Below are 112,365 nucleotides of genomic sequence, written 5' to 3' on the forward strand. Positions count from 1 at the left end.
AAACAGGGACTATAGACACTCTTATCAGGTAGCACACTCCAGAGCCTTAAAGATGACCTCTTAGGAGCAAGGCAAGGGTATACTGCAGACAGGCCTTCCTTTGGAAGGTGTAGGATTTGAGCACTCCAAGCCACCTGAGTTAACTCTTTAATAGGCAGGACTAAATAATGGACCAGGAATGCATATTTAAGTAGTTCATGTTTTGTTTTTGTTTTGTTTTTTAAGATTTTTAAATGGATTTTAGAGAGAGGAAGGGAGAAAGAGAGAAAAAAAACATCTGTCAGCTGCCTCCTGCATGCCCCCTACCAGGGATCAAGTCCAAAACCTGCATATGTGTCCTGACCAGGGATCAAGTCCAGCAACCTTTTGGTGCATGGGACGATACCCACCCAACTGAGTCGCACCAACCAGGGCTAAGGAGTTCCTGTTAAAGCTAAGGACGGAAGGAAGTGGGTGCTTATCTGATCCAGCCTTCAGATGAGACTGCAGCCCCAGCCGGCCCTGGACAACAGCCTGGTGAAAGACCCTGAAGGAGGAGCCATGCAGATAATTGGGGGAAGAGAGTTCCAGGCCGAGGAAGCAGCAGGTGCAAAGGTTGTGGTGGGACTGAGTTTCTAAGAAGAGAGGGAAGGCCAACACAGGATGAAGGGAGGAAGTGAGCAAGGTTAGACTGCTTTATGAACAGGATGACACCGCCACTCGGGGCCTGAAAAACTGAGCTAGTGGTGGAACCATACACTAAGAAGGGGGAAATCAGTGGACAGGCTCCAAGATGGCCCCATGATCCCGGCCTCCTGGTTTCCATGTGCAATCCCTCCTCTTGAGTGTGGGCAGGGCCTCATGATCACTTCTAACAATAGAGTAAGACAAAGGGCTGGGATGTCACTTCCTTGTTTTAAAAATATGTTTTTATTGATTTTTATTTTTAGAGAGAGAGGAAAGGAGAGAAAGAAACATCAGTGTGAGAGAGAAGCAACAAATGGTTGTCTCCTGCATGCCCCCTACTGGGGATCAAGACCACGACCCAGGCATGTGCCCTGACCAGGAATCGAACCAGGACTTCTTAGTCCATGGGACGATGCTCAATCCACTGAACCACACCAGCTTGTTTCAAGACTCGGTTACAGAAGATTGAGATTTCCATCCTGTTCCCACGGCTCGCAAACTCTCTCTGTCTCTCTCTCTCTCTCTTTGTCTCTCTCTCTCCCTCCCTCCCTCCCTCTCTGGTGAAACCGGCTGCCACGTTGTGAGCTGCCCTGTGGAGAGGGCCACGTGGTGAGAAGCTGAGAGCTGCCCCCTCAACAGCCATCGAGGAATAGAATCCTGCGGACAACATCTGAGTGAGCTTGGGAGTGGACCCTCTCCTCATCAAGCCCTCAAATGACACTGTGGCCTGTGAGAGACCCTGAAGCAAAGAATCCAGAGAAGCTGTACCTATTTCCTAGCCCACAAAAGCTGTGAGATTATAACTGTTTGCTGTTATTTTAAGCCCTTATGTTTGGGGCAATTTGTTGCACAGCAATAAATCAATGATACAGCAGATTTGGCCAGAGATTCAGAAATGAATCAGGAGTTATAGTGTTTGCCATAATGAAATAAAATTGTAATAGACATCTGCCTTGGGCTGGCTTCTCCAAACTGCAGAGCCTGAGACAGGGTTGAGTGCAGGTACTTCATTAGAAGGGCATCTTAGAAAGCATGAGTAGAGAAGGGAAGTGAGATAGGGAGGTGTAGGCAGCAAATACTGAGCTTGAATGAGCACATTTCTGTGGTGGGAACCTGGGGCTTAGTCCCTCCAGGGACCTTTGAGAGAGTGTGTAGGACACACAGCTGAGGAGTGATCTATTAAAAGTGATAAAGGGGCCCGGCTGGTGTGGGTCAGTGGTTGAGCGTTGACCCATGACCAAGAGGTCATCAGTTCGATTCCCAGTCAGGGCACAAGCTGGGTTGTGGGCTCAATCCCCAGTGGGGGGCATGCAGGAGGTGGCCGATTGATGTTCTCTCTCATCCATGTTTCTCTCTCTCTCTCCCTCTCACTTCCTCTCTCTCTAAAAATCAAAAAAAAAAAAAGAGGTGCCCTGGCCGGTTTGGCTCAGCGGTTAGAGCGTCGGCCAGCGGACCAGAGAGACCCGGGTTCGGTTCCCACTAAGGGCATGTGCCTCTCTTGCAGTTTGTCCCCGGCCCTGGTTGGGTAGTGCCAGAGGCAGCCACTCGATGTGTTCCTTTCACGTTGATGTTTCTATCTCTTTCTCTCCCTCCCACTCTATCTGAAAAAAGAAGAAAAAAGGTGATGAAGAGTTGCCCTGGCAGGTGAGGCTCAGTTGGTTGAGCATCACCTCATGAACCAAAGGTCGCTGATTTAATTCCCCAGCAGGGCTTATGCCCAGGTTGTGGGCTCGATCCCTGTAAGGGACATGTAGGAAGCAGCTGACTATGTTTCTCTCTCACATTGATGTCTCTCTCTAAAAAAAAAAAAACAAAATCAATAAAAACATATATAAAAATAAAATAAAAAACTAAAAATGTGAAGGAAGGTTATTCTTAGGGATGCTTACTCCCTATCAGCTCTGACCTGTGGCCACATGGGCCATAGAAAGTCCCCAGGCAGAATGTCACAGTTGTTCACCAGGGCAAGGACTAGAGTGAGACGATGATTGATTGTTCCCTTTGCCTCAGTTCTAAAATGTCTTGGCACATTGCTGTGACAGATCCCATCTTAATTAATTAATTAATTACTTTTAAATCTTTATCCGAAGATATTTTTCCATTTATCTTCAGATAGAGTGAGAGGGAGAGAGAGAAACATTGATGTGAGATAGACACATAGACTGGTTGCCTCCCGCATAACCCCGACCAGGACCGGGGACCAAACTGCAACCGAGGTACATGCCCTTGACCAGAATCGAACCCGTGAGTCTTTGGTCCATGGGCTGATGCTCCAAATGCTGAGCCACACTGGCCAGAGTGAGATGCTGTCTTAATTTAAAATTTTGCTATTTCAATCATCATAAATGTTTTGCTCTAATTTTGAATTTTTTTTATTAAAAAATTTTTTTTCTTTATTGATTTTATTTTATTTTATCCTCACTCGAGGACATTTTTCCATTTTTTTGTTCAGATAGAGTGGGAAGGAGGGAGGGAGGGGGAGGGAGAGAGAGAGAGAGAGAGAGAGAGAGAGAGAGAGAGAGAGAGAGAAAACATTGACATGAAAGGGACACATCGAGTGGCTGCCACCCACACGACCAACCAGGGCCAGGGACAAACTGCAACCAAGGTATGTGCCCTTAGCGGGAACTGAACCCAGGTCTCTCTGGACCGCAGGCCGACACTCTAACCGCTGAGCCAAACTGGCCAGGGCTAATTTTGAATTTTTAAAACACTGCATTCAAATAATAGTCATCTTGACTGGCACCCCCTGAAATTTAGCTCCTGAGGCAAGTACCTCACTTCTCACCCCAGGCCCAGCCCAGGGGTTCACGGTTGAGGGCTTCAGCACACACGGAGAGGACTCGGGTGTCAGCTGCCACATCTGTCAGGGTGGGCTCAGTTCTACTTTAGTAACAAGCAACTCCAAATCCCAGGGTTTTAAAGCATCAGAGATTTTCCTTCACACATGGATACTGTCTGGACAAAAAGGAAAAGAACACAATGTGTGACACCCCCCCCCCCCGCCCCGTTAGCCTCCTGTCGTGGATTTTTTTTTCCTATTACCATCTTAACCATTTTTTGTTGCTGCTGCTAATCCTCACCTGAGGTTATTTTTCCATTAATTCTTAGAGTAGAAGGGAGAGAGGGAGACAGAGAGAAACATTGATGTGAGAGAGAGATACACACATCGATTGGTTGCCTCCCACACAACCCTGACCAGGGCTCTGGGATTGAACCTGCAACCCAGTATGTACCCTTGACTGGGAATCGAACCTGAGACCCTTTTGTCTTCAGGTGGATGCTCTAACCACTGAGAAACTGGCCAGTGCTTAATCATTTTTTAAGTGGACAGCTCAGTGGCATTAAGCATTGACATTGTTATGTAATCATCACGACCATTCATCTCCAGAACTTTCTCGGCTTCACAAACTGGAACTCTGTCCCCATTAAACACACTCCTCAGCTTCCCCCCACCAGCACCCACCGTTCTACTTCCTGTCTCTGTGAGTTTGACTCTTCATAAAAGTGGAGTCACAGTGTCCTTTTGTGACTGGTTTATTTCACTCAGCCTAATGTCCTTGAGGCTCCTCTATGTTGTAGCATGTGTCAGAATTTCCTTTCTTTTAAAAAAAAAATTTAGGAGGTAAAAGACACATAAAATTTACCACCTTAACAATCTTTAAGTGTGCAGTTCAGTACTGTTAAGTACATTCACATCATTCGTTGTGAATGTCATCACAGACTAATTATCACTTGTTTGTTTGTTTGTTTGTTTGTTTGTAGTGACCATCCTAATAAAAGTGAGGTGATATTGTTACAGTTGGAATTGCAACCCCCTCATTCTTTTGACATTGTTTCTATAGATGCTGACTCTGACTAATATGTAGCCTGTAGATAAATAGCACGTTTGTATAAAAATCCTAGGAACTAACTTCAGAAGATACAGACTCCCGCCTTCAGTCATCCCAGTTCCAGATTTGCTGACCTTCAACCATAGAACCAGAATGATGTAGAACCAGGGTGACGAAGGCCAGGATCACGCACACCAGACCATCACTTGGCTGGCTTCATGGTCCTTATTGGAGTGGACTGTGCTGGCCTGCACTTAGAGAACTTTTCAACGCCTCCCCTTGATTTCTTCGTTCTGCTTTGCCTCTCCCTCCGCATAAAAACCTCTGCCTGCACTGAGATGTTAAGATGGGCTTTGTGACAAGAGTCCCCATCTCCTCGGGTAACCAGCACTTGAATAAAACCTCTTTCCTCTTTCCCCAGCACCTGTCTAAACTGTTTTTTGTAGGGGTAGGCAGCCGAACTTGGGTTCCAGTTAAAATATCTCATTTTGGTTTGGATTTGCATTTCCCTGGTGATTAGTGATATTGAGCATCTTTTCATATGCTTATTAACCATTTGTCTAGGGATTTTAACAACTCTTTTTTCAAGGAAAGCCCGGGGTGTGGGCACTAGTCTCTGCCAATGTTGGGGCCACCTGGCCTTGTGAGCACCAGGCAGAAGCTGGAGAGGCAAGTGTGGTGGCAACACATCCACGAAGGCATTGCCACAGAACTTCATCACTCAGCATCAAGACCTACACCAGGGACCATGAAAAAACCCACCTGACACCCACGCCCCCAGATACAGGGGCGCTAACAGGAAATTATCTCAGAAAAAGCCCCTCCTTGGACCACTCAGAAAAAAAAATGATGCTGTTTGCCCAGAGGCATGCTCGTCCTTGCCCAGCTCCTGATGGCATCACCTACAGGACTCTTGGCCAAAGCACCGTCACACCGGTGCACAGAACCCAGACACACCGCCCCATCCTTGCCTCCTGCAGTGTGGAGTTGATTGGCAGCTCACAAACATCATTCATTCCTCTCTCCACGAGCCACAGATTGTGCCTTCAATCAACTTGCTTTTCCTTTTATTCTTATTCTTAAATGAATTTATTTGAAAAAGAATTTTATTTTACTGTCATGAAAGGAAGCCAGGGCCATTTCCATAAGTGGAAAGTAGCAAAGCAACAACAGCAACAAACCAACCAAACGTAAAACATTGGCAAGGGCAGGTAGGGGTAATATTAAATTTGGTTCACGTTACTGCCTGCTGAAGGCTTGGAGTTGGGAGTAGGGAGAGGAGAGTGAGGCACCCAGGAGCAAAGGCAGGGGCTCGCTTGCTCTTAGGGCTGTGCCTGCACTCCCAGGACCCTGAGCGCTCAAGCCTCATCCTCTATTCTAGCCATGGATCAAAGAGACTGCTCTTTTTCTTAAAAAAAGAAAGAGAGAGCCCTGGCTGGTTTGACTCAATGGTTAGAGTGCCGTCCCGTGGACTGGAGAGTCCTGGGTTCGGTTCCCGCTAAGAGCACGTACCTCAGTTGCAGTTTGTCCCTGGCCCTGGTTGGGGTTGTGTGGGTGGCAGCCAGTCGATGTGTCTCTCTCGCATCGATGTTTCTCTCTCTCCCTCCCTCTCTCCCTCCAGCTCTGTCTGAAGACAAGTGCAAAAAAATGTCCTCAGGTGAGGATGAAAAAAAAAAAATAAGGGAGAGAAAGGAAAATTAAAGAAAAGAGGAGAGGGGGGAGATAAACCAAAGAACTTACACGCATATATGCACAACCAATCCAAACGGCCACTACTCTGGGGAAGGCAGGAAGGGGGTAGGAGAGGGAAGGAGAGGGTCAATGGGGAATAAAGGGGGACATCTGTAATACTTTCAACAACAACAAAAAAGGAAAACGGAAAGAAATTACTGAGGTGTTGAGAGGTGTCAAAGATATAGCTGCAGCCCTGGCCGGTTTGGCTCAGCGGTTAGAGCATGGGCCTGCGGTCCAGAGGCACCCGGGTTTGGTTCCCGCTAAGGGTGTATGCCTCGGTTGCAGTTTGTCCCTGGCCCTGGTTGGTCGTGCGGGTGGCAACCACTTGATGTGTCCCTTTCACGTCGATGTTTCTCTCTCTCTCTCTCTCTCTCTCTCTCTCTCTCTCTCTCTCTCTCTGCCTCCCACTCTATCTGAACGAAAAATGGAAAAGTGTCCTCGGGTGAGGATAAAAAAAAAAAAAAGATATAACTGCGATAAACTCAGACTTCGACTTTCATTTATGCAGCCATTATTGAGCGCCAGCTGAGTCTGAGGCTCCGTTGAAGGTGCATGGGACACAGCCCTGGCAGCGGCAGGTGCGCTGCGGGGAGATGATGATAAACAGCCGAAACAAGTGGCTTCAAAGAAGATCAGTGCTTTAAAAAAAAAAGAAAAAGTACAGCAGGTTAAAGGAAACTGGGGATGGTTGTAATTTTGAGGAGGAGGTGAGAAGTCTCAACGAGGAGGTGACATTTGAACAAAGACCTGAAGGAGGTGGGGGGGCAATGTGTGGGTGTCTGGGGAGGAAGGGCAGTGCAGGCAGAGGGCACAGGCCCTGCAAAGGCCCTGAGGTGGGAATATGCCTGAAGTGTTGAACAGTGAAAAGGCCTGTGTGGCTGGAACAGAGTGTATGAGGACAGCAGAAGATAATGAGGGAAGGGAGGGGAGAAGATAGAACGTTTAAGGCCATGCGAGAGGACTTGGGCTTTTGCTCTGAGTGAGGTGGTAGTCATGGAGAGTTCTTGAGCAGAAAAGGGATGGTCCCAGACTTGGGTGCGCACAGGTGCCCTCTGGCTGCTGTAGAGAGTGAGGGTAGAAGTGGGGGACAAGGCGATGATTGCACTGGTCCGGGTGAGTGACCATGGGGGCTGGATGCAGAAAGTCACCCAGAGTCCACTTCCCACCCCAGTGTAATAGAGAGTGACAGGATCCCCAGCTCTGCTTGTATTTATGTAACTGTGAGTGATCCCACCCACTCTAGCCTGTTCCCCCACCTGTAAAATGGCACATGGCCCTTTCTGGCTCAGGTCTGGTGTGGGAGGTCTGCCCTGTTCCTGGGGTAGGGGGAGCTGTTGTGGAGGGTCCCAGTCCCCCAGGCACTCAATGTAGGCCATCAGAAATGAGGAGTTTGGGAGAGAACCCACGCAGGGCTGACAACTTCAGTCTAGCTGGTCAACCTCCATGCTTAGCTAGGTGTTAAATATATATATATTTTTATCTTTACCTGAGGACATTTTTGCACTTATTTTCAGATAGAGCCAAAGGGAGAGAAGGAGGAAGAGAGAGAGAGAAACATCCATGTGAGAGACACATCGAGTGGTTGCCACTCACACAACATCAACTGGGGCGGGGACAAACTGCAACCAACGTACACACCCTTAGCAGGAACCAAACAAACCCTGGTCTCTCTGGTCCACAGGCCGATGCTCTAACCGCTGAGCTAAACCAGCTAGGGCGGTGTTAAATATTTTTAATTCACCTCTGACTTCATTGCTTGCTGCATACAATGTCACCCCATTATCTCTTCAGCCTTATCTTCTACTTCTCTCCCTCTTGATCACTCAACTTCAGCCGCACGGGGGCCTTGGGGCCTCGTTGCTCTCCCACACCAGGCACTCTCCAGCCTCAGTGCCTTTGCACAGGCTTTTCCCTCTGCCTAGAACATTCTTCTCTCCTTACTTCCTTCAGGTCTTTCCTCAAATGTCACTTTCTCAGTGAGTCCTTCCCCAACCACCTTATTTAATTTGGCAACCCCACCCTCATCAGCATCCCCCTCCTCCTGCATTAACCTGCTTAGTGTTCCCATTCCTGACATTCTCCACAACATTCTCAGGTATCATGTTCATGATCTCCCATGTGGGAACGTCAGCTCCATGGGGTAGAGGTTTTGTTCTGGCTTGTTCACACCTGCACCCTCAGTGCCTAGAACAGTGCCTGGCTGTCAGATCTGTAAAAAGAGGAGGGTAATGCCTACTTCACCTGAGACAGTGGAAAGATGAACTAAGGGACAACCTGTGAGCCACAAAGGAGAGGCTGTGACAGCAGAGATGCCCAGGGTGGGGTGGGGGACAGTGCCATCACCCACTCAGGATTTTTAAAAATTGAAGTGAGATTCACAATGACATAAAATTGACCATTTAAAAGTGAACAATCCATGCCCGGCTGGTGTGACTCAGTGGTTGAGCGTCGACCCATGCACCAAGAGGTTGCAGATTTGATTCCTGATCGGAGCACATGTCCAGGTTGTAAGCCAAATCCCCAGTGGGGGGCATGCAGGAGGCAGCCAATCGATGTTCTCTCTCATCAATGTTTCTATCTCGCTCTTCTTCTCCCTTCCCTTCTCTCTAAAAATCAATAAAGAAAATAAATAAATAAATAAAAGCGAACAATCCAGTAGCATTCAGCACATTCACAATGTTGGGTGAGCACCACCTATATCAGAAGTTCATTTATTTTTTGTGGCTGAATACTATTCCATTGTGTGAATGGACCACATTTTGTTCATCCATTCATCTGTCAGTGGACACTGGTTTGTTTCCACTTTTTGCAATTGGGAATCTTGCTGCAATGAACATGCGTGTACTAGTAGTATTTGTTGGAGTCCCTACTCTCAGTTGTTTTGAGTATCTACCTGAGAGGGGAATTTCTAGACCATAGGGGAACTCTGTTTAACTTTTTGAGGAAATGCCAAAATGTTTTCCCCAGCAGTGAAGGGAGACTCCAACCTAATAGAGTGCTAGGGACGGGTTTATTCTTACTGAAGCCCCTGGCTCCCAGAATACATCACTTCTTTCTGAGACTGGTTGTGGCAATCAGCACCATTGCCCAGGACCCCCAAAACAGTGACACGGGGACTCAGCTGGGGAAACCGAGGCATGAGGAGAAGGTAATCTGGGCACTCAGCCTAAACCCCCTACTTTTCCCACCTGCCTCACATTTTGGGACCCCCTGGCAGGGTCCCTGGGGGGCTGGAGCCCATCGTCGCTGGGCACTGCCAGCCCCCTGCCCGCCACTCCCAGGAGCCCTTGCAGAATGGGGAAGAGGCTGAGAGCTTGGAGAAAGCAGCGGAAACAGTACTGAGTGTTCCCAGCTTCGTACTGCACAGCTTCCTGTCGCCTGCCGCTGTCAGTTCCTCTATTGCCCACCGCCACCCCCAGCTGATCCCCTTCCCCAGCCGGGCCCCCCTCCTCTGCCCGCCCCCACTCTGGGCACCTCTTTCCATCTCTCTTTCCCCTGCTTCCTCTAACCACTTCTCACTATAGACTTAAAGCATTTTAAAAGTGCAAAGAAAGTCCTGGACAGTTTGGCTCAGAGGTTAGAGCGTCGGCCTGCGGTTCAGAGAGATCCGGGTTCGGTTCCCGCTAAGGATGCGTGCCTCAGTTGCAGTTTGTCCCTGGCCCTGGTTGCTCGTGTGGATGGCGGCCACTCTGTGTGTCCCTTTCATGGTGATGTTTCTCTCTCTCTCCCTCCCATTCTGTCTGAACAAAAGATGGAAGAATGTCCTCCGGTGAGGATAAAAAAAAAAAAAAAGGTTCAAAGAAAAGTTTTACAGGGTCTCAGGTTCACAGAATCAATTAAATATAATTTTCATGACTGTTGGTCTCCCCAAGACCAGCTTTAGTTTACTTTATTCATTTATTTTTTAAAAACCTATAAGGCCCTGCCCTGGCCGGTTTTGCTCAGCGGTTAGAGCGTCGGTCTGCAGACCAAGGGGTCACGGGTTCAATTCTGGTCAAGGGCATGTACCTCGGCTGCAGTTCGGCTCAGTCGCTGGCCCGCTCTGGTCAGGGTCGTGTGGGAGGCAGCCAGTTGATCTGTCTCTCTCAAGACAAAGTCTCTCTCTCTCTCACTCTATCTGAAGATAAATGGAAGAATATCCTCTGGTAAGGATTTAAAAAAAAACAACAACCGCCCTGGCCGGTTTGGCTCAGTGGTTAGAGAGTCGGCCTGTGGTCCAGAGAGACCCGGGTTCGGTTCCTGCTAAGGGCGTGTACATTGGTTCCAGTTTGTCCCCGGCCCTGGTTGGTCGTTTCACGTCAATGTTTCTCTCTCTCTCTTCCTCTCTCTCCCTCTCACTCTGTCTGAACGAAAAATGGAAAAATGTCCTTGGGTGAGGATAAAAAAAAACAACCTATAAGGTCCTCCCATCAGCCCCCCCACCAAGAACTGGGGTATGACCCTGCTCTCTCCCTCCATCCACCTTGAATTCTATTTCTTATTCTCTCTTTTATTTTTTTCGTACAATGTATCTTGTTTTGCTTTCTCCATGTTTGAGGTGGCTTTTGTATGGGGCTCTGGGGTCTTGTTTTCTGCTCAAGATTCTACTACAATCAAATCATTAGGTCATATCTTTTAAATATATTTCAATTTTATTTGTCAGTTGCACCTCAGTAAAGCTGAAAAAAATAACATTCTACTAAAAAAATCCATCAAGCAAATTAAGATGTTTGCACTTCACTCCATTTTTAAAATCAAGAAAGGGGGCCCTGGCTGGTTTGGCTCAGAGGTTAGAGGGTTGGCCTGTGGTCCAGAGAGACCCGGGTTCGGTTCCCGCTAAGAGCATGTATCTTGGTTGCAGTTTGCCCTCGGCCCTGGTTGGGCCGTGTGGGTGGCAGCCACTCGATGTGTCCCTTTCATGTCCATGTTTCTCTCTATCTCTCTTCCTCTCTCTCCCTCCCACTCTATCTGAACAAAAAATGAAAAAAAAAAAAATGTCCTCATGTGAGGATAAAAAAGAAAGAAAGGGGTATGTCGCTAACACCCAGCCACTTCAATGTATGCCCCTGGGGTTCTTTTTCACAGTTGTGTAATATTCTAATCCACTTTATCCAGTGGCTGAGGTAGCATTAAGTTGCCATTAAATTCTTAATGGCCATTGTGTTCCTGGGCTGCCTTAGAGATCATTGGTTTTGCCCATTTTAAAGAACCACTCTTTGGTTTGCCCTTACTCCCCCAAATTTTGGGGATTGCTGGCAGGGAGTGAAGCTAGGGACACTCTCAGGTCCAGCTACCCAGTTAGGAGGCCTCTCGCTTTGCCTGGGGGAGCCCTGCCTGGCTGTCTTGGCAGCTGCTTATAAACCAGCTATTTATAACCCCACCCCACCCCCAGCCCAACCCCCAGTGAGCTCAGTGTTGATGGGGAAGGGGAAGTGGGTTGCTAGGAGCTGGGTTTGTTTGGGGTTTGGGGGTGTCCCTGCAGCTTCCTGAGGCTTTCATTTCCTAGAAGCAGAGAACACTCAGGGGTAACTGCTCAACCCTAGTTTCCTACTGCAGTGGGCCTTGAGGTGAAGGAGGTAGAAGAATTGAGTGCTGGGACCCCAGACACACCAACATCCTCCTTCTCTGCCCCTTAAAATCTCGTCCTTCTAAAGCAGAGATTTTCAAGATTTTCGAATGGTGTGCTGCAAGAATTTTTAAAATATGCAATACCTGACTAGTCAGGAGCTCTGACCTCTTTTCCCTTAGGTTGTCAAATAAAAAAAATGACAACAGCCAACACAATAGCCATCTGGTGTGAATGAATAAAAATTATTATACCTATTTTTTGGTCAGATCAGCAAAAAACATAACATTTTTTGGTGTGCCGAAGAATTGTAGTAATTAGTTTATATGTTCCAGAAGATAAAAAAAAAAAAAAGGTTGAGGGAGGGTTGGGGGCGGGGGGAGAAAAGAAAGAAAAAGCTTGAAAGTCGCTGTTCTAAGGCATCACCGCCTCTTGCTTCCTCTCTCATGGCTTTGGCTCTGCCACCAGGTCTCCTCTGTATCCCTCTTCAAGTAGACATACTCCCACCCTGTCTTGTTTTGTTTTGTTTTTTTTATCCTCACCCGAGGACATTTTTCCATTTTTTGTTCAGGTAGAGTAGGAGGGAGAGAGAGGAACAGAGAGAGAGAGAGAAACATCGATGTGAAAGGAACACATCGAGTGGCTGCCACCCGCACAACCGACCAGGGCCGGGGACAAACTGCAACCGAGGTACGCGCCCTTAGTGGGAACCGAACCCGGGTCTCTCAGGACCGCAGGCCGACGCTCTAACCGCTGAGCCAAACCGGCCAGGGCTCCCACCCTGTCTATAAGACACCCCCAGCCCCAGACACTGAGAGGCCCAGGCAAGTCTTGGGGGCCCAGGTCAGGGAGGCACACGTGTTGTGTCCCCACTCCAATTCTGCCCCAGGCCAAGGCCCCAAATAGCTGGGCTTCTATATTTAGGAGTTCACTCAGCAGTGCCAGGGAACTATAAATACTGCCCAGCTCAGTGCTATCTCTCAGCTAACCCCCTGGGCCAGGATGGGTGGGGGTCAGGGCTCAGGAGGATGTCAGCTGGGGCTGGACAGGGTCTGACCAGTAGTATCTGGTCAAGTAGACTCTGAAAACTTGGCCTAGGGGGAACCCAGGTGTCCAGCCTGCAGGAGGAGACAAAGGGTCCACTGTGCCACCTGCCCCTGGGCCTGGGGTCAGGGCTGGCCAGCAGCCTCCCACCCTCTTTCCTCACTCTCTGGGGCTTCCTGCTTGGGGACAGCTGTCTGGCCTCACAATAGCTTTGCTGCCCTCCTGGAGCCAGCAGCTGGGCTCATCCATGTGTGGGCTGGATCGGCCCCTTCCTCTGCCATTGTCTCCTAGTCAGGAGGCTTCCTGTTATGCCCCCCTGTATCCGGAGACCCCATCTGACCCCCACCTCACTTGGGGCTTGTAATGGAGCTGGGCATGGGCTGGTGGCAGAAGAAGGGGGCCAGGACATTGGGGTCCCTCTTCTTCCCCACAGCAGAGGGCATTGCAGAGAAGGCGGTCATCCAAACAGCCCCTGCTGATGTCAACTGCACATCCGCTCTGAGTCCTTGCAATGTGTTTGCTCCCTTATGACCCTGACCTGTGCTCGACAAGGTTCCAACTATTCCACAGAGGGAGAAACTGAGGCCCGGAGAGGTCCCTTAACCCGCCTGAGATCACACAGTCCAAAAGTGGAAGAGATGGGGTTTGCCCAGGACCTCGAATGTGAGCTGGGGGTGCCCTGTGACGGTGCAAGTCATTTCACTGCGTTGTGCCTCAGTTTCCCCATCTGTCTAATGCAAATCACAGCACCTGCCTCCTAGGGCTCCTGGGGAGATGAGTGTCAGTCCCTGTGAGGTGCTCAGAAGAGGGCCAAGCATAGAGATGCCTACTGTCACTCACCATGGAGATTTGTTCCTGCTGCAGCTGTAACAATGAAAATAATAATATAATGTAATAAATAATGCTGGTATTATTTTTTTATTTTTTATTTTTTTATTTATTTTTTATCCTCACCCAAGGATATTTTTCCATTTTTTGTACAGATAGAGTGGGAGGGAGAGAGAGGAAGGGAGAGAGAGAGAGAAACATCGACGTGAAGGGACACATTGAGTGGCTGCCACCCGCACGACCAACCAGGGCCGGGGACAAACTGCAACCGAAGTACGTGCCCTTGCGGGAACCGAACCCGGGTCTCTCCGGACCGCAGGCCGACGCTCTAACCGCTGAGCCAAACTGGCCAGGGCTGATGCTGGTATTATTATTGATGGAATCATCCTGGCTCAGGCACCTCCTAGCTGAGGAAACTCAGGCCAGTGGCCCAACCCCCCAGGTGCCTGTTTCCCATCTGACAAATGGGGACCCATGTCCCTGCCTCACACCATGCGGAACAGAGGACACAAGGTTGTCTGGGGGCTGCCAAATAGGTCAGCGGGGCTGGAACTTCAGAGAACAACAAGGAAGAAGGAGGAATGATGCCTAAGCTCCAGCAGGGGTCACATGAGGAAGCCTGAAGGGGGTTTGCTCATGGGGGGCAGCAGCTGGGCGGTATCACTAACTATGGAGCCCTGCGAGGGGCACAGACACACAGAGGTCAGAGTCCTGACAGTTCCTGGGGTGGAGGCAGACAGCAAACAGGGAAGCAGGCAACTTCCATGATGGGGGTCTGATGAGGTGCTACAGAGAATGGGGACAGTGGGGAGCAATTGGGGTTGCTGAGGACAGGAGAGGATTACCTATTGGACTTGGGAGATAAGTGAAGAAATGTCTGAGCAAAGGACAGGAGAGAGGGAACCAGGAGGTTATCTGAGGCCTGAGTGCTCCAGGCAGAGACAAGCACCCTTGCAAAGGTCGGACACTGAGGTCGAATATGCCTGGTGTTTTCCACAAGAAAAATGGCACCTAAATGACTGAGTGGGGAGAGGGATGAGCTGAGGGCAGGGAGGTGACAGGACAAAGCTTGCAGGGTCTTCTGCATCATCGGAGATTTACACTGAGTGAGGTGGGAGCTACGGAGGGTTCTTGAGCAGAGGAGGGATGTGCCCTGACTCAGAAGGTCCCAGGCACCTTTGGGCCACTGTGAGGGGAACAGAGTGTGGGAGCCAGGAGCCAGGGCAGAGACCTGGAAGATGATGGGGCTAGACCAGGGTGGGGCCATTGAGCAGAAGTGAGAATTTGGGGTCTAGTGGAAGTCAGAGCCCTAGGGCTTGCTGACAGGCCAGATTACAGTGGTGGTGGCTGGCGGGGATGTTCCTCTTCTTGCCTTCCCCAAGCTTGTGGCAAACATCTCAAAGCCTTTTCTCCTATGTTACCCCAGTTCCTCCTCACCCTGTTGTGTGAGGCCAGTGGACAGGCATTTTATCTTCTCTTTTCTTTTATTTTGTTAATCCTCACTGGAGGATATTTTATTTCCATTGATTTTTAGAGAGAGTGGAAGGGAGGAGGAAGGGGGAGGGGGAGAGAGAGAGAGACACCCATGTGAAAGGGACCCTCACATGCCCTGACTAGGGATAGAAATTGAACCTGCAACCCAGGTACATGCCCTTGACCAGGAATGAAACCCTGTGACTGACCTTTCGGTGCTCAGGCCCAACACTCTAACCACTGAACCACACTGGCCAGGGCAGTGGGCAGGCTTTTTTTTATATATATATATATTTTTTCTTTATTGATTTTAGAGAGAGAGGAAGGGAGAGGGAGAGAGAGATAGAAACATCGATGAGAGAGAACATCGATTGGCCGCCTCCTGCATGCCCTCAACTGGGGATCAGGCCCACAACCTGGGCATATGCCCTGATCAGGAATTGAACCAGCAACCTCTTGGTGCACGGGTCGCTGCTCAACCACTGAGCCACACCAGCCAGGTGGGCAGGCATTTTTAATCCCCTTCATCAGACAGGAAAACTGAGTTCCAGACAGGTTAGACCTGCTCCACAGGCCTCAGGCACATTCCTGCGGGCGGAGAAGGAAAAACAACGGATGATCGAATGGATGGTGTGGGGTCAGCACCCTGGAGCTAAGCCTCCACCTCTGCCAGGCTGGATCTCTCACCTCCTGCTTCTCCTGGCACCAGCTGTCAGACCTTGGCCTGTGGGGCAGGACATCCACCCTGGGGTTTCAGCTTTTTTGGAAAAAAGCCAAAAGGCACTCTAGATCTGGTCTGGCCCCACCCCTCCCAGCCTCCTTCAGTGTTCACTTCCCTCCCCCAGTCCTCTTGGTCACCCTTGTGGGACCCTTCCCAAGCCCTGTTGAGGTCAAGGGAATGGCAGTGGGTAGGAAGGGGTTAACCCTAGGGATGGGGGTGCTCCACCACCCCTGGGATGTTGCCTCTCTGCCTTCAGCCCATTGGTGACCTTATTTTTCCATGACCACAAGTCTTCTTCCCTTTTGAACTTTGATGGACGTAATATTTTCTTTAATTTTCTACACTCACGCATCCTTGAATAACTCATTTAGAAAGGAAACTGTATATTGATGTCACAACTAGAAAACCCTGTTTGTTGCCCTGAGACCATAAACTTAACACAGGAACCTAAAAGCATGGAAGCTAGCTGGATAAACCCCAGGGCCACTGAGGTGTTAAAGACACATTAGCACCCTGTAGAGACTTTCTCCTGGACCTGGGGTGGGGGGTGAGGGGGGACAGGCCTCCTGCCCATGGGTCTCTGCTGAGCTACTTGTTAGCTGTGCCTCAGCTTCCCCGCTCTGTAGCTGGGAGGCAGCCCCACCTGCCTCCAGGTGTTTTGCAGAGTCAATGAGTTGAAACAGACACAGCACCTGGAGTCAGGCCTGGAACAGATTAGGGCTTTATAAATAATAGCGTATTTAAAAATTACTAGATAGCCTCAGAGAGAAGCCGGTCATGTGACTTATTCAAAAAGGAAACAAATTTCCTATCACGTGATTCTCTGTTGGTTAACTCGGTGCCCAGGATTCCCCCGAAATGTAATTTTTCCACCAGGGGAAACACGGTCCCAGGAAGGCCGGCTTCAGCATGGTGGCCCCTTGGTGGTCTGAAACTTCTCTTCTTGGTGTTTGCCCAGCATCCACGAACAGCCCTTTCATGCTCCTCCTCCAGCTCCTATTTGGACTCTGTGCCTCAGTTTCCTCCTCTGAAAATCAGGAGAGTAGAGTACTGTTAGCTCAGGGGCTGGCCTTGGAGACTAGGACACACCAAGACAGTGGGCACAGGGGAGTCCCAAACGATGGAGCCCCAACCTATTTCTGACATAGTCCCTCCCCAACCTGAACTGCCCCCTGGGCAAGACTCCCCCACCCCTGCCCTCACTCCCACTTTCCCCGGGATCAGTGCCGGTGAGCACAAGGGCTCAGAGTGTCTGTTAAAATTTCAAACTGGAGCTACTGGCAAAGGATCTGAGAGCAGGGTACACCTCAGTGTGTGTGTGTGTGTGTGTGTGTGTGTGTGTGTGTGTGTGTACCTGCAGCGCCACTGGGTCTGTGTTTTTACTGCACTTTCCTGTTGGCTTCAGCTGCCCCACCAGTTCCGGGGAGGGACCAGGGGCAGTGCCTCCCCCCCCACACACTTTATAAAGGCAGAGCTGCCAGGCCTGGGGACTGGGGACTGCCCTGTTGAAACGTCTGCTTCCGCTGCCAGCCGCTCAGACCATGGGAGGTCCCCGCCTCAGCATCCAACATGGTGAGAATTTGGGGCCCCTCTGGGAGGGGCAAGGGAGTCCCTGTCAGCACCCCTTCATTACCTCTATTTTCCCATCCCCCCTCACTTGGAGAAATAGGAGGCACAGCTGGCAGCTCTGGGGCCTGACATGGAGGAAGCCACATGGTTAGGAGGGTGCCAGGGGCACATGGGAGAGCAGCTGGCAGTGCCGGGCAACCCCGCTGGGGCAGGAATTCTGCCCCCCTCCCTGCTCTAAGAGCCTGTTTCCCCACCCAGCAGCTCTCTTCCTGATCCACTTTGGAAGCTGCTCCCTAAGAGGGGAGACTGAAGCAGGGGGAAGGAGAGGGGCAAAAAGTGAGAGCTGTGACCCCCCAAGAAGTCATTCCTAACAGATGGCACAGAGGGGTGCTAGGGAGCTAAGGATGGGGACCCTTCCACTATAGGGTGACCCCAACACATCTTCCATTGTCCAGTGGCAGGGAAGGCTCAGAGACCCCCAGTCTTGCTCCCTCACACCCTGCTGGGACTCTGCCGCTGTGGGTTTGAACTTGAGTTCTGCTGTGGCTTCCCCCATGACTCCTTCCCGCCCCACCCAGGGTGGCTCTAACGGTTCTCAGGGCAGGTTGTTGCCTGGGCAACCAGGCAACAAAGAGAGTTAAGAAATGACATTGGGGTGCCAGTCAGAACTTCCCCCGCCCACAGGGATGGGGCTCCCTGTGCTGGCCCAGGGTGACAGGAGCAAGCTGTTTCTTAGAGCTGTTTCTTATAGCTTTATTAAGTATAATTTACATAGCATATAATTTGCTTGTTGCATGCATACAATCAGATAATTTTGAATAAATTAATGGAATCCATGTGGAGCACACCTCAAGGGGCGATGTGTCAGGGGGCCAAGTCACAGAGCCCCTGATCCTCACTTTTCACATCTATGAAATGGGGCAGGGCAAGACTGGTCTCCACTTTGCAGGGCTGTGTAAAGGGTTGAGTGAGTCCTGGTTCAGTTAGAATTAAGTAAACAGTATTTATTATTGTTGTTGTTGTTGTTATTATTATTTCACTGGCGGGTCTGGGGGATGGGCTAGGGGTCCTTAGCAGGAGGAGCTAGGAGACAATGACGGCCACACCCCTGCCACAGGGTCCCTAAGCAGGAATCTGACTGCCCAGGGCTCAGCAAAGGGAATGCAAACCAGATGGGACGGGGAGGGGACAACCAGCAGCTCCTCTCCAGGCTCCTGTTTGGGTGACTTCCAGGGCCCCAGATGGAGAAAATCTAGCCCAGCAGCCTCTGTGGTGGGGGAGGAAAGCCCAGCTCAGCCTGATGGAGCACAAAGAAGACCCTCCCTGCTGGGTCTGGAGAACTTGACCCCTCACTTCCACCTACCCCAGCGCCCTCTCCACCAGATTCTCCATAAACCTTTCCTAGGCACTGAGCTTCAGTTTGTCCATCTGTAGAGTGGACATAAACAGAGCCCCTGCCCTAGGGCAGTTGTGAGCATGAAAGTTGCTACTGGGGCTTAGGGAGCTGGGCATGAATATCTGCCCAGGTCCCACTCAGCCAGGGAAGGTCCTGTTGTGGTCTGTCCTGCAAAGAGGAATTGGGTCTCTGCCAAAGGGAAAACTAACCAAGCCCTGTGGCCAAAGAGGAGGCAGAGAGGAATTCTAGCCTCAGTTTACTGCATCTAGGAGGGCCTTGGGGAGGGGGGCCTTTGCCCTCTGCTGGCCTGAGTAGTATCAAGTTTGGACACTAAAGCTGAGTGCTCAGGGGACCCTCCAGTCTGCACCCCCTACAGCTCCTCAAGCCTTGCTAAAGGGCTAACCCCCAAATTCCCCTATTTCCCTGGGAACTCCTCCATGGCTACTGAGCCATGAGTTAACCCTTCATTTGGCCCAGGAAGTGACACAGGCCTGCCCTGCCTCCCTGGCCCCATCCCTCCACCTGCTGTCCCCTGTCTGGTCTCCCTGGATGATCCAAGTCAGGCTGCCTCCCAGCATTTCCACATCAGCAGGAACTGGACAGATTCCTCAAGCCCTTTCCACCCCCCACCTGCTGCCCAGCCTCCTTCCACCCTCCCTGCCTTACCTTTCTTTGTTTCTGTTTCTCTATCTCACTTTCAATCTCTCTATCTCTCTGTCCAATTGCTGGCATCTCTGTCTCTCCCTTGCTAGGAGTTCCCTATTTCTCTGTCCATCTCTGTCACTGTCTTCTTACCTCTGCCTCTTTGTTTCTCTCCATCTCTCTGTGTCTCCTTGTCTCCCTCTCACATCTCTTCATTTTCTCTCCACTCTGTGTCCTTTCTCCCTCTGTCTCCTCTCTCTACGTCTCTAGCTCATTCTGTGTCCCTCTCTCTGTCTCTGTCTCCTCTATATTTTCTCTCCATCTCTGTCTCCTTCTTTGTCTGGTGAACAGCAAGGAGGTCCCCATCTCTACACCCCTTGCTGACTTAAGGAAGACCCCCCCGGACATGCCCTGGGAGGAGGGGGTGCCCCTGAGCAACAGGAAGAACAGGATTGGGGGACCATGAAGAACCACCCTAACATGAGCTGACAGCATCTTTCTATGTCCTGGGGGTGAAGTGTCACTACTGGGTCCCAAGCTGGTCATGTGGTTGACAGATGTGGGTGTGGTGTTCTGCACGTGTGACCCTGAGGAAGGGTGAGGGGCCAGAGCATCTCAGTTTTGGGAGAATCTGAGAGTACACTTGGTCCAACATTACTTTTTTTTTTTTTTTTTTGGTATGTGCTCCTAGTGGGAACCGAACCCAGGACTCTCTGGTCTGCAGGCTGATGCGCCAACCGCTGAGTCAATCCAGCCAGGGCTCTACATTTTTACATAAAGAAATAATGACAGTAAACACTTTGACACACCAGGCAGTACTTGTGTGCTTAACTCTAAAGCTACTCTAGGAAATGGGTTCCCTCTTCACCCCCATTCTACAGAAGGGGAAACGAGGAACTGAGGCACCAGAACAAGGCCTGGGACTAGGACCTAGGCCACCTGACACTAGTCTGTTTCCTGAACTGCTGCCCACAGGTCAGCAGAAGCCAAACCCCTGCCAGGCTCGGGCCCCTCCCCATCCTTCAGTTCCTGAAACCCATCTTCAGGCGATGGGTGCAGACCCACTGGCCATGGGCGCTGGAGGCAGGGAGGTGCCACCTGCCCACTCTCTCCTTGAGTGAGGGACAGAGCCCAAACCTGGACGGGATGAGCAGCCCCCTTCCCTCAGATGTGTCACCCTCAGGCCTCTGTGAGCCCTTCCCTGTCCTGTGTCCCCCCTGACCCTCCATCTCTCTGTTCCAGCACTGTGTGCCTTGCTGACTCTGTTGGAAGATGGACTCCAGAACACCAGGGGTGAGTCTGCTGGGAGTAACTCAGTCCACAGCCAGAGTCCCAACCCCCACCTGCACCTCTCAGCCCAGGCAGGAGAAAGGCCTGGTGCAGGGGAAGCTCAGGGTCACCCTTCCCATCACCCCTTCCCAGCCCCTGGCTCAGCCTTCATCTTCTGACTAGTTTCCATCCCCACAGCCTCGGCCACCATGGACTGTGCCTCGTGGTGCCCTCCACACTCCACATGTGTCAACGCCACTGCCTGTCGCTGCCATCCAGGATTCGCCTCTTTTTCTGGGGAGGTCATCACCAGCATCTTGGATACTTGTGATGGTACAGAGGCTTGGGGTGGTGGAGGGCCACATGGAGACGGAAATGGTGGTTAGGGGCCTCGGTCTTTGTTCTCAGACTGTTATCAGGGACAGAGAAAAGAGAAAGAAAAAGATGTGAAGGTGAAAAATGAGAAGTGAATAAACATGGCTTTGTAGAGAGACAGGAGCTGGGTCTCCAGGAGTCTGAAATCTCCTTTTGCCCTTCCAGGACTGAGGAGGGGGATGCAGAGCTTCCACCCACCCACCACTTCAATAGTTTCTCCTGTATCCAAATCCAGCATGACAGGCAGAAAGCTGAGAAGAGCAGTCTGATTGAGTGGGTTTCAGGAATGGCTTACTCCAGGCACAGCCCAGCTACCGCAGTGTTGCATGAGAGTTTGATTCTTTTCCAAAAGACACTGATTAAGCATCAGTCTCCATGCTAGGTAGAGGACCAGGCTCTCTGCCCTGAGGGCACTGGTGCCTTTGGAAGGTGACCCTTTATCCTGTTTTGTTCCAGACATCAACGAATGTGGACCACCCTCGACAGTGTCCTGTGGAAAATTCGCAGACTGCCAGAATACGGAGGGGAGCTACTACTGCACATGCAACCCAGGATACGAGCTTGTTTCTGGGGCAACAAAGTTCAGTAATGAGAGTGAGAACACGTGCCAAGGTAAGAATGACCTGCATCTTCCATCTCCCCGTCCATGAGGTTTGGAGTCAGCAGAGCCACTCCTGCAGCACGCAGGGTGCAGGGCCCTGGGGGCAGGTGCTGCTCCCAGTAGGAGTGGGGACAACTGTGCCTGTGCCTGTCCCACCAACACAGAGAGGCAGGGTGGCATGAGAGCCAGGGACCCAAATCCTGGCTTTGTGACCTGACAGCTGTGTATGCGACACCAGCCAGGACACTGACTCAGAAATCACTGGTAATATGATGTGATAATATTATTGTGATTTTGTGTGTAAAAGAAAAAACAGTGCCTATCTTTTAAAGACAAAAACAAAAGTAGCTTTGTCTTTTATTAACTGTATAACCTTGGACACATTCTTCATCTCTGTGTTCCATAATTTACTCATCAGTAAAAGGGAGGGACAATGGTGCTTACCTCACAGAATTGCTGGGGTGGTGTATGAGATCACAGAGCACAGCACAGTGGAGGCTGTAGGGTATTTAGATTACAGTCATCATGATCTAAGTCACCACCTCCAGGTTGCACATCCCTGGGGACTGCCCCATGGTGGCTGCTCAGAGAACAGCTGGCCCATCCGTTCCCTCACCAGGGACCCAGGAGGATCCAGGCCTCCATGCATCACCAGGCACTGACCCCTTTCAGGGGGAGCAGATGGACAGGGAAAGGGCTTCAGGCAACCCCAGGGGCAGGTGGGGCCAGCAGTGGTCAGGCAGAAGCCAGGACTCACCTCGAGAGAGCGGATTAGTGCAGAATACAGAGAGAGAGGAGGAGGAGGCTGAGCCCAGGATCCTGGAGGACTCTGAGCAGGGTCCACAGGCCAAACCTGCTGCTGGGAGAAGAGTCCGAAACCAGGGCCCCAGCCCCATCCCTCATGCACCTGCATGGAGCCCAGTGGGAGGGCTCCACCCACTGCACTGCTGGTCCACAGGGGCATCTGTGGGTAGTCATCGTGCCCAAAATATGTAGCCTGACCAGAGGGCAGAGCCTTCATGAGAATTGGGAAAAGGTCCCTCTTCCCCAGGTGAGCACTGTGTTTGGGGAATGGACAGTGAGCTGTTGTTAGCCCCCATTTGCCTCCTTGACTGGACACCCTTGTGCAGAGAGCAAGCCATTCAGTGTGCCTGGACCACCGCAAGCCCTGCACACGGTGGTGGCTGTGGCACTGAGGAGACGAGCTGCTGTGTGAGAAACAGGCCAGGGCCGAGAGACAGGGCTGGAGCTGCTCGCAGAGACATGGCTGAACAGAGTGAGGTGGGAGAGGTGGGCCCTCAGGGAGAGAGCAGCCTGCTGGTCTGCTCAGGACCTGCCACCTGAAGACCGAGCTTTGTGACAGGCTCAGCTGGGCCGTCTGTGCACCTGCCCACCTCAGCTCTCCAGCCTCGCCGCTCCTGAGGACGCGTCTGCTCGCGTCATGGCCCACGAGGTCTGCTTTGAGCAGCTGACCCGGGCCACTCCTGCCTGCTTGTCCCACATGCTTAAGGCATCAAAGGGCCATCCCAGGCACCTGTCTGGTCTCCCAACCCTCTCTGAACCCCAAGGCTCAGAACCCTCTGCAGAGGCCATTTCCAGAAGGTCGGAATGTCTTCGCTGCAACCTGGCACCTTATTGCATAAAACAAAGAGGGTGGTGGCTTTCAAGATACTTCGGGAGCTCACAGCGCAGAACGTTCCAGAGCAGTATCGCCCTTCACCATCACCAGTGACTGCTGGGCCGAGACCTGACACCACTGGAGCCCACACAGGATCAGCGGTGCCAGGAGCCCTCTCAGACCCCCGGGCCATGATGGACCCAGGGATTCCCTCATGAAAATTGAGAGGAGATTCAGGCCACCTCCCCCAGCTGGCCATGCCTCTGGCCAACAACCGCACCTGGAAAAAGTGCCTCCGGGCACCCTGACCCCAGTTAGCAGCCACTCATCCTCCATTTCCCCAAGCAAGCCCCCACCCTGACCCTCCCCGGTAATTTCAGCTCATAGGACTGTGGGCAGCTTGGATGACTGGGACCCAGAAAAAGTTACATGTCAGGGGTAAACAGAGTGACGTCGACCTTCCCCCCCCCGCCCCAGACTCTGACAGTGGGGTGAATGAAGAGGCTCCCACATGGACCAGATGACAAGAGAGGGTGTCGTCAGGGACCACTGCCCCTGGGCCTCACCCTCTCCTGAGGAGGTCAACCCAGGTGCCTTGGGGGCCCAAACCACTGGGGGACAGAAGATGGAGGCTGAGCTCCTTTTGGCAAGGCCCACAGGTCTGTGTCCCTGGTGGGAGAACAAGGAGCCAGATGACAAAAACACCTGCCACTCTCCACCCATCAGCACCTGCTCCCTGCTCCAGGCACCCAGCCCTTGCCCGCTGCCGGCTTGCTCACATGTGGATTATCATCACTTCCTTCCAGCCCATGAGGTGCCTTCATGGGGATCAGAAGAGGCACCTTCATGCCCCAAGGCTGTGGGCTGGATGTGAGCTCCACTGTCCATCACAGCCTGGCACCCACTGCCCAGGTGGCCCTGGCCATCTGGCATCATTGTCATATTCTGGGCCCCTGCCTAGAAGCCTTCTCCTCGAGGGGCCAGGCTCAGGGATGGTTTCGGTCCATCTCCATGGGCTGGAGTCTCAGGAGTCATGTGGGTGGAGAGCGATGTCTCACCAGAGTCACCAGGATTCCAAGGAGAACTCAGCCAACAGCACCGTCCTGGAGGAGTCAGGACAAAGGCCACCAAAACGAGCACTGCTCAGGGAATGCAGCATTTTTCCTGCACTGGTTTCCAGGATGACCCACCCTGGCCTTTGCCCAAGTCCTCAGGCTGGGGCACGTGGCACTGATGTCCCTGCCCAAGGGAGGAGCTGCCCGGGAGTCAGGGAGTCAGAGCTGGCAGGAAGGACTTGGGCCACTTCTGGCCTCATCTGGACAACAGAGCATCTAGACCACCATGCTTACCCATAGGACGGCTCCATGTGGATTAGAAAAGGCATCCACTCACCTAGGAGGAGGCAGTGGGGCCTTCCAGATGCTTCTGTGCCAGTAAATGTGGCTGACTCCCGGCCCTGAAGGCATCCACCACCCTCTCCTTCCCCTTGCAGACATAGACGAATGTCAGCTGAACCCCGGGATCTGTAAAAGCCGCCGCATCTGTGTCAACACCCAGGGCAGCTACACCTGCAAGTGCCCCCCCGGGTTTGAGCTCAACCGGGAGGACCCAAAGCTGTGCAAAGGTAGAGGCCCAGGAAGATGCTCTGAGGCTGGACAGGAGCTGGGGAAGGAGCCGAGGCAGGTCCCGCAGCCGCAGGAGGCAGAACATGCTCAGGTTCCCGAAATGCCAAGGCCTTGCCTAAGGATTCACCTCCCTGACAGTCCTGCCAGAGAGCTGGGAGATGGCAGGGTCTTCTGGGCCCTGGGTTTCCTTGTGGAGCCCCTGTGAGCATCCCAGACCCTTCCCCTTCCTCATCTGTCACATGCAGCAGAGGGAGGTATCATTGCTGATTCTCAGGAAGTGAACTTGGGACAGGGCCCAGAAGGGAGTAGGCAGGAGTCCTTGGTCAGGAAGTTGAGCCCTGGTGACTCAGTTTCCCTCTTGGTTTTGCCACCTATGAACTAGAGACTATGGTCCCTGAAATGTCCTTCCTGCAGGGAGGCCACCATTAGGAGCTTTGAGGGTGGAGTTGAAGGTCACCAGATGGTGGCATGTGTGGGGTCCTTAGTGCTGGGCAATGAGAAGTGGGTGCAGGGAGTGGAGGGCGGGCCTAACGCTCTGGCTTTGTCCTCAGATGTGAATGAATGTACCTCGGGGCAAAACCCCTGCCACAAATCCACCCACTGCCTCAACATCGTGGGCAGCTATAAGTGCCGCTGCCGCCCTGGCTGGAAGCCGATTCCTGGGTCCCCCAACGGCCCAAACACCACCATCTGTGAAGGTTCATATTCAGATCCCATAAATGTACCACATCTTCCTTACCTTGTGGAGCTACCTAAAAGGAAGCTGCCATAACGAGCTTTGGCAGACAAGGGGCAGCAACGGTTTCAGCATCCGTGTGTCCTCAGCGCAGGCAGTGAGGACAGGGGGACCTGGGCTGCTCAGGGCTGAGCTTCGGATCCTGTTCTAACACGGACAGGAGCGTGGCTGTGGATGGCAGCTGTGCCACAACCCACAGCATCAACACTTGGAGAGCCATCGGTGTTGCAGCCTCGCTGGTTAGAGGCCCATCGCAGGGCCCCCAGAGCCCATCCTACACCACACATGGGGGACACAGCTCTGGGATGCCATCGCACACACAGTGCTGCCCTGTCCACCTTGCAGGGACGCTTATGGGGCCTTTACTGGGGGAAATGTCATCACAAATGTGTATCCTGACAGGCTAGGTGGCTGGTAGTGGGGCATAGTGGGGGTGTCCTTGGTGTTAACTGCAAAGGAATTCGAGAGAAGGGGCAGGAAGGAAGGTGCAGAGAGTGGACGGAGGGCCTGACGCTCTGGCTTTGTCCTCAGATGTGAATGAATGTACCTCGGGGCAAAACCCCTGCCACTATTCTACCCACTGCCTCAACATCCTGGGCAGCTATGAATGCCGCTGCCGCCCTGGCTGGAAGCCTGTTCCTGGGTCCCCCAATGGCTCAAACAACACCGTCTGTGAAGGTTCGGAGTTCAGATCCCACACACCCCAGGATCCACAACTCAAACCATCTGATCACTTATTGAATGGCACCCACATGAACCCAGCAGAGTGATTGCTGGGCGTGCCCTGCTGTGCCAGGCTTTAATTATTTTAAGGCTAAATGGGAAAAGATCTGGGGGCCCCAGGAAAGAAGCTAGGGTGCCAAGGGGAAACTTCCTGGGGGACCCCAGGCAACAGCTAATTACTAACTGGGACAAAGGTTATTTCAGATATTACTTTTTTGGTTAATCCTCACCCAAGAATAGTTTTCCATTGATTTTCTTAGAGTGGAAGGGAGGGAGGGAGAGAGAGAGAGAGAAACATCAGTGTGAGACAGACACATCGAATGGTTGTCTCCCACACAACCCTGAGAGTCGGGGATCAAACCTGCAACCCAGGTATATGCCCTTTGACCAGGAATTGAACCTGAGACCCTATGGTCTGTGGGCCGACGCTCTAACCACTAAGCAAAACCAGCCAGGGCTGGGACAAAGGTTATTTCAATATCTCACACCCTGTACCTCAGTATGGGCTCACCTGCTATGTGTCAGACCTCTGCACACTTCCCACAATCCCTTTGTCTGCCACTCAGGGATGTGCAGTCACCAGGTGTCATCACCTCCAGCCAAGGGGTGGGGGTAGGGGGCACTAACATGGGGAATGGGGTGGGGCATGGAGAGGAGAGGGACCCAGATTCCTGAATAAACAAAGGACTACCCAGTGTGAAGGTACCTGGTCTGACACTAGACCCTGCCTCCAACACACTCTCACACCTAATGAGCAGCTGTTCTATCCCCAGCAGAGATCTTCCCCACCTGGACCCTGGACCCTGGAATCAAGAGCCAGGTGAGTGACTCCAGCAGGGACCAGAAGGCAAGGATCCCTCCACCCCTTTACCCCATGCTCCCCTATCCACATGTGAGGCTCTCTGATCCCTCATCTCCTTTCTCCCCAGAGTCTCTCCCACTTCTCTGAAAGAGTCCAGGGTCTGGAGAGAGACTTCAAGTCTGCCTTGGCCCAGGACACCATCCAGGTAAGGGCAGGACCTGGGGGGATCCCAGACAGTGTCGGGGTGGCTGGGGGATGCTTCAGCATGAGTGGAAACAGCCCAAGCAGGGGCCTCTGATTAGAGAAACACATGTGGATGTTTGCATAATATCCACACACCATACATATCCCCATCACACAAATACAGATGTACACACACACACCCCGATTCCTGGGTTCCCCAGTGGCTGGAGCAGGGCCCGCACACCCACACTCTCACTGAAGAGGGGTATAATGGCTACAGAATGAAGCAACTGAGAATTTTGCCTCTAGAGCCGAGCCAAAGGTTCAAATCCCCATACACTGCTGTGCCCTCAGGCCAGTGACTCCCCCCCTGGGCCTCAGACTCCTGCTTCACACAGTGGTTGTGAAGGTTTGAATGAACTAAGAGAAGGCTCAAAGAATAGTGCCTGGCACACAGTAAGCACTGGACGTAAGTTTTAGCATATGTACTTAGCCCAGTAGAAATATATGAGCCTCTTATGACATTTTAAATGTTTCAGTAGCTTTATTTTTTATTTTAAATATGTTTTTATTGATTTTTTAGAGAGAGAGGAAGGGAAAGATAGAAACATTGATGTGAGACAGAAACATGGATCCGCTGCCTCCTGCACGCCCCCTACTGGGGATTGAGCCTGCAACACCGGCTTGTGCCCTGACTGGGAATCAAACAGGGACAAAGCTCAATCCACTGACCCACACCAGCTGGACTATTTTTTAATTTTAAATTTTTTTTTTTTTTTTATCCTCACCCGAGGACATTTTTCCATTTTTTGTTCAGGTAGAGTGGGAGGGAGAGAGGGGAACAGAGAGAGAGAGAAACATCGATGTGAAAGGAACACATCGAGTGGCTGCCACCCGCACGACCAACCAGGGCCGGGGACAAACTGCAACCGAAGTACATGCCCTTAGCGGGAACCGAACCCGGGTCTCTCCAGACCGCAGGCCGACGCTCTAACCGCTGAGCCAAACTGGCCAGGGCTAATTTTAATTTTTGTTAATCCTCACCCAAAGATATTTTTCCATTGATTTTTAGATAGAGTGGAAAGGAGGGAGGGAGGGAGGGATGGGGAGAGAAAGAGAGAGAGAGAGAGAGAGAGAGAGAGAGAGAGAGAAACATTGATGTGAGAGAGATACATTGATTGGTCCCTTCCTGTATGACCCAACCAGGGCCAGGGATCAAACCAGTGACCCTTTGTTCTGCTGGCTGACGCTCTAACCACTGAGACAAATTGGCCAGGACTCCAGTAGCTTTATTTTTTTTTAAAAAAGTAAAAGTAACCCTGGCTGGGTGGCTCAGCTGGTTGGAGCGTAGTCCTGTACACCAAAAGGTAGCAGGTTTGATCCCCAATCAGGGTACATATGGGAGGCAACCAATCGATGTTTATCTCCCACATCGATGTTTCTCTCTCTCTCCCCCCTCCCTCCCTCCCTTCCTTCCTTTCTCTCAAAAAAAAAAAAAAAAAAAAAAAATCAATGGTAAAAGATCCTTGGGTGAGGATTAACAACAACAAAAAGTAAAAATAAACAAATGAAATTAATGTGAAGATTGCATTTAACCCAACAGATCCAAAATATTACTATTTCAACATGGTGCCACACGTGACTTGTGGGACCTGTGGTGACTATTCTGGACAGTGCAGACTTAGAAGAGAGCCTGTCAGAAAGTCAGCGACTGATAAATGCTAAGTGCCATGGTTACACGTGCACACAGGCACGCACTTGATCCCCTACTTGTCCTCTGGCTGTTGCACTGTCTAGATGGTTCTGCTGTCTGTCCCCCAAGCAACCTGCGTGGTTTTTCAGTGTGTTCCCTAGTGAGGGAGTGAGATCAGGGTCTTTGGGGGGAGGTCCCTGTGGTGCAGTAACCCAGCAACTGTCACAAATCACCCCAGAAACTTATCACGTCATTGGATAAGCTACTGGAAGGCCCCGGGGACGTGGAGAACCTGGCCCTGCCTGCCCGGCATCGCTTGGCCACCCACCTGCTGTCATACCTTGAAGAAGTCTTGAGGACCCTGGCCAAGAACATGCCTGGAGACTCCTTCACCTACCATTCCCCTTCGAACACAGGTGAGGCCTCTTTCTGCCCTGCTCTGCCCTAGTCCCAGGCCCCATCCTGCATCTGGAGCCCCCCGTCACTGCCCCTCTCCCCTCAGAGCTGTCCCTGGTGATCCAGGAGCAAGGGAATGGAACCATCACCATGGGCCGGAGTCATGCACGAATGCTGCTGAACTGGGCTGAGGCAGCTGAAGTTGGGGACCCAGGTAACAGCAGGGAGCCAGAGGAGGCACCTGTGGGAGAGGGAAGAAAGAGCTGGGATGTGCTTGCGGTGAGGTTTCAAATGTGTAACAATTGGAAACGGAGCCATTGGGAGGGACTCCAGGCATCACAGTAGACTGGCCAAGCCTAATTTAGACATCTCAGGAGGGAGGAGGGAAGGCAGGAGAAGGCAGCCAGCATGTCTGTCCCCTAGGCCGTGCCGTGGCAGGCATACTCTCCATCCCAAACATGCAGAAATTGCTGGTCAATGCCTCCTTGGAGCTGGACTCTGAGAAGAAAGCCCAGCTGGAAGAGATACATGAAAGTCCTGTCAACGGTGCCCAGCTCACGCTCCTCTCTACTATCAACACGGTCTTTCTGAGCAACAAGAACACATCGAAACTAGACTTCCCTGTCACCTTCTACTTCTCCCACCTTGTGAGTCCTTGGGTGAGAAGGGAGGATCAGCCCCACTGTTCACCCCATAGCCCCTCTGAAGTCTTCATTTCCCCACCCCTGCCTATTCTGCTACTTCTTTAGATGTACCCCAGGGCCTTTGCACTTGCTGTGCTCTCTGCCTGGGACACCTTTCCATCACATGATTCATTCCTTTGCCTGCTTCTAGTCTGTTCAAATACCACCTTCTCTTTTAGGCCCTCTCTGATCTCCTTACTTAAAATTACAATCTGTAATTAATTCATGCTCTTCATTTCTCCTATCCTGCTTCTTCTTCTTTTTAAATAGCACTTACCACCTTCTAAAATACTATCTAATTTACTTATCTATTAGGTTTATTATTTACTCTCTATCTCCCCAATGAGCATATCAGCCCCACAAGGACAGGGATTTGTGTCTGCCCTGTTCACTGCTGTGCCCCGGCTTGGCACACACAGTAGGTACTCAGTAAATACTTGCCAATGAAAAGCAGCCTTCCTCAGACCCAGCCCAAGCTCAGAACCTAAGAATGGGCTCTAGGCTAACATCTCTGACCATCCCCACCTGCCCACAGAATCAGACGCTCAAACCACGGCAGGAGCTAATCTGTGCCTTCTGGAAGGGTGATAACAGCAGTGGGTACTGGTCCACCACAGGCTGCCAGAAGCTGGGCAGCAGGGATGGCAACACCAACTGCAAATGCAACCACCTGAGCAGTTTTGCCATCCTCATGGCCCACTATGACGTGGAGGTGAGCAGCCGCAGGGCCACCCTCAAAGGCCCAGATGCAAGGTTGGCTTGGGTGAGACAAGCAGCTGGTTCTTGATGGTGTGGCCCAGATGATTTTGTATGGTTGCACAGCTCAGGTGGTTCCACACCGTGCCCCCCCAGCCCCTTCCCTGGGACCCAAGGACAGCTCCCCCCATGACCCAGCAACTGAACAGTGTGACCTGACACTGGAGGCCCTGCTCTAACTGGTGTCCCTCTGACTAGCCACCCTGATCCAGTTGATCCAATTGTTCAATATGGGTAAAAGCTAGGGCACAGCTTTTTGTATGTGGCCTCAGGTGATCCATAGATAAACTGAGCCACATGGATAATTGGAATGGGCCAGGCAGAGCACTGGAGGTTGGTGGTCCTGGCCAAAGGCTCAGGAAGTACTGAAATGTAGGATTTGTGAGCTGATAAGTGTGGCCAGGTGTGAGAGGGGCAGGAAATTAGGTCTGAGAAGGGGACCCATCAGTGTTGGAAAAGGATATGACAGTCAAGACTTCACTGGGAACCTTTTCCAGAAAGCAGTCTGGGTGCAAAGTGGGATTCTTGCTGTACCCGTGTGTGTGTGTGTGTGTGTGTGTGTGTGTGTGTGTGTGTGGTGGCGGCGGGGGAGGAGGGGTTTAGGATGACAGAGACACAGCAGGCTTGCTGAGATGTTGAAGGCAGAAGAGATTGGGGAGGTGATCAGCCTGATTGATCTGAGTTCTGCAGGCCAGGCAGGTCCCAGGTGGGTCTGGGCTGTGGGACCCACAAGGCCCCAGGGTCTGATTAAGCCCCACCCACCACATCCTGCATCTAGGACCCTAAGCTGGCCCTGATCACCAAGGTGGGACTGTCGCTGTCGCTGGTCTGCCTGCTGCTGTGCATCCTCACCTTCCTGCTAGTGCGGCCCATCCAGGGCGCGCGCACCACCGTGCACCTGCATCTCTGCATATGCCTCTTCCTAGGCTCTGCCATATTTCTGGCAGGCATCGAGAACAACAACGACGGTCAGGTGAGGCCCCGCCATGTGGAGTGTCCCACTCACCTGGGCGCTAGGCCAGCAGGCCCAGGGTAGGAGTAGCCCCGCCCACTCCCAGGGCAAGGTGGGAGAGACCCGCGGCTAGGCGCTGCTCACGCTCCTGCTTGAGCACCGCCTGGCCACGCCTCCCCCCCCCCCCCCATTACCGGTTATAAATGCTGTGGTGAGGAACTGGCTCCCCGCTGATGTCGCCCTGCCCTCCCCGCAGGTGGGGCTGCGCTGCCGCCTGGTGGCCGGACTGCTGCACTACTTCTTCCTGGCTGCTTTCTGCTGGATGAGCCTCGAGGGCCTGGAGCTCTACTTCCTCGTGGTGCGTGTGTTCCAGGGCCAGGGCCTGCGCAAGCGCTGGCTCTACCTGATCGGCTACGGCATTCCCGGGCTCATCGTGGCCATCTCGGCGGCCTCCAGGAGCCAGGGCTACGGCCGCCCTCTCTAGTGAGTTCGGAGTAGTGGAGCCACAGGAGGGCTGGGGGCCAGCCGGGGGCACGGGGCTACAAGCGCACACAGTGCCCCATTTCCCTTGGGCTCCCCTCTGGTTCCTGACCAGAGTCCTCCCTTCTTATCCAGCTGCTGGCTGACCTTGTCTTCCGGCTTTCTCTGGAGCTTCCTGGGACCTGTGACATTCATCATTTTGGTAACTAACCCCCCACACTCTACCTTTAAGGACTGAGCCATCTGGCCCCTCACTGAGCCCAATAGACCAGCTCTCTCCCTGTGAGTTCCAAGGATAACCCCTAATCCAAACTCTGCTCCCCACCCAGTGCAATGCTGTCATCTTCGTGACAACTGTCTGGAAGCTCACTCAGAAGTTCTCTGAGATCAACCCAGACATGAAGAAATTAAAGAAGGCCAGGTAAGGGCAGGGGCTGACAGAGGGGGGCTGACGTACATGTGTGTGTGCGGTGGCCCTCTGCTGCAGCTGCCCTCCTTCCCCCAGGGTGCTGACCATCACGGCCATTGCACAGCTCTTGGTGCTGGGCTGCACATGGGTCTTCGGCCTGTTTCTCTTCAACCCGAGGAGCCAAGTGCTGACCTATGCCTTCACCATCCTCAACTGCTTGCAGGGCTTCTTCCTCTTCCTGCTGCACTGCCTGCTCAACAAGAAGGTGGGCTTGGGGTCTAGCTACGGGGGGGCCAGTACCCTCCCCTTTCCCCTACTTCCTGGGGCTGCCTCTCCCTAACTTGGCATCTCGGACCCTGCAGGTGAGGGAGGAGTACCAGAAGTGGGCCTGCATGGTCACTGGGAATAAGTACTCGGAGTTCACCACATCCACATCCAGCTCCAGCCACAACCAGACTAGGGTAAGGGCCAACCCTGGTGTGGAGGTGCAGGCCAGAAGGCAGCCTCGGGCCAGGCTGTCCTCACTGGACTCCTCTCTCTCCAGGTCCTCAGGCCGTCAGAGTCTGGCATGTGACCACAAGGTTCTGGCAGGCCACCAGCTCCTGTGGCCTTAGCACCTTTTGCACATACTGAAGACTGTCCCCTCCTCTCCGACTGCCCTGCTCCCTCCACCTTCCTGCCTCCAGAGAAGGGGCATCAACAGTTGTTCGCTGGCACCAAACCCAGGAACAGCCAGGGTGGAGTTGGACCTGATTGACCTGCTTCTGGCTGCCTCTACTAAACCCCAGCTGGGACTCAGGGTGGGCAGGAGCTGGCCCAGGGCTGCAGCCTGTTGCCCTGGAATACAACTTCCAGACAGACAGGGCTCCTGGCCTCCCAACTCTGTCTTTGCTACAAAACAAGAGGCCAGGGTGCTGGGGTTCAACTTCCTGTTAAGCTAAGACTGAGGTCAAGGATGGGAGAAGGGCAGGGCCCCTGCTGGCCCTGCTACCTGTGGCTCACGGTACAGAGGCCAGTCTGCCTCCTGAGCAGAGGGTTCTCACTGTTTTAAAGATGGTGGATGTTGTGTAATGTTTGTTTTTTTTAAATCTGTATAACTTTTCAGTGTTGACACTTAAAATTAAATCTCACACTGATACAGAAGTTGGCTTTGCTGGCTGGGGGGGCGGTCCCTGACCAGGCCCACTGTGTCTGTGAAATGCGAAGAGAGCAGTAAGAAACAGATGGTGGGAGCCAGGCTTCCATAATAAAAATTTATTCTTACACAAATCTACAGCTTTTGAACAGTAAAAAGAAAGCCCCACGGCAGCCTAGAAAGTCTTGAAGCAGCAGGTGGGAAGAAGGGTGGCTCCAGGATGTCAGGTGAGTGGGTAGTTACCGGCTCTGCTCGACTGTAAGACACACATGGGGAGGCCAAGTGAGAGAGGAGGAGAGGCCTCCCAGCGCCCCAGCCCAGCCCTCCTGCCCAAGCCACTTACTGTATGTAGAGATGTCAATTTCTTCAGGAAGCTCTGCCACATTTACTTCAAACCTGTCCTGAACATCATTGAGGATTTTGGCATCATTCTCATCAGACACAAAAGTGATAGCCAGGCCTTTGGTGCCAAAGCGACCCGCACGGGCCACCTGCAGGGAGACAGGAGCACAGGTCAGGCCAGAGGCACAACCTGGGAATATGAGGACAAGTGAGCCCAGGTCCCCACCCCAGGTAGGGGTCATCAAGGAAGTGACACCTTTGTGGGGCCACTCACCCGGTGGAGGTAGGTGTCTGAGTCTTCAGGCATGTCATAATTGAAGACGATGTTGACTCGCTCAATGTCCATCCCTCGGCCAAACAGATTGGTGGCCACCAGGATCCGCCGCTGGAAGTCCTTGAACTGCTGATAGCGTGACAGGCTGGGTGCAGGAGAAAGAGGTGGCCATCAGGTACAGGGCTCCTGGGTAGCACTTCCTCTGAGGGTCCTGCCCTGGGCCTTCATGGCAGCATGTACTCACCGCTCCTCTTGGGCCATGCCCCTGTGAATGGCGATGGCTGGGAAGTTCTGCTCCACGAGCAGCTGGGCCAGGGCCATACAGCGCTGCACTGACTTCACGAAGATCACCACCTGCCAGAGGGAGGCAGCGGAGTCAGAGCCAGGGTCCCCATGCACTGTTCTTCCTAAGGCCCAGAACCCCACAACAGGCAACAGCAGTGTCACCTGGTTAAACTCCAGCACATCCAGGAGGTCGAAGAGTTTGCGGTTCTTTTCGCTGTCTTTGAGCTTGACATAGTATTGCTGTAGTCCATGTAACGTGAGCTTGGTCTCGTCGTCCACAAACACCTCCATGGGCTGAAGGGAGGGGAGTGGGAAGGAGCAGGCAGGGCTTACTTCTGGGCACCCTGCCTGCCCAGAACCTTCCAGGAGCGACTCCATGCGATGCTTCCCGGAGAGGCTGCTGTACCCAGTAAACATTTCTCTCCCAAAAGCTGGATCTAAGCTCTGGTCTGATTCAGGTGTGGACCAAGCTCAGCTCCCAATCTGACAAGACAGAGGAGGAAGGGAGGGAGGGCTCCGCAATCTCCCAGCATTGCTGTGCCAGGAGGGCAGCGAGGATGTCGTACAGCAGTGTCAGCTTGGGCCCCAGGACCCAGGAGGGCCAAAGCTGCTGCACTGAGGTCTTGGCCACTTTCCTACTCACATCTTGCATGAACTTCCTACAGACGGGCCGGATCTCCTTGCTCAGGGTGGCACTGAACATCATGCACTGCTTCTCATGGGGTGTCAGGCGGAAGATCTCTTGTACATCCCGCCGCATGTCTGGGTGGGGAGGGCAAGAAATAGGTGGGCATGAGCGCCTGCCAGACCTTGACCCCCACCCGAGACCAGTCCCAGCCCCTCCCAACCTGGCACCCAGATGAGGGCGGTGTGAGCAAGGAACAGAGGGAGGGGCGAGTCCCCAATGCCTGTGGGGCTGGACTCGGGGTGAGCGCAGGCCCAGGAGGAGCTGCATCCACTTACACGCTGCCAGAGCGGAGCAGCCGTGCCAGCGCACCTCGAGCCACGCTTCAGGGAAGGGAGCCTGAGGCAGAGACAGCCGCTGGGGTGAGAGCTGCAGCTGCCTCCCCGGACACAAGCCCCATCTCTGACTGGCCCTGTCATGGCTCACTGAAGGCAGGCAGGCAGGGGGCCTACAACTAACCCAGCAGGAAATGAGGCCACGGCAAGCCTAGGGCTAACACGTGTGCGTGTGTGCACTAGACAGTGGCTCATTTGGGCCCTGTGGTCCCACTCAGCCTGGGGTCAGAAGTAGCAGGTCACTTTCGGCCAAAACAAGAACTTACCCTAAAATTGTTTATAGTAGACCTGCCAGCCACCCATGTGACTCCAACTGGGGAAATCCCCAGCCTGCCCTATCAGGGCCCACCTGGCTCTAAAGTCTAGGGGGCTGTGAAGGGGATGGTGTGGCTGACTGGGTCTCCAGCAGCCCCCACAGACCAGCATGGACACTCACCCAGCTGCTCCAGCATCTTGTCACACTCATCCAGCACGAAGTGTTTCACGTTTCTCAGGTTGAGGCTCCTGTTTCGCACGAGTGCCAAGATGCGTCCTGGAGTCCCCACCACAATGTGGGGACAGTTCTTCTTTAACACCTCTTCATCTTTCTTGATAGAAAGACCCCCGAAGAACACGGACACCTATGCAGGTGGAGAGAAAGTCACTTTTGCCCATCTAAGGACTAACACCTCATGCCCCACTCCATGCTGACAGCCACCCAGACTGTGGCCCTGCCAACTCAGTCTGCTGCAGGCCCCAATACCACAAGCCTAGAGAGGCCTGAGAGCCTGGGCACAGCTCCACTGAAAAGCAGCCCAGGGCTGGGACCAGTGCAGGTCTCTGGGGGCCATGCATAATTCATCAGGCTTTTAAGGAGTATAAACCACCGCAAACCTCAAAGGCAGCTGCTGTAGCCAAGCTTGGTAAATGCTGGCTCGGCCAGAGCTGAGTCCAGCCAGGCTGCAGAGGACCACATGGCGCCAGGCCCGGCTCAAGGGGGCTCACCTTGACACTGGGCATGTACTTGGAGAAGCGCTCATACTCCTTGCTGATCTGAAAGGCCAGCTCCCGAGTGTGGCACATGACCAGAACCGTCACCTGTGGGGTGGGCAGGAGAGATTCACTCAATCCTCCCCAGCCAGAGCCCACACTACTGTTCTCTAGCCAGCGTCAGGCCCAGTGCTGAGTCTCTGCTCTCCAGCTACAATGGCCTTCTGCAACCACACCACAACCTCCCACTAAACCTCCCTCCTCCATGTACCCCAAGAAAACAAAGGCTTACGCACCCACACACAGCACAAGAATGTTGCCCTAATGTAACAACAAAACACCGGTATTCACCTCAATTATACCCCAAGAGTGGAACACAATGAAAAGACAGCTATGGCCTATCAACAGCAGCCGCAGTAACAAAGCTGTGTGTAGTGTAACCCCCACTTGAGAAATAGGGACAATTTAGAATGTACACAACAAAACAACCATGTCTCTGGATGGTAAAACTGGACACTTTTAAGTTTTTCTCTTGGCTTATTATTTTTGTGGGGAATTTTGTTAAAACTAAGTACTGTACTTCATTTTAAAAGCCTGCAAAAAGAATGTGGGAGCAGGACTTTTTAACAGGTGGAGTTGTGGTCTAAGCTACCTCAGGTAGCTTAGGCCTGGGAGGGAGGGTGCCCACTCACTTGTCCGTTGACAGGCTCGATCTGCTGTAGGGTGGCCAGCACGAAGACTGCTGTCTTGCCCATTCCAGACTTGGCCTGGCACAGGACATCCATGCCCAGGATGGCTTGGGGAATACACTCATGCTGAACTAAGGGAGAAAGCCCATGAGTGATTAGAAACGGAATGCTCCCTGTGTGGGCCCCTCCCCAGGTGCCTGAGGGAACCACGGGGGGGGGGGGGGCAGTCAAAGGAGAGGTGTAGTGGGGAGAAACAAGGAGGCATACCCTCAGATGGATGCTCAAAGCCACAGTCTACTATGGCCCTCAGGAGCTCGGGCTTCAGCAGAAAATCCCGGAAGCCAGAGCTGTGGATTGAAACATAGGACCCCTTGACATCTTTCTTCGGGGGCGCTGGGGTGCTCTCTGCAGGAGCCTGGGGCTCTTCATCTTCTTCGTAATCCAGGAGCTCGTTTTCTACATCCTGCTCCGCCATAATGCTGAGAACAGAGGAGGGAGAAAGGGCCCTGAGATGTATGCAGGAAAACCCACCAGCAAGGGAGAAGGCTACACACCGGCTGCAGGCTGGTGACATAGGTCCAAGAGGGGCAATGCACTGGGGTCCTATCTTAGGGGCTGGCCTGGAAAGCCACCTAGCTGATGAAGCTGAGACAGGACATCATTTCCCCACCTTGACTCCAGCAACACATTCTGTCAGCTCCACCTGTTCAGCACCACCCAGCTTCAGCCTGTGGTTGTGGCCACGTATCTACCTCTCTCCTCCAAGCCACCTCAGCTCTCCCTGCTCCCTGCCAACTACACCCTCATGTGCACATACACCCTCCACAAAGGCTTCACTTGCTCTCAGAGTGATATCCCAACTCCTCCCCATGGCCCTCATAACCCACCTCCTTGGCCCCTGCAGACCTCATTCCATACCACTCCTTTCAAATCACTCCAGCCTTGCTTGATTGCTCAGACTCAGGGAGTCCCTACCTCAAGTTTTTATAGCCTACTGATGCCACCAGAATGAGTTGCTCCTAGGTCTCTGCACAAACGCCTCCTTCTCAGCATTCCAGTCTTAGTTGTAATTAACTGCCTGAGACCAACTAGCCTAAAGGAGCCCTGTCCCTATCAATCGCCATCAATCCAATGGGAATCCACCCAGCCTGTACCTGATGCTGCAGAGACCTGCATCTGTGAGGAAGCAGTGTCTGCCCAGCCCCAACTCTCCAGTCCTGGCTCCTCCCACTCTCTGTGGTCTGCACTGGGGAATAATGAAGTGCTCTCATGAAAAGGCCTCACATTGGGCCTGGGCCAATAAAAATGAAGTTGAGATGGTAAATGGAATTAATACATAGCTAGCTCACCTTCTGGCTCTATTTAATCCAATACATACAGAGCTTCTCCTGGGTGCAAGATGTGCTGCAAGTGCTACAGGGACCCAAATCTGACAATACTGTCTTGTAGTGCACCACCCCAGCCTCCTATCTATGGGACAGAAGTGCTGAAGGAGCCCCTCTTTCTGAGCTGGGTGCAGAGGGTCCTGGGCCCAGTTTATGGCCCTCCTGTCACTCATTATCTGTGTGACTTCATCTGGCCCCAGGGTTTTCACTACCTCTGTACTGAGGCCTCTCAAACTTGTGTCTCTAACAGCAATGATTCCCCTCAACTCCAGACTCAGTTACCAGACTCCCCTCAACTCCACACTCAATTACCAGCTGCCTCTTCCACATTTCCCTCTGTAAGTTGAATTCAAAATGCCCAAAGAAAACCCTCCATTTCTCCTCACAGGCTGCTTCCCCATCTCAGAAAGGGCAATTCTATTCTCTCAATGGCTATCTTCTCTCTCATCTTCCTGTTCAATCAGACAACAAATCCTACCTGAATGATCAAGCCAGTTCTTACCCCTGGTACCTTGTAGGTCCCAAGCTGCCATTACCTTTCTTTTTAAAGTTAGAACAGCTGTATCGAGATGTTCACATGCTACACTATTTAAAAGTATGCAATTCAGCCCGGGCCGGTTTGGCTCAGTGGTTAGAGCGTTAGCCCGCAGACCAGAGAGTCCCGCGTTCGGTTCCCGCTAAGGGCACGTATCTTGGTTGCAGTTTGTCCTGGCCCCAGTTGGGTAGTGTGGGTGGCAGCCACTCGATGTTTCTCTCTCACATCGATGTTTCTCTCTCTTTCTCCCTCTCTCCCTCCCACTCTATCTGAAGATAAATGCAAAAAAAAATGTCCTCAAGTGAGGATTTAAAAAAAAAAAGTGTACAAATCAATGGTTTTTAAAGTAATCACAGATATATACAATCATCACCACAGTCAGTTTTAGAACATTTCACCACCTCAAACAAACCCTGTACTCTTTAGCTATCATTATATCCCCCCAACCCATTTGGCAACCACTAGTCTACTTTCTTTTCTATGAATATGCCTATTTTGGACATTTCATATAATGGAACCATATACTATGTGGTCCTGCCCAGCCAGTATGGCTCAGTGGTTGAGCATCGACTCATGCACCAAGAGGTCGCCAGTTTGATTCCCGGTCAGGGCACATGCCCAGGTTGCGGGCATGCAGGAGGCAGCCAATCAATGTTCTCTCTCATCAACGTTTCTCTCTCTCTTTCCCTCTCCCTTCCTCTCTCTCTAAAATCAATAAAGAGCCCTGGCCAGTTTGGCTCAGCGGTTAGAGCATCGACCTATGGTTCAGGGACCTGGGTTTGGTTCCCGCTAAGGGTACGTACCTTGGTTGCAGTTTGTCCTCGACCCGGTCCTGGTTGGCTAGTGAGGGAGGCAGCCACTCAATGTGTCCCTTTCAGGTCAATGTTTCTCTCTGTCTCTTCCTCTCTCTCCCTCCCACTCTATCTGAACAAAAAGTAGAAAAATGTCCTCGGGTGAGGATTAAAAAATAATAATGATAAAATCAATAAAGACGGGGAAAAAAAAGAGTAGGACTGACTGGTTAACATTGAGACAGAAGACAAAGGTGGAAAGCTGGTCAAGTCCAGGGCATTTGTACTAGGGAATCTCTGGTTAGGTTTTAGATTTGAGTGACTCAATCAGTATTTGCCCTTCATTTGCCCAAGAGCAAGTTACTAGTAGGAGGAGTTGGGGAGGAGATCAGCATCATCACGGAAAACCAGTCACCAAGGGAAAGAGGATTAACCAAGGTAGGGGCCTTATTAATTAGGGAAGAGGGGGAATGACTACAAGGTGGGACCATGCCCTGGGTTTCTGTGGGCAGTAGACAGCCAGCGTATGCTATGCTGGGCTTGAAACTTAGCTGGCCATGAAAAGAGGTGTATTTAAAAGAAATACAGAGCCCTGGCAGGTTTGGCTCAGCGGTTAGAGCATCGGCCTGTGGTCCAGAGAGACCAGGGTTTGGTTCCCACTAAGGGCACGTACCTCGGTTGCAGTTTGTCCCTGCCCCGGTAGGGGTTGTGTGCGTGCAGCCAGTTGATGTGTCTCTCTCACATCAATGTTTCTCTCTCTCTTCCTCCCTCTCTCCTTCCTGCTCTATCTGAAATGCAAAAATGTCCTCGGGTGAGGATAAAAAAAGAAAAAGAAAAATAAATACAGAGGCCAAAGTTGTTTTGTTTTGAAGGGTAGGTAGACTTGAGAACATATTGAGGCAAAAAATTTCCTAGAAAGTGGCTAGCCAGGATCAAAAGCTCAACACAAATTAGACCAGGAGAGGACTGGGCGAGGTTTGTCCCGCCCAAAGGGGTTGACAGACTGCTGAGGCCCCAGGAGCGGATGGCACTGGAAGCTGACATCACCTGTGACAACTCAGACACATACCCGGACCCTTTCACTCTCAAATCCCAGGAAGGCTATCCACTTCAGAGTGTGTCCCCTAGTTAGACATGGTTTTTGTCCTAAGTCTCTGGGACCGCCAATCCCCCCTAAACGCAGAGCAAGAACAAAGCCATGTGGGGGATGGAAGTCCTTCGGGCTCGGAGAACCCTATCACGTCTACAAACTCCGGCTTCTCCCATCGCGGCCCCAGACCCCGGCGTCGCCCTCTGAACCCCTCCCCCAACAGTTCCGAGACGCCTCGAGGTTTCCTCGAACAGGCAGGTTCTCTCCCGAAGTAGGGATCGCCCTGCAGGCCGCCATGACAGCACCTCCCGGAAACGGGCCCCGCATCCCGCGCGCCAACTGCCGTCCCGCCCCTGACGCATGCGCCCCGGCGTCCAACGGCTGCGGACGCGCGCGCCCCAACCGTCCTGCCCCACCTTGTCTCGCGCCCCCTTTTCCTTCTCCCCTCAAACTCCGGCGTCTCCCCTCGCCCGCTCACCCGCAGCTCCGACGTACCCGCACCGCGGCCCCGCGCCCCGACCTGCCGCTCACCTGCTTCCCCGTTCGCCTCCGCGTGCTCCGAGGAGAGCCGACCAACCACGGTTACCGGTCCCGCGCCCCGATACGAGCTATAGCGCTTCCTGCCTTCTGCGTTCGGCTGAGGGTCTGCTCACTGGACCGCTGGCTTTTCAGTCAAGAGAAGCGGAAGCGGTGATTGGGTTCTGCGGAAGATGTCGGGAGGCTATTGGTGGAGAGAGGCAAGAGGGCGTGCCTTTTGCCTCGGATTGGTTGGTTAATCTAAAAATAGGCGCCCGCGTGGGTTGGGCGGGCGTCGGACTGCGTACCGTCACGTGATCGAGGTTTGTCTCATGGTGGGAGCCGCCATATTTGATACTGGCAATCAAAGCCGGTATGATTGGCCTATAGTGAATGTGTCATTGCTATCAAATGTGGCCTCTGTGCTGGGCACGGAATTTAGGGCTTTTGTGGTGGCAATCGCGACCTTCCGGTCCTCCGGAGGGTTAGCTCTGAAAAGGCTCTGAGGAAGATTGGGAACTTGGAATGATTCCAGCGTGGACAGGGCATTTTGTGCCTGCAGTGGAGCAGGGGTTGGTGAAAGAAGTGGTCGGAGCAACTGTTCCTGTTTGCTGAGTCAGACGCTGTGCTAGTGGGCATGCAGGTTCAGGCAGCAAAACCAAAATCAACATGTTTTCCTCTAGGACTTGACTGAGGTCAAGTTTATAGTAAAAGGAACAGATTGTCACCCGAGTGACTATTACCCAGTGAAGATATGGAACATTTCCAACAAGTTCCCTTGTGCCCCCTCAAGACAACCACACCCCTTGTCACCGTACCTCCCTCCTCGCCCCCACCTGGGAACCACTATGTGGATTTCTATCACTATAGTTTTGTCTGTTCTTGAATTTGATATAAATGGAACATACAATAGGTTGTCTTTTGTGTCTGGCTTCTGTTGCTCAACAAAATGTTTTGATTTGTCCATGTTGCTGCACATACCAATAATTCATTCTTTTTATTGTTGCGTAGTATTCCACTGTGTAATTATACCACAATATAACCAACACAGTTTTTCCATTCACTTATTTTTTTAAAGATATGTTGTTATTGATTTCAGTTACTCAGTCCTTGCCCACACCTGGTATAGTCAGTCTTTTCTCAGCTACGTTTTGATTTGGGGATTTGAGGGGGCCTTCCGTGGGTAAGCAGGTCAAACAGATAAGCCTGCTCTAGCATTCAGGTTGCCCTAGGCCCCTGACACAGTTAACCCTTACACCACTGTTTTCCAAGGAGGTTCCAGCATTTCAATTTCATTTCATCTAGGCTATCTTGGGGTCTATATTCTAGACGTTGAATATAAAGCTGAAGTTATTAGAAGTATAGTTTCAGCCAAAAAGCCCAATGAAGAGAAATTAGTCAATCCAGAGGGAGACTTTACATACTATAAGTAGATATTGTATGTAATAATTACACCATAGCACTTAATGGAGCACCTGCTATGTGCCCAGCAGGGTCAGGACAAGGGTGAGGCATGCAAAAATTAAGGGGGCACCCAAAACAAAAGAAGACAAAAAACAAACACCTCAGTCATCAAAATAAATAATATTTGAACGCACAATTTTAAAATTAAAATTTTTATTTTACTTAAAATTTTTTTTTTTAAATCCTTACCCAAGGATATTTTTCCATTTATCTTCAGATAGAGTGGGAGGGAGGGAGAGAGAGAGCGAGAGAAAGAAACAGCAATGTGAGAGAGACTCATCTGTTGGTTGCCTCCTGCACAACCCTGACCAGGGCCTGGAACTGAACCGTGATGGAGGTATATGCCCTTGACCAGATTGAACCCATGACTCTTTGGTCCACGGGCTAGTGCTCAGACTGCTGAGCCAAACCGGCCAGGACTATTTTTATTTATTTTTTAATCCTTACCTGAAGATATATTTTTATTGATATTAGAGGGAGAGGGATAGAGAAACATCAAAGTGAGAGTGGAACATCGATAAGTTGCCCAGTCGGGGTGCATACAGGAGGTAAATGATCGATGTTCCTCTCTCCAATGTTTCTCTCTCCCTTTCCCTTCCTCTCCCTCTAAAATCAATAAAAACATATTAAAAAAAAATTTAAGTAGACAGGAATCAGTAACAGTGCTGCATAATGCCAAGACATGTTAATGCCTGAGGCAGAAGAAAAAGATCAAGATTACTGATGCTGTCTTTTTTTTTTTTTTTTAAATATTTTTTCTTTATTGATTTTAGAGAGAGAGGAAGGAAGAGGGAGAGAAAGATAGAAACATCGATGAGAGAGAACATCGATTGGCCGCCTCCTGCATACCCTGCACTGGGGATTGGGCCCACAACCTGGGCATGTGCCCTGACCAGGAATTGAACTGGCGACCACTTGGTGCATGGGTCGACATTCAACCACTGAGCCACACCAGCCGGGCTAATGCTGTCTTTATTTAAACTTTTTGCATGAATTAAAAAAAAAAAATTATTGCATTAAAACATTGTGTATCTTGAGTTTTCTGGCACACCCTTAAATTTTGTACCTGAGGTAATTGCCTCCCTCTCCTTACGCTAGGTCCTGCCCTAGGGTTCAGCTTTGTCCTAAGAAATCTAAATATATACACAGATTGAATCTGAACCCCACACAGAGGTGGGTGCTTTAGCATATTCATTGTCAGGTGGGTGACCTGAGGTCCAGAGAGGGTTAATTCTAGGCCCAAGGTCCCACAGCTGTCAGGGATTCAAGCCTAGGCCATCTCCCTCCATTAGACTTTGCCAGCATCCTCTGAAGGGAGAGAGAGAGAGAGAGACCAAAGCCTGGAGATAACAATTCCTCCAGGGAAAGAGGAGGTGTCCCAGGAAAGCAGGTGGGAGGCTAGCTTGGGAGTAATTAGATCATCTGAGATGAGTTATGGAGGATGCTGCTGAAGCCAGCTGAGTCCAGGTGAGAAGTCTGGGAAAACAGCAAAATACTCCAGCACACCCACCATTCATGCAGCCAGGGGGAGCTTCTACTATTCAAAAACAAACACACACTCCCTCCAAAACTTTATATCCAGAAAAGGAAAAGATCAGAGCTTCCTAAAGTAAACCTGCCACTCAACCACCCAACATTAACAAACATTAAAATTTTTTATATTGATTTGATCAATTCAAAATTATTTTATTTATTTATTTATTTTATCCTCACCCGAGGATATTTTTCCATTTTTTTGTACAGATAGAGTGGGAGGGAGAGAGAGGAAGGGAGAGAGAGAGAGAGAAACATCGACCTGAAGGGACACATCGAGTGGCTGCCACCCGCACGACCAACCAGGGCCGGGGACAAACTGCAACCGAAGTACGTGCCCTTAGTGGGAACCGAACCCAGGACTCTCTGGACCGCAGGCCGACGCTCTAACCGCTGAGCCAAACTGGCCAGGGCTCAAAATTATTTTTAAGATATAAAAGAGTTAGCATGGAAAAAGAAAAAAAAAAAAAGCCATGGTCACCTAGCGGTTGGAGCGTTGGCCTGAGGACCAGAGGGTCCTGGGTTTGGTTCCCGCTAGGGGCACGTACCAAAAAATAAATAAATGAAAAAAAAAAAAAAGAGCCTTGGCCAGTGTGCTCAGTGATTAGAGTGTCAGCCATGCACTAAAGGGTCACAGGTTCAATTTCTGATCAAGGGCATGTACCTGGGTTGTAGGTTCAATCCCCAGCCCTGGCCTGTGCTCATGTGGGAGGCAGCCAATCAATGTCTCTCTCTCACATCGGTGTTTCTCTCTGTCTCTCTCCCCTCCCCACCCCTCTCTTCCACTCTCTCTAAAAGTTAATGGGAAGCCCTGGCCAGTTTGGCTCAGCAGTTAGAGCATTGGCCTGCGGACCAAAGAGTCCAGGGTTCGATTCCGCCCAAGGGCACATACCTCGGTTGCGGTTCATCCCTGGCCCCAGTTGGGGTCGTGTGGGTGGCAACCAATCTATGTATATCTCTCACGTTGGTCTCTCTCTCTCTCTCTCTCTCTCTCTCTCTCTCTCTCTCTCTCTCTCTCTGTGTGTGTGTCTCCCCCTCCCTCCCCGTCTGCCTGAAGATAAATGTAAAAATATCCTCGGGTGAGGATTAATAAAAAATAAATAATAAAAATTAATGGGAAAATATTCTCTGTCCAGCTGGTATGTTTCAATTGGTTGAGCATCCTCACATGCACCAAAGAGGTCACCAGTTCGATTCCTGGTCAGGGCTCATACCCAGTTTGTGGGCTCGATCCCCAGTACAGGGCATGCAGGAGGCAGCTGATCGATGTGTCTCTCTCGCATCGATGTTTTTATCTCTCTCTCCCCTCCTCTGTCTCTAAAAAAAATCAATAACAACATATCTTTAAAAAATCCTCGGATAAGGGTTATAAAAAAAAAGATTTAAAACACACCCGCCCAGCCCTGGCCGGTTTGGCTCAGCGGTTAGAGCGTTGGCCTGCGGTCTAGAGAGACCCAGGTTCGGTTCCCGCTAAGGGCATGTACCTCGGTTGCAGTTTGTCCCTGGCCCTGGTTGGTCGTGCGGGTGGCAGCCACTCGATGTGTCCCTTTCACATCGATGTTTTTCTCTCTCTCTCTCTCTCTCTCTCATCCTCTCTCTCCCTCCCACTCTATCTGAACAAAAAATGGAAAAATGTCCTCGGGTGAGGATTAAAATAAATAAATAAATAAATAAATAAATAAATAAATAATAAATAAATAAAACACACTCGCCCAAACGGTTAAAAAGACTGACAGTGCCAGGGGCTGGAGAGGCTCTGGTGAGCATGTAAAATAAGAAAGTAATTTGGGGAAATGATTTGGCAGTTTGTAATAAGGTTAACCAGGTTTCTCTACCTCAGCACTCCTGCTATTTGGGCTGGAGCATTCTTTGTGATGGGGGCTGTTTCACTATAGAGTGTTCTGCTGCATCCCTGGTCTTGACTAGTAGATGCGTAGCAACCACCCCACCCCTAGTGGTGACAACCAAAAATCTCTCATATCTCCAGGCATTGCTAATGCTTTCCCTGGGAAAGGGGACAAAATCACCCCAGATGAGACCCACTGGGTTAAACAGGTACCTATCTCATGATTAAACAACCCTCTTAGGTAGAGATATAACAGTACATGAAATACTTTTTGCCCACAAAATGATAACGAGCAATGAACATTGTTTATGCACAATAGCCCTAAACTGCTAATAACCCAAAAGTCCATTAACAAGTGAATAAAGAAAGAAACTGTGGCCCATCTACACCATGGAATACCACTAGAAATAAAAAGGAATGAGTTATTGATACACAGGACATCATCGATGAATGTCAAAAACTTGTTCATTGTGAATATACTAATGTGTGGTAAATAAGAACACACATCTTATTTTCCCATCTTATGGGAAATATAGTGAAGGCCATCAGTAAGTAGACTGTGAGACCTTAGGAACCTAGCCAGCTCCTCAGTCAAGAAATTAGCTAGCATAGTTTTTGTTTTCAATATGTTTTTATTGAGTTAAGAGAGAGGGGAAGGGAGAAGGAGAGAAACAGGCGAGTAAAAAAATGCCCCCTACTAAGGACCAAGCATGTGCCCAGACTGGAAATTGAACCGGTGACCTCCAGGTGCAATGCTCAACCAACTGAGCCACACCAGCTGGCGCAGCTAACAGTTTTGATCTCGCACAACTTGCGCAAAGATACATTCCCCTCCCACTACAGGCTGGATGGGACTTAGCAGTTCAACTTCACCAGTGGCAGCCGGTGTGGCGGTAAACTTCACTGATTAGCCACCACTGGTGTGCATCTGAGCCCTAATAAACCCATGTCTTTCACAGCCAGTCTCTGGGTTATTTCTTTGGGAATCCAAGAACAGCAGGCTGAGGTTTTCTGGGACCTCAGCACTTTGCATAACAATTGACATAGTCGGCAGGATGAATTCCAGAGAAATTCCCGTGGAGTTGAGGGCTGGGGAAAAGGGAATGGGAGGCAGTGTGTAATGTAGTGGGGGGAACCCCGCTTTGGAGAAGGAGCTCCATGTAGTGTGAGGTGGCACCCTTGGGACTACCGAGTGAGTTTTCCAGGGACATCTAGAAAACACCAGCAGGACTGCTTTCAGTCCTGGTGTCAGTGGTGTGGAAGTACTGCTGGCAAAAATAAAAGGAAAAATAAATTAGTCTTTTGAACACCTTGAATCCACCTCCGGAAGCTCAGAGGCTGCTGTGGTTCCAGGGACAGTGTGGGGGATCAGCGATGCCCCAGAGCCCTGTGTGGGCTGCAGGAGTAGCATGCGAGTAAAAATAACTGGTACTTTTACATTCTAATTGTTATCTTGGACTGTTACATTTTACAGAAAGCAAAGTTCTTTGTCAACTGCATTATAATCAGATCTATAGCCATGTCATTTTTTTTTTTTTTTAAATCCTCAACCGAGGACATTTTTCCATTTTTTGTTCAGATAGAGCAGGAGGGAGAGAGGAAGAGAGAGAGAGAGAAACATCGATGTGAAGGGACACATCGAGTGGCTGCCACCCGCACGTCCAACCAGGGCCGGGGACAAACTGCAACCGAGGTACGTGCCCTTAGTGGAAACCGAACCCGGGTCTCTCTGTACTGCAGGCCGACGCTCCAACCGCTGAACCAAACCGGCCAGGGCTATAACCATGTCATTTTTAAGTTTTGTCATTCAAAGACAGTCACTGTTTTCTCTGATGCATTTGCAGAGAGATTTCATCTTAAAGATCCATGAAAGAACTGTCTTATCCTAAAACAGAGTTTTCTGAGAATAAATTTTCAGATCACACCTTCAAACTGGATTTATGAAAATACTGACAGATGATCTGGATCAAAAAGAATTGATCGCCCTGGTGGGTTTCTCAGTGGTTAGAGCGGTGGTCTGTGGACTGAAGGGTCTCTGGTTAGATTCTAGTCAAGGGCACGTACCTGGGTTGCAGGTTTGATTCCCAGCCCGGCTGGGTTGTGTGGGAGGCAATCAATCAATATGTCTCTCACATCAATATTTCTTTGTTTTCTAAATATAAGGACACTTGTTTTTTCCTTAGAGCAGTTTGGTAAATTATACCTTTGTAAGCAATACCAAGGCATTTATATTTTTCTCCCTACTTAATCCCTCTAGAATTCGGAAACTCTTAATGAGTGATTATTATTTAATTTTCATGGCAATATGGTTGTTTTCATGAATTCAATGAAAATCTGTTCTGTTTATAACAAGACACAATTGAAAATTGGTTTATTACCAAGACTTTGACTGGAATGCCATGTTTGAGAGAGACATGCATGGACTCTGAATGCCACCAGAAAACTTTAAGGAATTAAGATGGACTTTGTCCGAGTCCAAATCTTGACTATTGTAAATGAAAAACCCACAGACAACAGTATGGTGATTACCAAGAGGAAAAGAATGGGGGGAAGTAGAGAAGGGTATAGGGGGGATAAATGGTGATGGATGGAGACTTGAACTGGTGTGTGCACAATGCAGTATACAGATGATGTGTTGTAGAAATGTGCACCTAGAACCTTTGTGCCCTTTTTTTTCTTTTCAGATAGAGTGGGAGGGAGAAAGAGAGGGGGAGAGAGTGAGAGAAAGAGAAACATCGATTGGTTCCCTCCCCCATGACCCCAACCAGGGCCAGGATCGAATTGCAACCAAGGTACATGTCCTTGACTGGAATCGAACCCGCAACTCTTTGGTCTGCAGGCTGATGCTCTAACCGCTGAGCCAAAACTGGCCAGGGCTGTGCTCTTTTTAAAAAAAAAAAAAAAAATATATATATATATATATATTTTTTTTTTTTGCCCTGGCCAGTTTGGCTCAGAGGTTGAGCATTGACCTGTGGACCAGAGAGTCCCGGGTTCAGTTCCCCCTAGGGGCATGTACCACAAGAAAAAAAAAAAAGTAAAAAAAAAAATATTGCCCTGGCCAGTTTGGCTCAGCGGTTAGAGCGTCGGCCTGCGGTCCGGAGAGACCCGGGTTCGGTTCCCGCTAAGGAACGTACTTCGGTTGCAGTTTGTCCCCAGCCCTGGTTGGTCATGCGGGTGGCAGCCACTCGATGTGTCCCTTCACGTCGATGTTTCTCTCTCTCTCTCTCCCTTCCTCTCCCTCCCTCCCACTCTACCTGAACAAAAAATGGAAAAATATCCTCGGGTGAGGATAAAAAAAATATATATATATATATTTTTTTTACTTTTAGAGAGAGGAAGGTAGAAGGAGAGAGAAACATTGATGAGAGATTGAAACACCTATCAGCTGCCTCCTGCACACCCTCTACTGGGGATCAAGCCTGCAACCCTATGCTCGTGCTCTGACCAGGAATCAAACTGGCAACCCTTTGGTGCACAGGACGATGCTCAACCAACTGAGACACACTGACCAGGGCAAAACCTCTGTGCTCTTATAAGGAAAGGACAACAGTGGGATTGGCAGAAGAAGCACCAGTGGGCATTTGAGAAGGCAAAAAAGCTGTTAAACAGCTACAGGCATTTGGTATCTATGATCCAGCCCTACCTGGGGAACTGGATGTACACGTAACCCAGGAGCGTTGTTGTGGAGTCTCTGGCAGTGACAGAGAAGATTCTGCATCCCAAAAGAGTTTTGGTCCCAAGATGGAAAGGGGCTGAAGAAAGATGCATCTTAAGGGAGAAACAGTTCTATGCCACCTACCACACACTACAAGCAACAGAGCCTACGACTGGACCCTCTGCTGTAACGGTGTGGAACCCCTATCCCACCGAGGGGTGGCTACACGACGTGTCTCACCTGGAAATCTGGTGCAGCACAGACACAAGTTATGAGATGGAGTGTTTACCTGCAGCAGAGAGTGTCTATTCAACATCCCCTCTTAGCCAGGAATTGCAGACGCTGTTGAGTCCTGTGCCCTTTGTGTCAGAAGAGATGCTGAAAAGGCACTCAAAGAAGATCCTATTGGGCCCTGGCCGGTTTGGCTCAGCGGTTAGAGCGTCGGCCTGCGGTCCGGAGAGACCCGGGTTCGGTTCCCGCTAAGGGCACGTACCTTGGTTGCAGTTTGTCCCCAGCCCTGGTTGGGTCGTGTGGGTGGCAACCACTCGATGTGTCGCTTTCACGTCGATGTTTCTCTCTCTCTCTCTCTCTCTCTCTCTCTCATTCTTACTCTATCTGAACAAAATATCGAAAAATGTCCTCGGGTGAGGATTAAAAAAAAAAAATCCAACAGGAGCTGGACTGATAGAATATTATAATGGATTGTTGAGCCTGGCTGGTGTGGCTCAGTGGATTGAGTGTCATCCTATGGACTGAGAGGTACCAATTCAATTCCTGTTCAGGGCACGCACATGCCCGGGTTGCGCGCTCGATCCCCAGTAGGGGGCGTGCAGGAGGCAGCCGATCAATGTACAGTATCTCTCTCATATCAATGTTTCTATCTCGCTCTCTAAAAAACAAATGAAAAGCCCTGGCAGGTTTTGCTCAGCGTTTAGAGCATTGGCCTGCGTCCAGAGAGACCTGGGTTCAGTTCCCACTAAGGGCGTGTACCTTGTTTGCAGTCTGTCCCCGGCCCGGTTGGGTTTGTGTGGGTGGCAACCAGTTGATGTGTCCCTCTCACATAGATGTTTCTCTCTCTCTCTCTCTCTCTCTCCCCCTCCCTCCCTCCCTCCCCCTCTGAGGATAAAAAGAAAAATATCCTTGGGTGAGAATTAATTTTAAAAAAAAGAAAAAAAAAATTTAAATACCCTGAAAACTGAGGGAGGGTCATTACAAGGATGCACCACAAGACTCTCTGATGTATTACACTACTCATTTTTCTGATGAAAAGCTCTGACCAGATCAGCATTTCAGATGCTGCAGCAGACATGGGCATCCCCACAGAGAGCGCAGGTTCTAACAACGGATGCTGAGATAAGACCTTGTTGGGGAGTGGAGAATAACCTGCTGTTGCCAGCACCCTGGGACATGCACCCTAGAGCTCGGGTATTAACCTGGCCCTGGGAAACTCAAACTGGTACCGCTGGTGTGCTCTCCTAGGCCCATGGGGGGAGGATCTTGACCAGGGCTTGCTCATACAACCTACCATAACTGGTAAGTGGCCAACTACTATTCCATTGGACAGATTTGTATTCCTCCTCTCACAGCTGACATTCTAGGCCAGGGAGACATCACTGGTCAAAAGATATGGTATAGAAGGCCAGGGAGGCCAACTGGACAAGTGACTGTTATTACTCAGGATAAAACAATGGCCTGTATACTACTCACTAGTGCTGATTTGCCTCTGTTCATGCCTACTAAACATTTGCCTTATTCTCCTTAGTTCAGTGCTGGCTAACAGCTTTGCAAGGTGAGCTGATGAAGTAACTCTCTGGTCCAATGTTTCAGACTTTTGGGTGTGTTTGGAGATGCCCCTTCTCTGCTACTTTTGGGCTGCCTTAGAAAACAAATCCAGTCTGGCTGGTGTGGCTCAGTGGTTGAGCATCAACCCGTGCACCAAGTGGTCACAGGTTCAATTCCTGGTCGGGACACATGCCCGGGTTGTGGGTCCAATCCCCAGTGTGGGGCATGCAGGAGGTGGCCAGTCGATGGCCTCTCTCATCGATGTTTCTGTCTCTCTCTCCCTCTCCCTTCCTCTCTCTCTCTAAAAATCAATAAAGAAAAAATTGATTAAAAAAAAAAAAGAAAACAAATCCAATCAACCTGACAGAATGATCCCGATACTGTGGTCATTTAACCTGGTTGTGAATAAGTGGAAAAAAGCAAAGGGAAGACCAAATATCATAAGCATGCCCAGTAAAGTCTGGGTGAAATAAGGAAGGTAACTGCCTGGGAACATGTCATTGGTCAGTGTAGGCATGGCAAATGCAAGCAGGGGAAGATTTAAAATTTTTTTTTCTTTATTGATTTTTAGAGAGAAAGGAGGGAGAGGGAGAGAGAGATAGAAACATTGATGAGAGAGAACATCAATTGGCCGCCTCCTGCATGCCCCTACTGGGGATTTGGCCTACAAACTGAGCATGTGCCCTGACTGCGAATCGAATCAGCGACCTCTTGGTGCATGGGTCGATGCTCAATCACTAAGCCACACTGGCCAGGCAAGCAGGGGAAAATTTAAGATACCTACCCTCCTAAACAAAGGAGTTTGCTCTCTTACCTCTTGGCTCTTGCCCTTGTGCCTCTCTTGTTTGCTCGCACTTGACTCCTGGCTTTTGGGGGCTCTCATGCTCCTATATTCGCCCACATGGCCCACAGCCATGGGAACCCCATACACAATGGACTAAAATACTGCACCTAGCCTAATGCTAAACAGACCCAGCTCCACCATGGAACAGAAACTTTGGACACTGGTTTTACTTCTAGCTCTACATATCTTCCAGAACTGGAGTAAGGGGAATGGGACTTTAGAAACTGAGGGATGTAATTCCACATCTCATCCTCCCTGGTGTCCTCCAGAAATTCTTATTCCCACTGGCAATAGAGAAATCCATGCATTTCTCCAATAACAATTTTATCTCAACATGATTTGGAAAGTTATTTTGGGACTGGAGATCTGTTTTATTTATTTATTTAAAATTTTTTTCCTTTATTGATTTTAGAGAGAGAGGAAGTGAGTGAGAGAGAGATAGAAACATCCATGAGAGAGAACATTGATTGGTCGCCTCCTGCATGCCCCCCACTGGGGATCGGGCCCACAACCTGGGCATGTGTCCTAATCGGGAATCGAACCAGCGACCTCTTGGTGCATGCGTCAACCCTCAACCATGAGCCACACCGGCAGGACTGGCGATCTGTTTTATATACTCTGATACTAATATATATAGGTCTGTTATTCCTTTACTATATGTTACATTGTGGCTGTAAAATATAAATGCAATGTCTCACCCATCCTCCTCCATCCCTAGGTTATATGCTGAAAATATAATGGTCAGAGTGTATGGGAGTAGAGAGGGAAGGCACCCATGTTGGAGTGGAACATATGGTAAATAGGAACATGGGTCCCTTCCCATGCTCTAACTCCCCCCACCCCACTCTGTGGGAAGACGATGAAGGCCATCAGTAAGTGGACTGTGAGATCTTGAGAGTCTAGCCAGCTCCTCAGTCAAGAAAACAGCTAGTAGTTTTGATCTCACACAGCTTGTACAAAAACACATTCCCCTCCCCTTGCATGCCCTGTTTTTCTTTTTTCTGTACTCTATAAAAACTTGTGTTGGGAAAGTGTGGGTGGTGGTGAAACAACAGCACCGGTTGCCTGCCCCTGGTGTGACCTGCTCCCAAGCCAGATGGGACTTAGTGGTTCAATTTCACCAGTGGCAACCAGTATGGCAGTAAACTTCACTGATCCAGCTGCCACTGGTGTGCATGTGAGTCCTAATAAACCCTTGTCTTTCACAAGCAATCCTCAGGGTTATTTCTTTGGGAACCCAAGAACAATATGCTGAGGTTTTCTGGGTCCTCAGTACTTTGCATAACAATAAAAAACACCAGAGCCCTGGCCTGTTTGGCTCAGCGGTTAGAGCATCAGCCTGCAGTCCAGAGAGACCTGGGATCCCACTAAGGGCATGTACCTCAGTTGCAGTTTGTCCTCGGCCCTGGTTGGGTCGTGCAGGTGGCAACCACTCGATGTGTCCCTTTCACGTCAATGTTTCTCTCTCTCTCTCTCCCTCTCACTCTATCTGAACAAAATATCGAGAAATGTCCTTGGGTGAGGATAAAAAAATAAATAAATAAAAAATAAATAAATAAAAAATGACCAGATTGTACACTTAAAAAGAGTGAATTATATGGTACACAAATTTTATTTCAATAGAAACAAAACAAAATATGTTGAAAGAATTCAGATATAAAAAAAAATATAAAATGATTCCATTCAGTATGTAGTTTAAGAAGAAGCAGAATTAATTTATGATGATAGAGTCTATAGAATGAGGTTGCTTGAGAAAGGACACATGTAAATGGAGAGTGGACTGGGTAGTGGTCATAGAGATGTACACATACAGTAATTCACAGAGCCATGCACCCAAAGATCTGTGTACTTTACCATTTGTAAATTGTACCTCAATCAAAATAATTAATAGTTAAAAATAAAAGACATAATACATTATAGTTAAAGTGGAAGTCACTTATGTTAACCTCCCCAACTCCATTCCCCTCTCCCCACTGGAGAATCGTCCTCAATAAAAATAAGAGACTGAACAATGACCACACTCCTGTGTTTTACAAGAATCAATTCAGCCCTGGCCGGTTTGGCTCAGCGGTTAAAGCGTCCACCTGCAGTCCGGAGAGACCCGGGTTCGGTTCCCGCTAGGGGCATGTACCTCGGTTGCAGTTTGTCCCCGGCCCTGGTCGGTCGTGCGGGTGGCAGCCACTAGATGTGTCCCTTTCACATCGATGTTTCCCTCTCTCTCTCTTCCTCTCTCTCCCTCCCACTCTGTCTGTACAAAAAGTGGAAAAATGTCCTCGGATGAGGATTAAAAAAAAAAAAGAAAGAATCAATTCATTTAAGCTTCCTAACAACCCTATGAGGGAGACACTGCTATCGTCATCCCCCTTTACAGATGAAGACCTTGAGGTACAGAGCAGTGAAGTAATTTGTTCTGGGTCTCTGTTAGTGTGTGATGGTGCCCGGATTTGAACCCAGGTAACCTGACCCTCAGCCAGGATGCAACGCACATTACAAGCATACTAATCCATACTTATCCATAATCTTGATATATACCTTCACTTTCTGATTTTTTTTTTAGTAATGATATCAACAGTATTGAGTGGTATCATTTTTTTCCTATTTGCTTTTTTATGCCCCCTCAAGAAGTTTTCTTTTTCTTTTTTTTACCTTAGCCTTGTTGACACATTTGGTTTGTCTGCTGTTAGATACATTTACTTCCATTTCTTTCTCTGGCCCATACTGGTGAAGACTTGGCTAGCAAACAGCCTTATCTTTAGAGAAACAATTCTCATTTAGTTCTTCCCCTGCTAAGAATCTGTCTGGCTCCCACAGTTATCAGGGTCAAGTCTGAAGTCCACCCCACCATCTGCAACATATGGAGCCTACCCCCTACTCCAGTTTTATCAGCACTATAAACACTAGCCATGCCCCACATGATGCCATGTTTGTTCATCCTTCTGTACATCCAGCAGCTACTTATTGAGCATCTTCTCTGTGCTAAACCCTGTTCTAGGAACCAGGGACCCAGCAGTGAACAAGAGAGCCAATGATTCCTGGTCAGGACTGAAATCTTCCTGGGCAAGACAGACAAGAAAGAAAATAGTAGAGTCAGCCCTGGCTGGTTTGGCTCAGCGGTAGAACATCAGCCCACGGACCAATGAGTCTTGGGTTCGATTCCGGCCAAGGGTACCTTGGTTTCAGTTCGTCTCCGGCCCTGGTTGGGGTCGTGCGGGAGGCAACCAGTCGATGTGTCCCTCTCATCAATATTTCTCTCTCTCTCCCTTTCTCTCCCTCTCTCCCTCCCACTCTATCTGAAGATAAACAGAAAAATATCCCTGCGTGAGGATTAAAAAGGAAAATAGTAGAGTCAAATTTATTTAAATTTTCAAGGAAGAAAAATCAAGCTATGTGAGTGGTAGAGTTTGGTAGGGAAGGGATGGGACTTGTTTTAGGTGGAGATGTAGTCAGATAAGACTTCTCTAAGAAACTGAGCAAAGATGGAAATGAAGGTAAGAAAAGAGAATGCCAAGATGAAAAGCATTGCAAGCAGAGGGGACAAGTAGTGCAAAGGGCCTGATGTTTGAGGAGCAGTGAAGAGGTCATGAGGCCAGAGTAGAATGAGTGAGGGGAGGAGAGAACAGAGGAACCAGGGCATGCCAGGTTCTCCCTCACCCATCTTTAGGCCTTTGCTCCTGCTGTTCCTTCCACCAGATACCCTTTTCCTTTTTATCTACTTTGCAATTTCCTTATTTGTCCTTCACAACTCTACTTATGCACCAGCCTTTCTGCCTTCTCCACAGTGGGGTGATTGCTTCCTCAAAGCCTCCACAGGCCTGGAATACCTTTCTCTTCACACTGAGTCCACTCACTCACTCCATAAAGATTAAATGAGCATAGGCCAGACACTGGGCAATTTCAGAAAGGAGTGACATTTAAAATAAATAAAACAGGACCATGGGCCAGATATGAAAGGGCATGGAGGTAATTTGGGATGGTCTCTCAGAGGAGACATTTAAACAGAGACTCAAATGATCAGAAGAGGCCCACCTTGAGGACGTGTGATAGAAGGGCATTTCAGACCATGGAGCAACCAGTGCAAAGGCCCTGAGGTTGCAAGTAAGGTGAGAATATTTGAGAAACAGAGAGGAGGTTAGTGTTGCTGGGTAGGGGTGAGGGGTGTGAAGAGAGATGTGGCTGGACAGGTGGGAAGAGGCCTGACAGAACCACCATGTAGACCAGGTGAGGGATGAAAATTTTTTTCTTTGAGCTCCAGAGAGACTGGAACAAGTTTTCCAGCAGGCAGAGTAAGGTGTGATTTAGGGTTTTCAAGGCACCAGAGTAGATTGGAGAGGGGCCAGAGCCACTGCAGTTATTATTGGGTTAAAATTGTACAATCGGTCGTTGGTCTTCGAATTTCAAACCTGGAGTGCGACACTGTTTCCAGTGCCACCAAAGTCCCTGGTGGGCACTGATAAATAATCACTGAGTAAACGAATGCTGGAAGGTTGGAGTGAGAATTTGGCAGGTTTCCCCAGCTCCATCCGGGGAGGCAGATTGGAACCTGGCAGGCAGCAGAAGTCTCATCCCTAGTTAGGGTGGCCCAGTCTCTGAGCCTTACTCTGCCACATCCTCCCCATCTGTAAAATGGGTGGGCAGGAGAATTAGAGGAAGACATCCTGTCCCTCAGAGCAAGGGCTATAAACATCCTGGGTCCATAATTTGGGTGAGGGGCTTCTCTCTGAGCCCCAGTTTCCTCATTTGTAAATCTGGAGCAAAAGAACTAGCTCAAAGGGTTCTTTCACCGAGTGGAAAGCTATTTGAGGAACAGCCAGGAGGCCAATGTGGCTGGAGGGAGTGAACAGTGGGAGGTGGGCGAGGAGAGAGGAGGTGACGGGGCAGATCAGGCAGAGCCTTGTGGGCCGCCGTTAGGACTCTGACTTTTACTGTGAAAAGGTGGGAGCAATAAAGGGATCTAAACAGACAAGGGATGTGAGTGGACACAGTTGTTCGAAGACACCCTTGGCCTGCTAAGGGGAAAACAGACTATGAGGTGGTAGGCAGAGCTGAAAGACCTGAACAGAGAAGACGGCACTGGTCGGTGAGGGAAGATGGAGGGAGACTAGACCCGGTGGGGCCCTTGGGAGGGGAGAGAAGTGGGCAGATTCTGGATTGGTATGCTTTCTCCTCCTCCTTCTTTTTCTTTCCCAAAGAGTTGAGCAGAGGAAAAAGAGAAAGAGAAAACGCCGCGCCCTGGTCTCTGGGACGACGCAAACCACGCACAGTCGCGAGTCACCAAGGCACCCACTGCTCTCTGCGCTTTGGCGTCCCAAGGAGAGCGCCGCTGTGCAGGCACCGCTGCCAGGAAGCGCCCTCCGCCTCGCGCCCCAGGGACCGCAGTTTGGCCCAGCAACCGGTTGTAAGGGGAGTGCGGGGTGGGCCATGAGCCAAGCTGCACTCTCTAGAGACTCCGGGAGACCCTGGAGAAGTTCTGCAGAAGCCTCCACCTTCCGCCTGCGCTTGGGCACGAGCCTGCATTTATGGAGCGCCAACAGCATACAGCAGCCTCGAAGAGGCTGGTCCCCGTTTTACAGCGGGGAAAACAGACGTGGCAGCCACAGGATCCACATGGCCCACAGCGAGGCAGTGTCGGAGTTGAGATTCAGACCCCTTTTCATAACAACGACGATAACGAAAATGACTGCAGCTAATACTTATCGAGTTCCCAGCACTTGGCCCGCAACGTCTCATTTTATCAACACCCGAGGGACGGGTGGGTAGATCTCGTTTCACAGATGAGGTGCTCTTAGGAGTTTGGGGATCCACCCCACCCCCAGGCTTGGGGCGCCAGAATTTGAACCCAAATCTGCCCAGAGCTTGTCTGCAGGCAATGGGGGAAGCTTCTGTTTACTTGAATTCCCCGTCGGCCTGAGCTTGCAAACACAGGGGGATGCATTGTTTGTTTTTTGAGGGGTCCCGGGAGGCCCAAAGGCCTCCGCCAGTCCCTGCTTTAACAGAGCTCACTCTTTTCGGGTTTCCGCGCTCTCAGATGGAGGACCCCTGAGCGGAGTGCGGATCCAGAAAGGAGCCCGAGAAAACCAAGTGCTGCGGTGGGGGCGGGGGGCGGGTAGGCTGGGCCCCGCAGCCCCAGGGGCCGCCGGGAGCCCCGCCCCTCTGCCCCGCCCCCTCCTCGGGCGCCGACCTCGGCTGTCACGTGACGAGCCCGGCGGCCGCTGGGGCCGGAGGGCGCGGCGCGCGGACGCGGCGGCCTGGCCAAGCGGGGCCGGAGCTGAGCAGGCCGGAGCGGGCCGCGCGCGGGGCCTGGGTCCCGCTGGGTCTGCTCCCTCCCCGCCCTTCACACCCCGCGCTGGGCGCACGCGCGCTTTCCCTGCCACCCCTCCCTCCGCGCGGGGACCCCTGGCGGGAGGTGCGAGGACATGGCCAGCGACGCCGTGCAGGTAGGCGCACCTGCATCCGCAGCCCCCACCCCACCACCCGGGGCCAGGCACCCCCGCCCGCGCGCTGTCGGGATCCCCAAGACCTGGGCAGCCAGGGCGAAAGCCTCCCGAGCGCCCAGCGTCCCCTCCCTGGGCTCGTCCAGTGGAGCCAGCACGGTCCCTTTCTCGGCAGGTGGAGGTACGCACCGGGCAGGGGGGGCGAAGCGGGGAGGTCCCGGAGGCCCTCGCCGCACCCCCAAACTCCATCCCTCCCCGAGAATTTGAGGGGGCGCCGCGGAAGTGCGACTTTGGTTGTTTGAGGCTGGCTGTGCGTCCCAGGGCTTGTCTCCCCCGTCACTTTGTCCCCGTCCCCCTCAGGGTTTGATTCCCGGCAGGTACCGCTTCACCTGGGGCAGGTACTTGGTTGGCATGGTGCCTCAGGAGGGGAGGAGGCCACCCGGCCCATGCCCTTCCCCCGCACAACAAAGCTCCAGCGGCCCCCGCCTCCGGTCTGAGCTTTACGAGGGTCCCCACGCCACTCCGATTGGCACCTGTTGGCAGAAGTGCCCGAGTCACCTCATTAGGTGGGGGGACTGGGGATCCTCAAGGCCATCCTCTGGGCTACCAGGTGGAACCTGATCCTGGGTGGGTGTACGTTGGTCAACAGGCTGGCAATTCTCTCCTACTTGGAATCCTACCTTGGGCATGGGGAGCAGGGCTGGGTCACCCCCCACACACACGTATACACACACACAGGGGCATAGGTGACTGGCACCAACCTGCCACCCATCCATGTACTGTGCCACCTTGTGGACATGACAGTCCTGAACTCACCTTCCCCACCTTTGACAAGCAGGGCCAGGGTGATTTCTGACCTCCTTTGGTTCAGTGATCCAAATCTGAGACATGTGCTGTGCCCTTAGTGCCTCACCATCCCACCATCGTCCTGTGGTGCTGTGTAACCAGGTTCTCGTCTCCTTCTGCACCTGCCCTCCATCCCCTCTGTGTCTCCCCCATGTGCCCCTGTTTCCCACCCCAGTCCTGCTGATGGCCTGCCAGCCTTGCCGAGGAGCTGGGCGTATATGGTGTTGCAGATCACACAAGGTCAGACCTTGGGGCTGGGGAGGGCCAGGGTCCCTGTCTCTTACCCCGGCCCTGGGAGGGCTGTTTAGGAATCCCCATGACATGCATGTGCTTGGTATGCACCAAACATGACCTGATTGGCAGCTGTGATTCCTGGAACGAGGCTGGACCCATGCCCTGGTTCCCCTTCCCATCTCTTGCCCGCTTTCACCCCCGCCTCCTGTTCATCTTTATCTCGTGGCTGCCTGGGCCTGCCACCCTATCCCTCTGTCTGTCCCAACTTGTGCCTGTCTGTTCTGTGTCCGGCAAACGGATGTCCTGTCCAGATTCCGGAAACGCCCAAAGCATTGAAATATCCGGACGTGGGGGTCTAGGTCCCTGGTTGCTCTTGGAAGAGTTGAGGATTCTGGGAGGTGGGCCCTCTGAACCTGGGGTCTCCTGCTTTACAGTGAGAGATGGGGGAGCAGGGATTCTCTAAGGCTGGGCCAGGCCCCTGATTCATGGGTTCACCCTGCTGGCCTTTTGGTGACTCCTGCCCCCTGGGTAGGAGTGACTCACTCTAGAGAGGAGAATCCAGGCCACCAGGCCTCACCGCCCCCGCCCCCCCCTGCTTCTCTGCATATTCTCAGGCCTCAGCTGTCAGAGGGCACCTGCTCCTCTCTGCCTGGACCCCCATTTGAGATGGTTTTGCTCCTGGCTGTACCCCTGCTCTGCCTGCTGGGGGTTGGGTGGGGCTGGGCAGTGAGCAGGGCCTGGTTGGGAGTGGGTAGTGTCAGATGACCCTGGGTTTAAATTCCAGCACTGTCACTTCCTTGCTATGTGTCCTGGACCAGGTGCCTTTGTCTCTCTGAGCCTCTGTTTTGCTATTAGAAAAATGGGACTAAGAGGGTGTTCGTGGTTGGGAGAGACGTAGACCAGCACTCTGTAGGCAGGGATACTGTGAAATCCTTACTGGCAGTCATGGTCAGCAGCCCAGGGTGTCAGTCTGTGTCCTTTAACTCAGGGTCTCTCAGCCTCAGCACCATTGACATTCGAGGCTGAATCATTCTTTGAGGGGACTGTCCTGTGCACCTTACGATGTTGAGCAGCATCCCTAGTCTCAACCCACTAGATGCCAGTGGCAACTTCTCCCCATCCCCCAGTTGTGACAACTGAAAATGTTTCGGGATGATGTCAAATACCCCCAGAGGTGGGGCATGCAAATCCACCCTAATTGAGAACTGTTCTATCTCTCTGAGCCTCAGTTTCCACACCTGTAAAGTGGAAGGAAATAATGGCAGCTGCTCAGGATTAATGTGAGTGATTGGTAGGATTGTGGGAGTGAGGCTCTTGGCCTGCTATAAACCCTCCCTGGGGGCAGCTGCCCTTGAGGTTGGTCAGGAGCCAAGGAAGACTTTCTTCATCTATGAAATGGGTTCTCTCAGTGGGGAGAGCACCTGACAGCCCAGCCTGCACTTGGATTCTGGACACTCCTGTTTTAAATCCTGGTTCTGCCTCGTGCTGGCTATGAGACCTTGGGGCAAGTTATGTCACCATTCTGAGCTTCAGTTTCTTCGTCTTGAAAATGGAGTGATAATAGCACCTGCCTCATGGACTTTATTAGTTGATCTGGGTGCAGCTTGTAGTAACTACTGTTATTACTACTATTACTATTCAAGTCATATTTGAGCTTCAGAGGGTCACTTTGGGGGTACCCTCACCCCACCCTTCCAGTGCTGTCTTTTCATGATGTAGATCTCAGGGAGGTGCTCCTGGCCCAGCCAGGCCCCCTAGGCCTCCAAACTGTGGTCAGCAACAGTGGGCACCCAGAGAGGAAGCCGGAAGTTGTGATGGCCTGTGTCTGCAGGCAGGAGCTGGCTCATGTAAACATTCATGAGTATTTGCATATCAGTGTACACCTGTGTTCTGTGCACATGCCTGTAGGTACATGAGAGTGTATGTACTCCCGAGTCAGCCTAAGGAGCCTGTATACACTTGGGGGAGCCTGCCTTCAAGTTCATTCAGACAGGGGCTGAGGGGAAAGTTTCCCTAGATGCACCAGAGACCCGGAGCTGGCCCTGCGCAGGGGTTGCTGGGAGCTAGCAGGAAAGAGGAAGTGGCCAGTGAGAGGCCCTGGCAGGGCTGAGGTTCAGGAAGAGGGCAGGGCCCTCAGCCGGGACCCAGGATGGCGGAGGCTGATCCCCCTTTGAACCAGGAGCTGGAGGTTGGGACTGGGGTTCCTATGGGAGGAGGGCAGAAGAGAACCCTAAGCAGCACAGGCTGGAGGCCCTGCTTTTGGTACCCCTCAGTTTTGGATAGAGGGGAGGAGATAGGTTAGAGTTTTCTGTTTGGAAGATGAAACTATCTGAGGCTCTTTGGGGCTCCCACGTCAGGGAGATAAAGGAAGAAGGAGACAGGGCACTGCTCCTCAGGGTCCTGGTTGTAGAGGATGAGAAGAGGGGAACAGGGCCTATCCTTGGGATCTCCTAGTTTGGTGGTATAGCAGAGGGAAGATGAGGCCTGCTCTTGGCACTTACTAGTTTGAGGCACAGCAAAGAGGAGAAGGAACCTGTTCTCAGGACCCCAACTCCACAGTTTTGGGGCAGCAGAGGCTTGCTCTTGATACTTCCTTGATTGGGGAGCAGCAGAGGAAAGATGGGGCCTATCCTTAGGACCTCCTGGTCTGGAAGGACAGCAAAGAGGAGCAGGGGGTCTGCCCTCAGGACCTTGTCATTTGGGGGGCAATGGAAGGGAGACAAGGCCTATCCTTGAGGCTCCCTAGTTTGGGAGGACAATGTAAGAGAGATAGGGCCTGTCCTAAGGGACCCCCTCTGGTTTGGGGAACACAGTAGTGGGGCAATGGGGCCTGTTCTCCAGAATCTCACTGTAAGAAACAGGTTAAGGGAGACAGGACTGTATCTATGGGGTCCCCGAGACAGGGCCTTGCCTCACCTCCAAGTTTTGGGGTCAGAGGATGTGGAGCAGGCCCTGCCATGGGAGCCCTAAGCCCGGAGGAGGCCCAGACTGGCTGACTGAGTGCAGTCTATACCCCGCATCCTCCTGGCCCCACTGACCCTGCTCCATCCTCTGCAGAGTGAGCCCCGCAGTTGGTCCCTCCTGGAGCAGCTGGGCCTGGCTGGTGCGGACCTGGCAGCTCCTGGGGTGCAACAGCAGCTGGAACTAGAGCGGGAGCGGCTGCGGCGAGAGATTCGCAAGGAGCTGAAGCTAAAGGAGGGTGCTGAGAACCTGCGGCGGGCCACCACCGACCTGGGTCGCAGCCTTGGGCCTGTGGAGCTGCTGCTGCGCGGCTCCTCGCGCCGGCTCGACCAGCTGCACCAACAGCTGCAGGAACTGCATGCCCATGTGGTACTGCCTGACCCTACGGCTGCCACCCATGGTGAGCAGGGCTTCCCCAGGGGAGGTGGGACTTCAGGGACGCCTCTATAGGGGGGCTCAGCTGCAGGTTCCCAGAATGAGGCTAGCCACATCTCCACTGACCCCCAAGGAGACACACTTGGTCGCAACAGCCTCCAACCTCAAAATACAATTAGAGCAAACATCAAAATCAACACCCAGAGAAAGATATACGTGATCACACCAATACCCGAACAACATCCAGAGATTTACAGTGTCACACAAGTACCCAAAGACACACATAGTCACACCAACACCTGGACAGCACCAAAGGACCTATACAGTGTCACATTAATATCTTGACTCACAGTCACACCAACATCCAAACACCCAAGGACCTGGACACTATCATGTGAGTACTCAGAAAGAGCTTAGAGTCACCAAAGTTCCCAGAGACTTTCGTACTGCTACCCAGCACCCAAATAAATGCACACTTAGTCATACCAACACACAGACGACAAATACCCAGAGACTCACACATGTCACACCAACCCCCTCAGATTCACATATACACAGCTGTCCAGCTTTTCCACACGTATACTGTCTCATCAACAGCCCGAGACATACGCACAATGGGACAAGGCCTGAAGATGACACCACTTACGCCAACACCCAGCCTTTCCATACACATAGGCATATCCACAGCTAGGGACCCACACTGTCATATCAACACTCCTGAGACAATGAGAGAGTTCAGCTAACACCCAGAATCTCATATGGTCACATCTATACCTGGAATCACCCCCACAGTCACACCACTCTCCAGAGAGTCACATACAGCCATGCCAGCATCCAGAGACATGAATATCTGGCTGTACCCCCACCAGGACACTCAGACACAGTTGTACCAGCACCTGGGATCTGAATACATAGTCATGCCAACAGTCAGAAACACATGCATAGGATCACCCCAGCATCAGAATCTTACACAGTTCTAACACCTGCTGTCTCATATAGTTACACAAGCGCCTAGAGGGAGACATACTTGCTTCGTCTTGCCAACACACCATGGGTTACAGACGTAACCACACCCACACCCATGGAATCCACACAGCTGTGGAAAGAATTAGAGGCCTCTATTCACAGTCACAGCAACACTGAGGACTCATGCACACCTGGACACTTGCCCATACCCATTCATGCTGGTCCCACCTCAGCCCTGAGAGGGTTCCTTTTGAGGTCTGGGGTGGTTTGATCCTTAGGCCCTGGCCTAGGGATGGAATCCAGGCTGAGCAGAGGGCAGATCCTTCCATCTGGGCCAAACTTCCTGAGAAGATGGAGGTAAGGGCCCTGGTGACTGTCACACCCACCCTCTCCAGATGCCCCTCAGTCCCCTGGTGAGGGTGGTCCAGCCTGCTCAGCCACCAACCTGAATCGCGTGGCTGGTCTGGAGAAGCAGTTGGCCATCGAGCTGAAGGTGAAGCAGGGAGCAGAGAACATGATCCAGACGTACAGCAATGGCAGCACCAAGGTGGGGCACAAGCAGGTACCCCCCATGTGCATGCATGTCCATGAACAGGTCATGGGCAGGGGGTGGGGGAGGACAGGGGCTGACAGGTGGCTGGGTGGCAAGACAGGTGCACACCGCTCCTAGGGGCATATGGGAAGTGGGGTGACTATGTGTGATGTCAGACAGACACATGGCAGAGACTATCCCCTCACACTTAGTTGTTCCTCAGAGACTTGAGGGTGTCCATGGTCAGGTCAACACACAGCCATTCACTGCTAGTGGCATCTCTGTGACACATGTCCACACAGGTTAACACCTGGATGCACACATGTCATTATCGTAACACACAGAGACATACCCATGTCATAACATCTAGAGTCACAGAGTCATAGCAACACTTAGACACACACACATCCTTATAACATGTAGAGACACTACCTAGACCCACAGATATACCATTAAATTCACATCCAGAGACCAGAGTTGTCACATAGACCCCCTGCCCAGTCGTACCAACACGGGGGACACTTACAGGTCTGTACCAACACCCAGAGACACTCACAGATAAGCACTATCAGACATGCTGCTAGAGACACTGTTCACCTGTGCTTATGTGTACACACAAATACAAATATTATATGCGAGGACATAGACCACACAGATTAGTTTTTCTACCTTTTATTGAGGTATAATATACAGATGTAACGTGTGGGAAACTTAAGTGTACAGCTTGTTGAATTTTTACCTGTGTGCACAACACCCCTGTCAAAATCCAGAACATTTCTAGTCATCCGGAAAGTTCCCTCCTGCCCCTCATCCATCAATACCCAGGCTTCCGTCACCACAGGTTAGCTTTGCCTGGTTTTGAAACACAGCACAAAGTGGATGGAAAAATCCACAACCAGTTTCCAGTACTTGTGTACACATAGGGTCCTGGGCTATGCCCAGTCATTGCCATACCTTGAACTGCACACACAAACATCTGGAGCCCCATTAATAGCAGACTGTCTCATACACCCACCGAGACACCCTTAGAGACTTACCCACGTGGCTACAGTCAGGGCTATACCTGCCATGGGGATGTGCATGTGTGCTAACAGCTAGTATAAATACAGTGCCTGCTGGTGTCAGGCACAGCCCTGAGCTCTTTATACAGATTGGGTCCTTTAATCCTCAGCCCAGTGGGGATCAATGCTCTTAGTACTTATCCCATCCCTGCTGATTGAAGAAACAAGCCCAGAGAGGTTAAATGGCTTGCCTGTAGTCACATAGCTGTGGCAGAGCCAGGATTCAAGCCCCATGGGCTACATCACCCCTCTACATCCAGAAGAACACACACTCTGTTACATGGCCACTCAGGGCCTGCACTGTGTGGACAGTAGGGCCAGTGGTTGGACCCCAGCTGTCCAGCCATCCTCTCACAGCCCACCTCTGCCCCCAGGACCGGAAGCTGCTGTTGACAGCCCAGCAGATGCTACAGGACAGTAAGACCAAAATTGATATCATCCGCATGCAGCTCCGCCGGGCATTGCAGGCCTGCCAGCTGGAGAGCCAGGCAGCCCCGGACGAGGCCCAAGGTGAGCCCCTTGCCTTGAGACAACCTAGCCTGCATTTAGATGTGCAGAGCTCAGCTCCAAGCCCTGAGAGGGATCCCTTTCTGTGGCAGAGAGGTTTGGGTGCTGTGACTCACTCTGTGACTGGAACCCATTCCCAGCCCTCTCTGGTTCTGTTTCCCATTTTGTCCCACGCAAAGTTTACATTAGATCGGGTATTGGCAAACTATAGCCCACAGGCCAAATCTACTGTTTTTTTTTTTGTAAATTTTATTGGCACACAGCTATGCCCATTCATTTACTATCATCTAAGGCCAATTTTGCAGAGCTGAGTAGTGGCAGCAGGGCCCATGTGGTCTACAAAGTCAAAATATTTACTAAATGGCTCTTTATAGAAAAAATTGCAAACACCTGGACTAACTGGTTGCCTTATAATGTTGGTTCCTGTTGTGTAGAACTGTGGGTGTCCACAGCATGTGTGTCTCTGTCAATGAATGCCTGAGGAGTGTCTCAATCTGATTGTCAACCTGAACTTGTGACAAGGTCTTGATGTATTGTGTGACTGTATCTGTGCTACTGATGTGTGTCAATATTAATGTGGCATTTACTGTGGGGACCAGCAATTGAGTGTATGCCTGGTAACTATGATAGTTTGTGTGTCACCATGACAGATAGAAGAGTGTCAGCCGTTGGTGGGAGTTAGGGTGTTTGGGCTGCTATTACAGAACCATAGACTGAGTGGCTAATAAACAGTAGAAATTTATTGCTCACAGTTCTGGAGGCTGGAATTCCAAGATCAAGGTATTGGCACTTCCTGGGTCATAGATGGTGTCTTCTGGGGTCTCTTTTATAAGGGCACTAATCCCATTCATGGGGCTCTACCTTCATGATCTAATCACCTTCCAAAGGTCCCAGTGCCTGATACTGCCACACTGGGGCTGGGTTTCAACATAGGAACTTCGGAGGACACAAACATTCAGACCATAGCAGTAGAGCTTGTAACTCAGATAACAATATGTATGTCTTTGGAGGGGTGTCAATGTGACTGTCTGTGATTGTCCATCTGGTTTTTTTTTTTCTTTATTGATTGATTTTAGAGAGAGGAAGGGAGAGGGAGAGAGAGATAGAAACATAGATGAGAGAGAACATCAATTGGCCGCCTCCTGCATGCCCCCCATTGGAGATCAGGCCCACAACCTGGGCATGTGTCCTGACTGGGAATCGAACCGGCGACCTCTTGGTGCATGGCTCGATGTTCACTGAGCCACACCAACCGGACCATTGAACACTCTTGTGGGTTTCTCAGTGATGGTGTGTGATGATGTGATCATGGCCATGTGCCTCTGGGTTATATCATGACCTTGGTGACAGCATGACTTTGTCCCTATAAGTGTAAAAGTCTCAGCAGTTATCTGAGTGTCACGAGACAGAAGGCCTAGAAGCAAGAGTGTGACAATGTAAGATGATGTGTCTGTGACACTGTGTTGTTGGTCTCCAGGTGAGTGCTACACACCTGTGGGTAACAGTATGACTCTCTGTGACTGAGTGCCAGTGTCTGAGTCTGAGTCATTATACAGGACAGAGAAACTGTCCCTGGAATCCACAGCCATGGATAAGTATAGCAGTGACCTTGTGCCTCTGGGTGACAAGTTTCCTATACCTGTGTGACAGTATGTTCTTGTGCCTGCTCTTGTGCTGTTGGATGACTGGCTGTCTTCTGTGTCAGGCTATGGCTGTGTTCCTGTGACTTCACACTGGGTGTGAAGCCTTTTAGACATGGGGTCTCCATGCCTGTGGGAATTGGTGACACTGTCCTGCCTGTGTGACAGTGTGATGGCATTTCTTTGCCTATCTCTATACCTTATCTATGTGGCAATGTGATTACATTCTTATGATTTTCCCTGGGCTGGGAGTTCTGCCATGGTGTGACTATGTCTCCTAAGGTTCTTGTGATCGTGTCCACCTGCCCCTGTGGCAGCGTCCCTTTGCGGAGGGAAATTGGGTTGTTTCCAGTCTTTTGCTCTTAGAAAAAAGGCTGTTGTAAATAACAGTGTCCTATGTCAAGTGCAGAGGTGTTTCTATGGGACATAGTTCCTGAACTGGGATTGCTGAATCAAAGAGTAAATACATTTGAGTAAATACATTTGTGATTTTGATAGATATGGCCAAACTGCCTTCATTGGAAGGCAACTTGTATTCCCATCAACAATGAATAAAAGTTACTTTAAAAAAAAATGTCTTTGTGTATGTGTGACTATATTCTTGTGGCTGTCCAGTTGTCCATGACAGTGCCTGGGGCTGAAGTGGGATCCTGACAATGTTTCTGTCCCTAAGCCTGTGCTGACAGCGTGCCTGTATATATGAGTGCCCCAGTGTGACAACCTCTGTCCCTGCGACCATCCCTGTGGGTGACAGTATTTGGATAAAAGCCTGACCATCCCTTGGGTGAAACTTGATTCACGTTGGTGGTGATATGTCTGTGGCCAGTACCTGTTCTTGCGTTTGGCTATGTGTCTGGGATGGGTTAGTGAGACCTGGGTCCCAGGCTGGCCTCACTGCCCTGTGTCTTACGTCCACAGGGAGTCCGGACCTGGGGGCCGTGGAGCTGCGCATTGAGGAGCTGCGGCACCACTTCCGAGTTGAGCACGCGGTGGCGGAGGGCGCCAAGAATGTGCTGCGCCTGCTCAGCGCCGCCAAGGCCCCTGATCGCAAGGCTGTCAGTGAGGTGAGCAGCAAGGCCTCCGCGAGAAGAGAAGGGCGGGGCCTTCAAGGCGGGGTAGGGCTTCAGCGAGGGGTGGGGCCTCAGTGAAGGGGCGGAGCCTTGGCCTGGGAAGGCCACGGTGAGGGGTAGGGCTTCAGCTTAGGTGGGACAGGGCCTACCTTTCAGGAAGCTCAGAGGTATGACCAAGAAGGTTTGGGTTTGGGGCCTCCTGGGAAAAGGAGCCCTAGGTAGGACTTAGTCGAAGGGAAGGGACTGGGTCTGCGCTTGGAGAAGGGTATCCCCAGCTCAGCTGCGTCCCTAGCCCGGCCCTGCACCTCCCACTGCAGGCCCAGGAGAAGCTGACCGAATCCAACCAGAAGCTGGGGCTCCTTCGAGAGGCACTGGAGCGGCGACTCGGGGAACTGCCTGCCGACCACCCCAAGGGGCGGCTGCTACGGGAGGAGCTCGTTGTGGCTTCATCCGCAGCCTTCAGTGCCCGCCTGGCGGGGCCCTTCCCTGCCATGCACTATAGCACTTTGTGCAAGCCCGCCCCACTCACAGGTGGGTCCCCACCTCCCCTACCCAAACCCATGTCCACAGCTTTGAACTCTCGACCCCTCAGTTTCCCAGCCTCAAGATCCTCTTCCCTAATACCTCCACCCAAAGATCCAGACTCCCATCTCACTGTTTCTCACTTTTTCATCCACCCCAACCTTCTAGCCCTGGCCCCATTTCTCTAAGCCAGACAGCCCCGTGCACCCTGGATTTCCTGCTCCACCTTGCCCTCTGATTCTGGACTCCTGTCCCTCATACCCCCATTCTCATTTCCCCACCCTCCCCACCTGCTTTGTCTTTTTCCTGCAGGCATGGTCCCCCAGTCCAGCTACTCACTCTCAGAACCCTCAGCCCCAAACCTCTGACCCCACCGCAGCCTCACCCTCCTTAGACTCCTCAACTATTACCTCACCAGACCAACCCTGCCGGAGGCCTCAGCCCCTGCTCCTGCCCCAAACCTAGTATCAGCTCTCTGAATCATACCCTGGGCCTCCTGCTTATACTGTGCTTCTCCTTGCCTGGACTTCCAGCCTATACCCTTTTCTGTCCTTAAACCCCAGCATGCAGAGCCCCTCCCCAGCCTGACCTGGGGCAGCCTCACCCTCTCCCCCTGCTCTCATATTTCTTACTTCTGGGCACAGCCATCCCTGTATCAGACCCCCTGCCCCACTCTGGTTGTTTCTCACCAATTCCCACTTGCATGCTGGCTGTTTCTGTATTTGCTTACTTCTGCATGGATCCTTGCCTTTAACCTGTTCCAACTGTGGTTCCCCTCTGAGCCTGACTCTCCCTTAGGGACCCTGGAGGTACGTGTGGTGGGCTGCAGAGACCTTCCAGAGACCATCCCCTGGAACCCCTCACCCTCAGTGGGAGGGCCTGGTACTCTGGACAGCCGTACCCCCTTCCTCAGCCGCCCAGCTCGGGGCCTTTACAGCCGAAGTGGAAGCCTTAGTGGCCGGAGCAGCCTCAAAGCAGAAACTGAGAACACCAGTGAGTGGGCATCAGGAGCCTGGAGGGATGAGGTGGTCGTAGTGGTGGGGTCCTGGGATGCCCCACAATTGTAACACTCTCACAAACTAGTACATCACACTCATTTAGATGGATACTATAAAACAAAACAATAGGTGTTATGGAGGACATGGAGAAATTGGAACCATTGTGCACAGTTGGTGAGAATGTAAAATGGTGTAGCCACTGTAAAAAACAGCATGACAGCCCTGGCCGGTTTGGCTGAGCGGTTGGAGTGTCGGCCTGCAGACCAGAGAGTCCCGGGTTCGGTTCCCGCTAGGGGCACGTACCAAAAAAACCCCAGCATGGCACATCCTCAAAAAATTAAACATGGAATTTCCATGTGATCCAGCAATCCCACCTCTGAGTATATACCCAAAGGAATTGAAAACAGGGTTTTGAGGAGATGTTTGTACACCTGTGTTCATAGCAGCATGACTCAACAATAGCCAAGAAGTAGAAGCAACCCAGATGTCCATTGATGAATGCATGGATAAACATGGTGTGGTATAACCATATGATAGAATATTATTCAGCCTTCAAAAGGAAGGGAATGCTGACATATGCTGCAATATGGACGAACTTGAGGACATGCTAAGTGAAATAAGTGAATTACAAAAAGACAAGTGCTTTATGAGTTCACTTATATGAGGTATCTAGAGTAGTCCAGTTCATGGAGATGGAATGAATGGTGGTACCCAGTAACTGGGCAAGAGGATGGGGAGTTAATGTTTAATGGGGACAGAGTTTCAGTTTGGACAGATGAAAGAGTTCTAGAGATGGATGGTGGTGATAGTCATATGGCATGTGAATATACATATATCATGTGGTTGTACACCTAAACATGATTATGCTTATAACTTTTATGTGATTTTCACCACAATTAAAAAATATATATATATCAAAGAAGAATAACAATAGGGCAAACACTCATGCATGTATCCACCACCCAGGTCAAGAAAGAACTCTCTGGAAGCCCCCTCAGGTCCCCTCCCCAATTCCAGCTCCTTCCTCTGTCCTAGAGGTAGCTACTCTTCTTACTTTATGGTTATCTTTTTTTTCTTTGTAGTTTTAGCATCCATGTATGCATCTCAAAACAATATAGTTTAATTTTGCCTGTTGTTTGAACTTCATATAAGTGGAAGCATATAGAATGTATTCTATAGCAGTGGTTTCTTTCATTCAACATTGTTTGGGAGACGTATCCATATTGTGTGTGGAACTATAGTTCATTCGTTCATTTTTACTCCTGTTTATTAGTACATTGTCTTAAACTGAGCCATATCAAATTGATGTCTTCTTTAAAAAAGAAACAAATATTTTAAAAAATTATTCTGTTGATTTTTTTTTTTTTTTTAAGAGAGAGAGAGAGGAAGGGAGAGGGAGAGAGAGAAACATCAATCTGTTGCCTCCTATACGACCCCTACCAGGGGATCAAGCCTGCAACCTGGGCATATACCCTGACCGGGAATCAAACCAGTGAGTTTTTGGTGCATGGGAAGATGCTCAACCAAGTCAGCCACAACCGGCCAGGGCTCTTTTGTTTTTTTTAGGTAAAAAATAGTTGAACATCAGCAATTTCATGAGTTAGCTATATAATAATAAGAAGACTATATTGTCGCCCTGGCCGGTTTGGCTCAGCGGTTGGAGTGTCGGCCTGCGGTCCTGAGAGACCCGGGTTCGGTTCCCGCTAAGGGCATGTACCTCGGTTGCAGTTTGTCCCCGGCCCTGGTCGGTTGTGCGGGTGGCAGCCACTTGATGTGTCCCTTTCACATCGATGTTTCTCTCTCTCTCTGTTCCTCTCTCTCCCCCCAACTCTACCTGAACAAAAAATGGAAAAATGTCCTCCGGTGAGGATAAAAAAAAAAAAAAAAAAAGAAGACTATATTGTCGTTTATATATTAATTCTTCTGTTAGTGGACAGGAAGATGTTTCTGGTTTGGGGCCATTATATTAGCATTATACTTAGGCATTTTTCTAGAATAAATATTTAGGAGTATATTGCTGGAATGTGCATATAGAATAAAAGTGAATTTGGATCCCTACCTCACATCACATACAAAATGAACTGGAAGTGGATTAAAGGCCTTAATGTGAAAGGTAGAACTATAAAGCTTTGTCAAGATAGCACAGCAGAATATTATGATAGAAAACAGTATTATGATAAAAAGTATTGAATAAGATATAGGAGCTATACCTGGCCCCAGTATTTCCTGACCCCCCCATATCCCCCACCCCCTTTCCCGTTCCAGGTGAGGTTAGTACTGTGCTCAAGCTGGATAACACAGTGGTGGGACAGACATCCTGGAAGCCATGTGGCCCCAACGCCTGGGACCAGAGCTTCACCCTGGAGCTGGAGAGGGTGAGCTAGGTTGGGAGACAAAGGGGCCTGAAGGAGGAGGGTTCTGGGCCTTGGACACCACAAATGATGGCCATCTTCCTTTCCCTTGAGGCACGGGAACTGGAACTGGCTGTGTTCTGGCGGGACCAGCGGGGATTGTGCGCCCTCAAATTCCTGAAGTTGGAGGATTTTTTGGACAACGAGAGGCATGAGGTCCAGCTGGACATGGAACCCCAGGGCTGCCTGGTGGCTGAGGTACAGCTCAACCCCTGACCGTGAGAAAATACTTCCTGCATGTCTAGCTCCCAGTTTTCTAAAAAGGGAAGATATGTTTTTGATTGGTCTCAGAACCTTGATAGAAAAGTACATCTAATTAGTTACATCAGTGACACGACTTAAGCTTGGATTGGTTTCGTTTTGAGGCAGTATTTTTTTGTTATTTATTTTTTCTTTATTGATTTTAGAGAGGAAGGGAGAGGTAGAGAGACATAGAAACATCCATGAGAGAGAACATTGATTGGCTGCCTCCTGCATGCCCCCCCACTGGGGATCGGGCCCACAACCTGGGCATGTACCCTGACCGGGAATTGAACTGGTGACCTCTTGGTGCCTGGGTCGACACTCAACCACTGAACCACACCAGCCGGGCTGAGGCAGTATTTTTTTTTAAAAATTAAATCCCAGCCCTGGCCAGTTTGGCTCAGCGGTTAGAGCGTTGGTCTGCGGTCCGGAGAGACCCGGGTTCGGTTCCCGCTAAGGGCACGTACTTCGGTTGCAGTTTGTCCCCGGCCCTGGTTGGTCGTGCGGGTGGCAGCCACTTGATGTGTCCCTTCACGTCGATGTTTCTCTCTCTCTCTCCCTTCCTCTCTCTCCCTCCCACTCTATCTGTACAAAAAATGGAAAAATATCCTTGGGTGAGGATAAAAAAAAAAAAAAGAAAAGAAAAAAAATTAAATCCCAGAATTTTGTCAAGCCAGAAATGAAAAACAGAACTTGGCAACATGTCATGGCACATGGCAACATGTGCTACCAGAGCCACAGTCAAGTACAGAGATTCCTCCTGCAGTGGTGTTTGGGTTCAAGTCAGGGTTATTCCACCCTCAGCTCTATAGACGTTGGGGCTGGATCATTCTCAGTTGCAGGGACCATCCTGTACACTGTAGGGTATTGAGCGGCATCCCTGGTTTCCACCCCCAGGATGCCAGTAGCAATCCCCCAAATGCGACAGGCACAGTGTCTACAGACATTGCTAATGTCCCCTGGTGGGGAACATTGGTCTAAACATTCCTAGCTGGCCCTTTGTAGTATGAGCCAAGTATTGTCCCAAGTACTTTGCTGACATTAACTTGCTAATCCTCACAACAACCCAATGCACAGCTGGCAGAGGAGAAAACCGAGGCAGAGAGAAGGAAAGTCCCTGGCCCTTTCATTTAGCCAAAATTATCCTCAAAAAAATTTTTAATTTGCCTCTGACATATCCATGTGCCCTGTTTTATGTATACATACACACCTCCCCATATCCATAATCTCAAGTGAAAATTCTTATGTGATCTCATAATCCAGGACCACTGAGAGGGGGGCTGACCAGTGGCAGGGCAGTTCCTTGTATTAGGAACCAAGCGAGAATGGTGGGGGGTGGCCCTGGGGGCAAATTCTGAAGCCTTCAAGGTTTATTTATAGCATTTGATTTTGTTTTATGTTTCCCCAAAATGCCATCCAGTAGAACTTTCTGCCGTTCTGTTGTTGATGAGCCAACAATAGTTACATTCTACTGTGGGAAGAAATGTTTTATGTCTGCGTCATCCAGAATAGTAGCACCCAGTCTAGTAGCCACTTGAAGTGTGGCTAGTGTGACTGGGGAACTGAAATGTTAATGTTACTTAAATTTTACTGTATTTAAATAGCCACATGTGGCTAGTGGCAACTTTATTGGACATATATAAAGTGACACAATTCTGTGACTTTAGCACTTTCTAGAAGATGTGTTGGAGTTTGGAGAATTCAACTAGACCAGTGGTTGCCCCACCTAGGTGAGCACCAGTATCACTTGAAGGGCTTATTGAAACAGACCGCTGGGCCCCACCCTCAGTGTTTCTGAATAAATGAGTTCAGGTGGGGGCCCCAGGAGCTGCATTTCTAGCACCTTACCTGCTAATGCTGACTTGCAGGTCTGGGACCACCCTCGGGAATCAGGGCACTAGATTATGTAGGACCTGTTTGCTAGAGTTGAATGTGCTTTTTGGGTCAGACTCCCTCCTCACGGAAATCTGGGTGCTTGCTTCTTGTGTTTCTAAGATGGCACTTTATGAGGTGGCCCTTACAAGTTGTGGATTGGTTTTGTAACCCCTGAATACAGAACCCCCAAAACATGGATGTGTACTCCTCTGCTCCTAAGGGCTTCTCCACTAAACTGCCTGGAGGTAAGTGAGGGTCCTCACCTGTTGACCCCTCTCCCCAGGTCACCTTCCGAAACCCTGTCATTGAGAGGATACCACGGCTTCGACGGCAGAAGAAAATCTTCTCCAAGCAGCAAGGTGAGTGGGTGGGTCAGGGCAGGGGAGAGGCCAGGGGTCCTGGGAGCATCACAGAAGGTGACACTGCCCCTGTCCCCCCCAGGGAAGGCATTCCAGCGTGCTAGACAGATGAACATTGATGTCGCCACCTGGGTGCGGCTGCTTCGAAGGTTCATTCCTAATGCCACAGCCTCAGGCACCTTCAGCCCAGGGGCTTGTCCTGCACCCGAGGCCCGGTCCACAGGGTAAGGAGGGCAGGTCCGGGTCCCAGCTGCTCCGGTTGTTTCCCGGGGTGCTGAGTCCCAGATACATCCTCCTTTTTTTGTACTGTAGTGACATATCTGTGGAGAAGCTGAACCTTGGGGGTGATTCGGATAGCTCCCCCCAGAAGAGCTCTCTGGGCCCTCCTTCCAGCCCATCAAGTCTGGTAAGCGTCTCTCCCCTCCCCGAAGCCTGGCTAGGCAGCATCAGGGGGCCTCTTTCCTTGCTTAAGGCCCAGAGACCACCAGAACTTCCCTGGGTCACACAGCACTTCTCTAGCAGAACCTAGGTTCATTTCTGTATCCTGGATAAAAATATGAGTTCAAGAGCCAGGCCTCTTGGGTCTCTACCCTGCTCTGCCACTTCACCTCTCTGTGCTCAGTACACTGCTCTGCAAAAATGAGCATGTTTAAAACTTATGTCAAAGATAGAAGTCAAGATAGTGGTTTTCTCTGGGTGGGGATGGGGGTGGTGGTTATTGATAGGTGGAGGACAGAGGGGAGCCTGCTAAGTAATAGGACTTATTCTGCATCTTGATCTAGGTCAGAGGTCAGCATACTTTTTCTATAAAGGTCAGCTTTGTGGGCCAGATAGTCTTTGTCATAACTATTCAACACTGCCATCATAGAAAGCAGCTATATATAATACATACATGAATGGGCGTGGCTGTGTTCTGGGAAAACCTTACTGATGGACTCTGAAGTTTCAATGTCATATCATTTTCATAGACCAGGAAATGTTTTTTTGATTGTTTTCCCATCCCTTTGAAAACACAAAGACCATCCTTAGCTCACAGACCACAGAAAAAAAAACAGCATTTACCCACCCCCCAATCTAGGCATGGGGATCAGGTGGACATATATATTGACAGCTGGTCCCTTCACGCACCTCACTAAGTGCATTTTATATCTCATTTTTAAAAAAATGAAAATAGCCTGGCTGGTGTGGCTCAGTGGTTGAGCATCGACCCATGCACCAAGAGGTTGCCGGTTTGATTCCCAGTCAGGGCACATGCCCAGGTTGTGAGCCTGATCCCCCCAGTTGGGGGCATGCAGGAGGTGGCCAGTTGATGTTCTCTCTCTTTGATGTTTCTGTCTCTCTCTCCCTCTCCCTTCCTCTCTCTCTCTAAAAATCAATAAAGAAAGAAAAAAAGAAAGAAAATAGCCCTGACTGGGTGGCTTAGTTGATTGGAGCATCATCTTTTATACCAAAAGGTTGTGGGTTCGATTCCTGGTCAGGGCACATATCTAGGTTGTGGGTTCCATCCCTGGTTGGGGTACGTATAGGAGGCAGCCGATTGATGTTTCTCTCTTACATTGATGTTTCTCTTTTTCTCTCTCCCTCTCTTTCTAAAAATCAATATAAAAACATATCCTTGGGTGAGGATTAAAAAAAGAAAAGAATATATGCTTTATGGCATCGAATCAATGAGATATCTCATTATATGAGATGATTTTGGCAAAAAAATAAAAAATCCAAAAGTTAATAACAAGTTGGCTGGGAAAGATGTAGGAAAACAGGTAACTGGTGGGAAGCATGCCAATTGCTACATCCACTTGGGAGGGCTTAGCTGGCTGAGTTAGAAATGGACACTGTCTTGCCCTGGCCGGTTTGGCTCAGCGGTTAGAGCGTCGGCCTGCGGTCTGGAGAGACCCGGGTTCGGTTCCCGCTAAGGGCATGTACCTTGGTTGCAGTTTGTCCCCGGCCCTGGTTGGTCGTGTGGGTGGCAGCCACTCGATGTGTCCCTTTCACGTCGATGTTTCTCTCTCTCTCTCTCCCTCCTGCTCTATCTGAACAAAGAATGAAAAAGTGTCCTCGGGTGAGGATTAAAAAAAAAAAAAAAGAAAAGAAAAAAGAAATGGACACTGTCTTGACCCAGAAATCCCACTCCTGGACATCTACCCTGGACCTTCACACATGCACAATCAGGATGTTCACTGCAGCAGCTTTGTGAGGGCAAAAGAGGAGAAACAGCTTCAGGGTCCATCTGTAGGAACCAGCACTAAATAAATGACAAGGTGGAATGGTACAAGGCTGGGAAAAATGAAACCAGTCTTGTGTGCTGGCATAGAATGATTTCCAAGACAGATTGTCCATTGGGAGAGGCAAGATTAGAATATTGTCAATAGTGGGTGCAAGAAAAATGGAGCCTGTACCAGCACTTTTGCTCATGTGGGTATAAAATATATCTAGAAAGATACCAAGGAAATCATTAACAGTAGCTGGCTCTAGGGAGGGCAGCTATGGCAGGAAAGGACTGTGTTTGAAACTGTTCGTACTGATTGAATTTTTGGAACTGTTTCTGTTGTGAAGGATGATGGTCCAGTAGGTAATTTTTTCCCATAAAATACTAATTTTAATTCTTTTCAAAGTTACATAGAGATGTGGTAAAAAGAATTAGTGGCTTCAAAGGGAATAAGTAGATAAATGATAATATATGTTTACAGTATTAAATGTGCTGGGGAGAAAAATAAAGCAGAAAAAGGGGAATAGACAGTGTTGGTGTTGAGGATGCTGTTACTTATTTAATAGAGTGGTCAGCTGACCACCTACAAATGTGATATTTGAATAAAAGTCTTAAGGAGGTGAGGGAGGAGCTGTGTAGGGTTCTGGAAAAAAGAGTTCCAGGCAGAGGGAACAGTTTGTGCAAAGGTTCTAGGGTGGAAACATGCCTGGTCTGTTCAGGACCTAGTGAGAGGAACTTGTGGCTAGAGGGGAGTGAATGAGGAGAGGTGAGGCCAGAGAGGTGACAGGAGCCTTGGTGGCTCTTGTGGTTATGGGGTGCCTCTGACCTCCCTCACTCTGACCCCCCTCACTCTGACCCCCTCCAGGACACAATCCAGGACATAACCACCATATCTGAGCTGCCTTTGGAGACCCAGGAGACTCCAGGCCCTGCCCTATGCAGGTGACACCCCTCCCCTGCCCACCACCTACCACCCGTGCCTACTGTCTCTGTCCCCATCAGTGTCTTCTCTCCACAGCCCTCTCAGGAAGTCACCTCTGACCCTTGAGGATTTTAAATTCCTGGCGGTGCTTGGCCGGGGTCACTTTGGGAAGGTGAGATGGGGTAAGAGTTTGAAGACCTGGGAGTCTACCCCCCTGGGTCACTGGGCTGGTTGCTAAGGCCACCCCTGCCCACTGTGGTTCTAGGTGCTGCTTTCTGAGTTCCGGCCCAGTGGGGAGCTGTTCGCTATCAAGGCTCTGAAGAAAGGGGACATTGTGGCCCGAGATGAGGTGGAGAGGTGGGAACCCTGCTCAGGCCCTCTGAGAGCATCAGTCTTCTTTTCTGGGAAAAGAGAGACAGAGCAGTCCTTTCTCATATTTAAGCTAGTACTTAAAAAAAATACTCTTTAAAACAATTTTTTTGTCTTTATTGATTTTAGAGAGAGAGGAAAGGAGAGGGGAAGAGAGATAGAAAGATCAATGAGAGAGAACATTGATTAGCCCCCTCCTGCCTGCCCCCCACTGGGGATTTAGCCCACAATCTGGGCATGTGCCCTGACCAGGAATCGAACTGGTGACTTCTTGTTGCATGGGTCAATGCTCAACCACTGAGCTACACTAGCTGGGCAAGAAAAAAAAAAAAAAATACTAACTCTTAGAAAATATCTACTCTGCACTTTATATTCAGTAACTCATTTGTTCCCCACAACAGTCCCATAGAGTAAATACTGTTATTGTTTCCATTCTGCTGATAGCACAGAGAAGTTGAGCAAGTTGCCTGAGGTCACATAGCCAGTAAGCAGCAGGTCCAACATTCAAACCTAGGGACTCAGGCTCTGAAGCCTGTGCTCTTAATGGTGGTATTGCATTGCCTCTGCTTTGGAGTCAGGGCCCTGAGTTCAAATCCCATCTCTGCCACAGACATACTTAGAGATCCTGGGGAGGCCCTTCTGAATCTCAGCCTCCCCATCTATAAAAGGGGAGTTATAGTGCCTTTCTTGCAGGGTAATCAGGTGGATTAAATGAGAGACCGAATCTAGAACATTCTGCCTGGCCCCCTGTAAATGCTCAGTATAAACACTGAGATTGTCCTCAATCTTCTTTACATCATTTTGTTAATCAGCAACCCAATTCAGACAGGCTTAAGCAAATAGAGGAATTTATTGCTCCTTATCAGAAATGTCCAGGGGTGTCTGCCTTAAGGCATGGCTGTATCCAGGTGCTCAGATGATGTTTCTCAGTTCTGCTTTCTTGTGTATTGGCTTTGCAATCCCCTCATGGGGGCAGGGATGCCCACCCCCCCAGCAGTTTAAGGCTCATCCATCAGCTTTAGCCTTTCTTCCTTAAAAATTTAGCACTTCAGGGCACATGCCTGGGTTTCCAGCTAGATCCCTAGTAGGGGGCATGCAGGAGGCAGCCAGTCGATGTTTCTCTCTCATCAGTGTTTCTTCCTCTTCCTTCCTCTTTCTGAAATCAATAAAAACATATTTAAAAAATGTTTTCAGCCGAAATCCCGAAATTTAGCCCCATTGGCTTGGCTTCCTCATTCTTGAATCAATTCCTGGCCAAGGAGATGGGATGTTCCAATCAGCCCACCTCTGCCAGCTTCCCAAAGGGAAGTTGGAGGACTGTTACTAGGATGACAGGTGGATTCTAGGTGCTTGTTTAGCAGCTGAAGCTGCTGAGGTTTAGAGATATTAAGCAATTTGCCCAAGGTTGCACAGCCATAAGAGGCCTTCAGCAAATATTCTATGCTTGAGGACCCTAGGGAGTGAAAGAGTTGGGGTAGGGAGCTACTGTGCTCTCTGACCCCTGTCCCCACCATGCCCAGCCTAATGTGTGAGAAGCGGATCTTGGCAGCGGTGACCAGTGCGGGACACCCCTTCCTGGTGAACCTGTTTGGCTGTTTCCAGACACCAGAGCATGTGTGCTTCGTGATGGAGTACTCGGCTGGTGGAGACCTGATGCTCCACATCCACAGTGATGTCTTCTCTGAACCCCGTGCCATGTGAGCCTGGCCCCTGGTCCCCGGCCCCCTGCACCCTATGCCTCAGCCCACTTCTCGTTCTTCCCCCTGTAGACCCCACCTCCCTCCAGTTCCTGGAGTCTGGGGGAACAGGGGGCTTTTGAGAATGTGGCAGCCAGGTTTTATGATCTCCCTTGTTGGGGGGAGCCTGGCTCCCTCATACCAGCCTCTCTCTGCAGCTTCTATTCAGCCTGTGTGGTGTTGGGACTACAGTTTCTCCACGAACACAAGATTGTCTACAGGTGTGTGCATGTGTGTGCACGTGCTTGTACATGCATACTCTGCCCACTGGGGGGCCCTCAGGCTTCAGTCAGGGCCCCCATTCCCACTCATCCCTCTTTACATCCCCCAACCCCTCACAGGGACCTGAAGTTGGACAATTTGCTCCTGGACACCGAGGGCTATGTCAAGATCGCAGACTTTGGCCTCTGCAAGGAGGGTGAGGGGCGGGGTTGGGATCTGAGGGCATTAGACAGAATTGGGGTGGGGGAAGGAATGGAGTCCCCAACCCTACCCAGGTTATCTCACAACCCCACCCTTGATCCTGGGTCAGGGCTGGCTGGACCCCCTTCATCTCCCAATAACCTCACATGTCCCTGCTGCCCCAGGGATGGGCTATGGGGACCGGACCAGCACATTCTGTGGAACCCCGGAGTTTCTGGCCCCCGAGGTGCTGACAGACACATCGTACACGAGGGCGGTGGACTGGTGGGGGCTGGGCGTGCTGCTCTATGAGATGCTGGTTGGCGAGGTGAGGCCACAGGCTGCCCCCTCCCTGCTTGTCCCTGGGATGGCACTGGAACCTGCATGTTCCAGGGGTGGAATCAGAATCTGCCTCCACCACGTGTTGTGTGATCAAGGAAAGGCTTCTCTTCCCTTGCCTTAGTTTTCAAATTGTAAAATGGTACTTACCCTCTGTATGCAGGTGCAGCCAGAGCAAAGGGCTTGGGTGGGGCTGGGCGTGGCATGGCTCGAGGAGGTGCCTAATTCATTCAACCTGTTTTCCCTGTTCCCAGTCCCCTTTTCCAGGGGACGATGAGGAAGAAGTATTTGACAGTATCGTCAATGATGAGGTTCGCTACCCCCGTTTCCTGTCAGCTGAAGCCATTGGCATCATGAGAAGGGTGAGGACCCTCAAAGCTGGGGTGGGCTTGGGGAGGTGGTCCAGAAGGGGAAGACTGATACAGTGTCCCCGCCTCCACACAGCTGCTGCGGAGGAATCCGGAGCGGAGGCTGGGGTCCAGCGAGAGGGATGCAGAGGATGTGAAAAAACAGCCCTTCTTCAGGGTGAGGACTCCCAAGGGCCTGGCCATTTCCCACTAAGACCTTGTAGCTTCATCTGCATTCCCCCCCCCCCCCCCCGTTCTTTCTCCCTTCCTCACCCTCACTGACCGTCCTACACCCACACCTATTCCAGGTTGGCCTGGTGGGAACCACTGTCCTGTGTATGAGCCCAGGCTCTCCCCCTGATCGTGATCCTTCCTGAGCTTCCAGCGCCCCCCACCTCCTTTCTCTTCCCCTCTATCTTGTGGCTCATTAGATCGACCTCCACAGATCCAGGGCTGGATGGGAAACAAGGGCTGGCCCCTCATGCCATCTGTCTGTGCCCCAGCCCCCCACACTGACCTCCCACCACTCCCCCCTGCAGACCCTGGGCTGGGACGCCCTGCTGGCCCGGCGTTTGCCGCCGCCCTTCGTGCCCACACTGTCAGGCCGTACTGATGTCAGCAACTTCGATGAGGAGTTCACAGGGGAGGCCCCCACGCTGAGCCCGCCCCGAGACTCGAGGCCCCTCACAGCCACGGAGCAGGCGGCCTTCCGGGACTTCGACTTCGTGGCTGGGGGCTGCTAGCCCGCTCCCCTGCCCTTGCTCCCACCCAGCTGTTAGTAGTTTTTAAAAATGCCTTTGGGGTTTGCCCCTCCATGCACCCTCGGCTCTTCTTATTCATAGTAATGGGAATGGAGGGGCGAAATCAGAGATGGGGAAGAGTGGGGTGGGGAGGCGTAGGGAGTGATAGGGAGACGCCTTGAGTTCTGGGGGTCGAGAGAGGGTGGAGACTGGGTTGTCACTATGGTAGGGAACGTGGACAGGCCGCGGAGGGGTTTTAGGACTGTGTTGAAGAAGGGTGGTAGTTAGAGGCCGCGATGGGGCGTGGCTTGGGGGGTACCGCCTTGAGGCTGTGTTGGGGGAGCTCAGAGCCACAATGGGCAAATGGCTGCGGGAGTCAGTCCTGACAGTGGCAGAGGCAAGAAGCGCTCCACAACTCTTGTTCTTGTTCCCGGGAGAGTCCGGAGTCCGGAGCCTGGAGCCTGGTATCTGCGGTGGCAACATTCTGCGCATGCTCCTGCTGTTCCAGCTCCGCCTTGGGCGGCCCTGGGCCAACCCCCCCCCCCCCCCACCTCGCCCTCACTTCCGTGGCAAGTCCTAGAACTGCAGCTCCAGAGGAGCAAGCTGTGCATCTGCCACCCCCCGCGCGGTCATATGCGTGCACCAACGGACACACCACCCTGGATTGGTCCGCAAAATGGCTTTATTCCTCGAAGACCTGCGCTGCGGACTTTGACCGGCCTAGAGTAGTCTGGCTTAACTGCTGAGCCTCTGGGTGTGCCTAAAAGCGGCTGAGGCCACTTTGCCGGGAGCTGCGCAGCGAGCTGGCCTCCCAGGCGCTTCTGGTTAAGCTCAGCCCCATGGGGCTGCCCTTGGTGCGCGCCCTCGGGGGCAGGAGGCGAAGCAGTTGGCGCAGCACGGCTTGGCGCAGTAGGATATACACCCAGGGGTCCAGGATCTGGTTCCATGAGGCGAGGCGCACGGCCAAAAACAGCGGCCGCTGCAGGGAGCTGGAGCCCCAGCCCCCGACGGCCAACATCACCAACACCTGCGGGAAAAGCCGGTGTGAGCGGTGGGGTGGATGTAAGAAGGGGACCAGCAAAGGGTGGGGCTGGGATGGATGGGAACATGACTGGAAGGTGAGGCTGTGAGGAAGGGCAGAGCATCACGCGGATAAATGAGTGTCTTCGTGAAAAGGAGCTATGGAAAGACCGCGAAGCGGGGCCTTAAAGGACGTGGCAGAAGCAAAGACTTTCCTTGGGTGGGGGCTCGGGCTAGAAAGAAGTCCCAGGTGTTCCAAAGGGCGGGGGACTGAAGGGGAGAAAAAAGCCAGTGTGTGGGGGCGGTGGAAGGGGGTCAGAGAATTAAGTGTTGGGGCCCAGAGGGGTGGGGCTGGGGAGGAGGCTTGGTGAGGGTTGGGATGAACTACAAAGACCCCAAGAAGGAGTAAGCTAAAGAGGCTGGGAGGGGCGATGGACATTAGAGGGAGGGGCAAAGGGCGGGCTTTCCTGACAGGTGGGGCTTGAAGGGGGCGGGACTCTGGCTGGGGAAGGGAGAGAGGACCCAAATATTCTCAGCAGGAAGAGGGTAGTAGGGGTCAAGGCGGGAGCAGGAAGAAGCTTGGCTGGGAGGGCCGTTGCGCCCCTCACCAGCAACGGGCTCCAGCAGATGCACGACACCACCATGATGCCCACGAGCTGGCCCACCATCTCCACGTCGTGGGCGCGGGCTCTACGCGCTGAGCCACGGCCCACGACGCTGCTGGGAGCAGCGGAGGCCGAAGAGATGGATGAGGCGGAGGCCGAGCGGAGTCCACGTGCGCCCCAGCGCCGGCGGCTGTCGGGGCCTGAGGCCGGAGGTGGCAGTCGTGAGCGGCGGCGCCAGCGGGCGCGCAGCAGGGCCAGGCCGCTGAGCGTGTTGCACACGAGCGCGGCGAGTAGCGCGGCCAGGCCGAGGCCGGCGAAGAGCCCAGGGAGCAGTGCCTGGTGCCAGCCGCCCGCCAGGCCCAGGCCGATGAAGCACCACGTGCCGGGGTACTGCAGTTCGTAATGGCCCACGCGCACCAGCGGCAGCAGAGCCACGGCCAAGGCCACCGCGGCCAGCAAGGCCAACGCAAGGCGCGCGCGGGCCAGCGAGACGTGCGCCGTGTGCAGCAGGGGGCGTGTGACCCCTATGCAGCGCTCCACGGCCATGCCGCAGCCCAGCAGCAGTGGGCACAAGCCAAAGAAGACCATGCAGCCTCCTAGGAAATGGCAAGCGCCTCCGGCTGGCGAGCGCCCCACCGAGTACAGGTGCAGCACCAGCGCGCCCGGGATCACATGGCCAGCCAGGTCTGTGGCCAACAGGCTGGCGACGAACAACAGGAAGGTGGCAGCCGAGCGACGGCGCCTCAGGCGGCCCGAGGCCTGCGCCAGCAGCGCCAGTGCCAGCACATTGGACACCGCACCCAACGTCATGGAGAAGATGGGCAGTGCCGGCGATGCGCCCCCGAGGCCCGACGGTGGCCCAGCTGATGCGTTGGGGGCCTCAGGCACCATACACGTAGTCGCCTCGCCCACCAGGCTCAGGTTGAGGGTCCCGTAGGGGTTCATGTCAGGTGCCAGGGGTGGGGCTGGGGAGAAGAGGAGGGCAAGTTGAGTCTGGCGCAGGGCACGGCGTCCACTGTTGGGCTGGGACCAGCTGATGGTCACTTCTCTGGGCATTGGGGCCCAGTGACCCCATGACAACTCCAAAGGCCCTGGCTTCCCAGTCTCTGACTTCTCTTCAGTCTCTTACCATCCCAGCTCTTGCTCCCAGCTTCACTCTGCCCTGTCTACTTCTCTGTTCTCTGTGCTCCCCTGGCTCCAGCCCTCCTGTCTGTCATAGCCTCTGGGTCTCACAGACCCACTTCCCATTTACACAACAGCACATTCCTGGTCCCTGGCCCCATCTGATACTCATTTCTGATCATAGGCCTCCACATGACCCACTGCTCCATCTCTGACAGTCATGTCACTTCTGATCCAGTCCCATCCTTGATGCTCCTAGCTCCATCTCTTGCCACTTTGGGCCTATCTCTCCCCATTGCATTGTTTCTGTCCCCAGGGCCACATCTACCCCCCACATTCCCATCTCCGAGCTCCACTGCTCTCTCACTCAGGACCTACCCCTGACCACAGCTGCCTTACTCTGGATGCCCCAGGGTTCCACTCCTGCCAGCTCTATGTCCCTGCTCCAGAAGCCTCCAGGCTGACTCAGGACCACCCATCCCTGGACACCCAGTGGTGAGGGCTGGGAGGGCAGAACTGCCTCCTGGGTTAGAAGGGAAAGGAGAAGGGACAGATGGTAAGAGCGACGGACAGACAGGTAGAGGGAACCATGGCCCCATCCTCCTGTGCCCTCCACCCTTCTTACCTGGTGGTGGCTGGGACACCAGGTCCCCATTGCCTGCTTCTCAGTCCGTGCTGCCTGCCGCACCACTCGCTTCGGTCCAGCTCTCTGGCAGGCTGCTCCCTCCCTTCCTACAGGGGCGGCTCCTCAGCTCCACTTTGTTCCCTGCCTCCTCTCGCTGCCCACTCAGGCCTCCAGGGGCCGCTCTACTGCAGCACCAGCCTTTTGGGGGGCCTGGGGTGGCATACATCCCCCTCTCTTCACTCCTGGCAATGGGTAGGGACTACTCTGGGCTCCAGCTACCCCTATGAGGAAGGGGGCCCCCCAGGGACTTGTCCTGGCCCCCTGTGACCCCGTTCCCTTGGTAGGGCAGGAGCACTCCCCTTCCCCCCAGGCTTGGGCCTCTCGCCTGCCTCATTAATAAAACGGATAAAATCTAAACATTGGAAAATATGAGCGTCACTGGGGGCCAGCTGGGGCAGCTGCAGGGGGTGCTGCTACGCCCACAGGGGCTGCAAGGTTTGGGGGCTACCCCTTGTGGGGGTAGCAGCACTCCTTTGCCCTGCCAGAGCCTTCATGCATGTTGGGTGGGTGGTAGTGGGCAGTGCATTGGGTAGACTAACTTGGGTCAGGCCCAGCTAGGCCAGGAGATCCGCCCACTATTTACACAGGGGCTTAAAGCCCAGCCAGGGCAGCAAAGAGTCATACCCCTGGAGGAGACGGGGACCGGGAGGAGGAGGAGGCCCAGAGACCAGGGGACTCTCCTAGATCCTGCTTCCAGATGTGGTGAGGGACACCTGGGACACACCTGCAGCCTCACCTCCTGCCTTGAGAAGCAGGGACACATACACAGTCTCACACCTGAAGACATACTATCATATCCCCTAACACCCTGAGACCAGCCACATTCCTCAGAGCCTTGGGGTCAGCCATCATCACACCCCTGAACTTACTAACACATTTGCACCCCCAGCATCAGAGACATCCCATAGTTACCAACTCTAACACTCACCACTTCTCTCAACACCCTGAAATGCAGCCCTTTGAGGTCCTTACTGCTGATACAGACCCCCAATTATATCCATATCTCCCACAGATACCCACTAACAGATCAAGACAAGTTTCACGGGCACACTCCACACCTGAGACAAGGAGTGGCAGTGCCCTAGACACCCCAAGATCTTGCTAGTTACCCCCTACCCTAGAAACAGGGACATCCAGACACACACATGCACACAGTTCAATTCTACAGCCATATGGCCACACTCCATGGAGACTCTGCCAGTTACACCCACAAACACCCTTAATATGGTCACAAACCATCAACACTGATACACACAGCCCTACTCTCAACACCGAAACACATACCACACCCTTCAAACTGGAACCTTCTGCCCTGGCCAGTTTGGCTCAGCGGTTAGAGCATCGGCCTGCTGTCCAGAGAGACCCAGGTTCGGTTCCCGCTAAGGGTGTGTACCTTGGTTACAGTTTGTCCCCGGCCCTGGTTGGTCGTGTGGGTGGCAGTCACTTGATGTGTCCCTTTCACGTCGATGTTTCTCTCTCTTCCTCTCTCTCCCTCCCACTCTGTCTGAACAAAAAAATGGAAAAAAATGTCCTCGGGTGAGGATAAAAAAACAAACAAACTGGAACCTTCTACTGGCACAGATACACAAAACATCCACAGGTGCCCAGGAATGCACGGGTAACTCCAACAGCCACTACCCCTACCCCACCAGAGAATATAGCCACGTACCCCAGCCCAGTGGTACCCCCATCTCCCCTACCCTTGGAGCTGATTGCCCACCCATTGGAAATGGGGAGTAGACTAGGTGCACATTTTCTTCTCGGCTCACCCCCAAACATTTCTACAGGGACCTCTGGCCTAGCTAGATCCCTTCCCTTCAATCCTGGTTCTTCCATCCTGGCCTGGACAGGGTCCCACCTACCCCCCTCCCTTCCCAGATTTTCCTTCAATCTTCAAGGATGAAGTGGGTTGTCAAAACAAGCAGGAAGGGTTTATGTCTAGTGCACAGTGCGGCCCGCATGGACACCACAGACCCTGCATGTCCAGTCAGGTGGTGTGTGACGGCATCATGACTGTTCCTCCAGCTTCAGGGGTGGCTCCTCCCCACTGCACTTGCCCTGCAGGCCCAAGACTCTGTTTGAGCCCCCTTCCCCCATCTTTCTTTTTCCAAGCCAGGCCTCCATACCTCCTGGCCCTGGTGCTTCCCAAGACCCTGGGCTATAGCCAGCAGCTTTGTGCCCACTGTTCACATCAGGCTGGGGTGGCAGGAGGCATTGTTCAAAAGGGAGCAATAGTAGGCCAAAAAGCGCAGGCCTTGCCTGGAAGCCTAGTGGCCCACAGCCAGGAGCCTTGTCAGGCAGAACGGGTGGGAAGGAGTAGGCCGCCAGGGCCAGCTCCTAATTCAATTTGGAGCCTGGGGAGGATGGATTTCAGTTGCTACATTTTTTTCCCAGCCTGGGCCCACCCCACATTCCCACCCCAAGGCCACCAAACAGGTCCAACAGCAGAGTCTTTATGTTTGACAGCAAATTCAGCTACAAAAGCCCACCGCCATTGTTCTCATGCCCTGTCTGTCTGGGGCTGGGCTGAGGGAGACACAGGAATGAGGTGGAGAGGTGGGGGGGTTCACAGCAAACTCGTGTTTCAAATGCAGAGGTAGGGAACTCCTCTGGAGGGATGGTGGAATGGGGGATTATTGCATTTGCTGAGGAGGAATGCCCCCACCTTTTGGATTCCTTGTGTCAGGAAACCAGGGAGGTCAGGACCCCCAAACAGAACCTGAGGCTCCAGGAAGACAGAGGAACCAGTTTGGCAGCTGATGTGGAAAGTGTGGGCGGAGGCTGGCTGCCCAATCTGACTGGTCCCTCAAAGAGCCTGACCTGGCTGAGGTAGGTGGGGAACAGGGTTGGGAGTGTGTGTGTGGGGGTAGCTGGGGACCCCAGCCAGGCTGGAAACCAGGGAAGGGGTGGTACCGATTGGAGTGAGGCAGGGGCTCAGCCCCACCTCTAAACCACATCATCCTGGGACTGCTGGGCCAGGGCCAGGCTATGCCAGATGCTGGAGTCTGGGCTGTGCTGTCTCCACCCCGGGGGCTCCCAGGCTGGGCTCAGGTCATCGCAAGGTCCTGTGGGAGGCCTAGTATCGGCCGACTTTGGCGTCCCCGATGGCACCCCAGACGTCAAAGACGAACTCATCAGGGAAGGCAAAGTCACCAAGCCGCTCATCCAGGGCCTCGGCCAGCTCGTCTGGGTTCCTCTTGTCTTTCCCAAGTTCTACCATGGTGGCCGCTGGGGGTGGGGGGAGCAGAACAGAAGTACAGATAGCAGAGGTGCTCAGGGTAGACTCAGTCCACAGGACCTGGAAGCCTCCTCCCCGAGATTCCCATCCCTACCCAGATTTAAGTGCCAACCACTCACCCAACTCTGTGTCCCTGATGCCCATGTAATTCTCCAGCAGGTCATCTACTTTCTCAATTGCCTTCTCTTCAAAGGCGGAGGGCTGGAGATGGGACAGTAAATATAACTCTCATTGTATTCACTAAGTGCCAGGTCTCTTTTTGTCACTTTATGTATATTAACCCACAGGCCATTCTCTGGATGACCCTGACATTATCAGTATTGTTATCCCCCCTTTTTACAGACAAGGCAACTAATAAGGCCCACAAAAGGTTCTAGAACTGGGAGGAGGTATAGGTGGGTTTGAATCCAGTGCCTGGAACCCTTCAGCTAACAGGTGACACTGCTACCTATGAATGTGCAGGGAATGGGGGCCGGGGCCCAGAGGGAACACTCACCAGATCCTCTACTGTAGCAGGGCCCCGGGATCGGAGCCGTAGAGTCCCTCGGCCAGTGCCCAGATGGGGGCCGGAGCCAGGACGGCTACCCCCTGAACGCATGCTGATCATGTCTGTGGGAGGTAGGGGAGGTGTAAGAGTGGGGGAAGCCCAATTCCAGCATGTTCTGGACAGGAACCCAGACATCCTGGCCTTAGACACTCCTCTCTACCTTCTCCAAGCTCCTGCAGGCTCCAGGGGCAGTTGGGGGCTGAGTTGATCCCAAGAGGGCAAGATTCCTGACTCAGGCTTGGCATGCATAGAAGGGCAGCCAGGGACTGAGAATGGAAAAGGTTTAAGGGGGACACTGAAGGGGGCCACATCTGCTCCCAGGGCCTGAAGAAAAGGAAGGGGGTGGGGCCTTGATCTCTAGCTGCTCTCCCCAGGGCCACAGGGTATAGCTGCTGGGCCTAGGACCAGCCCTATCTGCTTGGGGAAGTATTTCAGAGTCCCCCACCCCCACCCTAGGGGCCTGGAGCCCATTCCTGAGAGTTAGTGAAGCCAAACTGAAAAGTGTGTGTGTGGAGGGGGAGGAGGGCTGGCACAGGGCAGCCAAGCCTGGCTTATTGGGGCTGCGGGGGCTGGCCAGGGTTGGGGGCTCTTGGCGGGACTAATGGCTCCTGGAAGCTGGGTGTGGGGGCAACTTCTTCCTGGTCCCCAACCTCCACCCAGGCTGGGCGGAGGGCCAGTATACCCTGCCCAAGGCTGGGCGGAGCTGTAGCTCTTTCCAATTAGGCTAGCTGGGCTTGGGGCGCCACCTTATGGTGGCTCATGGCACTGCAGCCAGGACCCAAGTTAACTGGGAGTCTAATGACGGTCCAGGCGGCAGCTCCTCACCAAAGGCCTTGCGGGGCTCCGTGAGCTTCAGTGTGAAGGTGCGGCCTCGGGGCAGCTCCTTGAGCAGTCGGGCCACCTCGTAGTGCCGACAGCCCAGCAGGCTCTGCCCGTTGATGGCCTCGATCATGTCGCCCACGCTAATGAGCTGGATGTGGTCAATGACGCTGCCTTCCTTGATGCGCTACAGAGAGAGGAGCGGTCAGTCCTGTGGCTCCGCCCCTGGGTCCTATGGCCCGCCCTAACCTCAGGCACCTTGATGAAGGCATAGCCGGCCCCATTGTCCGTGATAGTGAGCCCCAGCGCCTCCTCTGACTTGAACACCTCCACCTCCTTACGCTGCCCCTTGACATGGGCAAAGATGAAGTCCTCCAGCCCAATCTGGCCCCCCAGAAGCTTGTCCATGTCCACTTTGTGAGTGTTGAGGGTACAGAACATCACCTGCAGAGGTAGAAGGCATTCAACTCTCACCTTCCCTCCCTCGACCTTTGCAACCCCAACCTGGGGAGGGGGAGAGTCTGGAAAGGCCAGGGGGTCCCCACCCAGTGCCTGACCACTGTCGGAGCCAGGGCAGGACCCCACTGGGACGTCAGCTCTGCTGGGTCTGGAATATCTGTCCTAGCAAAATCTCCCTGCTGGTTCCATGGCACAGCACCTGGCCCATTGTGGGTGCTTAGTAAATGCTTGTGGATTGAATGAAAGGCACAGGCACCCACCCAGCCTACTGAGACCCCTGCAGCTACTTCTTGCTCAATCCCTCCTGCCCTCTCTTTCCTTGCACTCAAAGTCTTTGGGGTCAGCCCTCCCTATGCATCATGGAAAAGTGACTTTTGCACTGAACCTCCAGCCCCCACAATCCACTGGGGAGCAAGGCTCTCAATGCATGATAGGAATATAATATACAGGCCTGGACATCAGTTCCCAAAATGCACTGGGGTGCAAATTTCCCAATAACTGATGGAAACTCAGCACCCAGTCCTGGCCTCCAGTTTCCCGTAATTCAGTGTGATGCAGGCCTCGGCATCTGCAGCGTAGGCACCTGAGCCACAGTTCAGGACCAAAACGCACATCCAGGCCTTCAGCCCACTATCAGGACCCCTGGGGCTCCCTTGTGTGTACCTCAGCAGCTGGCAGCCGGAAGGCCTCGGCAATCTTGCCATATAGCTCCTTGACGTTGGTAAAACCCTCAATGCGACCAGTGGGACTGCCGTGGGCCAGCTGGGTGTGGAACACAAGGCGGGGCCGCAGGGCGGGGGGAGGGGGAGGCAAGCCCATTTGGGGCCCCCCTGCCCCACCTCCACCCAGGGGTCCCGGGTCCTCCACGCCCAGCCCACCACGGCCTGGCTCAGCTTCTTCATTTTCCACCAGAGGTGGCGCCTTTTTCCGCCGCCCCAGTCCCAGTGGCATGAGCAGCAAGAAAAGGGAGCACGCCCAAGAGACCTGCAGGGTGGAAAAGTGGGCTTAGGGCCTGGGCAGTGGCCTTGGGCCATCTCTCCCCCACCATTAGCATCCTACAGGCCTAATGATATAGTCAGAGAATAGAGGCCTCAGTTCAGATCCCTGTCCCAGCACTTTTACACCAGTACATAATATTAGCAGCTAATATCTATTACAATTCCATGCTAACTGCTCCATGACTTTACTTACACATTACACCACAGTGTGATGTAGGGATCCTATTGTTATGATTACACCCATTTAATGGATGAGGAAATGGAGGCCCAGAGTGGTTAAATTGTTCTTTATTTTTCTATCAGTTGCAGTTATTAGTGCTGTGCAAAAAATTTACAACTCTCCCTTCAAAGCACACAGGAAGATGGCACTTAAAGACCTTCTCGTGACTGGGCAGGCATGCCTCTAGTTCTGGCCAATGAGTTGTGAGAGGAAGTAACACATGACATTTCTGGACTGAAGCATTTAATTACTAGAGTAAGAGCCTTCAGAGGTCTATTTCTTTCTAGCAGGGTGACCAGCCACAATTGACATGGTGGTGGCTCCATCAGGCCAGGCCCTAAGTGACTACAGTGAATGGAACTTCCCGCCAAGCTGCAATGGACAGTGGAGCAGGAATGAAAATTAAACCTTTGTTGAGTTTGGCCACTAAGATTTTTGTTCAGCCACTAAGTTGTTCGTTACTGCAGCACAACCTGTCCTGACTGATACACTATTTTTCTTTCCTCACTCCCCCCACTTTCTGTTTCTTTCTCTCTCTTACTCCCTCCCTCCCTTCAAACAAATATTTTTGGAGTATTTACAATACTCCATACAACATTTTATTTTTCATTATTGCTTGTAGAGAGAGGAAGGGAGAGGGAGAGAGAGAGAGAGAGAAACATAGATGAGAGAGAATACTGATTGGCTACTTCCTGCATGCCCACACTGGGGATTGGGCCCACAACCTGGGCATGTGCCCTGACTGGGAATCAAACTGGCAACCTCTTGGTGCATAGGTTCGACGCTCAACCACTGAGCCACACCAGCCGGGCATCCATACAACATTTTATTTTTTTTATCCTCACTCGAGGGCATTTTTTGGATTTATCTTCAGATAGAGCATGAGGGAGAGAGGGGAGAAGAGAGAGAAACCTCAATGTGGGGGGCATGCAGGACGTGGCCAGTCAATGTTCTCCCTCATTGATGTTTTATTTAAAAAAATTCCCTGAGGTGCTTGGCATGTTTGAGGAACAACGAGGAGGTCTGTGTGGTTGGAATAGAGTGAGAATGGTGGACAGCAGGCGGAGGTGAGGGTAAGGAGGTAACAGGCAGATATAGCAGAGCCTTGCAGGCTGCAGAGAGGACTTAGACTTTTGCTCTGAGTGAGGTAGCAGCCATGAAGGGTTCTGAACAGACTCAGGCTCACAGATCAGCCATAGTCCGGTCTGGAAGGAGTGGGAGGGTGTGAAGAGGGAAGGTAAAAGAGGTGACATTAGTCAACTGTGCATGGCTGTACAGACTGGGAAAGAGTTCAGATTTAATTTTTCAGTCACATGTCCAAAGTCATAGAGGCTGGCTGCATCTTCAGGTCTGATTCCCAAGCCCAAGTTAATAACCACAAAATTGTCCCCTAAGTGGCTCAATCTTCCTAGGCCTCAGATGCTTGGCCTGAAGATAGGGACATTTTATCCCTGGCCAGGTTGTGGTGAAGATCAAATTTATTTATTTATTATGTATGTATGTATGTATTTAATTTAACAGAGCTTTATTTTCTACAAAAGATCATGTTTCTACCCGGCCGGTGTGGCTCAGTGGTTGAGTGTTGACCCATGCATCAGGAGGTTGCCAGTTCGATTCCTAGTCAGGGCACATGCCCAGGTTGTGGGCCCGATGCCCAGTGAGGAGAATGCAGAAGGAGGTCAATCGATGTTACCTATCATCGATGTTTCTCTCTCTCTCTCTCTCTCTCTCAAAATTAATTAAAAAAAAAAATCCTAAAGTGTCTCTGCAGAATAAGCACACTGCTACTTTCAAGGCTAGATATCAAGGTGTGCACATAAAGGTGCTGTCAGGCTGACCAGTAAATATAGACATCTTAAGTTTCCAGTCTTCCAAATTTTCCCAAAGACTTGCCCTCACTATAAGGATACAGTGACTGAACTGTGAACAGATTATTTCAAAGTATGATCAGAAGAAAACTCGCATTGTAAAAAGTGCAGATTCCTGAGTCCTGTGCCATAATCATTGAATCAAAATTGTGTGTGTGTGTGTGTGCTTGTGTGTCCAGTCAGGCTTCCTAAGTTTTTACATGCACAGGACTTATTTGGGGATCTTGTTAAAAAATGCAGATTCTAATCCAGGAGGTCTGGGGTAGGCTATGAGATGATGCCTTTCCTCAAGCTCCCAGGTGACGGTCATGAAGCTGGTCCACACACCACCCTTGGAAGACAAGGTGCAACAGTTTGTGCACCAATGCATGACCTAGTACTGAGGTGCTACCATGGGTCGACTTTTCCTGCCAGTTTAATTTCAAAGGTAACTGGCTCATTGCTGAAGTCATATTAGCCTGCGTTGAATGTAACTTCATCCAATGAGTAATTTCTTTCTTGACCTCCTCCTAAGTCAGTTGATCAACTCAATGTCCTCTTGAAGCCAGCAGGTACCTTTGTTCAAGGGACATGCCATCCAAGAAGCACTCATAATACCATGGCTTCCTGATCTCCCTCCCCACTCACCTGATGCTAGTTTGGGTGTTCTGAAGATCAAATTTATACCCAATTATATTTTTCTGTGTAAAAACCTTCCTGTTCCATCCCTTCAGATAGTTTATTCCAGGAGCTGTCCTACATTCAGTCAAGCCCAGTGGGCTCCTCCACCCTCATCCATTCATCTGTTTGTTCATTGGTCTGTTCATTCATTCATCTATTCTCCTCTAGTATCACCTGGTCCAGCCCCATCATCACTCACCTAGACTACTGCAGCTGTCTCCTCCAGGTCTTCCAGCTTCTAACCTTGCACTCCCCTACAGGCTCTTGTCAACACAGCAGCCAGAGAGATCCTGTAAAACATAAGCCATATCACATCTATCTTCTACTCTGAACCCTCCCAGGGCTCCTAACTCACTCAGAATAAAAGCCAATGTCCCCTCCTCAGCCCACGGGTCCCCAAAGATCTGTCCCCAATTCCCATTACCTCCGTGCCCTCATCTCCTCCCACTCTCCCCCTCGCTCACTTCCTCCAGTCACTAAGGCCTCCCAACACATGAGGCATAATCTAGACTCAGGGTCTTCGCACTGGCTGTGTTCCCTGGTATCCACACAACTCACGCTCACCTCTTTCAGGTGGAAAATATATTTCATTCATTTATCTTGTTCATTGTCTGTTTTATGAAAGGACAGGGGATTCTGTCTGTTTTATTCATCCCTATATTCTCAGTGCAGAGAACAGTGCCTGACACATAGCAGGTGCTCAATAAATATTTGTTGAATGATTTACCCTAATATTCACCAGCCTACCAGACCCTTGGCCCAGCTCCGGGGAGACAAAGGGGGCACAGGGTGTAGTCCCTGCCCTCAGGGGGGTCTTGTCTCCCCAGTAAAAACACACCTCTATGGTCCCTTATCCCTTGCTTCTCAGCATAGAGCTGGGCACAAGGCAGGTGCTTCATCTATCCATGGAGACAGGTATTGTATCTCCACCTTTGTGTGTGTGTGTGTTTCCACTCTCCTCATAATCAATGATGCTGCATACCTTTTTTTTATTTATTCATTTATTTTAAATATTATTTTTTTATTGATTTATTTTTACAGAGAGAGGAAGGGAGAGAGAGATAGAAACATCAATGTGAGAGAGAAACATTGATGGGCTGTCTCCTGCATGCCCCCCACTGGGGATCGAGCCTGCAACACAGGCATGTGCCCTGACCAGGAATTGAACCAAGACCTCTCGGTCTATGGGACGATGCTCAATCTACTGAGCTACACCAGCCAGGTGATGCTGAATGCCTTTTTTTAAAATCTTCACCTGAGGATATTTTTACAATTATCTTCACAATGCAGAGTACTCTATATTATCACGGCGAGCTACCGAGACGTCACTTTATATTTACCTTCAGACAGAATGGGAGGGAGAGAGAGAGAGAAACATCGATGTGAGAGAGACACATTGATCACCTGCATAACCCCAACTGGGGCCGAGGACCAACTGCCACTGAGGTATGTGCCCTTGGCTGAAATCAAACCCAGGTCTCTCTGGTCTGCGGGCCGACGCTCTAACTGCTGAGCGAAACCAACCAGGACTGAATGCCTTTTAATACATTTATTAACCATTTGGATTTGCCCTTTTGTAACTTGCCTGTTTACATCTTTGCCCATGTAAAAATACTTACACAGCATGTCTTTTTTTATTCATTTGTGGGAACTCTTTATATATTGTATTCTGAATACCATACTATATATTCTGAATACTAGTCTTTTATTGGTTACTTCCATTGTTAGTACCCATCACTGGATCTAGCACACTGAATATTTAACAAAAAAGAAGTTCTGAATGAATAAACCAGTACTGCCACCTCAAGTTATTTCATTACCACTCAGTGATTAAAAACACACACACACACACACACACACACACACACACACACACCCCTCATCATCTCCCCTGATTCTCCTCCCTTACCATACACTGGGAGGCAGGATGCTAAGAACTTGAGTCTGAAATCTGGCTTCCCCACTAAATAGTTGTGTGGTCTTGGGCAAGCATCTCAAGCGATCTGAGTTCTAAGGAAGTAATACATGTGCCTGGAACAGTTCCTGGCACACAATATAAGGATTCCATAAATGTTGGTGATTATTACTATTTCCATCTATAAATAGAGAAGATTCAAACTTCCTCTCTTTCTCAGGACCCCCATGTTCCATTCACCAATTCCCAAACTCCTTATTCTTTCTGCCCACACTCACTACCCTGGTTCAGACTGGCTGCCATATCTTCACCTGTGAGGGGCACATTATGGTGGTACATTAAATGGGTAATTCATGAGTTTGCCTTCCAGGCCAGAAGTGGTGGCCTGGATTCAAATCCCACCCTTGCCACTTACCAGCTGTGTGGCTGTAGGCAAGTCACTTCACTTGACAGGGCCTCAGTTTCCTCATCTGAAAACAGAACAGAATTCCTATCTCTCAGAGTGCTTGTGAGGATTCAAAGAGATTATGCATGTAACATGCTTAGCACTTTCCTTGACATTTATTTTTTATTTTTAGTTCAGATAGAGCAGGAAGGAGAGAGAGGAGGAGAGGGAGAGAGAAACGTTGACATGAAAAGGACACATCAAGTGGCTGCCAACCGCACGACCCAACCAGGGCCGGGGACAAACTGCAACCAAGGCACATGCCCTTAGTGGGAACCGAACCCAGGTCTCTCTGGATCGCAGGCCGACTCTCTAACCGCTGAGCCAAACCGGCCAGGGCGACTTTGCTTGACATTTAATGTAAGGAAGCTATTATTATTGTCATTATTATATTGTCTCCTCCCTTGCCCTGCTCAGGAACATCCCAGTCCTCTCTGTCTTCCAGGGCCGACTCCAGGCCACCTCCTCCAGGCAGCCTCCCCAGCTTGCTCCATCTTAGAATTGCCCCTGGGATCCAGATGGCTCAGGCCCATGAACTTAATTACATGTTGCCCTGGCAGAACTCTTGTCTTCCAGTCTTAGGCTGCTATTTAACTCTGTGTCTCTATTTTAAAATGTAAACCAGATCACATTACTCCCCTGCCTCAAATCTTACAACGATTTCCCACCTTACAGAGAAAAAGCTTCAAACTCCTTAATATACCACTTGACTTGCAGAATCACCACTTTGGCTGCATCTCCTGCCTCAGCCACCCTATTCCAAGATTGGTCCAGCCTCAGAGCCTTTGCCCTGGCTGTGCTCTCTGCCTGATCTTTGTAGGGCTGGAGTCTTTTTGTCATTCAGGCCTCAGTTGCAAAGTCACTTCCTCTGAAAACTCCCCTTGCCCACAGTTCCTACTATGCCCCCCCCTCATATTTTATTCATAGCACTTATTATCATCTGTAGGTATCTTTTTTACTTACTTGTTAGCTTGCTTGTTGCCTGTTTCCCCTACTAGAATGACAACTCCCCAAAAACAAAAATTTTTGTCTTGTTTACTATTGAATCCTATGTGCCAAGAACAGTGCCTGGCATAGAGTAGGTCTCAATAAATATTTGTAGAATGAATAAATCTTGTATCTTCATTCTGAGTGCTCTGTAAGTCCCCCAATCCTGTCTACCATGGAGTTGCTAACTGACACTTTCTCCCCTCATTCTCAGGCTCCCCACAAACCTAAACACAGGGCTGGAGGAGAGTTTCAGCCCCTGCACTGAACGGGTTAGCTGGAATTCTAGCATCCCTACCCTCTCTTTCCTGTGAAGAGCCTGAAACTTACCAACCCCACAGCCACACAGAATCCTAGTGGGGTGGGGGGCAGGAAGTGGGAAAGGGGGTTTCTGTGAGAGCACATAAGCTCATGGTGTAGGGGGGAAATACTATACCCAGGTTCCCCTGTCCAGCAGGGTATTGCTTTGGAGAGGAGGGCGGGAGGCCTCTGATTCAGTCTTGAAAAACCAGCTCCTGGGTGTTTCCGGGGAGAACGCCTACTGCTCTGGCATGGGCCCAGGCTTCCCAGGGGGACCCAGCAGGCATGGGACCACAGCATTCTGGCCCCCTGCCTATCTCCCCTGAAGATGTCACTCTCTTCTCAGGACCCAGGTAGTATGGCCTTGCCTTCCAGCTCAGGGGAAGAAGGGACTTGGGGGCAGCTTACTGCTTAAGCAGCTGGTGTCTGGTGATCTCTGGGGGGGAGGTATGGGGGTGTGGGAAAAGCAAAGACCAGCAGGTGTGGCCCAGATAGTACATACCTATGGGGTGTGTGTGTGTGTTGGGAGGGGAGGTGGTTAGCCAGCAGAAAGTGGAAAAGGTGCTCAGGAATATCTAAGCCATGGAGCCACTGGACATGTAGTCTAGTTGAGACGCCAGTTCTGGGCTCTGAGATATGGGTTTGAGTCCCAGATCTGCCGCTTGCTAGCTGTGTGACCTTGAGTAAATCACTCTGCCTCTCTGGGTCTGCTGCTTAACTCCTAAAAGAAGTAACAGTATCCTCCATGACGTGTTGAAATGCAGTAATATGCATGGTAAATACCTGACACGGAAGTGTTCGATCAATGCTAGTCGGGGTGATTTTTTTCATTATTATTATCCGGACCTCAGTTCTTCCCAAACCCTCTGGGCCCTGGAGGATTGGGACGCGCCCAGCTCTGGGGAGGTTCCTGGGTAGGGCTCAGAAATACCGACTCCACGTCTGTCCTCGTCGGGTCAGAGGCTGTCCTGAGGGGAGCACAGGGCAGGGGTGCGGCTGGAGACCCCATCGCAGTGGCGGGAGGCGTTGGCCCTCTGCCCACAGCGGAAAGGGAGGCGCCCAGCTGGGAAGGGGCCTCAGGAATCCCCTTGCCTGCCCAGCCGACTCCAGCCCGTCCATGGGGCCCGCCCCATCCTGTACGATCGGCCGCATCACCGCGGGTTCGCGACAGGGTCCACGGGGTGGAAGCGCCGTGACCTGCGAGCCGGAATCACTCACCTGTGCCGCCGCCTCTCAGCGCGCGACCAGCTCTGCCCTTAGCAAACTCCGGCCCGGACCTTTCCCGCAGCCTCGGACAGAGGGCGGGGCCGACGACCGCGCCCGGCCAATCAGAAGTGGCTTTCCGGAGCTCGTGGCCAATCCACGCCGCGGCTTAACGTGTAGGGTGGATCCGACGGAAACATTCCAGAGGGATCCCTCCGCCTCCTCCGGCTCTTCCCGAACCCGACTCCCCCCCGCGCTGTAGCGCAGTGGACCTTCCCGGCCCGCCTAAGCTGCGGCCGGTTGTACCACCGCAGGGCTGCGTAGGGGGGGGATCTGAGGAGGCTGGGCCCCGACCAATGGAGGGGAAGGAAGGAGATGAGCGACCAACGGGAAACTTGGGGCCTTGAACCACTTGCTGTAGGCTGTCTGTGTTGGGTACTGGGTGGTAACCGGCGAGGGACTGGCCGTGGGAGCCAGGTGACCGAGGCTGAGTTTTGGGGAGAGGATGCAAACTCCCAGTCTCCGGAAAAGCCTGGAAAGGGGCCAAGGGCAGCCCCCAATCTAGCTCTCCGCCTGGACTGCCCCTGCCCTAGCCCGCCCATCCTCGGAGCAGATAAAAAGATGCATTTATTCCAGGCTGGCGGAAGGGGGCCTGAGATGAATAGGGAGGGTCCCGAGTGTCCCTGCTTCCTGGAGTGTACAATGGACAAGGACATTCATTCATTCATGCATTCATCAAATATTTAATGTGCCCCTGCTCGGTGCCAGGCTCTGTCCTATCTCTACCGACACACCGAAGAGCAAGCTGAATGTGCTCCTGGTAGAGGTAACAGCGCATGCAAAGGCCTGGAGTCTGGAGTGAGAGATAAAGCCCTTTAGGATAGTGCAATATCGTAGGAGCTAGCAAAGCAATGTGAAAGGATGCAATGGAATGAAGACAAGGGCGAGATGACCTGTTCGCTTGTTTGTTACACCAGCAAACATTTTTAGAGCACATATTAGGGCTAGATTTCAAAGAGTACCCCGGCAACCCAAGCCTCTGCCCTCAGGGAGCTGACCTTTCAGTGACTCAGTGTCCTCCATCTTACTGTGAACAACTCACCACCCCACCCGGTACAGAGCACATATGTGTGTATGAAAGGACCAGGTAATTTCACCATCTCCGGGTTGGGCTTGTAACCCGGATTGCTCAGGCGGGAGCAGAACCGAGAAACAAAGACACAAACGCACCTCAAAAAGGCCAGGACGCTCAGTTCCCAGGACAGGTAAGAGCTTTCCTTGTTTTACTTCAAAGCCGGCCACTGGGCAGGTGGGGCTATGTGTTCTGGAAACTGTAGTTCTTGGAGGCCTCTAATTGCTAAGACTCTGCTCAAGCCTCATTAAAAGACTGGGTCTTTGCAGCGCCCAGGGTGAGCTGCTGTGCATCCCAAGCCCAATCAGGGCCCAGCAGAGGGGCAAAGTGAAAGGGGAGAGTGGGCCCTGGGCTTAGCTGCTGAGGGCTGCTGGGGCGGGCCCAACCCAGCTGGCAAACACCGAGATTGCCATGGCAACAAGTTCAGCTATTGTGCTCTTCTTCCTGTTCTGCTGACTTTTGCCACTACAACTGAGCAATTGGTTGCCGTGGCTGGCCCAATGTCTTCTGTGGGACTGTGCCCACTGCCCTGGTTGCACCTGACATTTGAGTTGCCCCCTACACACCTGGAGAGAGCAGGACATAGGGCGAAAGGGACAGCAATATCCTGAGCCAGAATCCACCTGAAGCCATCTGTTTACTGATGAGGAAGTGCCCAGGGAGGGGTAAGGGAGTTACCCAAGGGCACAGAGCAGTACCTGGCACCCCCTACCCTCTTTTAGAGCTCAAGAGGCATGCCTGAAAACAGGCTGGGAGACCCAGCTGGTGAGGAGCTCAGATTCTAGTGTTCCTTCAGCTCCTTTTTGGTGGTGGTGGTGGTGGGGATTCTAGAATGCCAGCTATTACATGCAGAAGGAAAGGTTGAATTAGAAAAATCACCATTTTGCAGCCAGTAGATGAATAAATGACTCAGGCAAGGCTTATCAATGAGGAAGTGGATATTCAGTTTCAAAGAAGCAGTCCACAGATTACTTGTTAATTACAATGGGGAAAAGATACCAGTGGGGAAACCGGGAAGTCACCACCACCTTAACCAAGTGATCAAAGTTAACATCACCAGTGATAGGACAGGCAATACTCACATACCCCCTCCTGTGATGTCCTGAGCAGGACACACTATCACCTGCAAAATACTTTGTCCTGCCTAAAGTTTTTAACCTGAATCTAATCTTGAGGAGATAACCAGACACATCCCAATTGAGGGACATTCTGGAAAGGAAGGAAGAAAGAATGGATGGGTGGAAGGAAGGAAGGAAGGAAGGAAGGAAGGAAGGAAGGAAGGAAGGAAGGAAGGAAGGGCAAGCAAGCTGACCTGGACTCTTCAAACAGGTCTATGTCATGAAAGGCAAAATCAATCCCTTAATCAAATGAATGAATAAAATCTGGGGAACAGTTCTAGATTGAGGGAGGCAAAAGAGATGACTACCAAAATCATATGATTTCATATATATATCATATATATATGATAAAACAGCTATGAAGAATATTCTTGGGATAATCGGGGATATTTGAATGTTGAGTAGATGTTAGATAATCATATCATATTCAGGTTCAATTTCCTTATGTACTAAGGTTACATAAGAGAATGGTCTTATCTTTTTTTTTTTTCATCCTCACCCGAGGATATTTTTCCATTTTTTGTACAGATAGAGTGGGAGGGAGAGAGAGGAAGGGAGAGAGAGAGAGAAACATCGACTTGAAGGGACACATCGAGTGGCTGCCACCTGCATGACCAACCAGGGCCGGAGACAAACTGCAACCGAAGTACGTGCCCTTAGCGGGAACCGAACCCGGGTCTCTCCGGACCGCAGGCCGACGCTTTAACCGCTGAGCCAAACTGGCCAGGGCGAGAATGGTCTTATCTTTAGGTGATACATGCTGAATTATTTAGTGGCAAATTTGTGATGGCTGCAACTGTCAAACGGTTCAGAAAAAAATGTATATACTATTTTATACACAGTATCATAATATGGTGTACATTACTATTAATACATTGGGGGAGAAAGAGAGAGAAAGCAAATGTGGTAAAATAGTAACAAATGCCACTAAATCCAGGAGAGTGGTATGTGTATATGGGTATTTATTTTATTCTTGTAAGTTTTCCAGAGCTTTGAAATTTTAAAAATAAACATTGTGGAAAAATACCCACATTTCTTTCTCATCCCCAGAGACAAACTTCCAGTGTGTTTAATGTGCACTGTTTTTTTTGTGTGTGTGTGTTTTTTTTTTATTCTCACCCGAGGATATTTTTCCATCTTTTTTTTTGTTCAGATAGAGCGGGAGGGAGAGAGAGGAAGAGAGAGAGAGAGAAACATCGATGTGAAGGGACACATCGAGTGGCTGCCACCCGCACAACCAACCAGGGCCAGGGACAAACTGCAACCGAGGTACATGCCCTTAGCGGGAACCGAACCCGGGTCTCTCTGTACCGCAGGCCGACGCTCCAACCGCTGAGCCAAACCGACCAGGGCTAATGTGCACTGTTTTATTTACTTTATTTTATTTGTTTGTTTTGTTAATCCTCACCTGAGGATATTTTTTCATTGATTTTTAGATAGAGTGGAAGGAAGGGAGGAAGAGAGAGAGAAACATCGATGTGAGAGAGACAATCAATTGGTTGCCTCCCGAACAACCCCAACCAGGGCAGAGGATCAAATCTGCAACCAAGGTACATGCCCTTGACCAGGAATCGAAACTTTGACCCTTCAGTCCTCGGGCCAATGCTCTAACCACTGAGCAACCAGCTAATGTGAACCTTTTGTGTCTTTTCTTGCAAGTGTGCACTGTTTTATGTGGGCATTCTATGATGTTGGCCTTCTTACTTTTCCCCCCACTCAGCATGGTATTGCATATTTACTTGTTTTGCACTATACCATGAAGATCCATCTGTATTACTAATTTCTTGACTCTTGTTTACTTCTAAATTCTGCTTGATGCTCCATGAGATGCATCCCTTATAACTTTTGCCCCCAAGGATGGTTACCAGGCAGCCTCTAGCTCCCCATACCTCAGTGGATTGAGGCACTTAGTAAAAATCTCCCTAGAAGAGAGACCTGGATGCAGAGATGCTGGGTCATAGGGCACACTCATTGCTATGTGGCCCCTCAGACTAGCTGCCCTCTTCACACCCACTGGCAGTATGGGAGAGTCCCCTGCCCCCACATTTCTGCCAGCTGTTGGCATTACTAATTCTTGCTACTCTAACTCACTATAAAGTGACATCACCATTGCTTTATTTTATGTTTCTCTAATTTCTAATCATTTTGAGCATGTCCTCATATGCTTGATGGCCTTCTGGTTCTCCTCTTCTGTAAATTTCCTGTTCATAGCCTTTTCCCTGTTTGCACTTCACTTTGCTATCTTTTCTTGTTCATTTGCATGATTTCCTCACAGAGTCTAAATCTGCATTGTTCAATCTGAGCTGTGTAACATGAGGACTTGAAATGTGGCTGATAAAAATTGAGATGTGGCCCTGGCTGGTTTGGCTCAGCGGTTGGAGCATCCGCCTGTGGACCAGAGAGTCCTGGGTTCGGTTCCCCGCTAGGGGCACGTACCAAAAAAAAAAAAAAAATTGAGATGTGCTGTCAGTGTAAAATACACCCTGGATTCCTAAGGTTTAGTAGAAAGAAAAGAGGATGTAAGATATCATATCTCATTAACTGCTTTTTTTTTTACCCTCACCCGAGGACATTTTTCCATTTTTTGTTCAGATAGAGTGGGAGGGAGAGAAACATCGTCGTGAAAGGGACACATTGAGTGGTTGCCATCCGCACGACCCAACCAGGGCTGGGGATAAACTGCAACCGAGGTACGTGTCCTTAGCAGGAACCAAACCTGGGTCTCTCTGGACCACAGGCCGACACTCTAACCACTGAACAAAACCGGGCAGAGCTCATTAACTGCTTTTTTATAGTGATTACATGTCATCATAATAATGTAGATGTATTGGGCTAAAGTAAATGTATTATGATTCAAATTAAATTTTTTTTTTTATTTTTTTTTTTATCCTCACCTGAGGATATTTTTCCATTTTTTGTACAGATAGAGTGGGAGGGAGAGAGAGAGAAACATCGACGTGAAGGGACACATCGAGTGGCTGCCACCCGCACGACCAACCAGGGCTGGGGACAAACTGCAACTGAAGTACGTGCCCTTAGCGGGAACCGAACCCGGGTCTCTCCGGACTGCAGGCCGATGCTCTAACTGCTGAGCCAAACTGGCCAGGGCTGATTCAAATTAATTTTACTTGGGTTTTTATTTATTTTATTTTACTATTTTAATGTGGCTACTAGAAATTTAAAAAAATTTAAATTACATACACGCTTGCATAGTTCTACTGAATAGAACTGGGATATAGAACCCTTGTTAGTTTCAACAATGATAGATAATATTTAGATAGAGCCAGACACTGTTCTAAGAATTTTATATTTATTAAACCATTTAACTCTCCTAATGACCCTGTGAACTAGCTACAGTGTTCAACTTTGAAAATATTTTCTCCCATTCTGTCATGTGATGATTCGTTTCACCCTTGATATTCATTAGAAGCAAATTCTTAATTTCAGTGTAATAGAACTTATTCATTTTGTGGTTCATGCCTGTAAATTTTAATTAAGGAGGCCCTTTCAACTCTTAAATCAAAAAGGTATTCTTCCGTTTCTTCTATTCATTCTCTGTTTTTACTTTTCCTGTGTCTTTTTTTAAAAACTCATCTTTATTATTGAATGTATTACAGATGTTACCCCCTTTTTTCCCATTGACCCCCTCTTCCCTAATCCCACCCGCGTCCTGCCTTGCCCACACTATTGTCGGTGTCCATTAGTTATGCATATATGCGTAGAAATGCTTTGGTTTATCTCATCCTGCCCTGACTCCCCCCTTCCCTTTGAGATTCATCAGTCTAACAACTAATTTGTACTTCTTAATTCCTTCATCTTTTTTACCCATCTCCCCAGCCCCCACCCATCTGGCAAACAACAAAAAGTTCTCTGTATCTATGAGTCTGTTTCTGTTCTGCTTGCTCATTTTGTTTGTAGATTCAATTGTTGATGATTTTACTGTGTCTTTATTCCATTTCTAGTGCATCTTGGGTTGTGGGGTAGGATACAGTCATATTTCTCCATAACCCGCATGCTCACCAGCAATGTGACCCTGGGTGAGCCCCTTCCCTCATGTGCCTCAATCTCCTCATCTGTAAAATGAGGATCATCATAATAGCAAATGGGTATAATAATTTTAAAGTTGTTATGATTATATTAGGATGAAATGAACTAGTCTGTATCAAATGCCTATAGTGGTGCCTGGCAGGTAGTAAGTGCTCAGTGAACACCCACTGCTGTTATTAAACTGCACAGAGGGCACAGGAATGAATAAATACTGCATGTCATAATAGAAATATGATAGCTCTTACTATGTGCCAGGCCCTGTGCTGGCTTCTTTTTAGGAGTAATCCCACTGGATATTGTCTTTATTCTACAGAGGAGGAGACTGAGGCTCAGAGAGGGGGAGCCACTGGTTCAAAGTTGCACAGTGACTCATGGGTGTGGCACTTCAGCTCCAACCCCAGCACTCATGACATCCCTCTGGGGATATGAGTTTCATCTTCCTCAACTTGAGCCTGACTCTGAGATGTGAGGACAGGGCAGACTGAGGAAGGATGGTGCTAAAGCACATTGTCCAGGCAGACTGATCTCAGAGTTTGATTGCCTGGCTCTTAGTGGCCTGTAGGCTGGACTCCCCTTCTAGCCTGGCAGGACTGGGCTGAGCGGGACAGACCTGGAGGGGAAGAAGAAGAGGTGGCCCTGAGCAGGCTAAGTCCTGTGGCCTTAGGTCTCAGCCCTGGCTTGGGCACCTGCCTTTGGCTAATGGATTTTAGAAAGTCAGGATAAAACGTAGCAGCAGTGCTATTATCTGGATGGGCAGATCTCTTTTCAAAATAATATCTCCAATCATTTTTCACCACTTTGGCCCCACCTGGTCCAACCTCATCATCTCCAGCAGTTGACTTCTCTCTGGTTTCCCGGCTCTTTCCTCGCAGCATCCCAAGTCTGTTTCCCCTACAGCGGCCAGAGGGCGCCTGTGAGTAATCGAGTCAGATTCCCTCTCTCCCTGCGCTCCTAATCACCCCCCCCACACTCAACCTTCCCCACCGCAACTGTGAGACCTTGTGCCCTTAAAACACCCTTCCCTGAGGTATTTCATCTGGAGTCAGGCCAGGCCATGTTGATGTCTAGCATAATCTTCCCAAAGAAAGTTGAGGCCCTAATGAGACAAACAACTCAGGTCCCAGCAACAACTTACGGGGCAAAAGGAAATCACACTGCGTGCCTCCTGACTCAACTCTTTCAACCGGCTTCTCTGCCTCTGGCACCAAGGCCTGTCTCAGCAGGGCCCAGACACCTGGCCTGTCTTAAGCCTGGGCACGCCCCACCCTTCACTCTCCTGCTCTCTCTTTTCAGACCACACCAGGCCTCAAGGCCTTACACTCCCCAGGCTTGCTGGGTCCACACCCCATTTACCTAGGGGCCTCCTCCGCGAGACTTCAGCACTGTAGCCCATCCCTGAGCCCTAACAAGCTCCTGTCCTCTGGCCTGTGTGCCTAGGGTCTGTCAGGCCTCTGCCCTCCAAGCTCTCTGGTCATAGGAAGTGCCTTACTCAGTGTAATGGGCTGAATGATGCCCCATCCCCCAAATAATACATCCCTATCCCCAAACCTGTGAGTGTGAACTTATTTGGAATAAGGGTCTTTGCAGACATAATTAAGGATTTTGAGATGAGGTTATTTTGGATTAGGGTGGGCCTTGAATCCAGTGACACATGTCCCTATAAGATAGAAAACACAGACAAGCAGAGGGGAGGGCCATGTGAAGACCCAGGCAAAGATTGGTGTGACACAGCTACAAGCCAAGGAATGCCAAGGATGGCCACCAGCCACCAGGAGCTGGGAGAGAGGCCTGAAACAGAGTGTCCCTCAGAGCCTCCAGAAGGAATCCACCCTGCCCACACCTTGGGTTTGAACTTCTGGCCTCCAGAACTATGGGAGAATAAATTCCTCTTATTTTAAGTCCCCCAATTTGTGGTTTTGTTATGGCAGCCTCAGGACACTAAAAGCTCTGTATTTCCCAGAAGACTGTGAGCTTCACAAGGCACCCCAGATTGCTGTGTTTGTTGCTCACTGGGTCCCCTGGGCCTAGTGTTGAGCTGGCCCTCAGGAGCTGTGCCCAATGATGAATACATGAGTCATGAAGTAGGAGCAGAGCCCAGGAAGGAGGGCCTTTACTGGAGCCAGAGAGAACATCCCCTCCTCTCAGGTGGGAGTTGAAGGACCTTCTTCTGAGGCAGGTGGGAGGTGGGGAGGGGGGTGCTTCCTGAGGAATCACAGCAAAACCCTAGCCTGGGTTGTCCTCCCTCTGCACACTCTCTGATGTGAGTGGTCATAAAACAAATGTTGCAGGTCCTCTTGTCTGAATCACTTTGTCACTCAGTGACTCATTCAACAAACATTCAGAGGGTCACTTCTGGGCTAGGTGCCACTCTGGGCACTGGGGATGCAAAGATGGTGATGACCTAAAGGAAACTTGGTAGCACTGGAGGGGAACCTTCTTGAATGTTCCTGAGATTGTGTTTCTTCCTGTCAAGACAAAGAGGGAAGATGTCTGACTGAATAATCACAGAGTTCATTCAGCCTCCCTTCCCCACCCCATCTTGGACAAGCATGGAATCAGCAGATTGTGAAAGTGTTCACAGGTCTATAGGAGAGAACGGAGTACCTGTACTTTAAGGACTAGATGTTCATAGAAAATATAGATGCTTACTGGGTAGTGCTATTTTAAGATGGAAAGTTGGTACACTGAAATTTCAAGAGAGTGATGATGACATATTTCAGGGACTTGAAGTTATCTTACAATTAAATGACACTCCACCTCCCCAACCCCAGCAAAGGAAAATTAAGACAAAACAAAAACCAAAAACCTCAAAAGCTCAAAATATTTCTCACTCCGAGGTAAAGGCAAAGTTCTCTCTGCAACCCCCACACCCAGCCATGTACCATTTGCCCCATTACCCCCACTGTCCTCACCTCCTCCCATCTCCCCTCCCTCCACTCTCCCCTCACTTACTCCACCCTGGTTTCACTGGGTTCCTGGTTGTTCCTTAACTCAGGCATGCTCCTACCTCAGGACATTTGCACAGGCTGTTCTCTTTGCCTGCAGTGCTATCCTTTCACTCTTCACCTGGCTTCCTCCTTACGTCCTTCAAGTCTTTGCTTAAATGTCACCTTCTCAGTGAGGCATTTGCTGACTTTATTACTTAAAATTGTGCCCAACACTCTCTACCCACTTGTTTTATATTTCTTCATTACTCTTATCACTATCTAGCATATTTAATGCTTTATTTACACTTTTTTTAAAGAAATCCTCGGCTGAGGATATTTTTTCCATTTATTTTCAGATAGAGTGGGAAGGCGAGAGAGAGAGAGAGAGAGAGAGAGAGAGGTGAGAGAAATACATCGACTGGTTGCCTCCCACACGACCCCTGACTGCAACCGAGGTATGTGCCCCTGACCAGAATCAAACCCAAGACTCTGGTCCATGGGCTAACACTCTAACAACTGAGCCAAACTGGCCAGGGCTGCTTTATTTACTCTTAATTATCCCCCACCCTCAACTGTTAGCTCTGCAAACACAAAAATTTTGTCCAGTTTTGTTCACTGCTATCTTCCCAGCATCAAGAACAGGGCTGGGCACACAGTAAATATTCAATAAATGTTGAATGAATGAGTGCTTATAATGTATCAGGCACTATGCTGTGTGCTTCAGTAATTAGTAACTAATGAGGATAAATAATATTCAAGGTGACCTGGGCAGGTTTTCTGCTGAGTGCTTTAGAAAGACTGTCCAGCCCTGGCCGGTTTGGCTCAGCAGTTAGAGCGTCGGTCTGCGGTCCCAAGAGACCCGGGTTCGGTTCCCACTAAGGGCATGTACCTCGGTTGCAGTTTGTCCCCGGCTCTGCTTGGGTCGTGTGGGTGGCAGCCACTCGATGTGTCCCTTTCACATCGATGTTTCTCTCTCTCCTTCCCTCCCACTCTATCTGAATAAAAAATGGAAAAATGTCCTCGGATGAGGATAAAAAAAAGAAAGAAAGACTGTCCATGTTAATTACATACTTGATCTGGGCCAGGCTTGTGGTTAGTTGAGTTTTCACTCTGGGGGAGTGAGAAGGGGTGACTTCTGTGATAAGCCTTGTTTCACATGGGAGGAAACCAAGGTTCTAAAAGGTTTTGTCGTTTTTTGGGGGAATGAAGTGAGCAGAGCTTGAACTCAGCACAGCCAACCTCTAGAAACCAAGTTCTTAGCCATGTTTGGCCTCCTGATGCATTGCCTTGCCCAGTTTTCACAATACCCCTATGAAGTCAGTACCTTTATTGCCCCTGGTTGTCAAAGGAGGCCACTGAGACTCAGAGAAGTGAAGTCAGTTGCCTAAGGATACACAGCAGCAGAGAGGAAGAGCCAGGATTTAGAGCCAGGGTGGCTCAGCCCAGGAGTGGAGTGAGCAGGTTGTCACAAGATAGCAGGGGGAGTGAGCCTGCTTTAGATACAGTATCCTTGGGTTGGGTGGGGGCCAGGGCTGGAGCTGAGGGTCTCAGCAACTTGCCTGGAAATTTGGTTTCTAAAACTCAGCCAAGCCCTGGCCGGTGTGGCTCAGTTGGTTAAGCGTCTTCCCATGCACTGAAAGTTCACCAGTTTGTTCTGGTCAGGGCACAAGCCCGGGTTGCAGGCTCCATTCCCAGTAGGGAGCATGCAGGAGGCAACCAATGGATATTTCTCTCTCCCTCTCTAAAATCAATAAAAACATATTAAAAAAAAAAAAAAAGCTCAGCTAAGAGCAATTGACCTAAAAGACCTGGGATACACTTCAGTCTTTGGGGTTACAGGCTGTGGGCTAAGAGAGCTTCACATATGGCTGTAGTGATGCTAATGACTGACACACAGTGCTGGTTCTATGCCAGGCCCTGGGGTGTGTGTATCTCTATCTAGAAGTTCTTTACAACCCTAGAAGAGGCACTACAGCAGTCCCCCCTCATCCACAGGAAATATAGTCCAAGACTGTCACTGGATGCCTGAAACCACAGATAGTACCAAACCCTGTATATACTGTTTTTTTTTTCTATACATACCTACCTATGGTAAAGTTTAATTTATAAATTAGCCACAGAGATTAACACAGTAATAATAGAACAATTATAACAATATACATTACATGAATGTGGCCCTCTCTGTTGAGAACTTTCACCTTTTCATTTAAAGGAAGCACTTTATGGCTTCTCTTTGGCATATACTAATTGCCAGCATCACTATCCTTGTACTTTGGGGCCGTTATTAAGGAAAATACTGTGTTATTTGAACACAGGCACTGAGATACCATGACAGTTGATCTGATCATCAAGATGGCTACTAAGTGACTAATGGGCAGGGAGGGAGGAGCATACATAGTGTGGATGCGCTGGACAAAGAGATGATTCCGTTCTGGGCTAGATGGAGCAGGTTGGCAAAGGCTTCCTTGAACTACTCAGAATGACATGACATGCAATTTAAAACTTATAAATTATTTCTGGAATTTCCCTTTTATATTTTGGACTGTGGTTAACTGGTGTTAACTGAAACTGTGGAAAGTGAAACGCGGATAAGGCAGGACCTACTGTATTATGGTGTCTATTATACAGTTGAAGAAACAGAGGCACAGAGAGTTGTCACAGCTAGAAAGTAGTTGAGGTTGGACTCAAACCTGGAAGCAGGAACAATGACTAGGGGAGAGTAAGGGGCCACCAAACACTGACCTAGATCTTCACACCCATCTGGGTAGGCATGACAGAATAAAGGTGTAGAGTAACAGGAATGAGGAAGCTTTATTTCCATGATACACTACATAAGGGGGGGAAATGCAGTGTACAGGATGTAGCATTTTTTAAAAAACAGAAAAATGCATTCACATTGCATCTCAGGAAACAAGACACTGGGAGTATTTGCTGGGGGTGGACTCGCATAGTGGGGTGGGAGGATTTTCATTCTGTTTGCCCCTGCAAGTTCGGTACTGTGATTATATAGCCAACAATTGAACCAAAAATTTAGAAATTATGCTTATG

The 112,365-nt window shown here is 50.9% G+C and overlaps 5 protein-coding genes across 14 annotated transcripts; 2 read left to right on the forward strand and 3 right to left on the reverse strand.

Annotated features, from left to right (window-relative positions):
- The first annotated feature begins 17,330 nt into the window (after window positions 1-17,330).
- ADGRE5 (adhesion G protein-coupled receptor E5) lies at window positions 17,331-33,955 on the forward strand. Of its 5 annotated transcripts, none has more exons than XM_036242153.1 (20): window positions 17,331-17,416; window positions 20,694-20,744; window positions 20,919-21,053; window positions 21,552-21,707; window positions 24,807-24,938; window positions 25,491-25,637; window positions 26,207-26,353; window positions 27,172-27,218; window positions 27,328-27,405; window positions 29,315-29,492; window positions 29,579-29,686; window positions 29,896-30,119; window positions 30,691-30,867; window positions 31,690-31,884; window positions 32,120-32,346; window positions 32,479-32,545; window positions 32,673-32,764; window positions 32,849-33,017; window positions 33,115-33,213; window positions 33,297-33,955. In XM_036242153.1, the coding sequence occupies exons 1-20, from the start codon at window positions 17,386-17,388 to the stop codon at window positions 33,324-33,326; spliced, it is 2,490 nt and encodes an 829-aa protein (XP_036098046.1). In that variant the 5' UTR covers window positions 17,331-17,385; the 3' UTR covers window positions 33,327-33,955. The 5 variants fall into 5 exon arrangements, with proteins under 5 accessions (XP_036098046.1, XP_036098047.1, XP_036098048.1 ...); XM_036242154.1 differs by having other exon boundaries at window positions 27,175-27,218; XM_036242155.1 differs by lacking the exon at window positions 24,807-24,938.
- Window positions 33,956-33,991: 36 nt separating this feature from the next.
- Window positions 33,992-41,898, reverse strand: DDX39A (DExD-box helicase 39A). 3 transcript variants are annotated; one of them, XM_036242161.1, is made up of 11 exons: window positions 41,799-41,898; window positions 37,734-37,945; window positions 37,470-37,597; window positions 36,793-36,885; window positions 36,245-36,428; window positions 35,432-35,550; window positions 34,951-35,082; window positions 34,748-34,857; window positions 34,504-34,648; window positions 34,231-34,378; window positions 33,992-34,143 (listed from the first exon to the last, which is right to left on the reverse strand). In XM_036242161.1, exons 2-11 carry the CDS (start codon window positions 37,939-37,941, stop codon window positions 34,127-34,129), a joined length of 1,284 nt encoding a protein of 427 aa, XP_036098054.1. In that variant the 5' UTR covers window positions 37,942-37,945; window positions 41,799-41,898; the 3' UTR covers window positions 33,992-34,126. The 3 variants fall into 3 exon arrangements, with proteins under 3 accessions (XP_036098054.1, XP_036098052.1, XP_036098053.1); XM_036242159.1 differs by having other exon boundaries at window positions 34,748-35,082; XM_036242160.1 differs by lacking the exon at window positions 41,799-41,898 and adding an exon at window positions 40,190-40,230 and having other exon boundaries at window positions 34,748-35,082.
- Window positions 41,899-59,211: 17,313 nt separating this feature from the next.
- On the forward strand, window positions 59,212-83,070 carry PKN1 (protein kinase N1). Of its 2 annotated transcripts, none has more exons than XM_036239816.1 (22): window positions 59,212-59,344; window positions 63,479-63,782; window positions 65,119-65,270; window positions 66,691-66,826; window positions 69,382-69,527; window positions 69,851-70,064; window positions 70,854-71,048; window positions 73,319-73,428; window positions 73,519-73,662; window positions 75,866-75,941; window positions 76,024-76,165; window positions 76,254-76,347; window positions 79,013-79,089; window positions 79,166-79,241; window positions 79,335-79,426; window positions 80,959-81,135; window positions 81,333-81,395; window positions 81,516-81,592; window positions 81,762-81,904; window positions 82,170-82,277; window positions 82,360-82,440; window positions 82,802-83,070. In XM_036239816.1, exons 1-22 carry the CDS (start codon window positions 59,324-59,326, stop codon window positions 83,003-83,005), a joined length of 2,832 nt encoding a protein of 943 aa, XP_036095709.1. In that variant the 5' UTR covers window positions 59,212-59,323; the 3' UTR covers window positions 83,006-83,070. The 2 variants fall into 2 exon arrangements, with proteins under 2 accessions (XP_036095709.1, XP_036095708.1); XM_036239815.1 differs by lacking the exon at window positions 59,212-59,344 and adding an exon at window positions 62,394-62,609.
- A 692-nt stretch (window positions 83,071-83,762) lies between these two features.
- PTGER1 (prostaglandin E receptor 1) lies at window positions 83,763-86,781 on the reverse strand. Of its 2 annotated transcripts, XM_036241032.1 has the most exons (3): window positions 86,128-86,781; window positions 84,631-85,592; window positions 83,763-84,029 (listed from the first exon to the last, which is right to left on the reverse strand). In XM_036241032.1, exons 1-3 carry the CDS (start codon window positions 86,402-86,404, stop codon window positions 83,763-83,765), a joined length of 1,506 nt encoding a protein of 501 aa, XP_036096925.1. In that variant the 5' UTR covers window positions 86,405-86,781. The 2 variants fall into 2 exon arrangements, with proteins under 2 accessions (XP_036096925.1, XP_036096926.1); XM_036241033.1 differs by lacking the exon at window positions 86,128-86,781 and having other exon boundaries at window positions 84,631-85,651.
- A 2,119-nt stretch (window positions 86,782-88,900) lies between these two features.
- Window positions 88,901-100,183, reverse strand: GIPC1 (GIPC PDZ domain containing family member 1). 2 transcript variants are annotated; one of them, XM_036240199.1, is made up of 9 exons: window positions 100,109-100,183; window positions 97,574-97,628; window positions 95,443-95,533; window positions 92,161-92,481; window positions 91,297-91,482; window positions 91,045-91,225; window positions 90,169-90,281; window positions 89,792-89,873; window positions 88,901-89,662 (listed from the first exon to the last, which is right to left on the reverse strand). In XM_036240199.1, the coding sequence occupies exons 4-9, from the start codon at window positions 92,446-92,448 to the stop codon at window positions 89,511-89,513; spliced, it is 1,002 nt and encodes a 333-aa protein (XP_036096092.1). In that variant the 5' UTR covers window positions 92,449-92,481; window positions 95,443-95,533; window positions 97,574-97,628; window positions 100,109-100,183; the 3' UTR covers window positions 88,901-89,510. The 2 variants fall into 2 exon arrangements, with proteins under 2 accessions (XP_036096092.1, XP_036096094.1); XM_036240201.1 differs by lacking the exons at window positions 97,574-97,628; window positions 100,109-100,183 and adding an exon at window positions 96,499-96,584.
- Between the last annotated feature and the right edge of the window lie 12,182 nt (window positions 100,184-112,365).

The sequence above is a fragment of the Molossus molossus genome, unplaced genomic scaffold (genome assembly GCF_014108415.1).
Source record: "Molossus molossus isolate mMolMol1 unplaced genomic scaffold, mMolMol1.p scaffold_m16_p_4, whole genome shotgun sequence".
Classification (NCBI taxonomy): domain Eukaryota; kingdom Metazoa; phylum Chordata; class Mammalia; order Chiroptera; family Molossidae; genus Molossus; species Molossus molossus.

Bases quoted from the DNA above. Each gene is read 5' to 3' on its own strand.
- ADGRE5 (XM_036242153.1), top strand. From the start codon at position 17,386: ATGGGAGGTCCCCGCCTCAGCATCCAACATG. The intron at 32,765-32,848 runs GTAAGGGCAGGG...TCCTTCCCCCAG, and splicing joins AAGAAATTAAAGAAGGCCAG to GGTGCTGACCATCACGGCCA. The intron at 33,214-33,296 runs GTAAGGGCCAAC...CTCTCTCTCCAG, and splicing joins CCAGCCACAACCAGACTAGG to GTCCTCAGGCCGTCAGAGTC.
- DDX39A (XM_036242159.1), bottom strand. From the start codon at position 37,941: ATGGCGGAGCAGGATGTAGAAAACGAGCTCCTGGATTACGAAGAAGAT. The intron at 36,429-36,792 runs GTGAGCCCCCTT...CCACCTGCATAG, and splicing joins AGTACATGCCCAGTGTCAAG to GTGTCCGTGTTCTTCGGGGG. The intron at 34,649-34,747 runs GTGAGTACATGC...TCCTGCACCCAG, and splicing joins GGCATGGCCCAAGAGGAGCG to CCTGTCACGCTATCAGCAGT.
- PKN1 (XM_036239815.1), top strand. From the start codon at position 62,571: ATGGCGGAGGCTGATCCCCCTTTGAACCAGGAGCTGGAG. The intron at 75,942-76,023 runs GTGAGTGGGTGG...TGTCCCCCCCAG, and splicing joins AATCTTCTCCAAGCAGCAAG to GGAAGGCATTCCAGCGTGCT. The intron at 79,242-79,334 runs GTGAGATGGGGT...CTGTGGTTCTAG, and splicing joins GCCGGGGTCACTTTGGGAAG to GTGCTGCTTTCTGAGTTCCG.
- PTGER1 (XM_036241032.1), bottom strand. From the start codon at position 86,404: ATGGGGACCTGGTGTCCCAGCCACCACCAGGTAAGAAGGGTGGAGGGC. The intron at 85,593-86,127 runs GTAGGTCCTGAG...TCTTCTCCCCAG, and splicing joins TAAGGCAGCTGTGGTCAGGG to CCCCACCCCTGGCACCTGAC. The intron at 84,030-84,630 runs GTGAGGGGCGCA...CTTTTCCCGCAG, and splicing joins TCTGCTGGAGCCCGTTGCTG to GTGTTGGTGATGTTGGCCGT.
- GIPC1 (XM_036240199.1), bottom strand. From the start codon at position 92,448: ATGCCACTGGGACTGGGGCGGCGGAAAAAGGCGCCACCTCTGGTGGAA. The intron at 91,483-92,160 runs GTACACACAAGG...CTACCTCTGCAG, and splicing joins TCCGGCTGCCAGCTGCTGAG to GTGATGTTCTGTACCCTCAA. The intron at 89,663-89,791 runs GTGAGTGGTTGG...CCCCACCCCCAG, and splicing joins CATCAGGGACACAGAGTTGG to CGGCCACCATGGTAGAACTT.